Raw genomic sequence first — 121,101 nt, 5'->3', positions numbered from 1 at the left:
TTGGGCAGGTCCAGCCTTCCCTCCCCTCTCTTCTCTGCCTCACAAACTCCTGGTCATCCCTCCAGGCCCCAGCAGCTGTCACCTCTGCCAGGAAGGCCTCACCAACACTCCTGGGGACAAGTTGCCCCTCTTGCATGATTCCCCACCTCCTTCTGCAGGCATCCAGCCAGGCCCAGGCCCGACTTCACACACAAGGTAAGGGGCCCGGGAGTGACAACACATGAAATCCTCAGAATAGCACCAGGCATCGAGCAAGCAGCCATATGCACCACCCCCACCCCGGCAACCCACCCCCTGTGTCTCCAGCCCCATTCCTTCCCTGAGCTCCTGACACTTCCCCAGCACCGCCACCGGGAGGTCTCACAGGCATTGCCCCCTAACCTGCCCAGAGGCTCTTGGTCTCCCCCAAAGCTGGTCTTCCTCAGTGTTCCCCACACAGTCAAGGGCCCGGCCATTCCTCAGGAGCTCAGACCAAAGCCTGATTCCCTGCTGTATCTTCCAGGCCCAACGGATCTGTCCACAAATCCTACCCATTCTAGAATCCAGTGTCTCCTTACGACCCCTATGGCCACCCCTGGCGTCTGAGCTGCTTCTGTGTCCTGCCTGGATGGTGGCAGCATCCGCCCCCCCATCCCCTCCGATTTCCTCTATTTCCACCGCTCTCTGTTATCACGACATCCTTTCCGGTACCTACCATGTGCCCCGGCTCCCATCACACTCAGAAACAAATCCAAACCCCTCCCCACAGCCCTTGACCTGCCCGCTCTCCACACACACCCCCTTCCCCCTGCACAGGCTCTTGCCACTGTGCCCTTGGGCTCCTCCTAGGTCACCCCCAACTCCTTCCCATCTCAGAGCCAGTGCACTTGCTGTCCACTCTGCTGGAGTGCTGCCCCCCAGGTCTTCTCGGCCTGGTCTCATTCTCCATGTCTGGCCTGCCCAGTGCTGGGCACCTGGCAGCAGCTCACTAAATGGCTGCACAACCTGCCCCTGCCCGGACAGGGCAGTAGGAGCAGCAGGGCCGGGTGTTGGCGGGACTGCCGTGTCACCACTAGGTGGTGCTGCAGACACGTCCCTAGGCCGTGACCTCCGGTCCGGCCTTCAGATTTGTTGTCCACCAAGCCTCCCCGCCTTCCTCCCGTGCCAGGCGGTGCTGTGGGCCACCAGCCGACTCGGCCCCCGCCCTCCCTGTCCTCCAGCGGCCACGGGCAGGCGGATGTGGTCCAGGGCTATCCACAGAGGGAGGGAGGGAGGGAGGCCTGGCTGCCTCCCATGGCCGGCACTTCTGGCTCTTTCTGGGGAGGGAGTGGGTGTGTTGGCATGAGGGGGCGGGGTGGGGAACCGGGGGCTCAGCCAGAGCAGGGGATCTGGAATGAGGAGTTCTGGATTTGTATCCTCCCTCCTCTAGTGCTCTGGCCCCTTCTGACAAGCCTGGTCCTGTCTCTGAGCCTCGACTTCCTCATCTGTCAGCAGGGGATAAAATGTGAGCAGGGACTGAAACCCTGTGCCAGGGAGCCGAGGTGGGCTGCTCTATCAGGAGGAGGCAGAGGGGCTTTTTGGGGGGGACTCCCCAGTGATGTGTGAGTGGATGGTGTGTGCATCTGGGGAAGAGGCAGGTGGACAGGAAATTGGCCAACCGGGGAAAGTCTCTAGGGCCTCCCTTGCCTTGAACCCTGTGACCTGAAGCGTGTGTGGGGTGTGTGTGTGTGTGTGTGTGTGTCAGAGTCCCTGGATATATGTGTGTGTGTGTGTGTGTGTGTGTCAGAGTCCCTGGATGTCTGAGTGAGTGTGAGTATGTCTGTGTCTAGGAGCCCGTGGCAGGGGATGGGCCGCCGCTCACCTTGGCCGTGGAGGATCAGGAATTCCAGGGAACCAGGGGCTTTCATCTCCCTGCCATGAGGGGCCCTCAGGGGCTGGGGCATCTGCTCAGTCAGTACCAGGGATGGGGCCCTAAGAGGGAACCAGGGCACCCCACTTCTTTCCCAGCCCCCCACGCACCTGGTAGCTGGATCTTCTGTCCCCAAGAGCACCTGCACTGCCTGATTTGCATACATTTGCATTCAGACCGTCTAGGCCCTCCTTCCTTCAGATCACAGTGTCGTTCTCACGCCAGTCAGCCCCATCACAGAGGCTGCAGACTTCCTGTGGGCGAGGGGCCAAGGGTTATGTTGGAAGGCCCTGTCCCCTGGCCCACCCACTTCTTCATGCAGTCAGCCTGGCTCTTTCCCTCCTTAAGAGGTAGAATTATTAAGCACTTACTGTGTACAGATGTTTTATGTACCCGTTCATTCTATCTTCACTTTAAGGTATCTTTATGCCCATTTTACAGAGAAAACTGAGGCTCAGAGAAAGGAAGTGACTCGGCCCAGTCAGTCAGCTCTGGTGGACTTTTGCACACCCACTGGGGTCTGGGTGTGGGAGTGGGGGACACAGCCTCTCTTTCTTGGCTCCCTGCCCTCTGGGTGACAAGCCATCTGCCTTGCCACCTGGTTCTTAGCCTTTTCACTCAAGTGACCCCCTCAGGAGATGGGTGGGTAGTAGTAATGGCAGAAGACACAGGGGCTGCTGAGATTTTGGGGGTTCCTGAGCTGGTTCTGGCCTCTCTCCACACACCAACCCCAGTCTGGTCAGAGGTTTTCTCTACAATTCCTTCCCCCAGACCAGCTGAGCTAGCTGTCCCCCATCTCCTGATGGCCCTGTCCAGACACTGTCTGAAGAGGCCGACCTTCCAGGTCCAGGCTTCAAGATGAAGATTCAGTGACTATTTGCTTTAATAGTAATAATAATAATAATAATATCATCTGCCATCAGTTGAATGCTCACTAAGTATCCAGCCCATGCTGAGTGCTTTTCAGGCAGTCTCTCGAAGCAATATTTCCTGCAACTAGAATTGCAGCCTATTTTTTTTTTAATTTATTTATTTGGGGCGCCTGGGTGGCTCAGTGGGTTAAAGCCTCTGCCTTCGGCTCAGGTCATGATCTCAGGGTCCTGGGATCGAGCCCCACATCGGGCTCTCTGCTCAGCGGGGAGCCTGCTTCCTCCTTTCTGTCTGCCTGCTTCTCTGCCTACTTGTGATCTCTCTCTGTCAAATAAATAAACAAAATTCTTTTTAAAAAAATTATTTGACAAAGAGACACACAGCGAGAGCGGGAACACAAGCAGGGGGAGTGGAAGCGGGAGAAGCAGGCTCCCCGCCGAGCAGGGCCCGACGTGGGGCTCCATCCCAGAACCCTGGGACCATGACCCAAGCTAAAGGCAGATGCTTAACAACCGAGCCACCCAGGAACCCCAAATTGCATCCTATTATTATCCCCTTTTTCAGGGGGAGAAAACTGAGGCACAGAGAGGTGAATAACTTACCCAAGGTCACACAGCTAAGAAATGCCACAGACTGGTTTCAAACTGAGTCTATCTGGGTCTAGAGTCTATTGAGCTGAAGTGAACAGTCAAGAAATGGATATTCTTTTTTTTTTAATATTTTAATTTTTTATTTATTTGACAGACAGAGGTCACAAGTAGGCAGAGAGGCAGGTGGGGGGTGGGGTAGGAGAAGCAGGCTCCCTGCTGAGCAGAGAGCCGGATTCAGGACTCGATCCCAGGACCCTGGGATCATGACTTGAGCCGAAAGCAGAGGCTTTAACCCACTGAGCCACCCAGGCGCCCTAAGAAATGGATATTCTAAGAGCTCGTCCCCGCTAGTCGCTGTTGACTGCAGAGGGGTCTTAGACCACCGACCCCAGGCTGGGCTGGTCTGGCCAAGGCAGGTCCATCTCATGTCATGTGGACTAGAGGACAGAAGCACCCTGGATTCCAGCCACTGTGCAAGTCACTCTTCCCCTATGAGCCTCAGTTTCCCCATTTGCTGAAGGAAGCTCTGGGCTTGCCCAGCCTCCCAGGGCAGCTGTGAGGATGGGGTCCAGGCTGCCATCATCAAATAGATTTTTCCACTAGAACCTCATTTTCTACCATCATACCCACAAGGCCAACGTATGAAGCTGATAAAAGGGGTGTTTCATCAGCATACATTTCTAAACTCAGGGTGCTGACAGGTCCTTTGTCTAAAGTCAATTGAGAGAGTAAGTGTGTGACACTTGTGAGGGGACACACATCCTGCTTGGGGTGTTGGTGAGGGCTGTGGTGCCAGGAGCTACCGCAGCTCCCAGTCTCTTCCTGCAGCTGGTCTGAGCTACACGGCATCAAGGACGCCTTTCCTGCAGGCAGAAAACCGGTTTTTAGAAAATGAATTTTTTTTAAAGATTTTATTTATTTATGAGAGAGAGAGAGAGAGTGAGCACAGGCAGACAGAATGGCAGGCAGAGGCAGAGGGAGAAGCAGTCTCCCTGCCGAGCAAGGAGCCCGATGTGGGACTCGATCCCAGGACGCAGGGATCATGACCTGAGCCGAAGGCAGCTGCTTAACCAACTGAGCCACCCAGGCGTCCCTAAAAAATGAATTTAAATTAAGCTCTGGTGACAGCCATCCAGCCCAGCCAGGGGTTCCAGGTGTCTCCAGAGCCCATCTGATGCTGGGGGACCCTGGGCAAACCCTTTGCTCTCTTTGGGCTTTAGAAGGCACAGGAGGCTGGGGTCCACCTCCGGGGGCCCTTCTGTTTACCTCAGCAGGTCTGGAGTTGGTGATCAGAGACACGTGCCGATGACCAGGCTTCCCACAGCCCCTCAGAAGCCTGGCAGGTGCAGCAGCACAGTGTGTGTGGAGAAAACCTTCAAGGCCTGGCCTGGGGGCTCAGCTGGGATGTGGGAGACAGCTGGTGGGGGGGTGAAGTGGGATGGGGAGGGAGCAGGGAGCTGACCATGTCCTGAGAGTTTAAAAATAAATCCTGTCTGAGTGCTATTCCCTCCAGCCAGACCCAGCTTTCCAGGCCCTGGTGACATCACCAGGGCACAGGATGTCCTTGGCAGGCCTGAGGGTGGCAAGGGGAGGGCGGAGGGGGTCCTGATTTGCCCTTTCTGTTATGTTTGGCGAGAGCCAGCCTGGGTTGTCCCCAGGACTTAAATGTGTCCCCACATTTAAGAACATTCCATTTCACATCTGAGAAAACTGAGGCCCCAACTTGGAGAGATTTGGCAGGTCCAGACCTCAAGGCCAGCAGCACTAGCTCTCAGGTAGTGGTTCTGAAGTCCAGTGAGCATGGGATGGGGGACCATTTGGGGAGAGGTCTCACTTGGAAGGAGGGCAGGGGGAGGCACTGAATGAGCAAATGCCTAGCACTGTACTTGACATTGTTCGGGAACAAACAAGTTCCTCCTGACCATCCTCCGCCTCTGCATCTCCCTCGCACCCTAAGGAGGAACTGGCAGCGATTCATGCCTTTCCCATTTTACAGATGAGGAAACTGAGATCCAGGGAGACAGAACCACCCACTCTTGTCCTCACAGCCAGCATGTCATGCCCATCTGGGATGGCGTCCCGCAGCCCCAGCCCGAGCTGCTAATGCAGAGGGAGCTAAGGGGGAGCCAGGGTGGGTGTAGGGGCTGGGGGAAGAGGGGTGGCCAGGATACAGGGGACGGCTGGAAAGGAGACCCTGCTGCCTCTGCTGTTGGGTGCCCCATTCATTGGGCCTCCCTCCCCTTGCTCTCCCTCCTCACCCCTCCTCTAGGGGCTTCCTGACCCTCGCACTCAGGACAAAGTCAGGCCTTGCCTGGTCAAGGCTTTCCCTGCAAATTCAGCCTCATCTCTCATCACATACTTGACACACTCCAAGCCTGGGCCTCCAACTGCTTCTAGATCCCTACAGCAACTGCTATTTCAGGCCTCTGAGCATTTGAACAAGCTGTTCCCCCTGCCTGGAATGCCCCCTCCTGTGCCTTCCTGGGGAACTCCTATTCATCCTTCACAGTTCAGCTCTGAGCCATCCTGCTCATCAGATCACAACCTGATCCTGACCATTGCTACGTTTGCTGCCCACCTCTTCTCTGGACCTGTAACTCTTTAAGGGCAGGAACCGTACTGTATTCCCCTTTCTGTGCCAGTGTTTGGTGCTTGGATGAAGGGATCCAACTGGGTCCTGAGCCTGCTCCTTTCTCACCAGGGACTTTGTCCAAGTCACATCCCTTCTCCGAGTCTTGTTAGGCAGGGACGAAGACCACTTTGCAAGCTTGTTGGAGAATGGTGGGATCTCCTGGGTCCCTCAGTAGGCATTAAAGGGCTTTACCAGTGTGGGGGTGTTGTTCGACCGCCACAATTCAGTCTCTGGCCACAAACCGAAGTCTAACCCCCCCCCCCCACAAAGGTAGGCCCCTCACTTGCTTTGCCCTTTCCCCAGATGACCATCAAATCCAAGCAGGGGCAACCCCAAACTGACACCCTCCTGCTGCTTGCTTGCTACCCTCCCCAAGGCAACCCCAAGACAGCCCCTCAAACCTCAGAAAGCCCAAGATTCCCCTAGGAAGCCTGTTTCAAATACTGAGTTCCAGGCCTCATGACCAGAAGGACCACTCGTAGGGGTCTGGTGTAGAATCCCAGAATCATCGTTAAGCAGCCGCCCGGTGGCCCCGACCCGGCTTTTGGAGCCTCCTGAGGGCAGCATGGAAGCCCAACACGATGCCCTGACCTGGGGCAGGCAGGGAAAGCCAAGGCCATCATGAAGGGGCTGGGGGGTGGGGGCGATCTCAGGTGGTAGCTGCCTGCAGCCTTTTCTCCCTTTCCGGGGGCGGGCTTGGGGTGGGGGCGCGAGTAGGCCCTAAGCTGGGGGCTTCGGCAAAGGACTTCCTCGGCCTACAGGCCAAAGGCGGACCCCCAGGCGGCCGGTGCGCGTGCGGGCCCCGGGCCGGCCCCGCCGCCGCCCCCCATCAGAGCCGTCTGCTGCCGAGCCAGACGCGGATATAAATAACAGCGAGTCCAGGCCGGATGAAGTAAGTGCGAGCAGAGGGAGGCAGGAACCGCCGCCGGGGAGCGGGGGAGGCAGACGCGCGCGGCGGGGAAGGGGCGGCGCGGGCCCGGGTGACCTTGGAGGAGGAAGGCGGGGTCTCCGGGCCCGGAGGTGTGACGTCGCCCGTCCCGCGGGAGCGCAGGGGCGCTGCGGGGGCGACGGGCCTGGCCGGGAGGCTCGGGGCGCCGAATGCCGGCGCTGGGGAGCCAGCCAGGGGCTCCGGGTCCAGAGCGCTCGCCCGCCGGAGAATGGCCTCGGCCCCCGCGCACGCCCCGCCCGGTCACAGCCTCTCTCCGCGGGTATCGGCTCGCGCCCCAGCACCCCCGTCCCTCTACGTCCCCGCCCCGCCCTCCGAGGCTCGGCGCGCGCGGAGGGGGCAGTTCTAGTGTCGGAGGACGGAACAGCCGGGCTATTCCTAGGAGGGGCCGCCCCCATTGGCTGCCCTGGCCCGCCCCGCCCCCCGCGCCGCCCGTTACGTAACCCTTCCCCGTCTCCCCCCCTCCCGCCCCCGTTGGGTTTGGGGGCCAGGAAAGGAGAGGCCTCGGCCCCTCCCTGGGCGCGGTCCTGCGCTGCTCAGCGACCTCCCCTGCCGCTTCACGCCCAAGGGGAAACTGAGGCCGTTGCGTGGCGGGGCCCAGCGAGGTGGGTCCCTGCGGGGTTGGGGTGACCATGCAGGCTAGCTTCCTTGGGCTTAACAGGGCAGCCCAGACTGTGATGGGCGCCTCAGCGCCGCCTCGGGTCACGACTTCCTCCTCTGTGCGAAGGTTCCCTCCCTGGCTAGGACCTTAGGGCACCCCCCGCCCCCCACCGAGGCCCCCGGCTCCGGGAACCTTCCACAGCTGCTCCCCACCCGCGTCCACTGTGCCAGGGCCACAGTGTAACTTGAATTCCAGTCAGACAGTGATACCTAGTGGTGACTGGTTCCTCCCCATACCCCATACGGGTGACCTAGGGTGGACTTTGCCTCTCAGAGCTTCAGTATCCCCACTTTTAAACTCGGACTGCTTATGGGCCCTCCTTCTAGTGTTTTAGTGAAGAACCGAGTCATGTCACCGCCTTCCGAGTACTCGGCGTGGGAACCGTGAACTGCTCTAATTTCTCCCCCAATCTCCTCCCAGGATCTGGCTGGTGCAGGACCTGAGCCCAGCCTTGGGCTCCTAGGCAGTGGGCTCGCTGTGGACCTTGGCCTTGGCCTAGGGAGCACATGGTCCAGGCCTGCCGTGTGTTCTGGCCCACTGCTAGAGGCAGGGCTGGTCCTGGAGGGGCGATGAAGCAGGGGGGACCTTGCCTGGTACCTTCTAAGAGCAGATTTTGGGATGCGAAAAGCATCTGCCCAGCCCTTCTATGTGCTGCTCAGATGCAGTGGGAGCCTCCGGCCCTTCATCTGCAGAACGGGGACGGTCACACGTTCCTCCTTCCCTTCCTGCTCTTCCTTCTGCCAGGGTAAGAGGAAAAGCCTCAATCTCTGTTCCCAGTTACTGGGCAGGGACTGTGGGCTTCATGCTTATTGTACCTTCCAGCAGGTGAGAATTGGTGTCCTTTTACAGTTGGGGAAACCAAGAGTAACTCCTCAGGGTAGGGTGACCGTCCTGGCTTGCCTTAGATGGAGGGGGTTCCTGGGACACAGCTCTTTTACTGGGAAAACTGGGAGTCACCCTGCCTCCAGGACACACACCCCACAAGGTACAGTGTCTGAGTCCAAAGTCTGGCAGTCCAGCTCCCGACTGTATCTCTCTCTATCAGTATTTGCTAAATGAATGAGCGCATACCTCCTGCAACCGTCCCTCAGCCTTTGCCGGGCACCTTGGCTCATGTATCAGGACAGAGTTTGGACTCTGCCAGAAGTGTCTTGTGGGAAGTGAGTATGGTCTCTGGGTTCAGCTGCCGGATTCCTAAGATCCCCCTCAGGGCCTCTGTGGTTCACCTTGACCTGAGGGAACCCCCAGGGTCTGCCCATCAGGCTCTTACCCTTCTTCCTACAGGGATGAGGAGCCACTTGCTAATACCAGCTGTGTTTTGCTTGCCGGAGCCCAGTTTCCTCACCTATAAAATCGGGGAGATAAAACCTGCCTGCGGGTTGCTGCGGGGATTCAGGGAAATGTGGGTAAAGCTCCTGGCACACAGGAAGCCCTCCGTATGTTGGCATTATGGCTGCTTCTTCATGTGGTTAATTACAGCCCAGGACTCCCCCAGCAAGTCCTTCCTGGGTCAGAGAAATGTCTTAAATGCCCTCTATATATCTGAGCCCGAAGAACTGGGTGCCGTCTTTCAGCTGAAGGTCTGAGTTTCAGAGAGTCTGCGACCTGCCTGAGGTCACAGCCGCAGGGGGCAGGGCCAGCATTTGCCGGGCACCGTACCCTTGCAGAACTTAGCTCAAGTGACCACAGCCGGGAGTGGCCTGGGGAGACTCAGGCAGACGTTAGGGAGGGATTGTGGAGGCCTTCGCAGGGAGCCAGGCCCCCTCCTCTCCCTCCCAGACAAGCTGGTCCCCTCCTCGCCCAAGGGGGCAGGTCAGGGTGTACGGGACAAGCCCTTTGCTCAGGCCAGGCCGCTCCCCGCCCCCAGTCGGCCGGCTGCTCGCGCCCTCTGCCAGCTACTGTTCCCTGTCGGCCAGCCAAGCCGTGAAGCAGTCCAGGACATTGTGTCCAGAGAGAGGGCCAAGCAGGCCCCCCTACTGGTGGCTGATGACCTCCTGCTCTGCCCCTCTGGGCCTCAGGCCAGCCTGGCCTGTCCCACTCTGTGCCCGCGTGAGCTGGGCCCGACCCTGTAGCCACCCTGTACGGCTAAGGAAGCTGAGCTGCAGAGGGAGGCCCGATTCTGGCAAAGCCACGGGAGCCCGCTGAGGCTGCCCCGCTTGGAGCAGGAAGGGGCTGACGGGCAGCAGCAACTGGGTGGGGGGAGGGCAGTCCCCGAGGGGCAGGACGCACAGGGGACCCCTCTGGTTTTAGCCGAAACGCCACCCCCCGCCCCTCCCCTAGCTCAGAGCCCCTTTCCCTCACTTTCCTCCACCTAGTGTTCCTACCTTGTCCCGTGTTTTGTTTCCCTGAGGAAATTTCACTACAAGCTTCTCGTTTGCGTATTGGATATTGTTGATCTTTTTTTTTTTTTTAAGATTTTTAAAAAATTTTATTTGACAGAGGGAGAGAGATCACAAGTAGGCAGAGAGGCAGGCAGAGAGAGAGGAGGAAGCAGGCTCCCAGCCGAGCAGAAAGCCGGATTCGGGGCTCGATCCCAGGACCCTGAGGTCATGACCTCAGAGGCTTAACCCACTGAGCCCTCCTGGCGCCCCATGGGTATTGTTGATCTTGCCCTAGAGACTTGGAGCCTGGTGAGGGCAGGGACTTTGTTGTCCCCGATGCCTCTCCAGGGCCAAGAACACAGGGTTTTGTACGTAGTAGGTCAACCTATATTTGTGGAATGGACAATCAAGTATTGGCTGTGCCTTTTAGTCACCAGAATAAAAAAGAATATATCCATTACCCCCCAAAGTTTCCTTGTTCCCACTTTTAATTCCTTTCTCCGTTCTCTTACCCTCCTCTCCTGTCCCAGGCAACTACTAAACTGCTTTCTGTTACTACATGATTAGTTTGCATTTTCTACAATTTTCTATAAATGGATTCAAATAATATGTTGGTTTCGTTTGTTTGTTTCGGTCTGACTTCACTCATTTTAATATTTTGAGATTCATTCATATTGTGTGTATCAGAAGCTCATTTCTTTTTGTTGTCATGGAGTGTTCCACAGCGCGATGTCCTATGTTTGTTTGACCCTAACCCCTTGAAGGACATGTGGGTTGTTTCCCGTCTGAGACTAATGCGTAAAGCTGCTGTGAGCTGTCGTGTGCAAGTCTTTGTACAGACATTCATGTTTCTTACAGACAAATAATTAGGAATAGAATGGCTAGATCCCATTGTGTGTTAAACTTCTAAAGAATCTTCCGAATTATTCTGAATTACTCTACAAAGTCTTTGTAACATTTTGCATTCCCACCAGCAGTGCATGAAAGTAACTAATTCCTCCACATCTTCGTTAACACTTGGTATTGTCAGTCTTTTAAATTTTAGCTGCTTTGGGGTGCCTGGGTGGCTCAGTGGGTTAAAGCCTCTGCCTTCGGCTCAGGTCATGATCCCAGGGTCCTGGGATCGAGCCCCGCATCGGGCTCTCTGCTCCGCAGCGAAGCCTGCTTCCCTTCCTCTCTCTCTGCCTGCCTCTCTGCCTGCTTGTGACTTCTGTCTGTCAAATAAATAAATAAATAAATTTTAGCTGCTTTAATAGGTGTGTTTACTGTGGTGTTAGTTTGCATTTTTCTAATGACTGATGAACAATTTTTCATGTGTCTATGTACCATTCATATAACCTTTTAAAAGATTTTACTTATTTATTTAGAAAAAGAGAGACCGTGGGAGGGGCAGGGGGGATAGGGAGAGATCTTCTCTATTTTTTTTTTTTTAAGATTTTTTAATTTTAGGAACACTGGGGTGGCTCAGTTGGCTAAGCGTCTGCCTTAGGTTTGTGTCATGATCCCAGAATCCTGGGATCAAGTCCCACATCAGGCTTCTTGCTCAGCGGGGAGCCTGCTTCTCCCTCTGCCTGCTGCTCCCCCTGCTTGTGCTCTGTCTCTCCCGAAAGAGCCGGGGGAGAGGCAGAGGAACAGGGAAAGAATCTCAAGCAGACTCCACAGTGAGCGCAGAGCCCAACAAGGGGCTTGATCTCATGACCCTGAGAACATGACCTGAGCTGAAACCAAGAGTTCGTTGCTCAACCAGCTGGGCCACCCACGCCCCCCTAGGGAGAGAGAGAGCTCTTAAGAAGACTCCAAGCCGAGCATGGAGCCTGACATGGGGCTCGATACCACTATCTGAGATCATCTGAGCTGAAATCAAGACTTGGGCGCCCAACTGACGGAGCCCCCATTCATGTTTCTTTTCTGTGAAGTATCTGTTCAGATCTTTTGCCCAGTTTTGTATTGTGGTGTTATAATTGAGAGGTGTTTAGTTTTGTTATTTATTTTCTTTTTCTTTTTTCTTTTTTTAAAGATTTTATTTATTTATTTGAGAGAGAGACACACACACAGTGAGAGAGGGAACACAAGCAAGGGGAGTGGGAGAGGGAGGAGCAGGCTTCTCGCTGGGCAGGAAACCAGATGCGGAGCTTGATCCCAGGATCCTGGGACCATGACCTGAGCCCAAGGACTGAGCCGCCCAGGCACCCCTTGTTTTTTATTTTATTTTTTTAAGTGATTTTTAAAAAAGATTTTATTTATTTGTTTGTTAGAGAGCATGCACAAGTGGGGAAGCGGCAGGCAGAGGGAAAAGCAGGCTCCCCGCTGAGCAAGGAGCCCAATGCAGGATTTGATCCCAGCACTCTGGAATCCTGACCTGAGCCTGAGAGAGACACTTAACCAACTGAGCCACTCAGGCATTCCTGTTTTGTTTTTGTTTTGTTTTGACCTATAAAATTATATTAGTTTCAGGTGTATAACATCATGATTTGATATTTGTATTATAGCAAAATGATATAATTGAGTTTTGAAAGTTCTTTATAGATTCTGTATAAAACACCTTTATCAGGGTCGCCTGGGTGGCTCAGTGGGTTAAACCTCTGCCTTCGGCTCAGGTCCTGGGATCGAGCACCCCATTGGGCTCTCTGCTCAGCGGGGAGCCTGACTCCTTCTCTCTCTGCCTGCCTTTCTGCCTACTTGTGATCTCTCTCTCTGTCAAATAAATAAATAAAACCTTTTAAAAAATAAAAATAAATAAAACACTTTTATCAGATACATATAACTTGAAAATATTTTCTTCCAGTCTGTGGCTTGTCTTTTTGTTCTCTTAACCAGTGTCTAAGGGAGATTTCTTTTTTATTTTGATGAAGTTCAGTGTACCAGTATTTTCTTTCTTTTTTTTTTTTTAAAGATTTTATTTATTTATATGACAGACAGAGATCACAAGGAGGCAGAGAGGCAGGCAGAGAGAGAGGAGGAAGAAGCTCCCTGCTGAGCAGAGAGCCCGACGTGGGGCTCGATCCCAGGACTCTGAAATCATGACCTGAGCGGAAGGCAGAGGCTTTAACCCACTGAGCCACCAGGCACCCACAGTTTTTTCTTTTATGGATCATTTTTCAGGAGTCAGAGCTCACACCTCTCTGCCTAACTCAAGATCACAAAGATTTTCTCTTCTGTTTTCTTTGAGGTGGTTTTAGTTTTAGTTGCATATTTCTGCCTTTGGGATATCTCCGTGACTTCTCGAAGGGGATCCTCTGCACTTGCTGTGTCCTTGGCTCTCACTTCTCTTCTGAGCCTTGTTCCTCTCCTCACCTCCCCAGCCTGGAGCCCCCCAGTGCTCACTCTGGGTGTCATCTTACCAGTCCACACCCACCGGAGCACTTGGCCCATGTCTTGTGCCATAACTTCTCACTCACCAGCTTCTGCCAACCCTCTGAAGGGCCTTGCCGGGCTGGAGCCTCCTCTGGGCACTTGGGTCTCCCTGGGCTTCCTTCTGGCATGAACCTGATCAAGGGGTTGAAGTCATAATGACCAGGTTTGTCTTCCATCACCAGACGTATCCCCCCACCTCCTCTGGCAAGCCCATGCCGGGCCTTTCATCCGTGTCCAGCTCAGAGCCTGGCACGAAGGATGGGCTCCGGGAAGGTTTGTTGATGGTGTGAGAGAACAGTGTCTCACTCCCTCTGCTAGATACAGATGGGGCAACCTGGGGGCGAGAGACTTAAATTTCATATATTTTTTTTAAAGATTTTATTTATTTGACAGAGAGATCACAAGGAGGCAGAGAGGCAGGCAGAGAGAGGGGAAAGCAGGCCCCCTGCTGAGCAGAGAGCCCGATGTGGGGCTCCATCCCAGGACCCTGAGACCACAACCTGAACTGAAGGCAGAGGCTTAACCCACTGAGCCACCCAGGCGCCCCAAATCTCATATTTAAGATAATATCCCAACTCCCCATCTGGGCTCCAGGGCCCGTGGGGTGGCCCTGAGGACCTCTTGACCTGATCTTGAGCTACTTGGCCTTGCATACTGCGGCCTTTTGGTTCCCTAAAGGAAAGGCCTGTTTCTGCGCTGGGAAGGGGCTGACCTCTCTTTGGCTCACTCTGCTAATCCTCTTGTAATTCAAATCTTAGGTTGAGAGCTCCCTGCTGGGGAAGGCCCCTTTTTCCCCTGACCAATCTAAAGGTCACTAGCTACCATTGCTGGCTGGGATTGTCTTCATGGCCTGTCCTCAAGGTCTGACATTTTCTCATTTATTTGTGGTTAATAGAACATGGTCTTTGGGGGAGCAGGGATTGATCCCCTGCTGTTCACCCTTATTTCCCTCATTCTGGGAACAGTGTCCAGCATGTCTGTGGGCTCCATGTTGTGTGGTGAATAGTGAATGTTGAGTAGAGCCCATCAGGGCAGAGGTAGCCAGAGGACCCGGTTGTCTGAGTGGCGGTCCCGGGCCTCTTCCCCGCAGCCCTTCTCCTTGCTCAGCCTGCCACATCCCAGCAGTATTCTGATTGGGTCCTTGTGCCTTGCACAGGGGTTGGGGGTGTTTCAGCCAGTAGCCGTGTGGTCCTGGCCAGGACCTAGCCCATTACTCTTCCCTCCCCTCCTTGGGAAAGGTGCTACAGCACAGGGTCCTCATTACATCTTGGGAGCCACTGTGACAGGAAGAGGTGTTGGCCCAGGGGGTGGTTTAGCTGGCCAGCCCCCCCACCCCACAGCTATCCCTTGTTGTACAAGTGGGACAGATGTCAAGAGGGAAGAGAGGTGTTCAGGGTTACACAGGACCAGGAGCCCACTTCTCCTGCTGGCAGGGACATCCCCCAAATTAAAAACCGGGAGATCAGTAAGTTCCTATAGCCCAGGGGCTTGGAGACTTCCCGGCTGGTTCCAGCCTGTCCTTTGGCCCTGCCCAGGAAGGACTTGGCCAAACTGGCCAGGCCCAAGGGGAGGAGGAGGGAGGGTGAGAGTGTGCCCCTCCGCCCCTGACTCACTCAGAGGACCAGCCAGTGGCATCCCCTTGGCCTGCGGGCAGGCCCTGAGTCAGGCAGGCGGTGACCCACCAAGCAGGGTTCTCCTGCCGCCATGACTCACACCAACCCGCCCGTCTGCTCTCCAGAGGGAAACTGCCAGGAGGTTTCGGGACGCGGGTCGAGGACCGGTCCCATCCCAAGGCCCAAGGCTGGGCCCCTGCAGGGGACAAGAGGCAATGAGCATACTTTGTGGCACTGGGTGGGGGGCAGTGCTGGGGGACAAGCCGCTTCCCACCTTGGCAGAGGGCGGAGCAGCGGCCAGCCTAGTCCCTGCTCCGAGGATGGAGTTTCCTTTTGCTGCCCAGCCTGGGCCTGCTGTGGCGGGGTTGGGTTTCGGCGTGTTTGCTGATGCGCGGAGGCCTCTGGGAGCCGGCGGGCGGGTGGTGTCTGAGGATAGACAGGAACCGCCCTGGTGAAGGTGACACTTGTTCACTCTGGGCCGGTCGCTGTGCACACCACTTTCCACTCCTTGTTTCATTATTTTCACAAGTAGTGCAATTATTATCCCCGTTTTAGAAGGGAGGGACAGAGGATCCAGAATAGGTGAAGTGGTTTGCTTGAGGTGGGATTGGAGCCCGCGTCTTCTCAGGGTGTAGAGGAGTCTCCCCCACGATGGCTCCCCTTGGGGGGCGCCTGGCTAACCTGTGCTCTAACTCCTGATCCCCGGGTCCTCAGGCCCCCCGTGCACGCCTGTTCTGTAATGGCCATCTCACCTGTGCTCCCAGGGCAGACCGGGGTGTTCATGGAGGATTTGTCGAGTGAGTAAATGAGACTTTTTCCTGAGGAGCGGAGTCTACTAGAATGCTCTTTCTTCTTCTGGTAGGGCAGGGGCCTCTCAGGGCAGAGCTCTCCAGAACGTGCACAGGGAGTGGGAATGGGTCCCCTTGGGCACCTGTTGTGACAGGACCTGTGCTGGGTACTTCGTTTCTGTTAGCATAAGTAAGAGCCAGTGTGAGCCGGGCCCTGGGTCCCACAGGTAGGCTGGCAGCCTGTCCACAGGGTCACAGGGACAGGCTATGCTTCTCCCTCGCAGGACAGGGGAAGGGGAGAACCCTGGGAGTGGCCTTACGTGCATCAGACAGAGGCTTGAGCATCCTGGGCAGGGGACTCCTGCTTGATGTGCTCTGTGGGGAAGTGGCTTATGGGAGGAGGGGGGTAGGGGGGCCCAGCTTCAAGAGTTCCTGGGACCCTGTGCAGAGGTTGGAGGCCTGGCCTGAGAGCTTCTAGGCCTCGTTCACACTCCTGTCTGGGGAGGGGTCAGTGTTGGCCTGTTTGGGAAATGAGAGCCACTGACAGCCCAGAAGAGCCACCAGCCCCCTGTGCCAGGCTGGGGGTGGCAAGGCAGCCCTCCCACCCCCCTCCAGGGCAGCGGTACTCTTTTCCAGCAGCTGCCACCGCTCTGTAGGTGAGAATGTCCCATCCGAAAGCTCAGCTTCCCCAGTTAGTCTTGTGCATCCAGACTTGGAGCCCCGTTCTCAGTTGTAGGCCGGAGGTAACACCTCTGTCACCAGGTTGCCATGGGGGGAAAGGAGATTCCGCCCTCTTCAACCTGGGGGCCCGCAGGGCTGATGTGAACCACGGCCAGGGATAAGGTACCCCTGAGTAGTTTCCCCAGTGATGGGCCCTGCAAGAGGCAGGCGGCTGAGCTCTTCCCCAACCCCACGCAGGCCCTCCTGCCCCTATGGCAGCTCTGCAATTGCCTGGCCTAGAGAAGGGCCGAGAATCCAAGCCCAAGGGTTTGGGGACAGAACCTGATTTGGGCGGGCTCTTCTCGTCCTTACCCACTTCCGAGGGGGTAGCAGTCTGGGGGAGGTAAAACCCTAGATGTAGAGCAGGAGGGAGGCTGGTTCCTCCCTCGGCCTCCCAAGAACAGGCCATTCCTAAAAAAGCCAGGAAGAGATCGCAAGGCTCGGCTCCGGTACTGGCTCCCCAGCCTATCAGCAGAGGGAGCTTGGGCAGTTCCCAACCTCGGGGAACCGGTTTCCAGGGTGAAAAGGAACCCCTCCAAGTGGGGACTCTGTGTCCTGGGATGACACGATAGGGGGTAAAAGAGGCCCAGGGCACCCCGAGGCACCCCGAGGCGGGAGGTGTGGACGACCAACGGTCTCTGGAAGCTGACAGGGGCCCCAAGTCAAACCAGCCGGGAGCAGGCAGCAGGCTATTATATATCATGCTTTTAATACAAACTTAAAAAAATCTGGAACAATATAAACTGTACAGATTTGATCAATCTTTTTGTTTTGTTTTTAAACTAAATCTCTAAACACACCAATGTCCCATTCCAAAATATTGCACAACATTCTGAATACAAAACGCCTGATTGTATTCCTCCTTCACTAAAGAAAACAAGTTCATTACCCTGCTCCCCCAAGCTCCTCTCCACGTTGCCTCAATGCCCTCCTTCCCATCCCTAGGGGTCAAACTAGAGAATCTGTAGCTCACTGCATTGAGAAAAATACATCATTCCGGACTAAAAGTTTACATTCTTTACAAGACGGTCCACCTTTTGATTTGTTCCTGGGAAAGAGGGGCAGACAGAGAGAGGATAGGGAAAGGGGAGAAATAGGTTTAATTCTCCTATTTTTTTATTTTAAAGTTTGTTTTTCCTGAAAAAATATCTGTTTCTCTCCTCTTTTTAAGAAAAAATCTCGAAAAGAAAAAAATTACGTTTTTTTTACGTTAGAAATATACATATATTATATATACCTCTTACATTTTACAAATGTAGCAAATTATTCAATACAAACGGACACCAAAAAATGTAAAAAATAAAAAAAAAGTTTTCCTACGAAACCAGGTAAATTAGTGCAGGTTTTTGTTTTTGTTTCCTTAAAAAAAATAAAATTGAAGCAAAAATGCCTAGATTTGAGACGAGACAGACTGAACTGGGCCCAAGAGTCCAGCACGGGAGTCATGCTCCTGAACATACATTTTTCTTCGTATTTCAAAAGACACTAAGGGGTTGGTCTCCCCTCTCCCTAGATGTGGTGAGAAACAAGCCGACCGGGGGTGGTGGGTACCTGTGTCCTTGAGTGTAAGGGAAAGGGGGCCGGAAGAGGGCATAAATAAGGCAGCATCCAACCTTTCCCAGAGAGCAGCCATCTGCCTGGGCCTGTCACCTGTGTGGGAGCAGAGGGCTAGGGAGAGGGAAGCCCGGACTGGGCTGGCCCCTGAGAAACCTAGGGGACAGAGGATACTGGGCTGAGGAGCCAGGGCGTTGCCCCTCTGGGGGAGGTAGAGCTGGTGCCCATTGCAGGGGGAGGAGACTGGCAGTGTCTGTCTGGGCAGGACCCACTGCCACGGCGGTCGCCCCACTTGGGGACACTGAGGAGGGTGGGGTGGGGTGCCGAGGGCTTTGGTACTTTTTGGTTGATGGAGGGCCCTGATGCCACGTGGCCCACCAGCCAAAGCATCACGGCATGCGTGGAAGCTGGCTCACGGGGGTCAGGTGGGAGAAACTTTTCTCTTGGCAGACACGGGAGCCGCTGCGCTCCCATAAGCCACGCATGCCACCTGCAATGGCCCAACCACCTGCCCAAGCGGGCCTGCCCGAGACCGCTCCTCACAGCAGGAGGCCCAGCGGGGTCGGGTCGGGCAGTGCGGGGAGGGCAAGAGGTACCGAGAAGTTCTCACGCAGGCAGGGGCAGAAACATACTAAAATCACATCTACAAACAAAGGACTAAGAAGTCTCAGTTCAAGGCTCAGGACTGCCCACTCGAGGCGATGACCCCAAACTCCCACCCTGGGTAAAGGTCACGAAACAGGAGGATCTGAGTCCGGGGACTTGTCTTAGGCATCAGGGGCTGGTAGGCTGGTATTCCCTCAGCCCATCACAGCTATCTCCCCCCTTTTTTGGTCAAAAATAAAAGTGCAGATCCCTCCGCAGTCTGGAAACCAGTTCCTTCTGCAGTATTTTCCCCTGGGAGTGTCTCAGGCTCAGCCAACACGTGACCCACCCTACAAAAGGACTGACAACCCACCCGGCCCGTTCCCCAACCTCCTACATAAATAAGCACTTCCCACAATCTGGAATCATGTTGGGGGCGGGGGGTTCACATGGCTTGGAATCCTTTAAAACAGGACAGCAAACCACGCACGCGCTCGCACACACCCGCCCCACCTCCTTCCCCACAACCTCAGGCCCAGGGAAGAAGGGGCTGCAGGAGAGGCCACAAGTGTCAACGGCTGAGTCCCCAGGGCCACAGTGGGGGTCTGGGCGGGGGGGGGGGGGTGGCGGAGGGGGCGGCGGAGGTGTAGGGCCACAGGCCAGAGATGAAAGCAATTCCACTAGACAGAGTGCTACCCTCCCCGGAGCCACAGACTCCGCTCTAGCGGGAGGGCGTCCAGTAGACAGCCCGCAGCTCCCCGCAGCTCAGGCCTGAGACGGAGCGGGGGCTGGGGTCAGACCTATTTGGGTGGCAGGGCCCAGAAGGCCTGCTGAGGTTGGATGGCTTTGAGTGAAAGCAGAGCTGGGGGACAGAGGCAGTGACACAGGGCAACCTCTCCCTGCTGCGGGCAGGGTCAGGCCCCAGCGGTGGCTCTTCCTTCCCTGTGAGCGTGGACACACCATTCCTCAACCAGGCGTGTGCAGGGGAGGGAGGGAGGGAGCGGGGAGCAGCAATTCACATCTGGACCATTCTTAGCACAGGAAGCCGCTAATTAAAGATGTTATATAGAAAACTACACGTAAAAAAAAAAAAAAAAAGAAAGAAAGAAAGAAATAAAGAAAAAAGAAAAAGAAAAAATATAAAACCCAAACCAACCAAATAAATCAGAGGCAGGCAGGGAGACAGCAGGGGGTTGCTTCAGGAGCCCCCTCCCACTCCATGCCTGGGCTGGATCTTTTTTTTTTCCTAGAAGCCAGAGTGAGAAGACTGGGAATCTTTTTGTGTATTTTTCTTTTCCTCTTTTTTTGGCCTTTCTTTTCCTTTCTCTTTTCCGTGGTCGCGGGCGGTCAGTTGGCCAGCACGACGGGCTGGAAGGGCTGGCTGGGATACTGCATGGTGTTCAGGTTGTAGCTGAGGCCTTCCACGAAGGGCGTCTTCTCCAGGAAGAGGCTGTTGGCACCGCCCCCAAACACCTGCGCCACGTCGAAGCTGCTGCTGTTGCAGGAGCCGGCCCCGCTGGCCCCGCTGTCGGCCCCATCGAAGAAGAGGCTAGGGGAGCCCCCGCCGTTGTACACGAACTCCTTGGCATTGGGCGAGAGCTGGGACTGAGGGCCCGGGGTGGCCGCCATGAAGTTCAGCGAGTGCAGGGACAGAGACAGGCTCTTGTGCTTCAGCAGGCTGCTGGTGGGGGAGCGGGCCAGGCGGGGCTGCGGCTGGGGAGGCTGGGGGCCGCTGGCCCCACCGCCCGTCACCCCCCCGCTGCTCGCGGCACCTCCCCCCTTCTTCATCTTGGTGGAGCCAAACTTGGTGGCCGCGAAGGAGGCGGTGGTGAAGGTGATGGGCTGGGCAGAGCGGGGGATGAAGGTGGGGCTGGGCGACTGGCCAAGCGACGGCGACGGGGAGTTGGACAAGGAGCTGTCCTGGCTGCCGATGGGCACGAAGACCTGCGCGTCGGGGTTGAAACTGCTCTTGAACTCCTTGTCCAGCTCTGGGGCGACACAGCCCTCGCTGTCATCCAGGTACAGCACTTTCACTGCCCCCTTCTCGCCGATCTGGTAGGACACTTCGAACGGGTCAATCCAGACACTCAGCTCCTCGGGCACGTTGGCCCGCACATCCTCCACGGCCAGGCCACTCCGCCGGGCCGCCAGCTCCACCACGGGGTCCACGAGCTCCCCGATGTGAACACAGCGGAAGCCAGAGCCCTTCAGGGGCTTGTCAGGGTACCAGTGGCCTTCGTATTTCTTTTTCAGGAGCCGCTCCAGCTCCTCCCCGAACAGGTCTGCCCGGCGCCGGGGCAGCTTGTTGTACAAGTAGGAGATGATAAAGTTCAGGGCCACTTTGATCTCCAGCTGCATGGTCCCCTCCGAGGCGGCAGATCAGCTCCGGGCACGTGTATGCAAGCCGAGGTCAGTGGCAGGTGATGGAAGGTAGGCAGGCTCGGGGTCCAGACAGCTCTGTGAACCGAGAACAAAGGGCATTATGAGTAGATGTGCAGAAAGCCAGGCGGGGCTGGGAGTGGGGTGGGGGGTCATGGCAAAGGATAGCAAAGCACCAACTTTAGATCACGCAGACTCAGGGCCCCTTTTCTGCTCCACTAGTGACTGGCTTGCTTGTGTGGCTGAGGGCTCACCACTTTCTTCTGAGCCTTAATCTCATCAGTGACATAAGGTTACCATGAAGAGTAAGTTAGCTCAAGGATGTAAACTGGCTCACAGCAAACCTGCTATGTAGAAGACACTTGATAAGATGAGCTATGGTTTTGTAAGGAATTCTAAAGAAACAGGAGTGCTGTGGTTTCCACTGTTTTGAGAATTCAAGTCACTATACAACTACTATCAAAAAAATAACAACAACAACAACAACAAAAAAGCAAAAACAAAACAAAACACACACAAAAAACAAGACCCTAATTCAGTTGGAGAAGGGGAAGCTCTTGCTAACTAATCTCCATGATGTCTTAGTGAAGTCGTGATCTCGAATGGTCACAGGCCAAGATATAAGTTCAAAGTCCTTAGTTTTTCTCCTTAAGCGGAAAGGGCTATGGATCACTGAACAGGAAGCAGCACTGCCAACTTTTCACTGGGGGCTCCGGCTCTCGTCACATCCAGTCTGTCATCCTGGGCCCCGTCGCTTCTGTGCTCTCTGGCTCACTCTGGGTTTGCAGAACTGATGTAAGAACACAGTGTGACCAGAGGGTGCCTTTCCCTCCAGGCAGCCTTCAAGAACGGAGAACACGATCCCCAAGAAGACCTGTTACAACCAGAGGTGTGGGCCAAAAGGGACCGCTGACCAGGGGCTGTTTCAGGGAAACAGAGGAAATGGAATGGAGGCAAGGACCCCGTAGGCTGAAAAGTCCTTAGGCGCAGCACTGGTGCGGCCTGAGGGACTCTCTGGCTTTTGGCTAGGAGGTAGGTGATGAGGGGGCAAAGAGAAGAAATTTTCCACCACTCTACAGCCTCCAGCTGGGGACTCATCACCACTCAGTCTCCTGGGGACCGTCTGACCACCTGTCCTTGGCACCAGATCAGACTTCTCAAGTGCTTGGAGATCCCCGGAGAGGAGACAGCCCAAGATAAACACTCAGATTGTTATTTTGGGATTCTCTCACAGCCGGCTCCCACAGAGGTCAAAAAGGTTTACTCCTGAGGTCTGGGCCAGCCTCATGTCTCAGGAAGATGATCTGTAAAGTCCTGAGAGCCAGTGATCACTTTCTCCAAAAGGCAGCTCCAGGGTCATGCGGTGGGAAGACTGAGAAGGACCCCCTTCAAGGGTCAGCGGGGCCGGAATTTGCTCCCAGGCCTCCGGGTGGGAAAGTGCTGCTGAGCTCAGCGAAGAGACAAGACTAATTCATGATCCATCAAGGGCCTCTTCTGTCCTGTAACAGATTTGGAGCTGGATTTTCATTAAAATCCCTTCTGGGTCCTGCACAGAGTATTCAGGGGCTAATTTGAGGCTTGGGGGTCTTGAGTACCTTTTTTGAGTACTGGCTCAGCTCATTTCCTTATAATTCTCTGGACTGGGGCCATGGCTCCTAGGGGTACTGTTAGGACTGGATCCCTGGGCAAAGCTCTCTTGGGTGAATATCAGAGCAGAGGGTCACATGGGGATTCAACAGAGAGGCCATGAACACAGATCAATTCCAGAAGGTTTAAAGAGAGAGAAAAAAAAAATGGTAAAGATAGGGGGCTTTCTTTATAAAAAAAAAAAAAAAAAAAAAGATAGGGGGCTTTCTGTTTATAAGGATTGGGTTCATCGCCAGATGCAAGGCTGGCCACCAGGGCTACAAGCCTCCCCCAAGAGGAAGTCTACAAGGGCCACAGCAGCCCTCCGGAGGTGTCCAACATGGAGAAGATGAAAAAGTTGTGAAGAAAGTTGGCACTAATTCCCCAAGATGGGCCTGGAGTTAAAGACAATGTTTTCAAAGTGTTTTTGAAAAGTAAAATGGACTTAAATATGACATGACACTTCCCCAAAGTACCACATGGCCTCTTGGTATATCACTCACACTAAGGGGCTCCTATACCTTTCTAGGCCTCCTCAACCTTTGCTGTATACATGCCTTACCAGCCAACCTCCCCTGAAGTGTTCAGCCTCAAATGGAAGCATTTTTATTTATCTATTTTTTTAAAATTAGGTTTTCCTTAGTTAACATACAGTGCAGTATTGGTTTCTGGAGTAGAATTCGGTGGCTCATCACTTACATACAATACCCAGTGCTCACCACCACAGGTGCCCTCCCCCCTCCTCATCACCCATCTAGCCCACCCCCCACCTCCCTCCGTCAACCCTCAGTTTGTTCTCTTATCATTAAGTCTCTTAGGGCTTGTTTCCCTCTCTCCTTTTTTTTTTTTTTTTCCTTTTCAAAATGGGAGCATTTTAAAATGCAGGCCAAAGTCATTGGGAAATAAGCCTCCCACCCCAAAATACAATAGAACCACTGTCATCAGCCCTGCCTAGCTAACCATTTTCTGCAGCATAAGCAACCAAGGCTGCACACCAATTTCTACCTCAGTGATGCTGCCACACAAATAAGGAAGCATATAATGCCATCTTTGCCTCTTTAATTGGAGAACAGGCCCGGCCAGATGGCTGTGGGGTGGAACCTTTCAAAAATGCTGGACAACCAGAATGAGATTTTCTGCTCTATCAGCTCAGGCTCTAATTTTGACTTCAAGAAGCTTATGGAACAGAGGATTAAAGGACTGGTGCTGTCTTGTCTTTAACTAAAGTAGGAGTGACCACTCGGATGAGTTTGTTCATCTTTTTTTTTTTTTTAAGGTTGTGGACAAATTCTACACTCATATATAAAATATTCATAGAATGTGGTAAGATTAGAAAGCTTAGTAGTAACTACTCTTCAGTACAAATAAGAAATAAATTCAAGTTAAGAGGGAAGAGAGAGGGGCACCTGGGTGGCTCAGTGGATTAAGCCGCTGCCTTCGGCTCAGGTCATGATCTCAGGGTCCTGGGATCGAGTCCCACATCGGGCTCTCTGCTCAGCAGGGAGCCTGCTTCCCTCTGTCTCTCTCTGCCTGCCTCTCTGTCTACTGTGATCTCTCTCTGTCAAATAAATAAATAAAATCTTTAAAAAAAAAAAAAAAAAAAAAGAGGGAAGAGAGAACTCTAAGATCTTCTCCAACCCTGGCTCAGGTGCAAAAGGCCAGAAAGGTGGCAAAAAGTAAAAACAAGAACAAGAGGAACCAAACAACCCCCGTCCCCAAACACATCAAAGACAGGAAAGTGTTTAACAACAGCAACATCTACCTTTTGTTAATGTATCAAAAAGTTGCAAAGGTCAGTTCTGTCCAATTTCATTAGAATCCAATCCTCCTTCACTTTTTATTCCCAACAGCAAAATTAATGTGGGATTCAGATCCCTTGTGCTGACTTGTGTTTTAAAGAGTGCTTAAGAGAAGGACAAAAATGGGGTAAGAAAAGTGGTTGCTGCAGTCAATGATATGGTAATGGAGTTTCCAGAAAGAGCTTATGACAAAAATGCGAAGGAAGGTTTTTTAAGAAGAAAATCAGTGTTTTAAAGGGGAAAAGGAGGGACGCCTGGGTGGCTCAGTTGGTTAAGCAGCTGTCTTCGGCTTAGGTCATGATCCCAGCGTCCTGGGATCGAGTCCCACATCGGGCTCCTTGCTCCGCAGGGAGCCTGCTTCTCCCTCTGACTCTGCCTTCCACTCTGTCTGCCGGTGCTCGCTCTTGCTCGCTCTCTCTCTGACAAATAAATAAATAAAATCTTTTTTAAAAAAAAAGGGGGGGGGAGGAGGGATAATGGTGAAGGAACTCCTCGGGTCCCAAACCATGTATACCTATAAAAATATTCAGGCACCTCAAGTCTTAACATCCAATGATCCTACAACCAAGCACTATCAGAATCAAGTGAGTCCGGCAAGAGGAGTCGGGTGAAGGGGTCCTTAATTTTGACAAGGCCACCAGGTGTCGCAAACCGGATCGCAGGGAGTGAGAACCAGGTGGGAGCACCAGGCCCCACCCCGCCAGTGTCAGAGGCAGAGACCCACACCAGCGGGTACGCTTGACGGCCTTCCAGGACTTGTGCGGACGGACCGCAACACCCTTCAAGTCTCGACCACGTCCCTCAAACATGGACCAGGCAAGCCCAACTCTTCTGACTAAGAAGGCCCTTTCTGGGGCACTCGATTCCTGTGAAGCCAGGAAGACTTCACTGAACTCCAACGCAGGCCGGCAGCGAAGGCACGCTCTGCACGCTGGGAACTGTAGTTTTCCGACACCTCACGCTCAAATCGGAGCAAGTGACCTACTTTCTCTGCAAACTACACTTCCCTGCGCGCTTTGCGAAGGTTCAGCCAGCGAATTACGCATGCCTGGTAAGGGGAGCTGGCCGAGGTCCGAAGGACCGAGGAAAAGTTTCCGATGCACATGCGCGCTGTGGTGGACGCCCCCCCTCCGCCCACCGCCTAATACATTTTATATAAATTTACCCATAAGGCCTACTCCCCGAATTGTACCACCCCACCGTATTCACGTCTTGGTCTCAAGAAAGGCAGAACTGCCCCCTCCCCCCTTTCACAGCCTCCCTTGACTGTTCAATTAAGCATCTCCATCTAATGAGTTTTTTCTGGGTGAACACGGTGGGCTGGGACAGATAAAGGTCACACCACCGCCCCCCATTCCCACCCCGCCCCTGCCGCTTAATCTGTATTCCTTGGGCTGGGTGGTCTCCGGCTGGAGTTGCTGTAGGGACGGTGAATTCAAAGAGGAAAAAAGCCTTTTCACTTAATGCCCGGCGGGCTCAGCTCCAGCACCCCGACAGCCAGAAAAGGCAGGAACTAAACCCAGTTCTTCACTCCTCTCGGCCAAAGAAATTCCCAGTTAAGCTGCGGAGAGGGGCCGGGCCAAAAATCAGAAGGCCCAAAGCCAGCAGGGCCCAAGCCTCACCCCTCTTCTAATCCAAGTCCAAGTAACTAGACCCAGCTAGGGAAATGGGAAAAGGTTCCGGCGAGGGAAGGAAAAACTGTGCCTCTGACACCCGAACCACATATTCTAATTCTTGAAATTGTTTGTGAGTCTCCTCCCATTGCAAGGCCTGCTCTATGACCAGACTTACCAGATCCTCAGCAAAGCTCCCCTACACGGTGTTAAACCTCCCTAATCCTTCCTCCCACACAAGCTTCTTTCCCCCACTGCTTAAGAGGGGGATGGGACAGGCGCCCAAGAAAGCAATAGGAGTGTTTTTCTGCTGGAAAACCAAGGATGAGGGGGTCACTCCCAAGGGAGGGTGGATAGGAAGGAGAAGAAGAAATGTTAGACACTGAGCAAGGCACCCGAGACCCCCTCCGCTGGCCCAAGCTGAAGCCGGCTGTGTAGTGTTCTGGTTCCTCTGCGGGGTGGGAAAAGGCCAGCCAGCTGCCCCTCCTCCTTCTGCTCCTTCCTCCCCTCCCTCTCTGGTCAAGGGCACAGTCCATCCTCTGGGCAGGACGAGAACGAGCTTGGAAGTAGGGCTCTTCCTCCCAGGCATCTCCCCGGGATCAACCAGAATCCACTCACTGGTATTGCCGTAAAGGCACTTTCCCCCGCCCCCCGCACAGTTTTCCCTTAAAATACTAAAGCCAAAACGGTAAATTCTGGTTCAGCCGCCGGAGGACAGTCACCACTGACCGGTCCAAAAGAGGATGTCTACCTTCTATCTCTCAGCTCCACAGGGCCAGAAATAAGCCCTATTAATTATCACCACCCCCTTCCCAGCACACGGGAAAAGAAGCAAAAAACAAGGCCTGGATCCCCTTCCTTCCTCTGATTTATTTCGTGGTGATGGAAGTTATCTTTTGAAGGTGGTACAAGAAAAAATCTAGCGAGTCTCTACGATACGAGGGGGGCGGAGAGGGGAGGAAATGCACCCCACCCAGGAGGGGGCCACACTCAGAACACCGAGCGGAGAGGAACACCGGGGAAAGAGGGGTGTTCTACAGGGGAGATGGAAGGGGAAAGGAAAATGTTAGCCAGTCCTCGGGGTGGGGGCACGACAGCAACGTGCAGCAAAGCAAAGCGCAGGAGTGGGACGGGGGTGGGAGAAGGCGTCTCAGGGGTCCCCGCCGCCCGCACGCCCCCCGCTCACTCACTCGGGTCTCCGCGGTGGCTGGGCGGCTTCTCCCTCCAGGGTGGTCCTGGGCGCGGGGCGGACGTCGCTCTTCCTTTCTGGGCGCTGCTGGGCAGGAGGCTGATGGGTCCTTTTCTTCGTTGAGGGTTGGGGGGCAAGTGAGGGAGTTTGGGGCTATGACTCTCAATTCTAATTCTTTCAGCTTTTTGGAGGTCAGGCTCGGTGGAGAGGGGACGGAAGGCGGGCGGGCGGGCCGGCCGGCCGGCGGCGACGACGCGGGGATGTCGGACCGGAGGGCGGCTCGTGTCTCGGGCGGTCCTGCCCTTCTGGCCCCGCGTCGCCCAAACCACTCGCTTCTCTCCGGCGAGGACCCGCACCTTCCCGCGCCCCGGCCCGAAGTGAGCAAAGTCAATGAAAAGTTTCACCCTTAGCAACCCTGCGCACGGATCCTGCTTCCCCACCCCTGCGTGATGCGTCCCTCCGCCCTGCAGGGGCGGGGCCGGGCGCCGGGCCGGGACTACTTCGCAGCCCGCGGGGCGGCTTAACCCCTCGCGCCGCGCGGTCCCTTGTGCCCCCTGCCCACCCGGCGTTCCCGGGGACCCCCTCCCTTCCGCCAGCCCTCCTGTGGCCGGCCTCTTCTCACTCAGATCCCAGCCCAAATGCCAGCAAGGCCGCCTTTAGCCGGTCTGATGATGCCCGCCTCCCCGCCCCAGCACGGCGCCGTGCCATTTATTTTCTTCATGCCCCAAACCACTCTGAAAGCGTGCTCGTGGGGTACAATGTTTCCCCAGGTAGACAGCGAGCTGCGGGAGGGCAGGTCCTGGACTGGAACCGGATGGGTCACTTTAAATGTGTGAGGTGAATGGATGTCGCGGGGAGGGGAACTCCCTCCCCCAGCTCCCTTGGGCCCTGCACCTGCCCCAGCGCGGGTCGTCCGGCGCGTCCCCCGGGGCCACCTCGGCGAGTCCCTCCAGGTCTGCGCGTGTGACTGGCCGACCACCCGCATGGCTCTCGCACCGCCCCAGTTATCATCCTTGGCGGGACCGGGAGCTAGAGGGATGGCGCGAGCTTGGAAGAGGTTTCGCTCCTTTATTCACTAACTCAGGTTGGCTCGAGTCTTCCGAGCGCCCCCTGCCTCGGCTGGGGATGCTAACGTCGAAGGGAGGCCGAAGGGGAAACGGGGGTCTGGGCACGCTGAGCGGGAGGAAGGGGAGGCGAGGAGAGGCCGGTAGGCCGGGGAAAGAAGCCTAGCGCCACATAAACCTTCTACTTGTCACCTCTGGCTCCCCGATCACCTCGAGGCCGGAGAAGGCGAGCGCCGGCTCCGCGCAGGCGCGCTCGCGCGCCCCCGGCCCGCCCCGGGTGGGGCCCCGCCGTGCTGCGCGTCCTCTCGTTTGCAACCACCGTTCAGAGCAGCATTTTTTCTATGTGGGAGCCCCGCCGGCGGGTTGTGGCGCCTGCCTGTGCCAGGGGCCCCGGGCTCACGCACCCGACGGTCCGTGGGGTTGCAGACCAAGGCCCCCTGGCCCTGAACGGGCGCGCCAGGTCCGCGCGCTCGGTCACTTTGTGACTGCGGGGCGCGGAGCTGAGGGGAGGGAGGCCTGTGCCCAGGTGAGGTCACAGGCGGACCCGACTGCCAGGTGGCGAGGAGCGGAGCCTCTAGGAGTTTGCGCGTTAAGGCCTCTGCCGAGACGCCCATTCCCCAATTCTCTCCCCAACCCCCGACCTTTATTCTCATTCCAGACGGTTCCAGCCCATCGGCAGTCGCCGAACCCACGTGGGGTGGCGAAATCTGAAAGTTTCCAGCTACGAACAGTTTGCATGTTTGTTCCTCGGTCACTTTTTCTGGCAAGGCCAGAGAGCAACGGTAGCGTGGGGGTTTAAAAGCGCTTTCCTTGACTGCAGCAGAAAAACGCTGGACTGGAGGGCAAACTCCAAGGGGACAGGGAGGCGCGAGGGAGCCTGAGCCCGAAACCCCCCATCCCCCACAGTGTGAGCGCTTCAACCCCTGGGGCACCTCCAGGGACTACTTGCCTCGTGCGTCAGCGGGTGGCAGAGCGTCACATTTACGCCCCCCTCCGCTATGCCCCACTCCACTCCTCCCCTTCTTTTTTCCTCCCTCTCCACCTCCCTCCCCTCCCCATCTCTCCCCGCTCCTCCCTCGCTCTCCCCTAGCGTGTTCCACGCGAGCAGTGAAACCCGGCCGACCCACAGGGTGCCAGAACACTGAAGAGCTAAAAATATAACCGGGGTGCTAGCAACAGCTTTCCGGTTGGTCGGCGAGCAGGGAGAGGCGGCTTCTGATTGGGTTTTCCATCCCACGGCTAGGATTAAGAACGGGGGCCAAAAACACTGGCGCCGGGCCCTTGGGAAAAGTGTGCGTTTGCGCAATGGGGCGTTGCAAAGGATGCTGGTATTTGAAGTCATTAGAGGGAGCAATGGTTTTGAATCCCAATTGTGTCCAACAACCGTGTTATCTTGATTTAATGGTAACAAATCTCTTTACATCATCAAACGTGCTTTTTTGTTCTTATATGGAGACCGTGTGAGGATTAAATATGATATAGGATGTAAAGCGTGGTTCAAATAGTTGGTATCTTTAATTTAAAGATGACCGTTCAGGCCAGATTGCCTCCTGCGTACCCTGTGCACGGTTCGGTATGTATTCCCGAGCAAGAAACCTTAGTATACAGAATGATGAGAAAGAAAGGCTACGGTGAGCGGAATCGAATTCTCCTAGGGCATCTCAGGAAGGAGGAATGGAGTCCATATAAGTAGAGAAAGGGTAGACATCTCTTACCTAAATTTAGTGCAGGCTGAAGGAGGGCGCACAGAATCCCTGGACAGAAGGCATAGGATTTCTGCGTGTTCGTGCTTTTGTTCTAATTTCCCCTGCAGTGCTGGAGACACACCAGGCCTGAGCAACTTAACTAAAACAAAACTGAGAAATCCAGCCTCCTTGGCAGTTGGGAGCTCCGGGTAAAGGGTTGGCATATATAGGAAGGGTTAAAATAGAGGGGCAAAAGGTAATCACCATTCTTAACTGATGTCTCCGCTTGTCACGTGGCGAGGAGGAGAGAGGATGATTTCTCTCCTCGGTGTGTGACTTCATCTTGCCAGGGCCTAATTGTGAGCTTAATTCTACTGGAGCATTCCACAGCCCCCTCCCATTTTAGATAATCATAGGTTGAAAGGTACACACGGTGTTTTCAACGTGGTGAGCTTCAGAAGCAACTCCCCTGTCTGAGAGTAAGTTACACCAGATGTTTTGTTGCCTTGACAAGTCAGGCTGGTAATAATTAACCCCAATTAGCTCCCAGGGGTGAGTCACTCTCTCGTACACGAATGCCGGGGCGAACTATTTTGTACTTCCTTTTGTGTTATCTAAGAAAATAGCTCCTCATGTTTGATTTTTTCAGATGCCCTGATCCAGCTGGGCAGAAGCAAAGACAACCCCAACAAAACTGGCTTCGGAGAAATATCTGGATGCAGGGCAAATGGTTCGCTCTTTATTCACCAACGAGGTGAGAGAACAAAGCTTCCTAAAGTTTTGCTAGGACACTGAAACTGTAGTGTTCAAAGAAAGTAACATCTTAACCTTGGTGGTAGCCGGCCACTTGGGATGGAGTTGATAAGCCCCACATCGGGCTCCCTGCCTGCTTTGCAGGGAGGCCTGCTTCTCCCTCTCCCACTCTCCCTGCTTGTGTTCCCTTTCTCGCTGTAATAAATAAAATATCTAAAAACAAAACAAAACAAAAGAACCCCAAACTGGTTAATCTTAAAGATTTTATTTATTTATTTGTTTGTTTGTTTGTTTGAGGGGGTGTGGGGGAGGGGCTGAGGGAGAGTGGGTGAGAGAATCCGTAGCAGACTCTGAGCTTAGTGCAGAAGCAGATGGGGGCCTCGATCTCACAACCCCCGAGATCATGACCTCAGCTGAAATCAAGACTGGGCCGCTCAACCACGGGCGCACCCAGGCACCCCTAATCCTAATTTAGGAGCTGCTAATTGGCAGGCCAGTGTCCACACCTGGTGGACGTATTGTCTTGGTATATACTAACACATTAACATTTTAAAAAAAGATTTTATTTATTTGACTGAGATCACAAGTAGGCGGAGAGGCAGGCAGAGAGAGCAGGGGAAGCAGGCTCTCTGCTGAGCAGGAAGCCTGATGTGGGGCTCCATCCCAGGACTCTGCTTTCATGACCTGAGCTGAAGGCAGAGGTTTAACCCTGAGCTACCCAGGTGCCCCACACATTAACTTTTTTTTTTTCCACACATTAACATTTTTAAAATGAGTTGACATTTGGGGCGTCTGGGTGGCTCAGTCGGTAAAGCGACTGCCTTCCGCTCAGGTCATGATCCTGGAGTCTTGGGATCAAGTCCCACATTAGGCTCTCTGCTCAGAGGGGAGGCTCCTTCTCCCTCTGACCCTCTCCCCTCTCCTATTCTCTCCCTCACAAACAAAATCTTTAAAAATAAATAAACAAAATGAGTTGACATTTTAAAAATTGGGAGATTGCACAAAGATATTTCCATTTGCTACTTCTCCTGAATTCATAGGATCTGAGCATCCAAGCTGGCAATTGCCTGGAGTTGAATGGCGGCTGCCTGCTTTAGGCCGAGTCTATATTCTTGGGTTCTCCAAGTCCTCACCACTCTCTCGTATCCCAGACATTGAGGCCAAGGGTCATATGCCACCGATTGTCTCATCCTGTGGTATTGGGGTATCTTTTACACCCCTCTGTTTTCAATCAATTATACTGCTCACTCAAACTCTTGATCTTGTGACCCATTTTTCAGTTTAATGTAATAATTAATTGAGTGATTATCCTGCAGTGGTGGGAGAGGCAGAAGGAGTTAAAGGATCTTACCTAGTTCATTGTTGTTAAACTCTGGGCTGTGATTCACAATCGTCAGTGGGGTCATGGAATCATGTGGCTTAGTGGATTTCAGACAAATTTTAGAATAGGATAGAATAAAGTGAAAATATTGGAGTGTGTTTACATAGTAAAGATTGTTTCATGAAATTTATTTCTGTTAAATGCGTGTACTAGGCCTGAATAGCCCAAGTGGGAGAGATTGTTCTGGAGTATGGTGCATCTGGAAACATTCATGAGCTGTCAGGAGCTTAGAAAGAAGAGGTACCCAGTTGGCTGGCTCATGTGATTGTGGGAGGCTATTTTGAACAAAGGAAATAGCCAAGAGGACAGGATATGGGCAAGGAATGTCCCTTTAACTGCCTAATGGAAGAGCACAGAGAGAAGTGAGATAAGGAAAATCTTGGGGATAGGGAAGAGGGAACCATTTTGAGGACCTTCCATGCCAGGGCTTAAATGCTTACCTATGAAAAAGTAGGAACCCACTGTAAAAAAAATTACCATTTATGTGAAGACTTCCCCAATAAGGGTAAGGAACTTACAAGGTCAAATTTAATTCGTACAACCTGAAGAGCTAAGCCTTGTTAGCCTTATTATTTATTTTTTAAAGATTTTATTTATTTATTTGACAGACAGAGAGCACAAGCAGGCAGAGAGAGAGAGAGAGGAAGGGAAGCAGTCTCCTGGCCAAGCAGAGAGCCCGATGCGGGACTCGATCCCAGGACCCTGAGATCATGACCTGAGCTGAAGGCAGCGGCTAAACCCACTGAGCCACCCAGGCACCCCAAGAAATTAATTTTTAAAAATATCTTATTTATTTATTTGAGAGAGAGAGAGGGAGAGAGCATGAGGAGGGCGGGGTCAGAGGGAGAAACAGACTCCCTGCCGAGCAGGGAGCCCAACATGGGACTGGATTCTGGAACTCCAGGATCATGACCTGAGCTGAAGGCTGTTAACCAACTGAGTTAACCAACTGAGCCACCCAGGTGCCCCACTTTTTTTTTTTTAAAGCAAGAGCACATGGAGTAAGTATAATGTTTGAAGGAAATTAAGTACAGTATACTTGAGAAACTGGAGGACACCCATCCTTTATAAAGCCTAGAAATGAATATCAAATACTGAATACTTAATAAATAATAGTAATACCATAAATCTGGGAAAGGGCACTGCTTTCTCAGGCTGAGCATGATGAGTTCAATTATTTCAACTAGACCTATGTAGGTATGCTTGTTTATTTTTTAGGTAGTGCTTTTTTTTTAAGAGGTGAGGAGGAGTAGAGGGAGAGAATTTTTTTTTAAAGATTTCATTTATTTATTTGACACACAGATCACAAGTAGGCAGAGAGGTAGGCAGAGAGAGAGAAAGGAGGAAGCAGGCTCCCTGCCAAGCAGAGAGCCTGATGTGGGACTCGATCCCAGGACTCTAGGATCATGACCTGAGCTGAAAGCAGAGGCTTTAACCCACTGAGCCACCCAGGTGCTCCAAGCACTTAATAATTTTTAAGACCATTCTGATTTTTTGTAGACATACACAGTTGACTGAGATCATTTTCTAATTTTCTCCGCAGAATTGTGTATATAGTTAGAGGTTAAAATTCGTTTGTAAGTTATATTTTCCCAACAGCAGATAATTTGGTACTGTTATTATCCTAATTTTTAAAATTGAAGAGGACTGAACTTGAAATTCCAAAATGGACAATTAAGGATTTGAACTTCAAGGCCATTCACTGGATCACAGGTGTTCTGAACTCATTCATTGTATTGTTCTCTTGGCCTTGGAAAGGAAACAAACCAAGAATGGGATTATGAAAGTAGGTGACAGAGGAGCAGAGTTCATTAGAATTCACTGGGTTGAGGTTGAACTTGCCCTATTAAGCAATGGAGCATGGAGGGGGTATGTCCTTGAAATTGGGCATTCATATTAAACTTGCAGTACCTTTCAGAGGTTCGCTCACGAAGGCTGATGGAGCACAGTTGAAGTGGTGTTTTGCTGAAACTAAGGAGTATCTTTTGATAAATTTGCAAATGCAAGATGTTATATGGACCAGGGGGTTAAGAAGCAAATTTTAAAAGTTGATTTGTCTTTATCCAGACAAAACATCTTGACTTACAGTACACATTGAAACTAAAATTACTTTAGGAAAAGTGACACATTCTTTTTTTTTTTTTAATTGCCTTTTTTTTTTTTTTAAAGGATTTTTATTTATTTGACAGAGAGATCACAAGTAGGCAGAGAGACAGGGGAAGCAGGCTCCCTGCTGAGCAGATAGCCTGATGCGGGGCTCAATCCCAGGACCCTGAGATCATGACCTGGGCCAAAGGCAGAGGCTTTAACCCACTGAGCCACCCAGGCGCCCCATCAGTGACAAATTCTAACCTGAAAATTACCTGGTTTCTACAATTTTGCACACCATAATCCTCCTGACCCACACTTTAGGATTGCTCAGAGAGCTCCCCAAACCCATTGCCCATTCTGGTTGCTTCCTCCACACAAATGCCCACCCCACCCCCTTTGCCTGTAGATTCTAATATATCCTTCAAAGCCCAGTTTATTATCCAGTTTGACTTCAGTTACTCATTTAATACTGGGGAGCTGCTGCCTGCTGGGCTGCAAGGTTGGTTACTGCCACCACGGAGCCAGCCCAATGGGAGACTGTCAGTAATCACCAAACACTAGGGCTCAGTTGTTAGGCATCTGCCTTCGGCTCAGGTCATGATCCCAGGGTCGGGGGGACTGAGCCCTGCATCAGGCAGGAAGCTTGCTTCTCTCTCTCCCACTCTCCCTGCTTGTGTTCCCTCTCGCTGTGTCTGTCAAATAAATAAAATCTTAAAAAATAAATAAAATAAAATAAATTAAATCTTTAAAAAAAATCACCAACACCATCAACAAAATGCTATGGTGCTATGTGGTATTACAAGAGGAATGAACTTAGACTGGGGTCAGGAGAGGCATATTTTGAGGAAGTATTTAAGGTCCAAAGGACATGTAACACCTGGACAAAAGGGGCACCAAGTATTAGAGAACACTTAATAGGTAAAAAGTACTGAGCGGGAAGGAAACCAGCAGTTGAGGAACTGAAATGAGCCCCAATGGCTACAGTGTGAAGAGTGGTAGGAGAGGAGGTGGTAAAGCTTTATCGTTACCCGCCCCCCCCGCACCATGGCTATGACCTTCCACTGGTTTTCCAGAGGTGCCCCCAACCTGGGCTAAGAAACTTCCTTTGTGCATCCTCACTGGGTTATTCTAAGCTGTTTCTGGCTGCCTTCATCATGAAATTTTTTAAAAATATATTTGACAGAGAGAGAGATCACAAGTAGGCAGACAGGCAGAGAGAGAGGGAAGCAGGCTCCCCACTGAGCAGAGAGCCCGATGCGGGGCTCGATCCCATGACCCTGGGATCCTGACCTGAGCCGAAGGCAGAGGCTTTAACCCACTGAGCCACTCAGGTGCCCCCACCATGAAATTTCTTGAAGATAGAGATTATTTTATAGTTTAATTTTTGACCCTCAATATATCCCAATTAATCAGGTGTTCTGTTGATCCTAACCAAAACTCTGACAAATGGTCAGAAGACTGTAATTTTTTCCTTGGCTTTGCTGCTAAATTTCAGTGTAACCTGGACTAAACCCCAGTATTCCTAAGGACTCAAAACGTGTTTCAACTCCATAGTGTTAAAGACCACTTGACTTAAACCTCAAATTATGGGGGCATCTGGGTGGCTCAGTGGGTTGAGGCCTCTGCCTTTGGCTCGGGTCATGATCCCAGGGTCCTGGCATCGAGCCCCGCATCGGGCTCTCTGCTCAGCAGGGAGCCTGCTTCCTCCTCTCTCTCTCTCTCTGTCTGCCTCTCTGCCTGCTTGGGATCTCTGTCTGTCAAATAAATAAATTAAAAAAACAAAAACAAAACAAAAAACACAAAAAAACCCTCAAATTATGTTTGTGCCTCTTTCGGATAACCAGCTGACCTCTAGTAGGCAAAACGTATAGATGTGTTAGGGTAAAGAGTATGTCTGGATTTGCCCTTATTCTGTATATTTACTTAAAAAAAGGAAGGGGGAGACACATAAGTAAGTATATGTTCACTTTGTGTTATGAATCGACCAATTTCTGTTCTCTGAACTCATCAATTTGAATACATTTTGTCTCATTCCTGTGACCATTATCAGAAGTCATTTCTTCAAATTAAAGTTGAACAGGAAGAAAAAAATAGCTTCTAAAAACAACCTTGATTTATCTATAATGAAGGGCACCAATGGTTCAGAATCCCTTCCAGCAATACTAAGAAAACACGGTGGTTGATGAATCCCAAGACGTCTATCCTGAATCACAAATTCCTGGGTGACTAAAATAAATTCCTAGAGCCAAACTTAAATTGGGACTGTGACCGAGTACCAGAAAAGAAACACCTGCTTTATTAACACAACAGCAACAGAAAGGGTTTCCAAGTTCTTCGAAGGAAAATAACATGAAGAGGCAGCACCTGCTAAGTGTTACAAGACTCAGTGCCCACGCTGATTGTTCGAGAGCTCCCCCCCACCCGGCAGATGTCTCCTCCCTCAGGGCTGCTGCCAAGAACAGGCTTCTCACTGCGGTAGCGTCACAGTTAATTCCTCAAACAGGAGACTGAGATGGTATCATTCCTGTTTCAGAAGCTCTTGGTGTTAAAGAAGCGGCGGCAGCAGCAGCTCTTAGTGTAGAGAACACAGCCATTTGGAAAATATGCTTGTTTCTTGAATTCAAGAAAAACCATGAGCCAATCTATCAATTCTTCTCCACTCTGGTCTGCCAGAGTGGGGTCTGAAGATTCCTTTTCTGTCGCTATCACATGTCTGGGTAAGAGGGGGAAAGGTGGAGGGGGGGCCGTGGACGAGGGCTCTCCTCCCTCTGCGCTGGTGGTGGTCGCTATCTCTTGTGGCAGCTGCAGGAGCAGGGGGGTGGTGGGGAGGCCACCCAGCAGTCACCTCTTCTTGAAGCCGTACTTTTTGCGTTCATAGAAGAGATCGGTCTTAGAGCTCCCCAAGTTGACAATCTTTGGGCAACCATCTCTCTGGAAAACAGGATAGAGAAGTTGTTAAAAGCCTCTGAGTCTGAACTGAGAGGGGCTGAAGATAAAAATAACTTTTGGGGGGGCGCCTGGGTGGCTCAGTGGGTTAAAGCTTCTGTCTTCGGCTCAGGTCATGATCCCAGGGTCCTGGGATAGAGCCCCTCTGCTCAGCAGGGAGCCTGCTTCCCTCCGCCCCCGCCTGTCTCTCTGCCTACTTGTAATCTCTGACTGTCAAATAAATAAATAAAATCTTTAAAAAAAAAACCTTTTGGATCAGTGGATTTGGCCATTTACTTTATCTGTTCAGTTGTCCTAGTCAATCAATCACCAAGAATTTATTCCACTCTCCAGCCAGGGAGGCCCCCACTTCGAATGCTGGATTCTCAGCCCACTTCTGTCATTAATACGATGTAGCTGAGGTAGAATTTAACTCTTAAAGATTCCAAAGGGTTTTCTTCAAGTGGAAGGTAAAAACCCTGTAATGATCCTCTATAGATCAACCTCTCTAGATCTCCTCCACTATCTCAAGAAAGAGAAGAAGACCTCCAAGGCAAAAAAACCTACAGGCTTTAGGAGATAGTACATTACATGTTAAATACCATAGGGCTTGATGTGTCCTTATTAATTCATTTAATTTGACACACGATCTTGGGGGAAGACTGCCCCTGTGCTAGAGATGGCTACTGAAGGTCTGTACTCTGATTTGTAATGACATGTTCCCCTGGCCACTCTGTGAGCTTGAGTGGTTTCAGTGAAGCCCCTGGGAAGCTGTGTTCTGCAGAGATGATGACTACGTAAGTTGCTCGGGGATGATGGGAGGAAAATTGGGGAAGATGCTACTAGAATAAAACCTTCACAGTCCTGATTTTATTAAAAACTGCTGTCAAAGGAGGTTGCTCCCTGGGACACTGGACTTTAGAATGAATTAATTGATCAAGTTCTTAGACATCACATTTCTAACTTAGGTGATACCTCTTTTGGGGGACCAATATCAACAACACCATACAAAAATCTCTAGGAACACACAAAGCCAACAATAACATCTCATTATTTTATAAAAACATGTAGTATGTATTATTGTGAGGACTGCCGTCTGACGAGTTCAGCGTGCTGAGGGAGCCAGGGAGTGGGCCCAGCCCCAACAACTCCCGATATGAACTCAGGCTGTGTAATCTGTACTGAAAGTTCTGGTACAAATGAGGGTGAACCTGCCTCTTATGGTGGAAGTGGACTGATACCAAACACACAGGTGCTCTAAGCTCTTTATCTTTAGAGATGCTATGAAATTTTGTGCTAGCATAGCCTGTTTAGTCTTATTATTGCCTTACTGACTTATCCCCAGATTCTACCAATACCGTATGAGGTGAGGATGTGCTCTCTGGATCGGGCTGGCTTTTGTTGAATATGCCTGTAAATGGGGAGCAGGAAGAGGAAGAAGGAAGAACTGTTAAGAAATCTTGGAGGCTGGGGCACCTGGGTGGCTCAGTCCATTAAGCATGTGCCTTTAGCTCAGGTCATGATCCCAGAGCCCTGCTTCAGGCTCCCTGCTCAGTCGGGAGTCCGCTTCTCCCTCTTCCCCTCCCCTCTCTTGTGCTCCCTCTCTCAAATAAATAAATAAAAAAATATATATATTTTTAAAGATCTTAGTTATTTATTTGACAGAGAAATCACAAGTAGGCAGAGAGGCAGGCAGAGAGAGAGAGAGAAGGGGAAGCAGGCTCCCCATGGAGCAGAGAGCCCGATGTAGGGCTCGATCCCAGGACCCTGGGATCATGACCTGAGCCGAAGGCAGAGGCTTTAACCCACTGAGCCACCCAGGTGTCCCAATAAATAAACTCTTAAAAAAGAAAAAAAGAGGGCGCCTGGGTGGCTCAGTGGGTTAAGCCGCTGCCTTCGGCTCAGGTCATGATCTCAGGGTCCTGGGATCGAGTCCCGCATCGGGTTCTCTGCTCCGCGGGGAGCCTGCTTCCTCCTCTCTCTCTCTCTCTGCCTGCCTCTCTGCCTACTTGTGATCTCTCTGTGTCAAATGAATAAATAAAATCTTTAAAAAAAAAAAAAAGAAAAAAGAAAAAAAGAAAAAAAGAAAAAAAAAGAGAGAGAGAGAGAAAGAATCTTGGAGTGTGGGGGTGCCTGGCTGGCTTAGTCCAGGTCATGATCTCAGGGTTGTGAGTTAGAGCCCCACGCTGGGTATAAAGATTACTTAAAAATAAAAAAATCTTAAGAAGAAACAAGAAACAAAAGAAATCTTAGAGTATGATACAAGTATTTATGAGCTGAGCTAGGGGATATTTTAAAAAATACCTGCAAGGGGCGCCTGGCTCAGTGGGTAAAAGCCTCTGCCATGATCCAAGGGTCCTGGGATTGAGCCTGGCATTGGGCTCTGCTCAGCAGGGAGCCTGCTTCCCTTCCTCTCTCTCTCTCTGCCTACCTTTCTGCCTACTTGTGATCTGTCAAATAAATAAACAAAATCTTTAAAAAAAAAATTAAAGAAAAATAAAAATACCTGCAGAAGTCTGCCTTATGGCAGTAGTTCTTTTAGCAACTGCAATGTCTGAATACTAGAAATTTCATCCTTTCTCAGATCCCCCCAGAGGACCGACAGATCTCCCCATTCCTAGCACAGGGGCTTTTATTTTTATTTTCAGCAGCTGTAGTTTGAATTGAAGGCGCCAAGTAAATACATCTTATGGCCACTTAATTTCTAAAATTTCATTTTAGTAGACACCAGGGGCATCTGGCTGGCCCAGTCTGTTGGGCACTCACCCTTGATCTCAGCATTGTGGGGGGCACCAAAATATCAAGTGCTTGTTTCAGTTATACTAAATGTGTCCACTGAAACAACTCTGAAGAGCCCTAGGCTGGGCTCCTGTCATGACCACCAAGCAGAACTCAATGCCAATGGGTTTCCTTCCTGAAGAGGACTGTATTACAAGTCCATTTCAGCAGGAAAGAGAGCTACAAACACTACCCTGACCTAGTGACAAAACCCCAGGACTTTCAAATAATATTTTATTTTTAAGAAAGCTCTACACCCAGTGTGGGGCTTTAACTCTCAAGTCCAGTATGGAGTCAAACGCTTCACTGAGCCAGCCAGGCGCCCCTCAAATAATATTTTATTTTACTTTATTTTTTAGTATTTATTTATTTGCGGCATAGAGTGTGAGTGGGGCCAAGGGGCAGAGGCAGAGTCTCAAGCAGACTCCCCACTGAGCATAGAGCTTGATGCGGGGCTTGGTCTCACTTTAGATGACCTTAGCTGAAACCAAGAGTTGGATACTTAAGGACTGTGTCACCCATGTGCCCCCCACAGTAATATTTTAATTTTTAAAGACTTATTTATTTGAGAGCGTGAGCGAGCACGTGTGCACAGGAGTATGCATGCTGGAGCAAGCAGGGGGAGGGGCAGAGGGAGAGGAGCAGACTCCCCACTGAGTACGGAGGCCGATGCAGTTGCGGGCTCAATCGCGACTCTGAGATCATGACCTGAGTCAAAATCTAGTTGAAGGGTGCCTGGGTGGCTCAGTGGGTTAAAGCCTCTGCCTTTGGCTCAGGTCATGATCCCAGGGTGCTGGATCAAGCCCTGTGTTGGGCTCTATGCTCAGCGGGGAGCCTCTTCCCCCTCTCTCTCTGCCTACTTGTGATCTCAGTCTGTGAAATAAATAAATAAAATCTTAAAAAAAAAAAAATCTAGAGTTGAAGCTTAACTGACTGAGCCACCCAGGTGCCCCAAGTAATATTTTAAATCCAACACTTATCATTTCCAAAACATAACACACCAAATGGAAATCTATACAAAACTGAAATGTAGGGCGCCTGGGTGGCTCAGTGGTTAAGCCGCTGCCTTCGGCTCAGGTCATGATCTCAGGGTCCTGGGATCGAGTCCCGCATCGGGCTCTCTGCTCGGCAGGGAGCCTGCTTCCTCCTCTCTCTCTCTCTCTGCCTGCCTCTCTGCCTACTTGTGATTTCTCTCTGTCAAAATAAATAAATAAAATCTTTAAAAAAAAAAAAAAAAAAAAAAAACCACAAAACTGAAATGTAGGAAAAGGCAATTAAAAAAAAGTCTGAAATCAGAGAAACAATTACTGGGGCACCTGTAGGGGCGGCTCAGTCAGTTAGGTGTCTGCCTTTGATTCAGGCCATGATCTTGGGGTCCTGGGATCAAGCCCCATGTAAGGCTCCCTGCTCAGCGGGGAGTCTGCTTCTCACTCTGCCCCTCCTCCCTGCTTGTGCTCTCTCTCCCAAATAAGTAAATCTTTAAAAAAAAAAAAAAAAAATTTATTTATTTATTTATTTGACAGAGATCACAAGTAGGCAGAGAGAAGAAGGGAAGTAGGCTCCCCGCCAAGCATAGAGCCTGATGCAGGGCTCGATCCCAGGACCCTGGGACCATGACCTGAGCCGAAGGCAGAGGCTTTAACCCACTGAGCTACCCCGGCACCCCTCAAATAAGTAAATCTTAAAAATAATGAAAAATACAATTACTGAAAAGTGGGTCCACATCTTTATTTCTTACAAATGATAACAAAGAATTATGAAATGGGTGTGCCTAGGTGGCTCAGTGGGTTAAGCTTCTGCTTTTGGCTCAGGTTATGATCTCAGGGTCCTGGGATAAAGTCCCTCGTTGGGTTCTCTGGTCAGCAGGGAGCCTGGTTCCCCCCCTCTGCCTGCCTCTCTGCCTACTTGTGATCTCTGTCAAATAAACAAACAAAATCTTAATCCGCCTCCAAAAAAGTAGTAGTTGTAAAGAAGGTAAATTTCTAAATTAATTTTGAAAAGTACCAATGTCTTTTTTTTTTTTTCAGTCTAAGGGCTCTTCTGTTCACTAAACAGGGGGAAGAGAATGATGTAAATAGCAAGAGGGAGAGGCGCATACTTGACCACCCTGAGAAGAGCGACACAGTGCGCCAGTTTGAGAAAATGCTTTGACTTTGACCACCCATTCTTTTTTTTTTTTTTTTTAAAGATTTATTTATTTATTTGACAGAGAGATCACAAGTAGACAGAGAGGCAGGCAGAGAGAGAAGCAGGCTCCCTGCTGAGCAGAGAGCCCGACATGGGACTCGATCCCAGGACCCCGAGATCACGACCTGAGCCGAAGGCATCGGCTTAACCCACTGAGCCACCCAGGCACCCCACCCATTCTTTTTAAAAAAAAAAATTTGATAGAGATCACAACCAGGCAGAGAGGCAGCAGAGAGAGAGAGAAGAGGAAGCAGGCTCCCCGCTGAGCAGAGAGCCCGACAGGGGGCTCAATCCCAGGCCCTGAGATCATGACCTAAGCCGAAGTCAGAGGCTTCAACCCACTGAGCTACCCAGGTGCCCCTGACCACCAATTCTTAAAGGTGATAACACCATCTTCAATATTACCAGTTTGTGTTTATCTTCACCCAATGAAATCTTATTCCTTAGGACTTAATTTCTCTCGTTAGAGGGAAAATATAATTTGAATTTTAACTTTTCTCTTGGGGTGGGGAGAGGCAATAGTGAAATGAAAAACCTGAGAAACAAGGAGCCAGACAACTTGGGTTCTAGGCCTGGATCCGCCACTGATTAGCCATGTGACCTTGGGCCAAGTTGTTTAACATCTGGAAGCTTTAGTTTTCTCGTTTGTATCACAAAGGCCTGTTAGAAAAGAACATTCAGCACAGCTTGGGGCACACAGCAAGAGCTCTACGAATGTTAGTGGCTGTTCTCCTCATCTTCTAGTTGGGAGAGCTGAGGAGAATGTAAGTAAAAGAGATAAGTCGAGGGGTAAGGAGACATCAGATCAGAATGCTGCTGCACTGTAGAAACTACAAATGAGTCCTCTGGCAGCAGTGGCCCCAGACAGGACTCCTGAGTATTCTTGATGCTGAAAAACTAAGTGAAAACACCCATTTAGTCCACGGGTCTAATTCCCTTATAAATTATGAAAGTGCTAGGAAGAGGAAGGAGTATGAGAACTCCGGCTTGCTTTGATGGCAGGATTTCTGCCTAGGAAAGAAGTCTGAGGGACTTAATCTCCATGAAGATCTGTAGGCTGAGAGGCTGGATCAGGTCACTAAACTGCTCTGGGTCCTCTGGAAACTACTGCTGAATAAATGTAAGCTAGATACCGTCTCAAGTATCCTCAGAACACTCCTGTACATTGTGAAGAAGACGGAGTGATGTCTAGAATAATTCTCAGGAATGGAACAAAGCACAAAGATCCAAAAGTATCAGTTCACATACCACATGCAGACAAGTCAGACAGTAATTAACATTTATTAAGCACTCTGGTTACAAGCTTATTCCAGACAAGAACTCCAGCTACAACCATGTAGACATGCAAAAAAAATGTTGTCCTTATGGACTCTGGAGCTAGTTTAAGACCTATTCGTGTTTTCTCATCACTGCTGTTGCCTTCCCGCGGTTTCACTGCTTACAGATTATAAATGTTAAATACTGTAGACCAGACACTTTATATGGGGCACTACTAGGGACGGCTTACAGAGGAAGCACCAAAATGTGGACCATGCCTGTAATACATACCAGACACTAAACCAAGAACGTGGGAAAAGAGAGATAAACAGCGAAACCAAGGTCCTTTCTCTAAAGGGGTACAACCCAGTTGGTGGGTCAGATGGACAAAGATATGCTTTGACACACAAAGATAAATGCAAATCAGAGTTCAGGACAGGGTAATGTTCAAATCACCAACTGAAGTTAAGTTTTTGGTATTTTATCTATGTCCTTTCTCACCTCCCTAAAAAATTAGAAGACATAATGGTGTAAGAAACAGTTTCATCTGGCCCGATACGTCCCCCTTCCTGGGGCTAGACAGGCTCCAAATATACAGAATCAGGAGGCTGGGTGTTTCTACTCAACATGGGCACATCCTCCCACAAGGACTCACAAAAGGATGACAAGGAGTAATGGGGACACCACGAGCTTTCGTCAGACAATCTGCACCTGCCATTTTATAGCTGGTGACAGACTGTAAAATTGGGATAACGTGGGACGCCTGGGTGGCTTAGTCAGTTAAGCATCTGCCTTTGGCTTAGGTCACGATCCTGGCTTCCTGGGATGGAGTCCTACATGGGGCTCCTTGCTCAGCAGGGAACATGCTTCTCCCTCTGCCTGCTGCTCCCCCTGCTTGTGCTCTCTCTCTGATAAATAAATAAATAAAATCTTTTTTAAAAAAGGGGATAATAATAATCCCTATTTAACAAAGTTATTGTGAAGAATAAAGGATGACATCTAGAAACTACCTACTGTGTACGTGGGAACGTTAAGAATCATGTATCTTTTTTTTCTTTTAAGATTTATTCGAGGGGCGCCTGGGTGGCTCAGTCAGTTGAGCGTCTGCCTTCGGCTCGGGTCACGATCCTGCCATGCAGTCCCAGGCCTCCTCTCATCCCGCGGCCGGCTTCGCCCTCTCCTTCTGCAGCTCCCCCTGCTGGGGCTGTTGTGCAGGCACACACCTGTGTGTGCACTTGAGCACCCTCAATCTCTCTCGGTCAAATAAAATCTTAAAAAAAGAAAGAGAATTAAAAACAAAAGTAGCGGGGGCAGAGAAGCCTCAAGCGGACTTCCTGCTGAGCGCAAGCCTGACCCCAGCTAGTTTCCAGGACCCTGAGATCATGACATGAGCTGAAACCAAGAGCTGGTTCCTCATTCTACCAAGCCACCATGGCATCCCTCATGTATCTTTTGCCTGACCCCAGATTTAGGTAACCAGGAACCTTCCATTAGTGATACTATTATGACACTTAAATTTTTTTAAAAAAGATTTTGTTTATTTGTCAGAGAGAGAGCATAAGCAGGAGGAGTGGCAGAGCAGGCAGAGAGAGACGCAAGCCCCCTGCTGATCAAGGAGCCCAATGTGGGACTCCATCGCAAGACCCTGGGATCATGACCTGAGGCAAAGGCAGACGCTTAACTGACTGAGCCACCCAGGCGCCCCACGCTATCCCCGTTTTACAGTCTGTCACTCAGCTAATAAATGGTCCTGGGATCATGACCTGAGCTGAAGGCAGACGCCTAACCAACTGAGCCACCCGGGCGTCCCCACAATTTTTAGTGTGTCATACGTAGGAAGAAGAAAACAAGCAGATTCACCGTCCCCACCCTCTAAGAAGGCTCCTGCTTCCAACCTAAACAAAAACAGTAAAACTTGCTTTTATTATAGATCTACAAGCCCCCTATCCTGGCATTTGACTAAAGGAATTGAGTAAGTAGCCACCGCCACTACACAATATCAAGGAGCAAAAATGTCACGAGACAGAATCACAATCCTGCACTATCAGCCCAAAGGCATTCTTTAGCCAGTTAAAGTGGAAATCAACTTGAGGTGTCCCAAATTCAACTGTCACCACATCCACTCAAACAATCTTTCACGATAGGAAAGAAAATGACTGAGCAGCTATTACCTACTGTGCACTGTGCCTGGACTCACAAAGGCAGGATACTGTTTCTGAAGAAGGACAATCAGAGGGGTGCCTGGGTGGCTCAGTGGGTTAAGCCTCTGCCTTCGGCTCAGGTCATGGTCTCAGGGTCCTGGGATTGAGCCTCGAGTCAGGTTCTCTGCTCAACAGGGAGCCTGCTTCCCCCCCTCTCTCTCTGCATCTGTCTCTGCCTACTTGTAATCTCTGTCTGTCAAATAAATAAATAAGCTTCTTAAAAAAAAGAATAATTAGAGAGAGAGAGATCAAAGGAGTAGAGAGAAGGCTCTCCAAATTGCTGACGTTGACAAAGTTTTGTTTCTGTTGCATTTCAGCCCTTGATGCAAAATAACCGCCTTTTATTGGACGACACCCAGCTGACCTCACAGAACTTGAGGAAATTATAACCTGCGTGCCTAGTTGGACACAATAATCTCCACGGGCCATAGGAGTTTGCCCTGGTTGGCAAGAGTTACTAAATAAAAGCAGCAAAGATCAGATGGAAAGCTTAGTGTACACTCACATCCTTCTCCTGGATGGTGCACTCCTTACAATAATAGGCATCCGAGACTCCAGGGCCTCCACAGATCACACAGCGCCCCTGGTAAGAGCCATAATTACACTCATCACATATGCGCACCAGAGTGCAGGGACGCACGTAGGAGTCACAGATCACACACTTGCCATCACCTGGGAAGAAGAGAGAATGGAATTACGCCCACATACAAGTACCTCCTTAGGTCTACTGCCCTGCTCCTGCTATGGGGAAAATACAGTGGTCTCCACCCCCTAGTGACTTTAGGACTCTCTATTTTGGTATTACAAAACTCAGCTAACCCTGTGTCCCTCTCAATCCCTTCAACGAGTCAGTTAACCAACTAATATATAAAGAGATTAGAACATCACCTCATAGACAAGAAGTCTCCATCACTACTGGCGAAGAACTGTGTATGGGTCGTTGGGGAACAGGGTCAGGCTATCTCCTGGCCAAAGCTACAAATTTTCTCAAAAACCCAAACATAATGTTTAAAATGTGCAAGTTGCAACGCAGAGATGGAGAGGGCTTTGGTTGCAGCCTGGTACTCAATGTTCACAAACTTGCAGGCACATCTACCCAAAACCCTCTTTGTGGCACTGCTGGAAATGCCCGTTTGCTGGCTTTAAACAAACTGTGAGGGGAAGGAGTGGGGGTGTTTGGGAGGGCGTGTTCACTCACATTTTTCACACAGTCTTCCGATGGCTGCAAGATCAAAGATGGTAAAGAGTACAATTAGAATTGGTTTTGACGAAGAGGGGAAAGATCCTCGAATCTGGGGTGGCGACACAGCAGGGACTGCAGTGAGCCCTAAGGGCTCCTATCCATCTAACCCTCACCGTAAGGTTCCATCCGAAGCAAACCCACACCCTTCTCAGCCCGCTCCCAGGTCCTGGGCAATCTGAGCTTCCTCGGACCTCACTCCCGTCGCCTGCCTGAGTCTCAGCACGCGCGCCCCCGCCCTCTTTGCATCAGAGACCACAAACGCGCGCGCTCCCATGCTATCAACCGTGAGGCGGGAAACGTGGCGCCTCCGAGGCAAAACCCTAAGGATGAAATCGGAACCTCTGACCACCTCCCACCCTCCAGCTCCTGACACCATCCCCACCCTGACAGCCGGGGGCAGGAAGCTGCCTCACCAACACCAGCCTGCTTGCGGCAGAAAATCAAATCCGGATGATGTTTAGCCATAGTTCCAGCGCAAGCCGGCCACCGGAAACTTAGAGAACTTCCGTCCGACCTTTAACCTCCATTTTCCAGCCCCCCGGTCGCCGTGATTGGTTCTCCAGGCTTCATCAAGACTGGCTCGCGCTCGCTCGCCCGCGCTCGCTCTCGCGTGATCTAAGCCTTAAGTTAAAAAAATAGAGGAGTTTCCGTCGGTGCTTGGGAGCCAGGTCCTGGCAGATGCATGGAAGTCATTAAAAAATTTGCCTTTCCCAGATTTGGATGGAAGAGACAACTGAAATTTGCCCTTCGATAGCACATCTATGTGTCTGGTATTTACTTCCGCAAGTGTTTTTATGCAGCTCTTTCCCTTTCAGGCGTCCGTTTCTAACACGGGAGCTCCGCCCAATGCGCTCCCCGCGCTCTCGTCCCTCTACCGAGGCCCCGCCTTTACCGTTACGCGTTTCTCTTCCAGGCCACGCCTCTGCCCCAAAGCTTTAAGTACGCCGTGGTTCACGTCATCTTTACGCGACCTCATCTTTGTCAGTGCACAAAATGGCGCCTTACAGCCTACTGGTGACCCGGCTGCAGGTGAGCGAGCTCAGGGCCCTCTGGGTTCACGAGGGCGGGGAGCCTCCTACTGAGCCTGCAGCTGTGGGCGAGGCAAGGCGAGGCGGGCCCGACCTCCCGCCGACTTTCCGTGGACCTGTCCGGGCCGCGGGCCTTGCGCGGGTGTCCGCTCCTCCCGCGCCCGAGGTCAAGGCGTCCCCGGCTCCGCTCTCCCAGTCCTGTCCCCGCCCCGTGGGAAGCGTAGGTCCAAGCAGCGGCTGTCAGGTGAAGAGTGGAGGCACCCCTTTCTGAGGACTCCACTCCGCTCTTTTGTAGGGTGTCTTTCCGTTCCTCAAGGTGAGGACAAGGTGACTGGGGGGCGCGGTCGTTGTGGAGCCCGCTAGGCCCAGAGTCTGAAGGCCTCACTTCCCATCTCTAGGCAGCAGAGCCCTGCTAACCAGGGGCTTCTACGATTGCCAGGCCTGGAGGCTGTAGACGAGATTGGTACCCTGTTCCATTTTAAAAGGATCCTGCGGAACATACAGTCAAGAATGCGAGGGGGCTTTCTTGGCCCAGACATAGTAAGGATAGCAGTAGTCTCTCATCTTTGCAAGATTGCAAGACTGTTTTAATTCCTCATCTTATCATTTGATTCATATAATCATCTGGTGATATAATTCCCATTGGATAGGCTACAAAACTGCTAGAAAGTAGGTGAAAGTTTGTGTTCTCTTGAGTGTCACCGAGGTGCTTTTTGGAGCATCTGCCCTATTTACCCTTTTGTTCTTGTTCATGTCAGTCTGTCTTCTCTAAGCCAGAGTGTGATCCTCGAGCTGACATTGTATTTGTGAGAGTACCAGTGTAGAGTATTTTGAGCTCAGTTCCTTTTCATTTAGGAGGTAGGAGGATAAAGAGACTCAACAGTTTGACCTTGACTCTTCTGTTACGAACCACCTAGAAAACTGACTGTGACTGCCAGATGGTTTTCTTCACTCCTAACTTGATAACACTGGGAAGGTGTTACATGGAAGATTTCAATGTCGGGCAGGTATTTTATTAATAAAAGTAAAGCAAGCAATAAAGTCGACATTCTCTGACAACCTTTTACATTTAACTTTGTGAATCTGCTTTGAATCAAGTGGCATAGCTTTGATTATAAAATTAAAGAAGTTATGTGCTATACTCTCAGGAAGCATTGTGTTACTAGGGTTTGTTTTTGTTTGTGTTTTTTAATCACGTTGCTTAAATTTAGACCATATGGTTTAAAATGAAATCATCATTTGTCTTAAATACTTCTGATCTCTCAATTTTGGACAAAGACAAGGGGTTTGCCCTAATTTGCTTTTTAGAACTTTTTGATTTTTTAGGTTAATGATGTAGAAAGAAAGGTAGTTGTTTTTTCCTGATCCTGCTGCCCCATGATGTAGTGAAGTTAGGCAATATTATTTGATGGTTAAATGATTACAGACTTAGTGATCTTGGAAGAGAGGACTAATATCACAGTATTTAAAAAAAAAAAAAAAAAGGATTTTGGAAAGCTTTTACTGTTAGACCAGTATAGAAAGAGATTTGGTCCATAGTTCATATTCTTTCCTGACCCTGTGACCTTGAGCAAATTACTTTTGGATTCTAGTTTCCTCACCCGACAGATCACTGGGGATAATCTTCATTGACAAATGCTTACTGAGTACTTGGTTCCATTCAGATTGTTATGAAGTGATAAGAAAATGGAATATATTTGTTTTTGATCATCATGTAGTCCAGCCTCCTCTTTTACAGATGGATAATCTAAGACCTTGGGTGACTTCCAGTAGCAGAGTCAGGATTAAAATCGAGGTGTCCTCGTTTGTTTATTCAGCTAAGATGAATGAAAAGCTGTATACCACACTGCCTCTCAGTAGCCAAGCTATCTTAAATAATGGCCTGCTAACACTGTCCTCTGAGAACCTTGTAAATTTACCTTTTTTGTATTTAGCTACATTTGAGAAGTGATGGTGCTGCTTGAGTTGTCATGTCTGTAGAACCCTGTCCATGCATTCAGTTTATTCCGACCTCATTCCATGCATATTCATTGAGTACCCACCACTTGCTTCAAATACAATAATAAGCAAAGCAGACAGTTCCCATTTTCATGGAACTTCTACTCTATTCTTCTACCATACTATATTCTATTATATAGTCAATGTGTTTTGCTGCAGAGGGCCTTGAAAATCTTCTCAGCCAAAATATTTTTCTTCTGCCCTTAGCTGGACCAAAGGTGAAGGTAAATAATAGAATGAATGATGGCAGTTTCTACTGCCATTAAGAGTACCTAACGTTTACCTTACTGTGTGCCAGTAATCCCACAGGATGCCGTGAGATAAGGCAGACCTGTTGGCTCTAATAGTCGAAGAAACAGGATTGGAGAAGAAACACAGTATGATGCTTAAGAGCTGGGTTCTGGCGTCATACTACCGGGACCTGAAAGCTGACTCTCATATTCCCCAGCCATGACTGAGCAGATTACCTGACCTCTCTACCTGTTCCCTCACCAGTAAGATACAGATAATGATAGTACATCTGGTTTATTTGATTATTGTATTATAGTTGCAAACTAGAACCCTCCCTGTACCTAGTAAGGGCTGTATAATTAAGTACAATTAAGCTAAGTAACATGAAATAAACTTGCCTAGGGCCTTATTATTAGTCATTAGCAGGTGTGATTTGAATCTGTACCTTGTTTTTTTGGTACCTTTTTGATTCCAGGGTCTGAGTTCCTAGCACCTGTGCTATACTGCTTCCCTTTGGCATCAAGACTCAGCCTATCCACCAGGGTACTGTTAATGCTTCCTTACCTGGGAACAGATCTCCTTAAGTTGAAAGTGTTCCACTGTTTTTTGTTTGTTTGTTTTTTAAGATTTTACTTACTTATTTGACAGATAGCGATCACAAATAGGCAGAGAGGCAGGCAGGGGAGGGGTGGGAAGCAGGCTTCCCCTCACTGAGCTGAGAGCCCGATGTAGGGCTCGATCCCAAGCTCAATTCCTGAGATCACAACCTGAGCCAAAGGCAGAGGCTTTACCCACTGCCACCCAGGTGCTCCGAAAGTGTTCCACTGTTTAACAGTGCCGGCTACCAGCTTGTAAGGTTAGAAACAGAGAAAAAAAAAAATGGAGGTCAGCATTTTGAAAAGCCCCATTTACTCTCTGGTGTTTATTTTTTATTTGTGTGCACACAACTGTGGATGGTAGATAAAAAGGGTTGGGTGCTTGCAAATATGTTTCTTAGGTCTTTGGTTTTGCCTTGAGGTGCTGAGTTGCTGAGTTCTTCATCATGTAACCTCACGTGCAAATCCGAGATGGCCATTAACTACAATGGAGTCTGACAGATTTGGCAGAAGTTAAGTTCTCTGTCAAGTGTCAGGTTAAAACAACCACCACCACCACCACCTTGGGAATTAGGAAATGGGTCATTCTGGTTGCATGTCCCTGTGGTCCGGTCTCGGGTATCCTGTAGTCAGCTGGTGACTGGAGTTGAGTAGATGAATGAATGATCGAACGGATGAGTAAGCAAACTTCCACAAACGTCAAGTCTAAACTTTGGGCAGAGAGAGTAGAGTCACCATCTTGAGAACTAGGGGAGTGCATTGTTGCCTTTTGAACTAGCTGTTTCCAAAATGTTCATTGACAGCTTTAGTATATGACTAACACTATTCTAGACTCTGCGAGTGCAACTGTGAACAAGAATAGTGGATCTTATATTGTAGTTCTGGGCAAACAGAAGATAAACAAGTAGACAACATTGTAGCTGCTAAGTGCTACCAGAAAGGTAGATTAGGAGCCTGTGGTAGAGAGGGTCAGGGTGGGCATGTGACATGGCTTTAATTGGGGTGGGTGGCAAAGGCCCTACAGAAAAAGGTGACATTTGAGCTGTTACTTAAATGACCAGAAGACAGCCTTCAGTTTTGGTTTTTTTTTTTAGATTTTATTTATTCATTTGACACAGAGAGATCACAAGTAGGCAGAGAGGCAGGCAGAGAGAGAGAGAGGAGGAAGCAGGCTCCCCGCGGAGCAGAGAACCCGATGCGGGACTTGATCCCAGGACCCTGAGATCATGACCCGAGCCGAAGGCAGCGGCTTAACCCACTGAGCCACCCAGGCGCCCGCCTTCAGTTTTTATTTTTTTTTTTTTAAGATTTTATTTATTTATTCGACAGAGAGAGAGAGAGAGATCACAAGTAGGCAGAGAGGCAGGCAGAGAGAGAGGGGGAAGCAGGTTCCCTGCTGAGCCGAGAGACCGATGTGGGGCTCAATCCCAGGACCTTGGGATCATGACCCGAGCCGAAGGCAGAAGCTTTAACCTACTGAGCCACCCAGGCGCCCCTGACAAATAAAATCTTTATTTAAAAAAAAAAAAAAGACTGGCTCTAGGGAAACTGCTTGTTCCTTCCCTAATCTCCATGCAGGTGCTGCTGTAAGAGTTGGGGAGAAGAGGTAGAAATGAATCTGTCAGCTTCCTGATTTTATTCTCTAAGTTGACGTGCAACTTTGGGAAAGTGGAGTTTACAATTACTTTTGTAATATATATTTTTTAAGATTTTACTTATTTGAGGGCGCCTGGAGGGCTCAGTGGGTTGAGCCGCTGCCTTCAGCTCGGGTCATGATCTCGGGGTCCTGGGGGCGAGTCCCGCATCGGGCTCTCTGCTCGGCAGAGAGCCTGCTTCCCCCTCTCTCTCTCTCTCTGCCTGCCTCTCCATCTACTTGTGATCTCTCTCTGTCAAATAAATAAATAAAATCTTTAAAAAAAAAAAAAAAAGAGGGGGCGCCTGGGTGGCTTGGTGGGTTGGGCCACTGCCTTCGGCTCGGGTCATGATCTCGGGGTCCTGGGATCGAGCCCCGCATCGGGCTCTCTGCTCGGCGGGGAGCCTGCTTCCCTCTCTCTCTGTCTCTGCCTGCCTCTCCATCTACTTGTGATTTCTCTCTGTCAAGTAAATAAATAAAATCTTTAAAAAAAAAAAAAAGATTTTATTTATTTGAGAGTGAGAGCAAGCGTGGGAGCATGAGTGGGGCATGGGCAGGGGAGAGGGAGAAGCAGACGTCCCGGTGAGCAGGGAGCCTGACGCGGGACTTCAGCCCAGGACCCCGAGATCATGACCTGAATCGAAGTCAGATACTTAACCGACTGAACCACCCAGGCTCCCCACGTTTGTAGTATTTTCATCATCAAAGTCTGGGTCCTGGGAGAAGTTGGGCCCAGTGGGAGTATTTCTGCTTCTGTCCCGCAGAGAGAGACCGGGACAGCTTCTGATGAGGAGCTTGAATTCTGGGGCCGGCTGCAGGAGCCCCTCTAATCCCCCGCACTTCATGCTGTGTCGCTGGGTTCCTTCACCTTCTGCTGGACATTCGTGGTGTTCTTAATTGTTCATTGAGGGAGCCGTAGAGCCGGTTTAAGACAAGGGCCTGGCCTGTGGAAGAGCTCATACGCTGGCGAGGAGGAAGTCACTTCCTAACCGCACAACACGCTGGCCTGAAGCAAGGAGGGAAGGGGTGAGCCGGGCCATCGTAGAACTTCGGTGTCTTGGGACGCGTTTAGTCTGTGCCACACACATCGCTGGTGTTAGAGATACCAGTCGCTGAACTAGGTCTTATTTTACAAGGACTGCCTCGTTTGCCCTTCACAACAGCCCTAAGAAGTGGGTGTCATTAGCCTGAGAACCAGAGGGGCTGAGCAGCTCGTCTGAGGGCACAGCTAGCATTCCGCCTGGCCAGATTTTGAATGCAGATTCGTTTGCTTGCAGAACCCAGGCTTTTGACCACTCTGCTGAACTGTTTCCTCAGAGTACTACCCCCGGGGCTGGAGAGTCGAAAGTAGACCTTTGTGGAGGAGGCCAAATGCAGGGGACACAGTTCAGTTGGCTCCCTGCCCTGCTTGGCTCTATGTTTATTTGGGGCCTTGATTGCCTCCTGCCCCAAATACCAGCCAGGCCTGGGAGGGCGAGGCCAGAGGGCTGAGCCCCACAGAGGCAGCTTTATTCCTTGCTGGAGCCGCGGGGCAGCCGCACAGGCCACCTATTGAGTTCTCAGAAGCCGCCCTTCCTGAGTGTGTTAGTGTGCAGCGTTGCCCCGGGGGCTGGATTCGGGCTCAGATTTGTATGCAGTTCACAGTGTGCCTGGCGTCTCTGCCCCTGCCACCGGCAGCAAAGGACAAGCGGGCCCAAAAGTGAATCTATCAAACAGTTCCTTAAAGAACCCCTCCCTGGCCTTACACACATGCATGAGCGCCAGCTGACTTGGAGAAACACAGCTCCCTGCCCCCTTCCCAAGCCTCTGAAAAGGACTGCATCACTTTTTGTGCCTGCCAGTTGCATAGCAACCAAGCTAGCTGATTGCCTCCTGGGCGGAGGGGGGAAATTGTTTAGCTCTGGAGAGGAGCCCAGCCTCACCTCCCAGGGGTGGGAGAGAATTGTTCCAGGCAGCAGAGGTGTGGGAAGATGCTGCTGCTTTGGAGGGTGCTGACTGACAGGCATTCCTTGTGGCCCACCTAGCCAGAGCCTGCCTGAGGCTTCCCTGCCAGGAATGGCCTGGCTGTTGCAAGCTAACAGCTGTGAGCCTGAAGGCTGCTGAATGAAGGTCATGGTCAGAGGAACCAGGGGTCTTACCCTGCTGAGACCGTGAAGTCATCCTGCTGTTGATATGGGCTGCCTTGTAAGGTAGTGCGTTCCCCCACCCCTGGGCACAGGTTGGATGGCCTCGTGTTAGGGATGCCCGGGCAGCATGAGAGGGTAGAGGAGACCTTTTCAGTCCCATTGCTTTTCTATGTGGCCCTGGTGCTTGGGATCTGCTCTGGGGCCCCTGGTCTTTGTGAGCTAGGAGGGGGGTAGAGGACATGGTGGGAAACAGCACCGCTTCGTCTTTTCTGAAATACACAGGCGGGCAGTGGGTTAGTAGCAACATACCCTCCCGGGAGAAGTGAGTGATAGCCTACATGTATTGAATGCCTATCAGGAATCCAGACTGAACTCTGTGCTTTGCTTATATTTTTTTTCTTTAAAGAATGTAGTATATTCATAAAAACCCTCTTTTCACTCCAGTCCCCAAAGGCAAACACTGATAGGAATTTTGTGTTTTATCATTCTAGATGTTTTTTTCTCTACATTTACAAGCAGTACATTCTTTGTAAATCTCACAAAACCTCTGCTCTTTTATCCCATTTTATAGAAAATAAAGGAAACTGGGACGCCTGGGTGGCTCAGTGGGTTAAAGCCTCTGCTTTCAGCTCAGGTCATGATCCCAGGGTCCTGGGATCAAGCCCTGCATCGGGCTCTCTGCTCAGCAGGGAACCTGCTTCCTCCTCTCTCTCTGCCTGCCTCTCTGCCTACTTGTCATCTCTGTCAAATAAATAAATAAAATCTTTAAAAAAAAAAGAAAAGAAAGGAAACAGGCTCAGAGAGGTGGAAGACCTTATCTGAGGTCCTGTGGCTAGGGGAACCAAGATTGTAAGCCAGATCCATCTGGCTCTAGAGTGGATGCCCTTTCTTTGACTTGGCACGGGTAGGACTGTTTCCACAGTGGCCCTCAACAGGACTGCATGGGGTTGGTGGCTGCTTTGTCTTTTGCTGAAGCAGTTGCCTCAAGAGACCAGGCATCTTCTAGGAGCCCAGCCTGTTGGGACAGCTCAGCCATTTCTGCTTCTTGGCTTGCTCCGAGTTCTGGTGCTCAGCGACATGTGGCTCCCTAAGGCAGCGCTGGCACGTGCCCTGCCTCACCAGGTGGGTGAGAGGTCAGGCTGGCCTCCTGGCCAAGAATATGTCAGTCTCTTTGGTTTGGACTGTTCTCTTGATACAGATGGTATCAAGGGAAGACTTGTGTCCTTTGGGAAGGGAGAGTAGCATGTCTGACCTTGGTCAGTTGGGAAGGCCAGAGTTTCGAGTGGGGAAGCACATAAGGTGCCACAGCGTGGATCCTGTGCTTCTGTAAATGGGCGTGGCCAGCTCAGCACCTCGGCTAGAGGCACTCACAGTGTGAATTTGAAAGCATGTTGAAGAGGCTTGTGTTCAGATTGTGGCTCTGCCTTCCTCCCTCTCATCACCAAATATTTTTTCAGCTTCTGTGTATCAGACATTGTTCTAGGCTCCGAGTATGCACGGTAACGTGACTAGACAGGTTTTCTGCCTTCAGGGCGCTTACAGTTTAGTGGAATTTACTTTCTCATCTGCCCAAGTCTCCATTTTCTCTCTATACGAGGGACTGGCTGACCTGTAACAATCCCACTTGGCACACTTGTTGGGAAGGTGACAGAAGATAACCTTTGTGATCTTGCCTGGCACAGTTTTGTTTTGTTTCTTTTCATTTCTTGCCAGGCTCCCCATTGGGATCCACTTTGGGTATGTTTCCTCCTCCAGAATTTGTTCTGTGTCAGTAAATGCAGGATCAGCGGTGCCTCCCTTACTCCCTTGGAGCCCTGGAGATTTGGATCTTACCCAGTAAGGGAGGGGCACTACCGAGACCCAGGAGCCAGACTCCACCAAAGACACTTTGGTTTAGCAGTTGGGACCAATAGCCCCCCACCACTGAGGGCTGGGCCTGCCTGGGTCTTGGGCCAGAGCAGAGGCTGGGAAACACTTTCTGTAGCACAGTGTGAAGACCATGGGCTCTGTAGGTTCCCAGCTGTGTGACCTTGGGTCAGCCACTTCCTGTCTCTGGGCCTGTGCATCTTCAGGGAGGCTGAGCTTTGTACAAGGTTTAGCAGAGTAGCTGGCACCGAGCAGGTGACCGCTGACAGCTATTTACTCCAAAACAGATCTGTGAGCATCTGGCTACTATGGGAGACTCCCACCCAAGTGTAAAATTAGGGAGTTGTTTGGTAGCAGAGGAAGTGCTGTGTGGATGCTTAGACTGTTGAAGACACGATTAAGGTTTTCAAGGATTTGAAAGGCTGAAATGTGGAAGAGTGACTAGGCTCATTTGAACTCGTTCCAAAGGTCAGGGCTAGGAAGTGTGGCCTGTCATGTGTCAGGCACTGGACTGGGTCCTTCCGTAGGTGCTCTCTTTGAGCCCTGACTGCAACCTGGGAAGGTTAGCCCCGCTTAGAGGAGAGAAGGTGATGTTTAGATGCTAAGTACGGCCTCTCAAGGTTACATGGCCTCTTGGGGACAGAATCTCCAGTGCCGGAATCTGTTCTAATGTGACTGAGGCACGTTTCAGTTCAGTATAAGAAGCAGTTGTAGCAGTTGGAAAGTATTAGAACTGTCCAGGAGTGGAATAGGCTTTCTGGAAGAAACTGAGCTTCCTGGTCCCATTCTGTTCAATCAGGGGCTCAGGGAGTTTGCCCAAGAGGGGTTTCTGCTCAGCCATGCTCTGGGCTCCTTTGTTCCAGAGGAAGTGGAGGGTGAGGGCTTAGTGAAAGAACCCCTTCTAGATAAGGGCCTGGCATGTACCCATGAAAATTTCACAAGACCAGGTATGGGAAACAATTTTCCTGTTTTCTGGTTGTTGCAACATCTGGGTTGGTAGGCCTTACGAGTGATCTCAGGAATGTTTCTGGGTCCCAAGGCCAGGTGGAACTGAGCATTTGAGTATGTTTTACTTTTGGATTTAGGAAAGAAAAACAAAATCTTAGTAGGTTATTATTATTTTTTTAATATCCCCACAAATCATCATCCTTCTTTAAATAACACTGATCCAGGGGCGTTTGGGTGGCTCAGTTGTTGGGCGTCTGCCTTTGGCTCAGGTCGAGATCCCAGGGTCCGAGATTGAGTCGGACTCCCTGCTGAGCAGGAAGCCTGCTTCTCCCTCTCCCACTCCCCCTGCTTGTGTTCCCTCTCTCAATGTATCCTCCCGCCCCCGTCAAATAAACAAATAAATAAATAAATAACACTGATCTAGCTACTTGACCCCCAGCCACGGTGGTTGGCATATTGTAGGACTCAGTAATACCTGTTTTTAAGGTGAAATTGATTTCTTAACTTTTTTCTTTTCTTTTTCTTTTTTGATTCCTTAACTTTTTTCTTGTTTATGAAGGTAATTACCCATTGTAGGAAACTTGGAAAATACAGAAGTATAGAGAATATCATAAAAGTTACCTATAAATATTTGTAATACCCCGCCTTTACCCAGAGATAACTACTGTTAACGTTTGGCATATGTCTTTCTAATGTTTTTCAATTTTTACAATCCAGATTAAAAACATGTACAATAATATGTGTATTTATAATCATAAAAGCAGCAATGAGGAGATTCTTTTTTTTTTCCTAAAGATTTTATTTATTTGAGAGAGAGAGAGAGAGGGCAAGTGCAAGTGCAGGAGCTGGGATGGGGGAGAAGACGAGAGGGAGGGGGACAAGCAGACTCCCCGCTGAGCAGGGAGCCCAGTACGGGGGCTCGATCCCAAGACCCTGAGATCACGACCTGAGCCGAAGGCAGATGCTTAACTGACTGAGGCACCCAGGTACTCCAACAATGGGGACATTCTTATAAACGCTTGAATACCCCCCCTTTTTTTAAGTAATCTCTACACCCAACATGGGGCTCCAACTCAGAACCCAGAGGTGGAGAGTTGCATGCTTCACTGACTGAGCCAGACAGGTGCCCCTGAATACTCTTGATAAAACTAAAATCTTTCTTTCTGCCAGCCTTTTCCTAAACTTTTCTCCTTCCCCAGGAGTAACAGCAGATCAGTGTACGTCCTCTTAAGTGCATGTCTGTGAACATTCAGTACATACATAAACAGTGTTAAAGCAATTTACTGTGTTTTATATCTGTAACTTAACAGTGAATCTTAGAGATTTTTCCTAAAGTGTTACAGTATTCCACAAAATGGATAAAATGTAACTTAAAAAAGAGAACATTTAAGTTGTTTCTAATTTTTTTAAGATTTTATTTTTAAGTAAACTCTCCACCCAGTGTGGAGCTCCAGCTCACAACCCCGAGATCAAGAGTCACATGCTCCCCCGGCTGAGCCAGCCAGGCACCCCTAGGTTATTTCTAATTTTTTTTTTCAAGATTTTATTTATTTGACGGGGGCGGGGGGGGGGACAACAACGAGATAGGGAGTGCAAGCAGGGGGTGGGAGAGGGAGAAGCTGCTTTCCGCCAAGAAGGGAGCCCCACAATGCAGGGCTCTATCCCAGGACTCTGGGATCACAACCTGAACCAAAGGCAGATGCTCAGCGACTGAGCCACCCAGGCGCCCCTATTTCTAATTTTTTAAATATTTTGCTTCACGGGGCAGTGAACGTTCCTCCAGCTGCCTTCTTGTGCGTGTGTGTGGTGCAGGGGTGCCTGCGGAAGCGGACTTGCTCAGTCACAAGTGTAATGAATTCTGGTAGCTATTGCCAGTTCCCACGGACGAGACTTTACTAGTGTTCTCAGATAGCAAAATGCAAGGTTATTCTTTCCTCTAGACTCTTGCCAACACTTTCTGTTGTAAATCTTTGAGATTTTTGCCAATTACTTTTGTATAATGGCGGTGGAGGGAAACAGTCATGTTCTTTAAAAAACATCTGCCAGGGCGCCTGGGTGGTTCAATGGGTTAAAGCCTCTGCCTTCGGCTCAGGTCATGATCCCAGGGTCCTGGGATGGAGCCCCGCATCCGGCTCTCTGCTCAGTAGGGAGCCTGCTTCCTCTCTCTCTCTCCGCCTGCCTCTCTGCCTACTTGTGATCTCTGCCTGTCAAATAAATAAATAAATAAAACTTACAAAAATAATAATAATAATAATAATAAAAATTTTAAAAATCGGCCTTCGGGGCGCCTGGGTGGCTCAGTTGGTTAAGTGGCTGCCTTCGGCTCAGGTCATGATCCCAGTGTCCTGGGATCGAGCCCCACATCGGGCTCTCTGCTCAGTGAAGAGTCTGCTTCTCCCTCTCCCTCTGCCTGCTGCTCTGCTTACTTGTGATCTCTCTATCTCTCTGTCAAATAAATAAATAAAATCTTTAAAAAAAAAAATCGGCCTTCGTTTTTCTGCTTTTTAATAATCCGGAGAAGACCGCCAGTCATAGGAAGCAGTGTGGTGCTTAGAAACCAATGATTTCTGTTTCTTTAAAAATATTTTTCTGATCCTAAAACTAATGTACATACAGTTTTAAAGGTTCACACATGAATTTAAGAAGTTCAGATGTCTCCGTAAATTCACACTCCAGGGAGAGCTGCTGGTAACAGTTTGGCATTACTTCATTTTGATTTTATTTGGTTTCTTTAATTCATTTCTGTCCAGATCTGTACTTAGAATTGCCAAGGAACACTTGAAGGGTTCGGGGCTTGGGCTTTAGAGCTAGGCCGTGTTTGAATGCTGGTGTTACTGTTCACTATCCGTGAGAACTTGGGTGAGTTGTCACCCTTCTCCAGCTCTCAATTTGCTCATCTGTTAAATGGGTCCCATATTATTACAAAAGGACTCTTTCTCCACGCAAAGCTCTTACAACTTGGCACTTGGTGGGAAGAGTTAAATATTACTACTGATGGTCTTTGCTTAGAATCCTGTTCAGTGTGGGTATAGTGGGTTCAGTGGTGCCAGGGACTGTGAGGAGGTGGATTGGCCATGGAATAGGTGTTTGCTGCCTCCCTTGGAGTCACTGTGTATTTAACACCTCTGGGTCCCTGGTGTCAGGCCATGGAGCCCTCTGGGAGCTGTGGTGGTGGTGGCGGATAGCCCTGGATGAGTTTCAGGGATTCTGTGAAATTGCATTTTTATGTGTTTTGTAAATATTGCTCTATAAAATGTGTCCTGCTCTTTAAAATGGCTGGAAAAGGGGGCCTGGGTGGCTCAGTGGGTTAAGCCTCTGTCTTTGGCTCAGGTCATGATCTCGGGGTCCTTGGATCGAGTCCCGTATCGGGCTCTCTGCTTGGCAGGGAGCCTGCTTCCTCCTCTCTCTCTTTGCCTGTCTCTCTGCCTTCTTGTGGTCTCTGTCTGTCAAATAAATAAATAAAATCTTAAAACAGGCTGGAAAAACCCTAGTAAATGCTATTTTTTTTTAGTCTGCTTGTAGCGTTTCACATACTAATTGCTATTTGAGAGGAACCCATTCATGCCCTTTCTAAGCTCATATAATACTCAGCTGCTCTCTTTTTCTAAATGAGGAAACCAGGTTCAAAGGTGAAGTGCTAGTAAATGGTAGAGCTGGCTTTGAAGCTGGATCTAAGTTCTTTTCACTGCGCTGCTAGTAAAACCATGGGTTATAGTCCCATTTTTAGGATAGTCAGCCACACCCAAACTGACCTTCCACTATTTCCTGCTTTGTCAGTGACATCCTGCCCTTCTCTGAGCTTAGTAGCTTTTGCACACTTGACTTAATGGTTTTGTATCTTTATATGCTTTGTGTCTCTTCGGTGTCTTCCAAACTCCCGTGTGTCCTCCACAGCCCTGCTCGAAGCCCTGCCCTGGCTCGTCAAGCTGAGGTTATGGTTCCCTCTGCAGCACTCCCGCTTCTGGCCTGTGCTTCCTTTTTGCACAGTTGGTTACATTTACCTGCTCGTCTTGGTCAGAGTAAGGTATCTTAGCTTAGGGACTGTCTTCCTCTTCTTGGTGTCTGTTCCTATTGCCTGGCACATAGTAGGTGTTCAGGTGTCACAGTAGGTGTGGACACCCCTTTGCTAGAGGAAACAGGTTACAGGATAAGCCACCATCAACCTGTTTTCCTTTTGCCTCTCTTGGATGCATTACCTACATAGTAGCCACGGTGATTTTTTTTTTTTTTTAATGCAAATCTGATCCAGTCATGATCCTGCTTAAACCTTCTGTGGCTTCCCACTGCTTTTAGGAGCAAGTTAAACATTGAACATGTCCTGCTGTAAAGCTCACACACACTTACAAGACAAGGTCAAGGCCTGAATGATTGGATTGGTACAGGTACAGTGAGCCGCTTTCGTGTACAGACAGTTCATAGCTGACACAACAGAAGAACAAGCCAAAGGTGCCAGCTCCCTGGGTCCCAGCCCCGCACACCAAGTGGAGCACACCAAAGCTGAAGGAGCCAGTGACTGCACACGGCGTTGTGGGTACCCTGTTGCAGCTCGGTGTGTTTACATTCTGCAGCTCTAGTCTGAAGGGTCTGGGGCGGAGAGCTTCATACGTCATCCGATTCTGGGAGACAGGAACTGTCTCATGATAGTCTCCCAGGGGAGATTAGGAGGGCAGGTGGGAGATGGCCTCACAGCAGCTCCTTTAGAGGTCTCCCATCTCGTGTTCTGGGGGATCAGGTGTTCCAGTAAGACTCAGACAGCCTGTGGTTCAGGGTTGCTAGGGTACTTTTCTCCTACCCCTACAAGGTCCCTCATGATACGTGGGTCCTTTTTACCTCTTAGCCTTATTTCCTTTTATTTTTGCTTACTTTACTCCAGCCAGCCTGGCTGGCTGTCTTCATTCAGTTACAGGTGGTTTCCTGCCACGGGGCCTTTACACATACTGCTCTGTGGCTGTAAGTTTCCTTGAACTCCCTCTCCTAAACCCCTTTTATTTGTCTGGCTAACTCCTATAAATATTTCAGTTCTCAGATTAAATACTGGTTTCTTGGGAAAGCCCTTCTCCCAGTCAGGTTTAGGTTGTCCCACTTTTTACTGTTACAACTGATTAACTTTTCTTTCATAGCCTCTCTGATGTAGCTGCTTATATGGTCCCTTGAGTGATTACATACCTGTCTTCTCCACAAGCTCTAAATTGGGCATGGGCGGGAAAGTGCCAGCCTTGCTTATCTCATTAATTCAGCACGAATTCCAGGGCTTGATAAATACTTGTGGAATGAATCAGTATCAGGTTAGCCTAAATTAGGGAAGGAAGTAGTGTGGTGGAAGAAGCACTGACTTGAGAATGGAACTGAGCTCCTGACTGCTGTTAACTAGGTGTGTGACCTCTGGCCTTCGTTTCTTCATCTGTCAGGTGAAGTAAAATACGTGGGGATCTGGGCTCACTTGTGCTTCTGAAAGTCTGTGGTTCTAGATGAACTATTTAATTACCAGGGTTCTAGAGGGGTGGGGCCTGGGATAAGAATCCCACTGCCTAGTGGACATCTCCACCCTGGTGTCCTCTCCATATGCAAACTCCTGATCGCACCCTCAAGTCTGCTCTTCTGTTGCCTTCCCCATTTCATTGCTAAGCAACTCCATTCTTCAGTTACCCAAGCCTCAAACCCCGTGAGACGTTTATCACTCTGTTCCCATACCCCATGGCCGTTCTGTCAGCAAATATTAACGGTTACTACCTTCAGAATATACGTAGACTCCAGCCCCTTCTGACCGCCTCCACCGCTCTGACTCTGGTCCGCATCACCGCCATCCTTCACGGGCTGTTGCACTAGCCTTGACCTGGTCTCCCTGCTGCCTTCTGTTCTGCACGGAGCAACCAGAGGGATCCTTGTGAAGATGTCGGAGCATTGACTCCTGTTTAGAATTTTTCATTAGCTCCTCGCTCAGAGTAAAGTCAGAATCTTTACTAAATTCCGCTAGATCCTGTGCAGTTTGAATCCTTGCTACCTCTTGAACTTCTCTCTCACTACACTTGCCTTTGTTTATTCTGCTCTGGCCACACTGGCTTCCTTGCTCATTGTTTTTTTTTTTTTTTAATTTTAAAATTACCATTTTCAGTATACAGTTCAGTGACATCAGGTAATTCACATGGTTGAGCAACCATCACCGCCATCCATCTCCAGAGCTTTTTAATTTTTTAAAAAGATTTTATTTATTTATTTGACACAGAGAGAGAGAGATCACAAGTAGACAGAGAGGCAGAGAGAGAGGAGGAAGCAGGCTCCCTGCTGAGCAGAGTGTCCAACACTGGGCTCCATCCCAGGACCCCGAGGTCATGACCTGAGCCAAAGGCAGAGGCTTAACCCACTGAGCCACCCAGATGCCCCATTTTTTAATTTTTAAAAAAGATTTTATTTTATTTATTTATTTGACAGAGAGAGTGAGAGTACAAGCCGGGAGATAGGGAGAGGGAGAAGCAGGGTCTCCGCTGAGCAGGGAGCTGGATGCGGGACTTGATCCCAGGACCCGGGGACCATGACCTGAGCCAAAGGCAGCTGCTCAACCAACTGAGCCAGCCAGGCGCCCCATCTTTTTTATTATCGCATACTGAAACTGTCCCAATTTATTTTATTTTATTTATTTATTTTTAAAGATTTTATATATTTATTTGACAAAGATCACAAGTAGGCAGAGAGGCAGGCGGGGTGGGGAAGCAGGCTCCCCACTGAGCTGAGAGCCTGACGCAGGGCTCGATTCCAGGACCCTGGGATCATGGAAACTGTCCCCATTTAGACACTAACTCCCTATTTCTCCCTCCCCCTAGCCCCAGCAACTACCATCTACTTCCTACTCTATCAATTTGATTACTCCCAGTACCAAGTATCACTGGCATTCATTCAGTATTTGTACTTTTGACTGGCTTAGTCCACTTAGCACCCTGCCTTCGAGGTTCATCCATGTTGTAGCACATGTCTCAATTTTTCAGGCTTTTAAAATTCCTTTTCTTGGGGCACCTGGGTGGCTCAGTGGGTTAAAGCCTCGGCCTTCAGCTCAGGTCATGATCCCAGGGTCCTGGGATCAAGCCTCGTATCGGGCTCTCTGCTCAGCAGGGAGCCTGCTTCCCTTCCTCTCTCTCTGCCTGCCTCTCTGCATACTTGTGATCTCTGTCTGCCAAATAAATAAATAAAATCTTTAAAAATTAAAAAAATAATTCCTTTTCACGGATGCCCGTCTGGCTTAGGTGGTGGAGTGTGCGACTCTTGATTTCAGGGTTGTAAGTTTGAGCCCCACATTGAGTGGAGAGGTTACTTAAAAATACAATCTTTCATTTATTCCACCAGCTGAGCCAGCCAGGCACCCTAAAATTCCTTTGCAAGGAATATTCCGTCATACGGATGCATCACACTTGGGTTGCTGACATCTGGCTGTTGTGAACAAGACTATTGTCAGTGGGGGTGTACGAATCTCGCTCTGTTTTGTTCTTTGAACACAGCAGTTACCACCTCACTTTAGCGGTCCCTTAGATTTTCTGTAGGGGATGTTTTTCTTTCGTTCTGTAGGTTGGCTTGTACCTTTTGTCAGCTCATTGTTCAGTGTCACCTTCTCGTTCCCCACTATTCTCTTTTAAATGGCACTGCCCCCACTGCCCTGGCTCATTTTCCCCTTGCTTCTGCTTCCTTACCTATCGTTGACACTTACCAACATCTGACTGAGGTTTTACTCTTTTCCGTGTTTCTGTCTGTCTCTCTGTCCGACTTCCTCTGATGCCTGGGAATGTCAGTCCCAAGAGGGCCGTTTTGCTCATTGCTGTATCTCCAGTGCCTAAAACAATGCTGGCCCCCATAACCTCTTAGTAACTATATGATGGGCAGACAGGTGAGTGGGTGAGTGAGTGAGCAAGGTTCGGTCGTAGGAGGGAAGAGGGACACTTTGAGCGAACGGCAATGAAGACAGATGTTTTTCCCCAGTCAGCTGTGCTCACCGCTTCTCATATTTCTGGCTGCTACTGCAATTCTAAGGGTAAAATTAAAATCTTAGCTTTTTTTTCCACGTGTCTTCTCCAGTGACTGTACCTGCCCCCGCCACAGGCAGGTATGCTCTGGAGAAGTTGCATGATACAGAACACCAGAATGTGCACACAGAATTGGCGGGATCAACGTGGGGTTGCAACTGTTAAACCTCTGCAAGTAAGAGTCCCGAAACACCACCTTCCCCCGCCGCGTGCCCAGCAAACCATTATCCAATATCAGCATCCCTGCTTCAAAGAAAGGGCTTTTTAACGTGAAGGCATAGGAAGGCAAGATTCAGAACAAAAGTCATGTTTTAACTTCCTTTTTTTCAAAGATTTTATTTATTTGGAGAGAGAGAGAGCACAACAGCGGGTGAGAGGCAGAGGGAAAAGCAGGCGCCTCGCTGAGCAGGGAGCCCCGTGTGCGGCTCAGTCCCAGGACTCTGGGATCGTGACCTGAGCCTAAGGCAGATGCTTAACCGACTGATTCCCCCTTAAATTAGACTTAAAACAAAACACACTTGCTATGTTGTCTTTATTTTTCTGATTTTCTTGGTGGAGAGTTGTGTGCAGAGAGGGACCAAGTGGGTGGCAGAGGCTTGGGTGCCTCTGGCGCCACGGACTGAACCAAACGCTGCGGAGATCCTGACAGTGCTCGGCACAGGCCCGGGGCGACCGTGAGCGTCATTCTTCGGCTGTTTGGCTCAGGCGTTTGTGGCTCTTTGTTTAAATTCTGTAAGGTGTTCAGATTGCCTGTCCTGACCTGTCATCAGGTAATGAAATTAATGGGGCGCAGCTTGCCTTCTAGGAAAGATAATCAAGAATGCTAAAGGAAAAAGGCCAGACACAAAGAGCCATGAACTGTATGATGTATATGAACGAGTTAGAATAGTTAGTGGTTAGAATAGTTAGAATAGCTTAGTGGTTAGTGGTTAGTGGTTGCCAGGAGAGTGAAGGGAATAAGGAGCAGCTGCTGGATGGCTATGGGCTTTGCTTTGGAGTAACGAGTGATTCTGGGACCAGATAGTGCTGGTTCCACTGTGCATGTGCCCACCTGGCTCCTTTCACCTAGTTACGGTGGTAAATTTTATGTTATGTGTGTTTTACCACAGTATAAACAATAATAGAATGAAAAGTATTAGTTGGGGCACCCGGGTGGCTCAGTCGTTGGGCGTCTGCCTTCAGCTCAGGTCATGATCCCAGGGTCCTGGGAATGAGCCTCACATCAGGCTCCCTGCTTGGCAGGAGGCCTGCTTCTCCCTCTCTAATTCCCGCTGCTTGTGTTCCCTCTCTCGCTGTGTCTCTGTCATAGAAATAAATAAAATCTTTAAAAAAAAAAAATATTGGGGCACCTGGGTGGCTCCGTGGGTTAAAGCCTCTGCCTTCGGCTGAGGTCATGGTCTCAGGGTCCTGGGATCGAGCCCCACATCAGGTTCTCTGCTCACTGGGGAGCTTGCTTCCTGCCCCCACCTACTTGTGATCTCTGTCAAATAAAAAAATAAAAATCTTTTTAAAAAATTTAAAAAATAAAAAATAATTAGTAGAGCACATGACTCTTGATCACAGGATCATGGGTTTGAACCCCACACTGAATGTGGAGCTACTTAAAAAAAAAAAGTATCAGCATGCATTGCACATGGTGAGTGTCGTTTAGTGAAACTTGTTTTGTTTTTATTTATTTTTATTTTAAAAAATATTTATTTGACAGAGAGCACAGCAGGGGGAGCAGCAGGCAGAGGTAGGGGGAGAAGCAGGGTCCCCACCAAGTAAGGAGCCGATGTGGGGCTCAGTCCTGGGATCATGAGCTGAAGGCAGACACTTAACGGACTGAGCTGCCCAGGCGCCCGGTGAACCTTGTTTTAGTTACGCCACCCTGGCAATACCTTTGGCCTGGATCACAACATAAAATGTATTTTGTGTGTATGTGTGTTCTCAGTCAAAATGTGAAAGCCCCTTGGGGCGCCTGGGTGGCTCACTGGGTTAAAGCCTCTGCTTTCGGCTCAGGTCATGGTCTCAGGGTCCTGGGATCGAGCCCCACATCGGGCTCTCTGCTCAGCAGGGAGCCTGCTTCCTCCTCTCTCTCTGCATGCCTCTCTGCCTGCTTGTGATCTCTGTCTGTCAAATAAATAAATAAAATCTTAAAAAAAAAAAAATGTGAAAGCCCCTCCTCTAAGGCTTCTGTTAGAACATCCCATGGCCAATATTTGAAAGTTGCTAGGACCCTCCCTCTGAGGTGCCTACACGAGGATACAGTGGACTTTGAATGACTTCCTCCTTCCATCATGACTCCACAAATGCCACGCGATTTTAAGGGAGTCGTTCTGTTTGGCTTTTGCATCTGTAGCCAATTTTTTTTTAACTTGAACTCAAACATGACCTTGGAGAAGGTCTTGGCCTCTTGTTCACTTGACCACTCATATTTCTGTGCCTTCGCTGAACCTTAGACCTAATGTCACAAGAGCAACTCTAATAGGACCACACTTGGTTTCCGTGTCTGTCTTACCCCACCAGGTTGTGATCCTGCCTGTAGGGACAGCACGGGCGTGTTCTGGGGTTTAGTGAGTACAGCTCAGCTTTCCTCAGGTGTGCTCTAGCAAATAGGACACAGGTGTGCAGAGATCCTGACACCCCCCCCTACCCCCACCCCCAGGTGCCTTCCAGCAGCAGCCTGGTCTGTCTGCCTAACTGTGATGTCCAAAATGAGTTACTTTGTTCGTGGGCCTTAACTTAAAAAGGTTTGGGAACTGCCCTAACAGTGCTCGGAACCTAGGTGTTCGTTGTTAAATGAGGTGGTCTGGATAGGGGTTGTTCTCCCTTATTTTATTAATATTTTACAACAGAAAGAGTCCGCCGTTTGGCCAGTCATCAGGGGCCAGTGATGAGCAGCTAGTGTGCCGAGCGTGTAGTGCTCTGTGGGCCTCCACGTTGGGCTGGGTTTCACGTGCTCGCGCCCACAGCTCCCCATGGGGAGGCGAAGGCCAGTGCAGAAAAGCCTGAGCTCAGGGGGTTTTCCTCCCTGGTACAGGTGCATCTATTCTGACATTGCTGCATTTTCCTCTGGGCCTTTGGGGAACACATGGGCTTCTCTGAGAACCCTCGTGCCGGGGAGGAGTATTTACAGAATCTGCGCCGGACAGAACTTTGGAGAACATCTAGTCCAGTGGTTCCCAGACATGGCAGCGGCATGAGAGTGACCTGGTTGTCTCCACCGACGCTTGGGCTCCACCCCGGGGGACTCTGACCGACTGTTCCAGGAGTGGCACAGCCGAGAAGCTGAAACCTCTCAGGCGGCCTTGAGCCGCTGGAATGATCCACTTCTCCCGAAGTGGAAAGGGAGGCACAGAGGGACGAGATTATTGTAAGGGTACCTAGTGACTGAGCTAGGAGGCCAGATCCCTGGACTCCCATGCCTGGAATGTTCCCTCTCGTCATGTGGGGGCTTTCACTGTTCTGTCTACACACGGGCAAGTGCCCCATGGGGCAGGCTCGCCCCGGCTCTTCAGCCATCTGAGCGTGGTGCCCTCACTGGAATGTCGGATTGCAAAATTAGAGTTCAGGGACAAAAATACAGTGACACTAGGGGCCTTCAGCTCTCTCTATGCCAGCTGAAAACAGCTTGCTATCAATCTCTTTTCCACACATCACCTTAATACAGATTTGGAGAATTATAGGCGAAAATAATTTTCCCTCTTAACCCAAACATTTTTTTTTATGTTGTTAGTGCATTTCCTTTTGGTCCCCCCCGCCCCCTGCCGTGAACATGAGTTTTATAGCATTGTAGTCTGTGTGTTTGTAAACCTGCTTTTTCTTATATTATTGTATCATAGACAATTTCCTGCATTGCTACATAGTACTTAAAACTATCATTCCTGGGGTGCCTGGGTGACTCATTTGTTAAGCATCTGCCTTCAGCTCGGATCATGATCCCAGGGTCCTGGGATCGAGCCCCGCATCGTGTTCCCTGCTCAGCAGGAAGCCTGCTTCTCCCTCTCCCACTCCCCCTGCTTGTGTTCCCTCTCTTGCTGTCTCTGTCTCTATCAAATGAATAAATAAAATCTTAAAAAAAAAAAACCCAATCATTCATGTTTAGAATTATTTCTCCAGGGTAAGAGTTTCGGGTATAGAATTGCTCAGATGGTGTAGGTGTTCCTGTGGGTTTCATATTGACAAGCTGCTTTATGAAAAGTTTAATTTGCTTTTACTCCGCAGCAAGCAGTCTGTAGGAATATTTATCTTTTGGTTTTGAGCATTTAATTTTTTTTTTAAAGATTTTATTTATTTATTTGACAGGCAGAGATCACAAGTAGGCAGAGAGGCTGGCAGAGAGAGAGAGAGGGAAGCAGGCTCCCTGCTGAGCAGAGAACCCGATTTGGAACTCGATCCCAGGACCCTGAGACCATGACCCGAGCGGAAGGCAGCGGCCCAACCCACTGAACCACCCATGTGCCCTTGAGCGTTTAATTTTTTATTTTTTTTTAAGATTTTTATTTATTTATTTGACAGAGATCACAAGTAGGCCGAGAGGCAGGCAGAGAGAGGAAGGGAAGCAGGCTCCCTGCTGAGCAGAGAGCCTGATGCGGGGGGCTCGATTTCAGGACCCTGAGATCATGACCTGAGCCGAAGGCAGAGGGGGTTTAACCCACTGAGCCACCCAGACGCCCCGAGCGTTTAATTTTTAATTAAAAACTAATGTTGTTTATAATTTTTTCTAATTATAAGAAGTGTTGGAGTGCCTGGCTCAGTAGGTAGAGCCTGCAGCTCTTGATCTCAGGGTCGTGAGTTGGAGCCTCATGTTGGGGGGTAGAGATTACTTAAAAAAAAAATTTAAACCATAATTGGTATCTTTCTCAAAATATTTTTTTGTTATAAATATTTACACATAAGTAAAAGTTGGGGGTGCCTATAGTTCAGTCGGTTAAGCATCTGTGTTTGGCTCAGGTCATGATCCCAGGGTCCTGGAATGGAGCCAGGTGTCAGGCCTATTGCTCAGTGGAGGGTCTGTTTCTCCCTCTCCCTCTGCCCCCCGCCCCCGCTCATGTGCTTTCTGGCTCGCTCTTGTTCTTTTCTCAAATAAATAAATCTTTTTTTTCTTTTTTTAAGATTTTATTTATTTATTTGACAGAGATCACAAGTAGGCAGAGAGGCAGGCAGAGAGAGAGAGGAGGAAGCAGGCTCCCTGTTGAGCAGAGAGCCGGATGCGGTACTCGATCCCAGGACCCTGAGATCGAAGGCAGCGGCTTAACCCACTGAGCCACCCAGGCGCCCTCAAATAAATAAATCTTAAAAAAAAAGGAAAAGTCGAGAATAGTAGCAAGGACATCCATATACAAACCTACTCTCTTCCTTATTAACGACAGATTCCTGTAAATCAACTTGCTAAAACAAAGGGTTTGCACATTAGGAAAAAAAAATGACACAGAACATTGTTGATTGCCAAATTGCCGGTAAATGATTGTGCTGGACCACTCCACAGTCAGCATGCTTTCTGCATCTCTCTGCCTTGCTCCTTCTTTTTTCCTGGTTGCAAAAGGAACTCCTATCATGTCACATTTAAAAGTTACAGAAAGGGCACCTGGCACCTGGGTGGCTCAGTCGTTAAGCATCTGCCTTCAGCTTGGGTCATGATTGCAGGGTCCTGGGATCGAGCCCTGCATCAGGCTCCCTGCTCAGCGGGAAGCCTGCTTCTCCCTCTCCCATTCCCCCTGCTTGTATTCCCTCTCTTGCTGTCTCCTTCTCTGTCAAATAAATAAAATTTAAAAGTCTTAAAAAAAAAAATAAAAGTTACAGAAATACTTGGCCTAGAAAGGAAAAGTGCCCATAATTCTAATCCGTAGAGATAATTGCCATGCACAGTTCAGACATTTCATTTGTTAACATATCTACATGTGTGAATTATGATTTATTATTCTATAAGAGCTCTCATAATACTGTCTTGCTACTTAATTTTTTACCCTGAATGTGTCATGGAACTTTTTCTCTGCCAGTAAAGGTAGATCTACCTTTTTTTTAATTACAGTAAAATGTATGTAACATAAATGTTCACATTTTAACCATGAGTAAGTATTCAGTTCGGTGGCAGTAATTACTTTCACAGTGTTATGGGACCACCACCTTTAATTCTTTTTTTTTTTTTTTTTTTTAGTTTTTAATTATTTAAGTAAACTCTGCACCCAATGTGGAGCTTGAACTCAACGACTCAGAGATTAAGAGTCACAGACCAGCCAGGCACCTCTCAAGTTAATTCTTTTTAAATAGCTGCAAGATGACATTCCTTGGTAGATGAACTAGAATTTATTCAATCAGTGCTCTCTTTTTGGACAGTTGGGTTGTTCTCTTAAGAATGGTGCTGCAGAGGGGCGCCTGGGTGGCTCAGTGGGTTGAGCCGCTGCCTTCGGCTCAGGTCGTGATCTCGGGGTCCTGGGATCGAGTCCCGCATCAGGCTCCCTGGGAGCCTGCTTCCTTCTCTCTCTCTCTCTGCCTGCCTCTCAGTGTACTTGTAATTTCTCTCTGTCAAATAAATAAATAAAATCTTAAAAAAAAAAAAAAAAAAAAAGAATGGTGCTGCAGAGAATGGCTTTGCCTGTCTCAGTGCTCAATTATGTGAGCATTTTTGTGAACTAGCTTTCTGGAATTGAGGAAAGCTGGTTAAAGGGCATAAACATTTTACATTTCAATAGGTATTACCTAATTGTCTTTCAGAAATGCCGAACCTGGGGGCGCCTGGGTGGCTCAGTGGGTTGGGCCACTGCCTTTGGCTCAGGTCATAATCTCGGGTCCGCATCGGGCTCTCTGTTCAGCGGGGAGCCTGCTTCCCTCTCTCTCTCTCTGCCTGCCTCTCCGTCTGCTTGTGATTTCTCTCTGTCAAATAAATAAATAAAATCTTAAAAAAAAAAAAAAAAGAAATGCCTAACCTGGGGGCCCCTGGGTTGCTGTGTTGTTTAAGCCGGTAAGCGCCTGACTCTTGATCTTGACCCAGGTCTTGATCTCAGGGTCCCAAGTTTAAGCCGTCTTGGGCTCCATGCCAAAAAATGTTGAACCTGTTTATACTCTAACCAAGAGCGTCTGAGTCTGGTAAATTATTGATTTGTTAACTCTTTGCTCTCACAAGATTAACCAAACCTGCTCCGTATTTAACCCTGTTCATTGTGGTTCAGTGGTCAAACAGAAGCAAGTCTTGGTTTGATTGATATTTATGTAGCACCTCCTGTGTATCAGACCTAGTGTTCAGTCACGGGATATTTATTATGAATAAATAGACATGTCCCTCGCTGATGGAACTTACAGACTAGTGGAGACAGATACCGTCTCACAAATGAATATGAGTTTTTTACTGGCCAGTAACAATTCCAAAGTGATCTGCCACAGGACCTTTGTACATGCTGCTTGTGCAGCTTAAAATGTTCTCTGCCTACCCTCATTCCCAATCTGCGCTTTGTCTAGGTCACTCCTACCGAACTTTCAAGTTCCCAATTAACAGGGAATCCTTCCTGAACTCCCAGCCCAGCCAATGTCTATCATCTATGCCTACTTATTACTTCTCTTTTTTTCTTTTAAAGATTTTTATTTACTTGACAGACAGGAAATTTTTATTTACTCACAAGTAGGCAGAGAGGCAGACAGAGAGAGAGGGGGAAGCAGGGTCCCTGCTGAGCAGAGAACCCGATGCGGGGCTCAATCCCAGACCCTGGGATCATGACCTGAGCCGAAGGCAGAGGCTTAACCCACTGAGCCACCCAGGTGCCCCGGGCCACAGCAGCTTAATGATGCTGCAGGGCTGAGCAGTCTTGAGTACAGATCCTCAGTCCGGACCAACCGTCACACCGTGCCACCTTCAGTGAGAAAGGGTGGGCTGTGAGTTGTGAGAGAATGGCAGAAGCCAGGGGAACAGACCCATCTCTGGAGACAGACCTGAAGTTGCATCCCAGATTCCCTGCTCTCCACTTAACCAGTATGTGACTTCTGGCTTAACCTTCCTGCTCTGCAGTTCCCCCATCTGTGAGACCAGAAGAGCAGTGACCTGGCCCTGTTGTCATGGGAATTCAAAATTAGGCACAGAAAGTGCTTGGCACAGAGCAGGTGCTTAATAAGTAACGGCTGTTTTATTCTTATTCCAGAGGGTGGGGGTATGGATACGTGTCAGTCACCCAGAATGTACTCTTCATTTTTTTTTTTTAAATTAAGATTATTTATTTATTTATTTGACAGAGATCACAAGTAGGCAGAGAGGCAGGCAGAGAGAGGTGAAGGAAGGAGGCTCCCCGCCAAGCAGAGAGCCTGACGTGGGGCTCGATCCCTGGACCCTGAGATCATGACCCGAGCCAAAGGCAGAGGGCCAACCCACTGAGCCACCCAGGCGCCCCTTTAATCTTCATTTTACATGTGAGATTTGTGGGGTTCCTGAATGATTGATACGTGATGTCCTTGCCTTTGAGGCCCGTCTCTGGGGTAAGCATCTTGGTAATGTGCTCTCCAGAGTTCGTGCAGGACATTTCATGCACGGCTGCCTCTCACAGCACTGAAGGGGGAGCAAGGCTGAGATTTCACCTGTTCTGGGTGTGAAAAACTAAGGCCTTAAGGGATGAAATGAATTGTGTGAAGGTCTCACGGCCAAAGTAGCATCTTTTCCTTTTTTGGGGGGATTAGTAGTTAGTTTTGTGAGTGTGAGTACTGATTTCTGCAGGGAATTCGGCCTGTCAGGCAGGCAGTCCCTAACAGCAAAATAAACAAGGCTTGAGTGACAATGCACTGAGGTGGCTCTTGGGGCGCGTGGCTGGCTCAGTCCACAGAACATGTGACTCTGGGTGTCAGGTCGTGAGTTCAAGCCCTACACTGGGCATGGAGCCTACTCGAAAGAAAATACAGTTGGGCAGCTCTTGCAGTGGACGAAAGACCTGGAGAGTTGCTAAAAAGACCTACAGAGTTGCTAAATAGACCGCTGTTGACCTGACCAGACGTGTGCCCTGGGGAGCCCAGCCTGGAGTGGGTCCCGTTGAGGCTTGGATGAAGAGCCTGAGAATTGTGCTGTGTTTGTGGCTGACATGCCCTGGAAGGCCGGCCTGGCACGACGTGGGGTGACTGCCCAGGGCTCCTGTAGACTCCAGGGGCAGGAGGCAGATAGAAACAGATGATAGGATTAAATCAAGATGAAGGTAGAGCTTTGCAGAGAAAACCAAGCCTCCAAGTACCGCGAGGCTCTGTGGTCTAGGAGGAAGATGGTCGGTCGGGTGTTGGGGCGTCTGGAAGCGAGTGTGTGTCCACGATGAGGCGGGCTCTCATAGGCTGGTAGCAGCCTTGAACAAAGGCTTTACCCTCGGCCCTGGGCAGAGTAGGGTTGTTGCGGAATTGGGAAAACTGCCATGTAAAGGGATGGTTGAAAATAACTCTGGGTCCCCTTGGCCAAGACGAGATATTAGAGAAGATGACAGGCTGCGGTGACTTCAAGTAGGTGAGGGACCCCACCCTGGAGACAGAGTCATTAACGTGGGTATGGTGTGGGAGTCTGTATTTTTTTATTTTATTTATTTATTTATTTTTTATTTTTATTTTATTTTTTTTTAAAGATTTTATTTATTTATTTGACAGAGAGAGATCACAAGTAGGCAGAGACGCAGGCAGAGAGAGAGGAGGAAGCAGGCTCCCTGCTGAGCAGAGAGCCCGATGTGGGACTCGATCCCAGGACCCTGAGATCATGACCCGAGCCGAAGGCAGCGGCTTAACCCACTGAGCCACCCAGGCGCCCTGTATTTTTTTTTTTAAGATTTTTTTTTTCTTTTTAATTTGACAGAGATCACAAGTAGGCAGAGAGGCAGGCAGAGAGAGAGAGAGGGAAGCAGGCTCCCTGCTGAGCAGAGAGCCCGATGTGGGGCTCGATCCCAGGACCCTGAGATCATGACCTGGGTGGAAGGCAGAGGCTTTAACCCACTGAGCCACCCAGGCGCCCCGGATTCTGTATGTTTAGACTCAGGAGATGGTGATGCCTCTGAGATCTGGGAGCCGTCGTCCCGAGGAAGAGAGCGGGGTCCCGGAGGGTGGACACCGGCTGAAAAGCAGACCGTGTGAGGACGCAGAGCTGGGCTGAGCGTGCCGGAGAGGACTCTGAAATGGTGCAGGAGTGGGTTGGGTGGTTGTGGTTGTGCGGGCTGATAAGCTCCTGGCGTGGGGAGGTGTGTGTGGGTGGCGCTCCCAACTTAAAAACATAAAGGGACCTTTATAGAAAAAGGGCTTTAAAGAACATGCGAGTTGTTCAGGCTTCCGAAAAAACGCTTTCGCTCCTTATTAGTATATAAACCTGAGCCATCCCATGTGGCAGCTTCATTTTAAGTTCATTAAAATTGAATAACATTGAAAGCTCCTGAGCATCACTCACCACCCCCTAGGGCGCTCTGCAGCCCTGTGTGGCTAGCGGCCAGGGTCCTGGTTGTGCAGATCTAGAACGCCCCCATCGTGGCCGGAAGTCCTCCTGGCCAGTGTTGGCTGTTGTGCCCAGATGTTTGGAAAGCAGAGCCCATGGCAGTCAAGGGCTGAGCAGGCAATGATTTTCTGTGTTACTAACAGAGTTCACCTCTGTTTTGGAGGGAAGGCTTAGGGAGTTACGTAACCTGCCCAGGGCAAGGGCAGGTAAGTGGGTCAGTCAGGCTGGAATCCAGTCCTGCTTGCTACTCTGTGGCCTTAGTCACTTGTTGCAAGCCTCAGTTTCCTCATTTGGAAGATGGGCTAATCATAGGCGACACTTCACTGGATGGCTGTGAGGGTGAGAAGATGTAACGCTTGCAAAACACTTAGCAGAGCGCTGGCATCACTGGGCATTAATAATTTTCTCTTATCCATTACTTGTAGTCTAGGTGAGAACATCTGATTTTGTCCCTTTATTTTCCAATTGGCATTGTTTCTTTCTTTTTTTTCTTTTTTTGAGAGCGAGAGAAAGAGCATGAGGCGGGAGAGGGTCAGAGGGAGAAGCAGCCTCCCCACTGAGCAAGGAGCCTGACTCGAGACTCGATCCTAGGACTCCAGGATCATGACTTGAACAGAAGGCAGTTGTTTAACCAACTGAGCCACCAAGGCGCCCTGGCATTGTTTCTTAACCCTAATTTTTTGGGGGCACCTGGGTGGCTCAGTTATTAAGCAGCTGCCTTTGGTTCAGGGTCCTGGGATTGAGCCCTGGGGAGCCTGCTTCTCCCTCTCCCGCTCCCCCTGCTTGTGTTCTCTCTCTTGCTCTCTCTCTGTCAAATAAACAAATAAAATCTTTAAAAAAAATTAGTGCAGGCAGCGGGGCAGGGGTGGTTGGGGAAGAGGCAGAAGGAGAGGGACAAGCAGACTCCGGGCTGAGCCTGGAATCTGCCACAGGGCTCCCAGGGCTCATCAATCCCACAACCCTGCGATTGCGACCTGAGCTGAAATTGAGTCGGATGTTTAACCGACTGAGCCACCCAGGTGCCCCTTTATTCTTATTTCTAAGAAACCTAAAGCTTAGGACAGTTAATTTATAGAAAGAAAGATAGATGTCTGTGGACATTGGAAAGGTGTCTGAGAGGTGTTGACAAATGAGAAGAGCGAGTTGCAGAACAGAACAGCTTGTGTGGTTTCTCTTACGGGGGTAATAATAGAAACTGTGCCAGTACTTTATGTAACTGCTAATCCCCACAGTAGCTCTGTGAGGAAACGGGTGCTTAGGGTAAATTGACCGAGATGACTCCATAGTCACTGGCCGCCAGCTTCAGCCCGCTTTCCCCATTCCCCTGCTGTGCAGGGGCCCCTGGCTGCTGTCGCCCGTGTTCTCCCCGGCAGGCTGTGCGTGCAGGCTGTTGAGAGTCTTTTGATGCGCCATTGGTGGATTCTTCATACCTATCCCCTGAGGCAGATAGTGAGAATCCCCTGGGAGGGGGCAGGGGGTCTGCAGTCTGCACTGGGGAGGACCCTCCTGCTGGGGCGGTCCAGTGGGTGCTGGTTGGGGTGCCATTTCCTAATGGGGTGGGCTCTCACTGATGAGTGCACCTGTCTTGGCTCAGATGCCAGCGTTGGCAGAGTTTGGATCTAAATGTTGCGGTGACGGAAAGAAGGGGGTCTGGGGTAGTGGCTGGAGCTTTGCCTCTTCCCTTACCCGTCAGTAAGGGAAGGGTCTACCCGCTAGCGGATAGACCCTAGTAAGTAAGGGTCTACCAGGAGCATCACCTAGAAGGGAAGCAGCCATCCCCTTCCCTCTCATTTTTGGGGTTCCTTTATTTTTCACGATCATAGTGCACCCTATAAAGGTTGTTGCAGTTTAAAATGAACTAATAGGGGTGCCTGGGTGGTTCAGTGGGTTAAAGCCTCTGTCTTTGGCTCAGGTCATGATCCCAGGGTCCTGGGATCAAGACCCACATTAGTCTCTCTACCCGGTAGGGAGCCTGCTTCCTCCTCTCTCTCTGCCTACCTCTCTGCCTACTTGGGATCTCTGTCAAATAAATAAATAATATCTTAATAAATAAATAAATAAAATGAACTAATATAGACCTCATCCTCACAGCCCCTTACCTGTGACTGTAAAACAAATTGCCCCCTCATTTAAAGACTTAAAACAATCAAGATTTCTCACTCACAGTTTCTGTGGACCAGAATTTGGGAGCAGCTTGGCTGGGTGGTTCTGGCTTGGGATCAGTCAGGAAATTGCAGTCAGATGTCGCAGTTACCTAAAGCCCGAGTCTTGGGCTAGGGCACTCAACGTGCAAGGTGGTGCTGGTTACTGGCAAGAAACCGTGGATCTCCTGTGAGTGGACCTCTCCCGTCTTCCCCAGCACTGTGCAAGTGTCTTAACGCAGTGACTGTCTTCCCCCAGAGCAGTCAGAGAGGGCTGGGCAGAAGCTATCCTTTATTTAATTTTTTTAAAAGATTTTATTTATTTATTTGACAGAGAGCAAGAGAGCACAAGCAGGGGGAGCAGCAGCAGGAGAGGGAGAAGCAAGCTCTCCGTCAGGCAGGGAGCAGGTGCTGGGCTCGATCCCAGGACCCTGAGGCAGATGCTTAACCGATTGAGCCACCCAGGTGCCCCAAGAAGCTTTTTTTTTTTTTTTTTAAAGATTTTATTTATTTATTTGACAGAGGTCACAAGTAGGCAAAGAGGCAGGCAGAGAGAGGGGGTGGGGAAGCAGGCTCCCTGCGGAGCAGAGATCCCGATGCGGGACTCGATTCCAGGACCCTGAGATCATGACCCGAGCCAACAGAGGTTTAACCCACTGAGCCACCCAGGCGCCCAAGAAGCTATTTTTTATGATGGTTTTATCCTTTACTCTTTAGGATCAGTCTTGGAGATCACTTGGCCTCCCGCCCCGTTCTAGTCGTTAGAAATAAATCCGTCTGCTGCACATTTAAGGGGGCCTCCTTTGAAGGGATGAGGAAACATCAAAGCTCATGCACAGGGTTTTCCTCATTTTTTCAGCCATTCAGTAATTATTCTCAAGTCTACTATGTCCCAGGAGTCCAGATACAGAAATGTAAGACAAATAAGGCTTGATCGCAGCCCTCGAGGAGCGTGTCGTGTAGGTAGAAGGACAGCTGTGGTTCGGGCAGTGCTTTACAGCCTTACTGAGGACTTTCATGGATGTTCATATTTAACCATCTGGTAACCTGGTGTGATCTCTGTGGCCGGTGGTAACCCCACTACCTGTCTCCTCCGGGGCTCAGATGCTGGGGGGTTTTCTTAAGCTGATAGAACCTGACTTTGATCCCAGCAATTCTGACTACGAATCTCCTGCACTCTCTGCTGCCCCGGGCTGTGTTCCGGGGCTGCTGGGTCATCCCTGCCTCAGAGGAGGGCACTGAGGCTGCAGTCCCTGGGGAGCTCTTGCTACTTCCACCTCGCTTTTTTCACCACACGGAGCCGTCCTCCAGGGCAGACAGGGTCCTAAGTCCTCCGTTGACAGTCGCTGTTGTCTTTCTAATTGCAGAAAGCCCTGGGTGTGCGGCAGTACCATGTGGCCTCAGTCCTGTGCCAACGGGCCAAGGTGGCCATGAGCCACTTTGAGCCCCATGAGTACATCCGCTATGACCTGCTAGAGAAGAACATTGACATTGTTCGCAAACGGTAAGGGGTAAGGCTGTGGGGGCGGGGGGCTGTGGAGACTGCCCCAGGGGGCTGCTTCTGCTTCCTGCCCCTCTCAGGCAGGGCAAGAGGTGCTTGGCAAAGGATGGCTGGTGATGGCGATAGGATCGAGGCCTTTGGGGTACAAAGTTCCCTGCCGAGGGAAGGCACTGCGGGTTGGTGATGGGCCTCGGCCTTCTCTGCCAGGGGAGAACCCACCGTCAAGGAGCCTGGTGATTTGGGCTCTGCGTAGGGAAGGTCTCAGACGCTCTTTGGCGCTGTGGCCTGAACCCTCCAACAGCCCTTTCCAGGGTAGACCACTGACCCTGAGCCAACCCCCTGGGATCCACCAGGCCCAAAGGCTGCAATCTGTATTTCCTCTTCGGTGTATAGGTCTCGAGGAGCGCTCAGGCTTGAGACCCAGAAGGAAACTCAGGTGGGGTCTTGAGCATATCTTTTTTTCTGGGCCTCTCTTTCCTCTTTGGTGGAACGGTGGCCATTTTGCACTGCTGTCCTGTGTGCCAGGTCCTGCGCCAGACGCTGGCACCGGAAGGATGCATGTGACACCACAGGAGGATGAAGGGGAGTCCTGGTAGTATATAGCAACCAGCACTGCCCCCGGAGCTCGAAAGACTGTAGACAGGACTGGGCGCTTGCCCACCTGGTGACCATGACCCTGGGATTAAGAGAGAAAAATATGAGTCTATCCATTTATAGCCAAGGAACAGGCTCGGGTGGAGAAGCAACTTGCCAGGGGCACACAGTGAGCGAGCAGTGGGACCGTGTCTCCCTGCCCTTGTCCAGTGCTCTAGCCACCATCCCACGCTCCCTCTCTGCCGCCACTTAGCCTCCTCTTTACTGGTGTCCTCATTTCGGTGTTGAGTGGGGAGGGACTATCACAGTCTTCATCTCCAGCAGCCTTCAGCCAGGCGTCACGTGATCAGAGTAAGAATTGAGGAATGTTCACCAGGGATGGCTGTGGGAATAGTAGCTGCCTGTGTGTCTAGTTCGTTCTAGGCCCTTCACATACCTTTCTTTTTTCTCAGCAACCCCATAGGTTGTTGTTATATCTGCCTCGCCATTTGCTGATAAGGACAGCGAGTGTCAGACTGGGGAAGTCCCCAGTCTGAGGTCATAGATCTGTTGAGTGGTCGGACCCAAACTCAACCCAGGTCTGTCTGGCCCCATTGCCTTTTGCTGTTTGTTTTGGCATCGTTGTGGTTTTGTCTAGGGTGCCCAGGAGGATCATCCTGGAACCTTTTTCTTTTGTAAGATTTTATTTATTTGAGAGAGAGAGCGAGAAAGAGAGCATGAGCTGGCGGAGAGGCAGAAGGAGAGGGAGAAGCAGGCTCCCCCCTGAGCAGGGAGCCCAATGTGGAGCTCGATTCCAGGACCCTGAGCCGAAGGCAGATGCTTAACCGCCTGAACCACGCAGGCACCACCTTGGAAGCTTTTATTCATCTATTTTTAGAAGATTTTGTTTTTGTAGAACATTTTATTTGTTTTATTTTGAGAGAGAGCAAGAGAGTGCATGCATGGGCAGGGGGAGGAGCAGAGGGGGAAGGAGGGAGGGGGAAAGAACTCAAGCAGGTTCCACCCTGAGCTGGGTACCCTGTGTGTGGCTGGATCTCAAGACCCTGAGATCATGACCTGAGCCGAAGCCAAGAGCTGGACGCTTAATTGACTAAGCCACCCGGGCACCTCTAAAAGATTTTGTTTTTAAGTAATCTTTCCATCCAGTATTAGGCTCAAACTCACAACCCAAGGTCAGGAGTCCACCAATGGAGCCAGCCACGCACCCCACCTCAGAAACTTCTAGAACTACTGACACCAGGGCCCTGATTCCGATTCAGTTGGTTTAGGCCTGACTCCTCCAAACGTGGTCCGTGGGTGAGCAGCACCAGCCGCACTGTGGGAGCTGGTTGGAAGTGAGGCTGTTCAGAACAGAGCTCAGTGGATGGAAATGTGAAAGCCGTCAAAGGCTAGGAGAGGTGCGGAGGGACTCTGCCTCCACCTTGCGTTCGTGACAGAGGGGGCCCAGTTCTGTTCTCGGGAAGCCAGGTCTCTGTCAACCAGTAAAGCCGAGGGACAGATGGACGCAGAGGCCCCGTTTGACCATCCCTAGTTAATCCTTAAGGAAATGCGGTTCTGAACTCGTCCTTCGGCTTTTGTCATTGTCAGGCTTTTTTGTACAACGTCAGGCATTCGCTGTCAAGGTCTTTGGTTCTAAAGCCCATGTGCTATTTTTCGTCTCCCTTGGGGCCGGAAAGGGGCTGTGCTCCGTGCCGTGAGTCACTGCCCGTACCCCAGCCTTGCAGACGCTGCCACAAAAGGGGGCAGGCTGTACCTCAGGCCCGTGCTATTTTTACTCGAGGTTCTCATGACGGCAGAACCGTAGAGCTTTCCAGAGTTGCCGGTTGCTCTGCTGTTGTCCACGGAGCCAGCTCCTTGGCAGCTCTTGCTCTCGGGGCTGGATCAGTGTGGGAGTGAGGGGCTGGAACTCAGGCCGGCGGAAGGGAGTGTCTCTGCTTTCCCAGCAGAGTCCTAGCGGTGCGGGCCCTGAGAGTGCGAGTGATCGAGCACTTTCCAGAGCCTGGGCCTGGTTCTGGCTTCCAGGTGTTCTGGAGGGAGGGATGGCTGGGCCGCAGTGCTCGGCTCCTGGCGTCCTGGCTTTGCCGCTCGCTGGCTTGTGTACGGGGCAGGTTCCTTCCCCTCGGGGTGGGACAGGCTCCCTGTCCATGTCTTGAGGAGCCAGAGGCTTGTGTACATTAAGGCACTTAGAGCCATGCTGAGCTAAAAGGATGTGCTGTGAGCAAATGAATCCGTGGTGACAGAAGACAGGTCACTGGTTGCTCGGGGTATGGGGACAGGGGATGATAAAGGGCCACAGGAAAACTTTCGGGGGTCATGGATGTGTTCTTAGCTTCATTGCAGTGGAGTGTTCACAGGCGTGTATGCGCGTCAAAACTAACAAATTGTGGCGGGGGGGCCGGGGCGCCTGGGTGGCTCAGTGGGTTAAGCCGCTGCCTTCGGCTCAGGTCATGATCTCAGAGTCCTGGGATTGAGTCCCGCATCGGGCTCTCTGCTCAGCAGAGAGCCTGCTTCCCCCCCCCTCTCTCTCTGGCTGCCTCTCCATCTACTTGTGATTTCTCTCTGTCAAATTAATAAATAAAATCTTTAAAAAAAAAAAAAATTAGTGATCAGTATGCTGGAAAAGTAGGTATCCTTAGAAAAAAACAAGCCTGCCCACTTCTTGGGATATTGTCACCTACTCATCAAGTGATTCTTGGAGCACCCGGTGTGTGCCGTGTGCCAGAAGGACCGCAGCGAGCAAGATGGATTCGTGCCTGCCTGCATGGAGCGCAGGCGCCCTGGCGGTGCTCACCATCGGGGTCGCCGCGGGGCAGAGAGGGCCTGGCTGTGGGTGGGCCGGGCGTGCAGCCAGCGCCCCTCCCTCTCCCCCCAGATTGAACCGGCCTCTGACCCTCTCAGAGAAGATCGTGTATGGACACCTGGATGAGCCAGCCAAACAGGAGATCGAGCGGGGCAAGACATACCTGCGGCTGCGGCCCGACCGCGTGGCCATGCAGGACGCCACGGCGCAGATGGCCATGCTGCAGTTCATCAGCAGCGGCCTGCCCAAGGTGGCCGTGCCGTCCACCATCCACTGCGACCATCTGATTGAGGCCCAGCTCGGCGGGGAGAAGGACCTGCGCCGGGCCAAGGTGAGTGGAAGGGGCACCGAGGGCCGGTGCGTGTGGCCTGGGACGGAGGGCAGAGCCCTCAAGCTAGGCTCTTCGGTGTAGTCTTGTTTGAAACATTTTTGCTGTTTCCTAACTCTGAAAATACCATTTGCTTATTGTGAGGATGTTAGAAAATACAGAGAAAGCCTTAAAAAAAAAAAAAAAAAAAAAAAGCGCAAAAGCCCCCCCAATCCCTCTTAATCTTCCCGCATTAAAGGCATCTTTTTGTGGTCATTTTTCTGTTCTGTTGGGAAAATCATGCAGCCACCAGGTTCAGCAGCAGCATCTTGCTGCTGCTCTGGAGAGGGTGACTTAAGCTTCCCTCCTGCCAGCCTCAGCCATCCGCTCACGTGTCGGCTGATTCTTGAGGACCCCGGCCGGGTGACAGGCAGGTGGTGTTGCTGTTTGTAAATCCGAGGGGGCCGAGGCCCTGTGCAGGGAACCCCCTCGTCTTGAGTGCTGTCTCTCACTGATGGGCCTCTTTGGGGGCTCTCCTCTGGGAGTTTGCGTCACGAGGTAGAAACAGTTGTGTGCCACGTGGCAGGTTTTTTCCTTGACTTCCCAGCCTTCCGTACGGAATGAGATTGCTGCTCCTTCCCCCAGCCCCTGCCTGTGGTACCTTTGTGTGTGGCTGCCCTTGACCACGGCAGATCTCTGCCAGCTCTGGGCGCCACCCTTTCCGCCCCCTGCACTGGAAGTGGACACCCCTCTTGGAGGGCCGCTGGCAGGAGCTGAATGCTGGCAGGGCCGCCGTTGAAAGTGCTCCGGCTCCCAGGGTCAGCACAGCTCACAGAGCCTCTCAGACCCATGGGAAACATTCTTGAATGTTTTCCCACTCGAGCCCTGCCTTCCCACCCTGGCCTGTCAGTCTGGGTCCTGGCTGCCAAGAGCTCTTTTTCTATGGAAAAAGCCCAGCCTGCTGGCCAGAGGTTTCCCAGTTAGCAGCAGCTGGGGGTGTTGGGGGGCAATGTTATAGGGGCCCCTGCAGTGCCGGCAGCTGGCTGTGGCCAGGAACAAGGTCCTCTGCAGCCCTGGGAGTGACTGATCGCTGCAGGCCACCGCCTTCAGGGTCTGGCCCTCCCTTTACTTTATGGATTCCGAATCTACCTTCTGGAAATGCGATTCACAGGTTCATGGGATTTCAGTGTTTACTGACCACTTAGTGATGTGCTGGGCGCTGTGCTAGACGCTGGGGATGCGGTGTGGACAAGACAGGGGCCCTGCATTCGTGCATCTCGGAGGCTGGTAGGGAGACAGACGCCAGACCATCACACAAGCGGGTCATTGCCGATTCGGATGTAGCTTATGAAGGGGAGCAGGATTCTGAGAGAGTATAAGAAAGAAGTGTAATTTAGACTCTGAGGGGAAAGGGACAATCTCTTGAGAATGTGACATGTCAGCTAAAACTCACACAGATAAGCTGATATTCACTGGAGGAAGAACATTCCAGGCAGAACAGTGTATGTATAAACCCTGAGGCAGGAAGCAACTTGACGCATTTGTGGAGTTGAAAGGGGGTCCGTGGAGGAGAGGGTGGTGTGAGGTGGGTGGGGGCAAGCGGCCCTGAGGGCCCTGGGCACCATCCTGGGAGTCCCCGAAGGGCTTAAGCAGAGGAGGGTTATGGTCAGATTTGCATATATTTGTGGAGTCCCTGTGGTTGGGGATCAGAGTGGCAGAGTGACCTATCCAGGATCACACAGCCAGAGAAGGCTCTAGGCTGAGTTCAGGCGGAGACTCTGCTCCACCATTCTGTCCCCCTCCACCACTGCCACCACTTGCCCAGACATGAGAACACGCACTCCCACAACCACTGCCTCCTCCCTGTGGTGCCAGTGTTATATAAGTGACTGATTTGAATGAAAAAGCTGTCTTAGTAATTATTAATCAAGAGAAATGGCTCCAGGGGCCCAAGTTTTTTTATGCTATTTGTTTGTGTGGGGCTACTGATGGAACTCAGAAGGATGCATGGTTGGTCTGGAGTTTAAATGAAGGAGACTCTGTGGCCTTGAGGGTCTCTGTTGAGGGCCCAGGAGCTGACAGTGAGTCCCTCTGCCTTGGAGCGTGGGTCTCCCATGCCCAGAGTCCAGCCCGTGTCATTGCCTGGTTCTTCCTTTGGGACTCTGTGCAGTCTGCCCCGGTCCCTTCCCTTTTGTGACTGGAGTTTCCCCTGTCCAGGAAGACTCTTCCTTTAGTCTTCCAGATAAACCCTGAGCTCACATCAGCTGTGCTGGGAAGCCTTCCCTGCCCACTGAGGAAGCTACCTACCAGTTCCAGGCAGAGTGGGCACGGCCTGTCCTGTCCTGTTGAAATCTGCATTTTAGCACATAGTCCATCAGAGTCTTTCATTTGGGGACCATCAAATGTATTACCAAATTCTGAGCACCTAGAACGTGCCAGGCGCTGGTGTTCCTAGATGTCCTCTTCCTTATAAGGGAGGTAGCTCTATCTTATGTTGGAATGTAACTCTTGGGTTATGTGGCTGCACAGACCTGGTTTCAAACCCTAGGGTTTAATTCTGGGATCTCCAGCAAGTTAGATCATCTTTGAGCCTCTGTTTTTTGCATCTGTAAAATGGCCTCGAAGACAGTGCCTTCCCTCTTCGGTGGGGGGGGGGGGGGGGACTGTAAGCATGTGTAGTGCAGTGGGCCTTCAGTAAATGTCCGCCAGGGTTGCCGACGTTGCCTTAAGTGAGGCATCCGAGGCTTAGGTGGAGTAACAGTCCCTCGCGTGAGCTACAGTGGGACTGGACCCCACACTTAATCCCAGGCTTCACTTAGACAGCCCCCTTCCCCCAACACCATATCCCAGTTAGATGGTCCTGTGGTGGTGTGCCCCTCACTGCTGCCCTTGACGGAGGACTTGACTGCCAGAGGGACCGTTGGAGATGATGTAGCGAAGTTCCTTCCACAAATGAGGAAACTGAGATCGGGGTAGAGAAGGGACTCGTGCCAGACCCACTCCCTGGCCAGGTGTCACAGAGCTGTCTCTGCTCCGTTGCCTTTCTCCGTAGGCCAGCCAGCTGAGACGGGGCCAACCTCCAGGCCCTTTTGGAATTACTTGTAGAGGCCTCCAGGAGAGGGCCTGTCTTCATAGCACCAGCATTTCTGAGTCGGGAGGCGGTGGGTGGGGAGGGTAGGGTCAGCAAGGGTCACCCCAGACACACACTGTGTTACTAATGTTCTGCTTATTGATTTGTCTCAATAGGACATAAACCAGGAAGTGTATAATTTCCTGGCAACTGCGGGTGCCAAGTATGGTGTGGGCTTCTGGAGGCCTGGCTCTGGGATCATTCACCAGGTAAAGCTGGGCTTGGCCTGCCTTTCTGGGGGAAGGGCCCTTAGGGACTCAGAGAGCACCTCCTGGCCTACAGGAGCACAAGGCTAGAGGCTCAGGATGGGGGAGGGGGGTTGTATTGGGTTTTTGTCTTGTTTTTTCCCACGAGTGTTACTCCTTGTTGCGTGGACACCTGAGATTTGATGGGTGTTCTGTGTGCTGGCACTAGACTTAGCACTTGACAGATAATAACTTACATCATTGTTCACCACAGCTCTGTGAGGTGCCTCCGGGGGTCCGGCCCCAGAGCCAGAGCTCTGCCCCATGTGCCGCAGGCGCGCCTCCGGTCACACCAGGCGTTCCAACCCCCTCGGTGCGCAGAGCGCTCCTTAGGGTCTTTCTGGCCCTTCTGGCCCCTGATTCTGCAGGATTGAAGTACCCAAGGTCACATGGCTATGTTAGCCAGGGGTTTTTCCAGAGTTTCCTGGATGGATGATCTTTTGATGGGCGATTTTGTCTCTGCGAGTGCAGGTGTGTTCCTGTGTTTCTGGGGAGATCGGGGCTTCCCTTTCACCCAAGGTGACTGATGTCTGAGGTGTGCACTGGTTTGCGTGTCCGTTTGCCGTCCATCCTGGATGTGTGAGGCCTGCCTCTTTGCACCTTTCCAAGGTGACCCTTCTCCCCACCTCTGTCCCAGGCCTCTGTCAAGACGAGCTGAGTCAGGCTGTAATCTGACCCTGCTCCAGCACTGCCCTGCTCCATAACCGGAGCCCACGGATCACTGCTCTGCCCTTTCGAGCCATTGCCCTTGCCAGGAAGGGACTGCTTGGGAATGGCAGATCACAGCTGTGCGCCGGGCGTAGAAGGCCTCTCTTGGCGGCAGGGCTGGGGAGTCAGGGAGATCCAGCTTTGGACGTTCATCGTGAGGGACAGCCTAGTCCAAGGGTCTCCCTTTCTACCCTGTTACAAACAACACTGGCCGCCAGCTAAGTGTACAGCGTGATATATTTTTCCTTTATTTTATTTTATTTTATTTTATTTTATTTTATTTTATTTTTTTTTTTTTTAAAGATTTTATTTATTTATTTGACAGAGAGAAATCACAAGTAGATGGAGAGGCAGAGAGAGAGAGAGGGAAGCAGGCTCCCTGCTGAGCAGAGAGCCCGATGCGGGCCTCGATCCCAGGACCCTGAGATCATGACCTGAGCCGAAGGCAGCGGCTTAACCCACTGAGCCACCCAGGCGCCCTATTTTTCCTTTATTTTAAATTGCTATTTTATTATTTTAAAAAAAAAATTTTTTTTTTTAAAGATTTTATTTATTTACTTGACAGAGAGAGATCACAGTAGGCAGAGAGGCAGGCAGAGAGAGAGAGGAGGAAGCAGGCTCCCTGCTGAGCAGAGAGCCCGATGCGGGACTCGATCTCAGGACCCCGAGATCATGACCTGAGCCGAAGGCAGCGGCCTAACCCACTGAGCCACCCAGGCGCCCTTATTTAAAAAATTTTTATTAAAATATTTTATTTATTTAGACAGGGTTGGGGGAGGGGCAGAGGGAGAAGAGAATCTCAGGCAGATGCCACACTGAGTGTGGAGCCCGACCTGGGGCTTGATCTCAGGACCCAGAGATCATACCTGAGCCGAAACCAAGAGTCAGTTGCTTAACGGACTGTGCCACCCTGGCACCCTGATTTTTTTTATTTTATTTTTATTTTTTTTTTATTCATTTGAGAGAGAGCAGGAGAGAGTTCTCATGTACACGTGCAGGGGGAGGGGTGGAGGGGAGGGAGATGCAGACTCCCCGCTGAGCAAGGAGCCTCCGTTCGAGAACCCCGGGATCATGACCTGAGACGAAGTCAGACACTTAACCGATTGAGCCACCCAGGCGCCCCTAATTTTTTCCTTTAAAAAGAAGATTCCCTTGAAGCCTGTGATCTCTGTGCAGCTCCGGTTTTTCTCTCCCCCGCCCCCACCTCGATGTCAGGCCATCAGCAGCTCTCACCCACCACGTCCCAACCAGACCTTAACCCCTTGCCTCCACCTTGAATGTCCTGTGCCCAGGCCCGGCACATCCTTCCTCCCCATCTCTGCCTCTTGGTTACCTCTGAAGGCCCATTGCCCTCGGTCCCGGCATTAGAGCCCCCTTGTGTGACCCTCTGTGGGTCCCCTCACATTATGACCCCCATACGTGCAGGTGCTTGTGCCCTAGACCTTGTGCTCGGGGGTCAGAGACTGCACTTCACCGAGTCCTCTGTAGCTCTGGGCCTGGGCCCAGGTGGGTACAACTAGGTCCTCGGTACACCTGTGTGGATGGCTGGCTGACGGACACTTCTCTCCTCCATGCATGTCCAGCTGCGTGTGGAGGTCATAGTCACAGCCAGCTTCATGGTGACACTTTGTACAGTCCTAGGGTCTGCACTAACCCCTTCCTTTTGGACAGGGACACATGGGTGGTCTCTACTGTGTAGACCACACCGAATTCTGTGTGTCTGCTCTACATGGATCAGACCTGCAGAACCTTCAGGAGCCTTATCTCTCTTTTTTTTTAAAGATTTTATTTATTTATTTGACAGAGAGAGATCACAAATAGGCAGAGAGGCAGGCAGAGAGAGAAAGGAGGAAGCAGGCTCCCTGCTGAGCAGAGAGCCCGATGCGGGACTCGATCCCAGGACCCTGAGATCATGACCTGAGCCAAAGGCAGCGGCTTAACCCACTGAGCCACCCAGGCCCCCCAGGAGCCTTATCTTAACGAGTTTTAAACTTCGGCTTATGGCTGGGGCCAGGAGTCCGGAGAAATGAACCAGTTGAGCAGTGTCCTGTCCAGCAGCTGTTTGTCCAGGATTTCCTCTCTGTTGGCCTTCTCTCCCGGCCAGTTGCCACCCTCCCGGGGAAGGAGCCAGCCCTCCTAATGGCTGGCAGTCCTGAGAGGCAAGACCCCCTCTCCTTGCTGAGTCTGCTGGGAGACGTGTAGCCCAGCGCAGGGGTCCTGGGGTTTCTGTAATGTTCCATGGAGCCTGTCCACCACGAGGCAGGCGCAGCCAATCATGGAGCCTTGCACGTCTCTGACCTCCTTGCCCCTTCCCAGCATCCGAGCGTGTGCTGCAAAACAATAAATAGAAATACTGCCTCTCCCAGTAATACACATGATCTCATGGAGTTAGCACTGTGAGCACTGCTGGCTGTTTCTGTCGATGCGCAAACAGGTCTGGAAGGTGAAGTGACTTGCCCGAGTCCCACACCTACCGGCAGGTGGTGGGACTGGGGCTCAGGCTGAGGGCCCCTTGGCCGGGGCTTTCCCAGCAACATCCTGTGGGCTCTGACGCCTGGATTGGGGGCAGGGCTCTGGGATAGCTGCACCTCTGGAATCCGGTGTCTGGGGAAATGCTCACTGCCAGCACCTTCCCAAGCTGGGAGGAGGCCCCGGATGCGGGAGCCCCCTTGCAGACACGGGAGCCAGGTCCTGAGGGAATCGTCCCTCCTGAGAAGCCCAGTGGGCATGTGCCACATGAGGTGGGGAGTGGTGTCAGGCGCTCCTGTGGACAGCCATACCTGTCACAGAACACATTCCTGTACCCCCGCTTGTCTGGTTCGTACCGTGAGTCCACGGTCAAGGCGGTACAGGCGTTCTTGGTACCGTGTCACAGACATGGATACTGGGGCATGAGGAAGCCCTTGCAAGCCCCAGTCAGACAGTCCAGGACTGTGGGAGCTGGTCAGGAGCCCGGCTCCCTGTCTCTCTTCTGGCCACCCTTGAGAGGCCCTGTCCTGGAGGGTGCCTGGGAATGGCCCAGGGAACAGCTTTGCTGACCCCTTTGGTCCCTACCTCCATTTTCTGATGAGGCTTTTAGGCTGAAGATCTTCGGGTCTTTTTCAGATCATTCTGGAAAACTATGCGTACCCCGGGGTTCTTCTGATTGGCACTGATTCCCACACCCCCAATGGCGGTGGCCTGGGGGGCATCTGCATTGGAGTCGGGGGTGCTGATGCAGTGGACGTCATGGCCGGGATCCCCTGGGAGCTGAAGTGCCCCAAGGTAAGGAGTAGGGAAGGGCTCTTCTGGGGGTGGCTGCAGAGCGGTGGTGGGTGGGGAAGCGTAGGGCCGCTGAGACCAGGTGGGGTGAGGGAATAGTTCAGACTTAGATCTCTTTGGGAGAGGCAGCGTAAATAAGCAGGAGTGCGAACCCAGCAGGCAGACCCAGCAGGCAGACCCTCCGGCTGGAGCATAACACATGGCGCCTGTAACTGCTGTCTCGCTCTGCCTGTTCAGGTGATTGGTGTGAAGCTGACGGGCTCGCTCTCTGGATGGACCTCCCCCAAAGACGTGATCCTAAAGGTGGCGGGTATCCTCACAGTGAAAGGTGGCACAGGCGCGATTGTGGAGTATCACGGGCCTGGTGTGGACTCCATCTCCTGCACCGGTGAGGGAGGCGGCCATGGGATGCGGTCGTCAGCCCGTGTTGGGCCTGATGGGGCCTAGAGTTGAGCCATGGAAGCAGGGAATGGCCTCCCCCTGAGAATCCATCTAGTCTGGGGGACTTGGATGGACACCTAGAGGTGGGGAGGGTATTATCTAGTCAAGGTCACTCAGTAAACTTCAGCTGCCATGGCCCTGGGCTTCCTTGGGTGATCCAGAAAGGGAATCCCAGAGGTGGTGGGAATGGGCAGTCAGAGCCACGGCTTCATTCATGAAGCAGCCCCCTTCCCACATCTTCCCGGGACCCTCACTCATTTCCCTGGAATTAGACTTACCACCTACTAGACTCCAAGACTTAGTAAGTAGGAGCCAGCTTCTACCCATCACTGCAGGTGACCTGGCTTCAGTGCCTGGGTGCTCCGGGATGTAGGAAGACTTGGAAAAAGCCTTCCAGATGGTCCAGTCCAGACTTCTCAGCTCCACGGCAGCCCCACGGGGCTTGTACCCTTCCAGAGATGGGGGCTCAGTCTTATAGGGAGCCCTTACTACATTGGACAGCGCACTTTGGAAGCAGATAGCAATCCTATCCCCACGCCCCAGCAACCCCAGGAGACTAGTATCCTGATACAGTCAAGACATCTGTAAGCCTCCCCGGTTCTGTGTGAGGCTCTGTGGTCCAGACAGTGGATGTCCTTCCAGTCTTGTTGCTGGAAAACCTGAGACCCAGAAACATTTCCACATAGCACCGCAGTGTGGCTGAAAGGAGGGCAGGCCTGGACACCAGGCAGGTAGGCTAGACCTGAATGCCACTGCCAGCACCTGACCTTGGACCTCTCTGAGCCAGCTTGCTCACCTGCAAAATGGCCACAGTAACAGCTGGGCCGTCTAACCAGGTCAGCCTTTGGTACACAGTGACCATCCCGTCTGCCGAGCAGGACCGCCAGGCCCAGAAGTGGAACCCAACTGGGAGGGGCTGAATCTTGTGTTCTCTTCGCTGGCCTTTGTATTAACCCTGGGCAGCGAGGGACGAGTCTGCCGGCTGCCACTAGATGGCTGTGTGAACAAGGGAACGAGTGACACTAGCTCCCCGGGGTGAAGATATGTGTGCCCACCCAGCAGGTGTGTAGGACCTGTGTCCAGCTGCTCCGCCCCCCTCACGGGCTCTGCTTCTCTCCAGGCATGGCGACAATTTGCAACATGGGCGCAGAAATCGGGGCCACCACATCAGTGTTCCCGTACAACCACAGGATGAAGAAGTACCTGAGCAAGACAGGCCGGGAGGGTGAGCCGGCCGGGCCGGGGTGTGGCGGGACAGTTGTGGTACAGGGAGACCCTTGAGCTAAACTTCTCCCTTCGGGGCCGGAGTCTTTAATCTCGTGTTTCCAGACTGGCCTCAGAGTGGTGTGGAAAATTACCTGTGTGTGTTACTGTTGCGGACTAGGGTGTCTGCAGCTCCAACAGCTTCTCGAAAGGCCTGTCATCTAAGTTTGTGATACCTTTGCCTTGGGATTGGAATTGAGTTCCACCTGAAAGATTGGCCAGGCCCAGGGTCTTTTTGGTCTGGTCCCTGGTGCCCCCTATAGGAAGCTCTGGAAATGACATGGTTCTGGTTCTGTTTCTGATTCCTGCCCAGTAAGTAGGAGGAAAAACATTTGGAACCAGAATCGCTTTGCCAGTCTCCCCCACAATCTCCTTGAACTTCTAGCCTGGCTTCTTTGAAGCTCAGAGGAAGAAATCGGGCCCGTGGGAGGGGTCGTTGGAGCCACGAAGGGAGATGAACAAGGGTGGCTGGCGGATCGAGAGGCCAGCGATCGTGGCGAGAGCTTGTCCAGTTGCTTCCGGGCGCCGAACACATGGGAGCGCTGCCTGGCAGGGCCGTCCCTCTCTTTCCTGTCAAGTACCTTCTCCTTCAAAATTCAGTGCTGCTCATTTCCAGGAAGCATTCCTGGACTCGGAACCTCGGTTGTTACATCTGCGTTCCCTGTTCCTGTGTGTCTCTTGTATCGTAACGTAACTTCCAGCTCACTGATCGCTCCTCCATTAGATTGCGTGCTCCTTGAGGGCAGGGACTGTGTCCGGTGCTGTTTTCATCATTTCTTTGTTTGCTCAGTCAGTGCCATGGCCCTGTTTAGCAGGTGCCAGGGAACTGGCTTGAGGGGTGTGGGTGTGTGCGTGGATGGATGGATGGATGGACGATTGGATGGTCTCATGACCATGTTCTGTCCCGCATGCTTTAATCTCCCTCCCTTATTGGTTTCAGACATTGCCAAACTAGCTGATGAGTACAAGGATCACTTGGTACCTGACCCTGGCTGCCATTACGACCAACTGATTGAAATTAACCTCAGCGAGGTGAGGAAGGCACTTGGCTCCAAGGAATTTCTGTGGGTGGCGAGTTCAGGCCCCGGTCGGGTGGAAGAGGTGCTGGGGCTGGTGATCCAGAAGCTGGCTCGGTCTGCCTCCACCTCAGCATCAGCAGAATCCAAGATTTGGCCTTGGAGGTTGCTTTGTTGTCTCAGTTCAGAGGTCACAGCCCATGACTCCCAGGCTTGGGCAGTGTTTGGCACGCTAAGACCCGCAGACCAGAGTGAGCATCTAAAAGGCCGCAGGAAAGGAAGTGGCCAAGTAGACTGGTTGAGGGTTTAGGCCGGTCTTTATGAGTTCCAGTCAGAATTCCTGACCCTGCCAACTTAAGCCTGTGACCTTGAGCGAGTTCCTCAACCTCTTTTGGCCTCACTTTATCATGTGTAAAGTCTCAGTTGGCCATGGGACTTAAATTCACTGATAAATTCACTTAATAATTCAGTTGGCCAGGGACTTAAATTCATTAATTCATGTAGTAATAATTGGGCATATTGTACTGAGAGCCGCGTGCACTTTGCCAAGTTTTTTGCATTTATTGGTAAGTATTATAGACAAAGCACCTGGCTTTAAGTCTGTTTTTTTTTTTTTTTTAAGATTTTTATTTATTTGTTAGAGAGAGAGAGAGAGAGATACAGAGCGCAAGCACAGGCAGACAGAGTGGCAGGCTAGAGGCAGAGGGAGAAGCAGGCTCCCTGCCGAGCAAGGAGCCCGATGTGGGACTCGATCCCAGGACGCTAGGATCATGACCTGAGCCGAAGGCAGCCGCTTAACCAACTGAGCCACCCAGGCGTCCCTTAAGTCTGTTTTTGTGCTGAGATTGATTTCAGAGCACAGCATAGGAGATGGACTCATGATGCTGAAGTCCTTCATTCGTTCCATGCTCTTGCCATCTCCTACTCTGTGACCTTGAGCGACCTTGGGCAAGGCATGCCACCTCCTTCATCTGCATGGAGATAATATACACCTGGCAGGGTTGGAGGGATCCCGGAGCTGACACATGTACAGAGCCCACCGCTCGGGTGTTCCTGGGTTTGAGCTAGAAGTCAGCCTCCTGGGTCCTCCATGAAGCCCTGGGGGAGAGGGAGCCACACAGCCTCTGGAGAACAGTCTTAAGATTTCCACCCTCCGGGGCGCCTGGGTGGCTCAGTGGGTTAAGCCGCTGCCTTCGGCTCAGGTGATGATCTCAGGGTCCTGGGATCGAGTCCCACATCGGGCTCTCTGCTCAGCGGGGAGCCTGCTTCTTCCTCTCTCTCTCCTGCCTCTCTGCCTACTTGTGATCTCTCTCTGTCAAATAAATAAATAAAACCTTTAAAAAATAAATAAATAAATAAATAAAAGATTTCCACCCTCCATGAGTTGTTCTCTCCCCTTTCTGTTTCTTCAGCTGAAGCCTCACATCAATGGACCCTTCACCCCTGACTTGGCTCACCCTGTGGCAGAAGTTGGCGCCGTGGCAGAGAAGGAAGGGTGGCCCCTGGACATCCGAGTGGGTGAGTCGCTCCTACCCTGCTGGCTTTGGAAGGCTGGGACCAGGGCCTGCAGACGCCTGCCTGCACCAGGGGCTACTTCCTAAAGGTCCCAGGTGCTTTCTGAAAGAGTCTGTTTCTCCTTTAAGGCTTTTTTAAAAAAATTACTTTTTATGTAATACCAAAAAGAAGTATGTGCTCATTGTAGTGGATATTCGCAAACAAATGAATTTTAAAAACTCCTCGTCTTAACCCCCCAGCCAAAAACCAGCTCGAGGAGCTCCTAGAGGGGTTCTTTCCACAGATGTGTACATATCGATGTGTGTCTGCTTTTGTTTTCCGAACATTTCATCAGCCCAACCCCATTGCCTGATTTCCGTTCACACACTACATGTACAGACGCGCTGGCGTGTCATTGTGACTAGCCCCTGCTCTTGTCACTGGACAGTGTGTCTACAGCATGGATCACAAAGCCAGGTACCACAGAGCTGGGCCTGAGCAAGTTACGTTACCCTCCTGTGTCCCCGTTCCTTTTCTGGAAAACAAGGCTGATACTGTGTTTACTTGTCAGTGTGGGCGGGGTGGGGGGGGGCCAGTTAACGCGGGCAAAGCGCTTCCACAGTCTGTCGCAAAACAATGCCATGGGGTGTGTTCACATTCAGCAGTTGAAGCAAATGTGAAAAAAAACAGTGGTGGTTTCATTAGAAGCAAAATTGCTAAACTGATGAGTCAGACTGTCCTGAGGTCTCTCGATAATATATCATCCAGTCTTTGACTTTTTGAAGAACAATCATAGACTTTGAAAAAAATTCTTTTTCTCTCTGATTATAAAGCAATTAAAAAAGGAGAGAATACTCAAAAGTATAAGAATTTTTTTTTTTTTTTTTTAAGATTTTATTTATTTAACAGAGGGTGAGATCACAAGTAGCCAGAGAAGCAGGCAGAGAGAGAGGAGGGAGCCTGCTTCCTCTCCAACCTTCCCCGATGCGGGGCTCGATCCCAGGAACCTGAGATCATGACTCGAGCCGAAGGCAGAGGCTTAACCCACTGAGCCACCCAGGCACCCCAAGAAACTTTTTTAAAAGATTTTATTTATTTATTTGAGAGAGGAGAGAGACTCAAAGGGAGAAGCCACTTAAGTGGGGAGCCCGATACGGGACTCGATCCCAGGACTCGGGGGTCATCATCTGAGCTGAAGGCAGTCACTTAACTGAGCCACGCAGGCGCCCCTAAAAGAAGAAACTTTTAACTATCTCCTAAAAGCCCTGATCAGCTGTCGTCACATATGGTATTCTGGAGTGAGTCCTCTGACTCACATCACTGGCCGCATCGTCTTCCCCTTAACGGCTGGGCCGTGGAGCAGCCTGTCCTGTGTTGTTAGAGCTGGACTGCTTCCAACTCATCTCCGTTAAGAACAGCCCCACGCCTGGCATGGTTGGCGAACTCTTGACAAGGTCTGGATAGTTGAGGTCAGGTGGAGACCTCTGGTCCTGACCCCTGGCCCCACCACCCACAATGCACCAGGTCTGATCGGCAGCTGCACCAACTCCAGCTATGAGGACATGGGGCGCTCGGCAGCCGTGGCCAAGCAGGCGCTGGCCCATGGACTCAAGTGCAAGTCCCAGTTCACCATCACACCAGGCTCTGAACAGATCCGTGCCACCATCGAGCGGGACGGCTATGTGAGTGCCCACACACCCCTCCCCACCGTTGCGCAACCTGGCTTGTCAGCTGGGACCGACTGGGACAGGTACAGGTCTTTCTCCACCACCCCCACCCCGCAGCTGCCCTGGGGCTCCAGAACGGCTCTTCATCACTCAGACTCCTGACCCACCCTTGCCCATCAGCCGTCAGGCTGCCTCTGACTGTGCCGGTCCTCCTCTCTCTGCAGGCACAAATCCTCAGGGAAGTGGGCGGCATCGTCCTGGCCAATGCCTGTGGCCCCTGCATCGGCCAGTGGGACAGGTGAGAGGCTCACCCCTGATAGGGCACCTGCGCCCGGAGCCCCAGGTATTGAGGGGGGAGTGTTACTGGGTGGAGAGAACAGATTCAGACCCAGGCCTCTAGCTTCGGGAGCTACTGCACATTAGAAGACTCTTCTAGGAAGGAGTGGAAAGTTGGGCTGGAAATAAAGAGAAGGAGCAGCCACCTGGCTGAAGCCAGATGCAGGCCAGGGGCTCTGACGGAGCCATTTGAGCGGAGGCAGCGGCCCCCAGCCAGGAAACTTGGGCCTTGGTCTGGGCTCTACCTGCCTTACGTGTGGTCCCAGCAAACCTCTGTGATCCCGGGCTCCCTCCTGTGTCTGTGTGAGTCCCAGGGAGGAGGTGGCTGTTTCGGGGTCTCTCCGTTGCCCTGTTCTCTGTTATAAACCAGGCGCGATGGGCTTGGTGACAAGGGCAGACACGCTTAATTTAACCGTCTCCTCTGGCCTGGCAGGAAGGACATCAAGAAGGGGGAGAAGAACACCATCGTCACCTCCTACAACAGGAACTTCACCGGCCGCAACGACGCGAACCCCGAGACCCACGCCTTTGTCACGTCCCCGGAGGTGAGCCTGCCCATCGGGGCCGCGACCCGGGACGGCCTCTGGGGCCGGGCGTCTGACCCTGCGGGGCTGCGGCCGGAGGGTTGGCATTGCAGAGCAAGGGGTGGAATCCAAGAGCCTCAGGCCTCAAGCGTCACAGTTACAGTCACGAGCCGGTGCTTGGAGTCACTGTCCGGGAGAAAGGGCAGCTCTGCCTCTACCCAGTCATGTGAGCTTGGCTGTGTCACACTGCTCTGTGCTGAGGATCCTGTTAGGGTCACAGGACGAGGATGGAAAGTGCTTGACTGTCTCCACCGGGCAGGTGGCCTCTGTGAAGAGCACTGCGCCAAGTGCTCGGGGGCTCGGCGGGCTTTCAGCCTCGGCCATTGTCAGTGCACGGCCAGGCTTTCTGGCCTTTTTATCTTTTATGTAGATGGTTTTGAGTAATGTCTACACGCGATGCAGGGCTCGAACTCCCACCCCTGAGACGGAGTGACACGCTCTGCCGCTGAGCCGGCCGGGCAGTTTCTTGACTTGAAATGAGTTTTCCAGAAATACTTACGTTTGCTAAAAATGACTGAGGAGGCGGCGCCTTCCTTCTTCTGTCTTCAGCTGCCCATTTAGGAAGATTTTGTTGCAGCAGCTTATCTCGGCGTGGCGGGAAGACTGCCCCCGGGAGGGTATAGAGGCCCAGGCCCGTGGCCGAAGCCCCCAGAGACATCTTGCAGCTTTGGCCTCTGGGGAGGACTTACATGGGGAGGACTCCGGTGTACCTGCTCCGTACTCTGTTTCCGTCTGGGCTCCTGCTCGGGGCGGGGCGGGGTGACAGGAGTGGTGTTGGCTACTAATCAGCAGTGGGCCACCTCCATTCCAGATTGTCACAGCGCTGGCCATCGCGGGCACCCTCAAGTTCAACCCAGAGACTGACTTCCTGACGGGCAAGGACGGCAAGAAATTCAAGCTGGAGGCCCCAGATGCGGATGAGCTTCCCCGGGCGGTGAGCAGGCGCCGCTGCCCTGTGCTCTCGGCCACTGTGGGCCACTCACTCCGGGGCTAAGACCCTCCTTCCGGGCATGCCAGCGTCCGGGCGCTGCCCCTCCTGGGCACGCAGGACCATCCTGGGAGTGAGAATGAGGCAGCTCTGTGCATCGGAGGGGAAGGCAGGGGACACGGGAGGCCGTCTTCTACAAGCACCTCTACGTGGGGACTGAGGACTCAGCCCCCAGCACGTCCCAATCTTCTGCAGGAGTTTGACCCTGGGCAGGACACCTACCAGCACCCTCCCAAGGACAGCAGCGGGCAGCGAGTAGACGTGAGCCCTACCAGCCAACGCCTACAGCTCCTGGAGCCTTTTGACAAGTGGGACGGCAAAGATCTGGAGGACCTGCAGATCCTCATCAAGGTCAGCATCAGTGTCGCGGGGCTGGGGCGGGGAGAACAGCCCTGGCTCACCCCAGCCCTGCCCTCAGCCAGAAGGGTGGAGAAACCACAAGTTCTCCCCTGGGCCCCCGCGGGGAAGGTCAGGCCTGGGCGGGGCCTCCCAGTGTTCCTCTCTCTTCTACCCCCTGCCGGGCTGAGCTGGAGCTGACTGGCGGTGTCTGGGGTGCTCTGCGGCCACTCGGGAGGGCCATGAGCAGCGGCCACAGGCAGTGGGTGCCGTGCGGGGAGGACCAGAAGGGCACCAGGTCTCCACACCTCTGGCTTGACCACCTGGGCTCCGGAAGCCATGGAGTCCTCTGCTCCCACGGTTGGGTGTCAGTCCGCCTGGCCTGTGTTTGGGAGCCCGGCAGACGCAAGCCTTTGTGGTGCACCCAGAGGCCTGGGACCCACGTCAGCCATGATGTCCTGCTGTTGATGGAGGGCCTTCAAGCAGCGGCAGCCCGTGTTAAGCCCACATGATAGATAGAAGTGGTCACCAGCCAGGACACCTCCTCGGACTCCTCTGGGTCCAGCCTGAGGTCCTGTAGCTGGTCTTCCTGCCGGGGCAGCACTTGCCAGGGGGCTGGGTCTGAAGACTGAGCGAGCAGACCTGCCTGTCCAGCCCCTGCCCCTGAGAGTGTCCTGTCCCAGACCACTCACTGAGCAGCCCAGGGCCTTCGAGGGGTTGGGGACGGTCTTGCCTGAGCCCTTGTGGGCAAAGTGTGGGAAAGCCAGGGCGGCACACCGTGTGTCTAAAGCCAGACCTGCTGCCCTCATCACGCCTCCCGGGGCGCAGTTGCTGGGCGCGCTGCAGCCTCTAGAGGGTGTCTCCCTCCCTCCGCCTCTCTTGCGCCATCCCGTGATCTCTGTCCTCTCTTCTCACAAATCCAAGGTCAAAGGGAAGTGTACCACTGACCACATCTCGGCCGCTGGCCCCTGGCTCAAGTTCCGCGGGCACCTGGACAACATCTCCAATAACCTGCTCATCGGCGCCATCAACATCGAAAATGGCAAGGCCAACTCTGTGCGCAATGCTGTCACCCAGGAGTTTGGACCTGTCCCCGACACTGCCCGCTACTACAAGGTGGGTCTGAGGCAGGGGTGGAAGGGGTGCTGTCCCCCCAGGAGCCCACACCAGTAGCTGCGCAGTTGAAGGGTGCCCTGGTGCCCATCCCGTGTCCCCTCTGTCATATACTCCTGGGCTCTGCTCTCACCCTGTGGCCTTCCCCCCACTCCTGCCTCTGTCCTGAGCACGTCCCCAGGCCCCGTGCAGAGTCAGGGCCCACATCTGATCCCTTCCGTCCCCTCAAGGCCTCTTTGGGGCCCGATTCACCTGATTGCCCAGGCAAGGAGGGGCCTCTCTAGCCCGTTGACCTGTGAACCTCAGGAAGCCCAGGGGCAGCAGGCAGGGGCCAGCGCCCCTCACACTGGCCTCACTTGCCCGACAGAAACATGGCATCCGGTGGGTGGTGATCGGAGACGAGAACTACGGGGAGGGCTCGAGCCGGGAGCACGCGGCGCTGGAACCTCGCCACCTCGGGGGCCGGGCCATCATCACCAAGAGCTTTGCCAGGATCCACGGTAAGGTGGAGCCCGGGTCCAGCCACATCCGCCTGCCCTCACCGGCAGCCCGTGGTCCCCTGCCCTGCCGGCGGCGGAGGCAGGCCTAGAGCCACACACACGCTTGGTTTCCACGCCGTGTCCGCAGCTCCCATTTTCCACCACAGTCTCCGTCCCTTCCGAGTTCCGTTGAGTCCCCGGCCCACAACTTCCCGAAGTGGGAACTTGCTTCCAGACTTGCAGACCCAGCAGCAGTTGATGCGAGCGTCTGCGGGGAGGCCAGCGGAGACCCCAGCCGGCGCGCTGGGCTAGGCTCTGGTGGAAGGGACCCCGTCTCCGGGGCTGTGGCCGCCCCGGTCCTTTCAGTTCCGCGCCGTAGTCTCCAGACGGCAGGACCCGGGGCCTCTCTGTCCCAGCGCCCTCGCTGGGGTTAGAAAAGGAAGCTCTTAGGCTGGTGAGGCTCCCCGAGCAGAGAAGCAGGGACTGGCGCTCTATGGACTCCGTGTGCCCTTTGCCTTCTAGAAACCAACTTGAAGAAGCAGGGCTTGCTGCCCCTCACCTTCGCCGACCCAGCCGACTACAACAAGATTCACCCCGTGGACAAGCTGACCATCCAGGGCCTGAAAGACTTTGCTCCTGGCAAGGTCAGGGGGCCAGGGAAGGAGGGCGGGTCGGGGACCCCCACCTTGCTTCTCCTCCTCCACCTGTTTCTGGCCCCAATTGCTCCTCCTCCCATGAGCCTTTGTTTCAGCTGGAAGGGCCCTTAAATTCTCCAGGGACCCCCCCTTGGAGGGAAGAAAGTACCTTCCCAGAGACAGGGTGGAGCCAGCTTAGGCCCCCTCATTAGCTCAGGCCAAGAGCCTGTGCAGAGCAGGACCCTCTTGGCCCTCGGAGTTACGCCATCCACGTCTCACTGTGGCCACCCAAGCCTGGGCCTGGCCTCTGGCCCCCAAGTTTCACCTCGAGTGTACCCCACCTTGCAGACCCTGCAGCAGAGCTCAGGGCCATGTTCCTAAGAGCCTCCACCTCCCCCCACTGCCTGCAGCCCCTGAAATGCATCATCAAGCACCCCAACGGGACCCAGGAGACCATCCTCCTGAACCACACCTTCAACGAGACCCAGATCGAGTGGTTCCGCGCCGGCAGCGCCCTGAACAGGATGAAGGAGCTGCAGCAGCATTAGGGCCCGGCCCTGCACCCGCCCGCCTGCTCCTCCGACCGGCTCCCGGGTGCCTGTGCGGCCCGCGCCTCATCAGAGCCGGATCTGCCCCAATCCAGCCATGGCTTCCTGCCCCGAGATGGTGTGGTCAGGCCTCCTGGCCTCCCCGCCCTCAGCCCGCCGAGTGACCCATGGTTGGGGGTGGGTCTTAAAAGAATGTTCCAGCCCCCCGCCTTCCCATTTGTAGTCTGATTCAGACCTTGAGCAGCTCCATTCAACTGTATTTATTTTTATGACGAGACTCCCATCTAAAGTGTTCTCCTGCCTCATTTCACTGGTGGCTCAAGGATTTTAAAGAAACTTTTGCTCTTGCAAGGAAAATAAGAATCCAAACTCAGTGACTGTCCCTGTGTGTGAGTGGTGGTGTCCGTACTGTCGCCGACTCCGTGGCTCAGGCAAGGGTCTTTGTAGCTGGTCGGCAGAGGCCCCCCCGCTAGCCACGCCACAGCAGACCCGCCACTGCCGTGAAGGACACGTGAGACGGTAGCTTTCCTGTGTCTTGTCGGCCTCCCCCCCGCACCCCAGCATCCGCACAGCCCCCCCTTGTGTGCCAGGAGGCTGGGCCCGACATGGCATTTCCCCTGCCCCTGGGCACGGAGTTACCCCTCCAGACACCCTGAGGGGGACCGAGACCCCTTCCTACAGGCCACCTCACTCAAGGCCACGGCTGGGCAGGGGTGGGCACCGTCCTGCCCTGTGGCACCAGGCGGTAACGGGCGTCGTTCTGCGGCTGCTCCCCACACCCACCCCGTGGAGACACTCCACGGGCAGGACCTATGCCTCCGCGCCCTGGTGCCTGTGCGAGCAGAAAAGGCCAGAACAGGAGGCGGGCTCCGAGGAGGGCCCTCCTCAGTGCGAGACTTGCCTGACAGAAACACCGTGTCCAGTGAGCGCCATAAAGCCGGGCTGCGGGTTCTGCGGAAGCGAGAAGAGGTGGGAGGGGCTGGCAAAGCCCTGCTGCTGAGTCAACAAGGCGGGGTTTGCCCTCGCCCGGGGTTTGGCGTCGCCAGCAGGCCCACACACGGTTCCTGGTGTGGCGGAGGTCACAAGTGACCACTGTCCTACTGCGGGGAGGGATAACACAGCTGGTCACCAGCCCGGACCTCAGGCCACCTAAGCCCACGGCCTCCACTTTCCTGACGGGGCTGGTTTGGCTGAGTGCAGGCCCCCAGCTTCGCCCGCTGGTGGGGGAAAAGGCAGTTGTCCCTAAAAGGTCAAGACCTGACAATAACTAGTAGCTACCCCAGGCCAGTCTCTCGCTCAGTCACTTTAGAGCCACCAAGCTTAGCCCAGAGCCCAGCCTGAGGCCCACACTCTGTCAACCCCCAAGCCCTGCCAGGGTGGTGTGGGGGCAGGAGGGGTGTCCCCTACAGAAGTGAACCGGGAGAGGCAGGACATGTGGCCCAGCTCTGGCAGCTCGGTGACCTTCAATCACGGAGACAAGGGTGGCTCTTCCCTGACGATGCCGTCTGTTTATTAAGTCTGTGCTGTTGCCAAGAGGCAGAGGTCCAGAGAGACGGTGGGAGTTTGGGGGCAGCTCCAGCAGGGACGGGGCCAGGCTGGCGGGGCGCACACTGCTGCTCGGCATCTGTGGGAGCAGCTGCTGTCCTCACCGCTAGCTGCTCGTCCACCAGGAGAGAAGGCCCAGGCCCGGCTCACTGATGGATCCCTGCGGGAGAGAAAATGGGCACATTCCCTCCGCCTTCAGGGCTCAAGCCACCTCGGGAGATGAAGGGACCAGTGGAGCCGGCACACACCAGCCAAGAGGATGGGGGGACATCAGGGGCCACCCCAGTACGCCTGGCTGGCACCCGGGAACACAGCCCACCTCCCCTCTCCCGCCCCAACCTCTCCTGAGGCCTCTAAGGAAAGCGCTGGTTCTCTAAGGGCATGGCCTCTGACCTCAAGGCCTCAGCTAGATCCGGTTCCCTTCCTCGCCCCCAGGCCCTGCCCAGACAGGGGTACCGGCTGCCGGGCCTGGACATGCTCTCAGTCCGGCCAGGAAGGCCCAGTGACCCTGTGCCCCAGCCTCCAGACACGTGGGGGAGGGGGTGCCCTTGGCCACCCAGATTTTGACAAAGCAAACCACCCACAGCATACATCCAAGGAACCCCTACTAGCAGGACCCAGGAATGGGTCCCCCTTCATCCTGCATCGCTGTCGCTTCATGAAGGCAGACGACCCAGGGAACCCGTCAGATCTAGTCGCGGCTCCCCTGCTGTCCTGTGCACGCGCCTGCTCGGTAGGGGAGCCCGAAAGAGGGTCACCCCTCCCCCCCCCCGCAGCCCCACCATCGTGCCTGACACACTCCCAGCAGCCTTGTCATCCGTGTGGGCTCCATCCTCTGGCCATCAAGAACCTGTGGCTCCCAGTGCGGGGCCATGCCTGGCCTCAGACACAGGATCCCTAGGGCGAGGTGACTAAGAACATCCCAGGGACCTGCGCCCTGACCTAGGGGAAAGGCCCCAGGCCAAGAGCAAGTCAACGCCCCCAGAAGCCGCTCCCGGCCTGGCTTCTCCAGCACGCCCCCCCCCACCGCTGCCCTCAGTCTTGGCCGCGGTGTCACCGTCTCACCACGAGCGTGTACGGAGCCTCCTTCTTTGGCAGCTCCTCGCTGGACGACGTGGCCTCGGCCGAGCTGGGCCCCGTGGGGGACGTGTCCACGAAGCTCTCGTCCACCACCCGGAAGCGGATCTCCTCGCCGGTGTCCATGTACAAGTCGTGCGCTCCCTCCTCGGTCTCGTACTCCCACACCCACACCTGCTCGGCCTCGTCGCTGGCGGGGCGCGGGGTCAAGGCACCAACCAGGTGGGAGGGGGCCCACGGGTGGGGGATTCCTGCCCCCGGGGAAACCCGATCAGGGAGATCACCTTGGCTGGGCTGTCCAGGAGAGGCGGCCCAGGCCACACGCGAGCAGCCAGGCTGGGCAAGATCCGGGCTGCGGAGGGGGGAGCGGGAAGTCTGGGGGGCACAGGCTCCCCCACCCAGACCCACAGCCAGGTGGGCACAATCCTCGGCCCCAGAGCAGGAAGGAGGCTCAGCAGCAGAGCGAGCCCCACCTCTCGAGGCCTCTTGCGGCCCGGAGTGCGCTCCCTGCTGGGTCTGACTCGGCCCATGTGTCCTCTCGGGGCGGCTGCCCCGCTTGGAGCGGCTGTGCCTCGGGTCCCCCTGTCCGCAGAGACTGTGGCAAGGCCTGCCCTCGTGGGGCTGCAGTGAGGGGGGCAGGAAGCAGTGCACCCAGAAGGTGCTTCCCGCGGGACCCGCCTGGGGGGCCTAAGAAACCGGGGGGCCTGGGGAGCCAGCCGGAGCAGGGCTGTGTCCCCCACACGTCCCACCCCGCAACCCTTCCTGCTGCGCCCTGAACACGCAGCACAAGGAGCTTCCCGGTGTTAGAGAGGACAGCATGGCAGACGGAGGGTCACCCGCCTGAGGGCCCACAGCCAGCGCAAGGCCAGGACCGGGTTCCCTGACAGGCCCCAGCGTCCCACGCAGGCCGGGCCTGAGCGCAGCACCTGGGCCTCGCGGCAGAGCCCACGTCCTCCCTCAGCCCACACCGCAGCGCCACCGCGCCCTCTAGTGGCCGTCACGCGCAGGGTCGCGCCCCAACCCCTGGGCGCCAGGGCCCCTACTGGGCCGCAGGGGACACAGTCCTGACCAGATGGGGTCCCGTCCAGGGAGCAGCCTCAGCGAGGACGCCCCAGAAACACACAATCCCAATGCTGCTGGGCCGGGGCTGGGGCAGGGGGGAACAACCCAGCCCAGGACCGCCGGGCAGTCAAGGCCTTCAACCATGTTGTCCACACAGCAGGGAGGGGGAGAGGGAGCGAGTCAGGCAAACCTCCCCAGAGCGGGGATCTCCGAGATGATCCCTGAGACAACAACCTAAGCCCAGCAAACAGCACACCCCCTACAGAGCCTGCGCTCGGATGGGCACCGGTGTGGGACGCCACGGGAGCTGCCACGGGGGCAGGGGCAGGTCAACACCACACACATGCAGACCCAGGGGTGAGGGTGGACACACAGGTCAGCAGTGTCAGATCACAGGCCCCAGGGTCACCCCAAGGAGCAGGGACTGTCCTTTGGAAAGACCTGAGCTCCCCTGTGACCCACTTCAACCTTGGGAGGATACAACTTGGCTGGCTGCTGCAGCGACTCGGGGGGGATGAGGATGTCATCGAAGAACCCTAGAGAGACTGGAACATGTGAAGAAGTGACAGCATGGGACCAGGGCGGTTGTCGCCATGGAAATCTGAGCCCCCCACCCCGCTCGGAGCCCCGCGCCTCTGCCTATGCCTCTCAGCCCCCAAAACCTGCAGCGGCGGACACCACACAAAACAGGGGCCAGAAGGTGCCGGGGACCCCTGAGTACTCGCCCCGAGGTCCTGAGTTACAGCCTCACGGTGAAGCCCAGGGCTGGCCGAGGCCTTCCCTGAGCACTGAGCACGAGGGGGCTCTCCCTCCCTCCCCGGCTTCCCTGACAGTGTGGAAGCTTCTGCGTCCGACCCCTCCCCTGACCTGCGGCCCAGCACAGAAGCTGAAGGCAGGCCTGCTGGTCTGGCCACTGGCCCCAACGAGCTCCCAGCTTCGTCTGAGGAGTTGGGGCCGCCGTTACCGTGCACTCCCTCCGGGCTGCAGCCTTTGATCTTGCCGATCAGAATCTCATCCAGGAAGGGATGGAACACCACGTAGCGAAAATGGACTGGAAGTGAAGGCAAAGTATCAGGGACGAGCTGGCAGGTGAGGGACGGCCGCTCGGGGCGGCCCCGGCTTCCCATGTCGACCGGACTCGCCAGACCCGGAGGCCCTGCAGCTAGCTGGGAGTCTGCTACCCAATACCCCTGGGGGTCCAGATCCACCAGCGGAGCTGGAGGGACCCACACACCGTCCCCTCAAGGCCACACTGCAGCCCCCACAACAGGCCAACAGCAGTGGCCCTGAACAGAGAGCCGGCCCCCAAGCCCACCTGACAAGTCACTTCTGAACCCAGATTCTGGGCCGCGGATGACTCCAAAGTCAACTCGACCCTTCCTCTAGACTCACTCCCCTAAATTCTAAAGCGGAGAGAAGTAACGGGCAAAGCAAGCCGGGCTCAGGATCAAGTTCACCGTCTCCCTCTGACGTGAAAGTTTGCCCCAGGCACAGCTCTGACCTGGAACAGGAAGTTTAAAATGCCCTGAAATGGAGGGGGCCATGGGGAGCGGAGGCGCGGGGCCAAGAAAAATGCCTCTGGGGGTTCTCATGCGCTGCCTTTGGTGGTCCCCACCCAGCAGAACCCCAGGAAGATGTCAGCTCAGGTCCGTGCCCACATCACAGATGGACCCCCTGGACATGGCAGAAGCCACTGCCTTGTCACTCCTGCCCCTGACACCCCCAAAGGGGTGACCAGCACTGGCCTGAGGAGAACCGTGAGGCCACGTCCTGCCGGTCACATGGGGCCCACCGTGGCCCACCCGTGTCGGTTGTCACACATCCCCGCTGTGAAGACGGGGAAGCAGCTCTGAGGGCTGGGTCACCTGCTCCCAGCCACACAGCTCTTCCGCCCTGCTGTCCCCGGGGAAGACGCGGAGTCCTTCCGGACCACCAGACAGGGCACAAGGGGACGCTACCGTCCTTGGTCAGCTTTCATCCCCAGGCAGGCTCCCGCCACCGGCATCCTCGGCCAGCCGCTCTGCCCACCTTGCCCTCAGGCCAGTCGGGCAGACGGGGGCCCCAGGTCCCTGCCAGGCGGCCTCTCTGGGGCCCCGCCGGGCAGGAAGTACGAGGGAAGAAGGGGGCAGCTGCTGTCCCCGCCCTCCCGGCGACGAGAGCCTCATGCTGACCCTGCAGAGAGCAACTGGGGGCAGCCAAGGGTCGCTCATCCACAGGGTGGGAAAGCCCCGTCCCCCATGTGACCCGACGTTCAGTTCAGCTTACCAAATGCCCACAGAGCCTCTCCCGAGTCTGTGCCAGGGCCGGTGTGGGCACCGGGCTTATGGGGACAGAGCAGCACGTGGGCCCGTGCCCAGGGAGCTCTGGCCCGGAACCACCACACAGGGTGGCCAACCCAGGCGTCCATCGACGGACGAACGCAGAAACAGTGTCCCCACATAACGGGACACCACTCAGCCTCCGGAAGGGAGTACAGACACCCGCCACGATGGGAATGAAGCTTGCGGACATCACATCACACGGAACGAGCCCGTTGCTGAGAACCACATACCGCGTGACTCCATTTACACGAAATGTCCAGAAGAAGCGAATCCAGAGACAGAAAGCAGATCAGTGCCTGCCAGGAGCTGGGGGAGGGGGGAACGAGGAGCCACTGCTGACAGGTACGTGGTTGCTTTTTTGAGGCAGGGAAAATGTTCTGCAATTAGATCGTGGGGACAGTTGCACAGCTCTGTGAAGATCCTAAAGAGCTACTGAGTGGTAAGCTCTACAAGGGTGAATTTTATGGCATGTAAATTAGATGTCCATTAAAAACAAACAGGCGGGGGAGCGCCTGGGTGGCTCAGTGGGTTGGGCCACTGCCTTTGGCTCGGGTCGTGGTCTCGGGGTCCTGGGATCGAGTCCCACATCGGGCTCTCTGCTCGGCAGGGAGCCTGCTTCCTCCTCTCTCTCTGCCTGCCTCTCTGCCTACTTGTGATCTCTCTCTGTCAGATAAATAAATAAAATCTTTAAAAAAAAAAAAAAAAAAAAAAAACAAACAGGCGGGGCGCCTGGGTGACTCAGTGGGTTGCCCTCTGCCTTCAGCTCAGGTCATGATCCCAGGGTCCTGGGATCAAGCCCCGCATCAGGCTCTCTGCTTGGCAGGGAGCCTCCTTCCCCCCACCCTGCCGGCCTCTCTGCCTGCTTGTGACCTGTCAAATAAATAAATAAAATATTTAGAGCCGGCCAGCTGAGGCCGTACTGGGACAGGCAGACAGGAGCCGGGAGAGGCAGCCAGGGCGGGTCCGCAGGACCATCGCGGGAGGACCTGCTCTCAGGTGCCGGCTTGGGCCAAGTCCCGGGAGAAGCGCGGCTGCCTCGGGATGCACTGAGTTTCTGCAAAGGGCAGACACGAGATGACGGCACCTGTATGCAGGACCCTGCGTGGTCAAATTCACAGCGACGGGAAGTGCAGCGGTGGTTTCCAGGGCCTGGAGCTGCGACTGAGGGGGAGGGGCAGAGCTTCGGGCTGGGAAGGTGACAAGGCTGGGGGTGGCCACACGGCCATGACTGTACTCAGTGCCACTGAACTGGCGCGAGAAATGGTTAACACGGTGAATCTTGTATTTTACCACAACTTACAAAAAGAGAAAACAGAACAAAGCAAAGTCTGGGCACAAAGACAGTCCGCTCTGGAGCTCCGAGCAGGCGGGGATGGCGGGGCAGGGCAGGGGGGTCTCCCCCGGGGGGCTGGGGCCGGCCGGCTGGTGGGGCAAGGGGAACACGGCACTGGTGCCACGTGCAAGTACCCTAAGTACAAGAGCTGCGGCTGCGCACCTGGGCGCAGTGTCACAGTCACGGACGCTGACGTCCTGCGAGCAACTTCTGAGAGAGGAGAAGCGATCCAGCCCGGGAAGAAGGGTACAAGGCAACAAGCAAACCAAGAGTCCTCAACGCAGAGGGGGCGGCGTGGTGCTGGGGCCTCCTTCCACGCACCCTGGCCACAGCCCTGGGTGAGGCAGCGGGGTGGGGGGGCAGCAAGGACGGGGCCCGGCATGGAGGATCAGCCTGGAAGCGTGGCCATGGATCCCCACGGCAGAACGTCACTCTGCATGGCGCTCCGTGACCACACGGGCTTCACGGCTCCAAGTGCTGACCCCATTTTACAGATGATGAACCCGAGGCCAAGACAGGCAGAGTTACCTGCCTAAGGCCCGCATCCGGCGACGGGGGTGGGGCAGAGCCAGAATTCAAATCCAAATCCAGGTCCATGTGACAGGCCTGACACGGGGCCCTGATCCTCACATCTCATTTCCGAGGAACGAGGGGGCCCAGGGCACACTGTGGGTGTGGAGTGGGGGGCTATGAAAACCCACAGTGAAAATCTTACACCAAGTGGCAGAAACAACCAAATGAAAGAACAGAATTTCCTCAATTTATAGAATTTATAACTTTTTTCTCCCAGGTTTCCTTGAAGTTCTGGTGCCTCTTATCACTCGTCCCCTGGACAACCGTCTAAGGGCAGAGGCTGGGCTCAGCTCCAGGGCACCTTTCTCTGTAAACAGAGGCCCCGTGGTCCTGTTTTCACGTCACCCGTTTTATTTTTCCGCGAAGTGCTCCTAGTGCGTACAAATTCAGCCTGTTTCCTGGGGCTGTCCACAGAGCACCGTGACATCTCCGTAAACTAATCACGTCTCTGGATTACTGGACACAGACACCAGGCAGCCACATGGCACGTTCCGGAATGCTCGACATCTCTGTGCCCAGAGGCTGACCAGGAGGCTAGGGCTGGGCTCCTGACCCTTGGCCTCGTGTGAGAAGCCCCGGGCTCCTTGCTAAAGCGCCGTCCGCGGGCTGCCTCCAGAGACAGTGCATCAGCAGCTCCGAGTGATGCGGAGCTGCAGACCTACCCTCTGGGAAGCGCGAACCACCTCCGAGCCCCCCCTACCCCTGCTTCTGATCTGGCTGGGTGCAGGGAGGAGAGAGAACGCCCCACTCCCTCCCTGAGACCCTAGCCAAGGGGACCGTCCCTCTACACGGTCCAGGACTGGTAACCTTCCCAGGGCGCACCCTCCTTTGCTACTGGATGGCCGTTCCTCAGGCGGAGTCTATCTTCCCCTCCCTTGTCCCAGCCTCAACCACGTGACCTGCTCTGGCCAATGGACTATAAGCAGAGGCTTGAGAAGTTGCTTGTAGGCTGGCCCAACGGCGGCACCGGTATGGGAAGACGGGACCACATGCTGCAGAGACGAGCCCTCCCCAGGAAGGCTCTCCCCACCAGCTAGTCTGCCAACCACCGGACACTGAGGCCACCTGCCCCCATCCAGCCCGGGACAGGACAGGCTAGCCCAGAAGAACCCATTTAGAGGATCCACAGAATCAGGACAAACAGTTCAGATCAAGGAGCCCCCAAGCCCTCACTGTGTGCCAAGGACACAAGGACTGATCCTAGGACCTTTGCACATACTAATTTAGTATTCTTACAACAGTCTTGTAATATAAACTCTATTGTTAACTACATTTTATAGGCAAGGAAACAGCAGCACAGAAAGATTACATATTCTGCAAAGGACACAGAGCAGTAAGTGGCCAAGTTGGGATATGAATTCAGAGGCTACACTTAACCATTATGTCCTAGTGCCCCACAAAGTCTCCCACCCTCAGCGAGCCTCCACCCCAAGCGACAGATGCACTCACCTCTGCTCTCCATTTTTAATTCTTTTTTTAATATTTTATTTTCAAGTAATCACTACACCAAACAGGGGTCTTGAACTCACAGCTCCCAGATCAAGAGTCACCTGCTCTACCAACTGAGCCGGCCAGGTGCCCCTGCTCTTCACTTTTAACGCAGCAATGACCACTCCAAGTGCCCCCACCTGTCCGGCCACCCCCCAACCAGACCGAGCAGCCTGAAGGCCAGGCAGAGCAGAGCTCACTAATAAGTGAAACCAAAGGGAGCACAGACACGGAGCCACAATCGCAGAGCGACAGAGGCCGCCAGATGTCGGGCATCTGGCTCGGTCGTGTAGCGACAGACTCTTAGCTCAGGTCTGGATCTCAGGGTCGTGAGGTCGAGTGGGGCATCGGGCTCCACATTCGGTAAGGAGTCAGCCTTTCCCTCTCCAACTGCCCCTCCCACCACGGGCACGTGCACACTCAATCGCGCTCGCTCGCTCTCAAATAAATGAATGAATAAAATCCTTAAAAAAAAAAAATTAAAAACAATCTCCTCATCCACCGTTTCTTACAGATGAGGAAACCAAGGCCCAGATGGGAAGATTCTGCCCACTATCACCTGGTCAGTTCCTGGCAGAGTCACGACTAGGCCTCAGGTCTCCCAATCCCTAGGCCAGGATTCCCACAACCAAAAACCAAACCCCAAGAAACCCAATGCCAAAGAGGAAAGGGCAGGCCGCCCGGGTGGCTCAGTGGGTTGAGCATCTGCCTTCGGCTCAGCTCATGATCCCAGGGTCCGGGCATCAAGTCCAGCACTGGGCTCCCTGCTCAGCCAGGAGTCTGCGTCTCCCTCTGCCTCTGCTATTCCCCCACCCCGCTTTTGCTTATGGGCTCTCTCGCTCTCTCTCTCTCTCTCAAATGAATAAATAAAAAATCTTAAAAAAAAAAAAAAAAGGGGGCGCCTTTTTTGGGTGGCTCAGTGGGTTAAAGCCTCTGACTTCAGCTCAGGTCGTGATCCCAGGGTCCTGGGATCCAGCCCCGCGTTGGGCTCTCTGCTCCGCGGGGAGCCTGCTTCCTCCTCTCTCTCTCTCTGCCTGCCTCTCTGCCTACTTGTGATCTCTGTCAAATAAATAAATAAAATCTTTTAAAAAATAAATAAATAAATAAATAAATAAATAAATAAAAGAGGAATAGGCACCCACCTTTGGTGTGCGACGCGCCATCCCCTGGGAACACGTAGGCGTCCTCCAGCTTGGTAATGTCGAACAGACAGATGCAGAGCCCCACATTGTACACGACCTGTGTGCACCCGTGGACACACACACTGTGACACTGAGGTCCAGCTCCCCAGAATGCTCTCCTGAGACCCTCACCACCCAGGGCCAATATGATTACCCCCGTTTTATAGCCAGAAATGAGCTGGGGCACCGTCGGAGGTAACCATGGGTCGGGGCCTCCCAAGGGTGTGGAGCTCAGGAAAGAGCGGGGCGTTTGTCACAAGGCAGATCCTGGTTACAGTGCCAGTTCCAACATGCACTGCGTGACCACCAAGGTAACTTCTCTGAGCCTCAGTTTCCCCCATCTGCAAAAATGGACCTCCCGGGGCGCCTGTGTGGCTCAGTGGTTTAAGCCTCTGCCTTCAGCTCGGGTCACGATCTCAGGGTCCTGGGATCGAGCCCCACATCGGGCTCTCTGCTCAGCGGGGAGCCTGCTTCCCCCTCTCTCTCTGCCTGCCTCTCTGCCTACTTGTGATCTCTGTCTATCAAATAAATAAATAAATCTTTGAAAAAAAAAAAAAAAAAATGGACCTCCCATGCTGCAAGCTTGTTAAATAAGGAGAGAGCATGGATGTGACGCCCCTGCCAGTGTCTGGCTCACATGTTAGAAGTAATCACTGTCAACCATGGGTCACTGTTATTATTAGTCAGGATCACTGATAACTAGGGAACCCTGGTTTAAACCTCCACGTCCTAAAGTCCCCAGATCCACGCTGGAACTCACGGCTCCGTGTCAGAGTCCTGGCTAATCCCCACTCTGCACACAAAGTAGGAGACACAGCCATGGCCACAGGGACTGCAGCTGGCACAGTGACACATGGCCAAGGGCCGGAGACTAGGCAGACAGCATCCCATGCCCCCATCCCCACCCCCACAGTGCTCCAAACCACTGACCCGCTTGGTATCATCTTATCTGCCACCAGTGTCATCACCTCCCAATTACAGATCCTACAGACTGTTCAACGATTAGCAAGAAGCTCAGAGAACTCAGGGTCTGGGCCAGACCTCACCACGATGAGGTATGGCTGGCTTCGGCAGCACAAGACCTGTGCCGTTGGCTGGACCATGGACCTCTTCTGTGCAGCCTCCTCTCAAATGACTCAAATACAGAAAACTCATCTCAGGGCGCCTGGGTGGCTCAGTGGGTTAAGCCTCTGTCTTCGCCTCAGGTCGTGGTCTCGGGGTCCTGGAATCAAGCCCTGCATCGAGCTCTCTGCTCAGAGGGGAGCCTGCCTCCCCCCACCTGCCTGCTTGTGATCTCTTTCTCTGTGTGTCAAATAAATAAAAAAATCTTTTTTAAAAAAAGGGGGTGCCTGGGTGGCTCAGTGGGTTAAAGCCTCTGCCTTTAGCTCAGGTCATGATCCTGGCATCCTGGGATCGAGCCCCACATTGGGCTCTCTGCTCGGCGGGGAACCTGCTTCCTCCTCTCTCTCTGCCTACTTGTGATCACTCTCTCTCTCTTAAATAAATAAATAAATAAAATCTTAAAAAAAAAAAAAGAAGACTCATCTCAACAGGTCACTGAAGGCCCCAAAGGGACTTCATTTCATTCTTGGACTTTTCACAGCTTCTCTCACCACGATGCTTGCACTTCATCCCGCCACAGACCCCCTGGCCTTCTAACTCACAAAGCAGCCAGAAGCCATCCACTAAGGACTTCATGAGTTCTCTCCACCAACAGCTCCCCCAGATCCATACACTTTCCTTCTATGACCTCACTCTAAGGAAAGGACCATCTAAAGCCAACCAACCTTCCTCTTGGCTGGCTCCTTCTAAGCCTATCACCTCCTGCTGGTCTATGGATGAAGACCAGTACCACCATGATATCCTGCAGGCCCATGCAACTTGGTTCCTGCCACCTTTCCAGTCTGCCCTGCCTCTCTTTCTGTGCCCAGGCCACACCAGCCTCCTCCATGTTATAATGGGTCAAGTATTCCCTCCTGCCACAGGACCTTTGCACATGCTGTATCCTTTGCCTGCCCAACTCTTCTCTCTGCACAGCCCTATCCCACCCTCAAAAGTGAATCCCCTCTTCAGCATCATCTCTCAGCTCAAGCACAAATGCCACACCCCTAACAAGGCTGCTCTCTCCCTCACTGTAGGCAGAGATCTCCTTGTCGGAGACTTGTGAAGACCTGTCCTTCACAGCACTGACCTCAACTTGTCATCACATACTCAACTGTGGGTCCCTCTCATTCATATCTGCTCTCCTCACCATACTACAGGGCAGAACCTTGTCTGATTCATTCAGTCAGTCAGCAATTATGGAACATATGCTGTGTGCCAGGCTCTGGCCAAATATGAAGGCACCATGTGGGGAAGACAAAGGTCCCTGCCATCATGGCGCTGGAAAGAAAAACCATAACCATCTAAGAAGGAAAGAGTGATACAACACAGAGTAACTGAGGGAGGATTACTTCAGAAAAGGCAGTGAGAAGGCCCCAGACCAGCGGTCACTAAGGCATGCAGGGCCTGGCACATAAAAGGTGCACAAACACTTTTCTGCAGGAATGAATAAACAAACTTCCTGACCGTTAACTCTAAACCACTCTGTCCATCTTCACAAAAACAGTGCACGATTAGGCAGCCATTATTATTTCCATTTTACAAAGGGAAACTGAGGCCCAGCGGGGGTAAGCGACCTGCCCAAGACTGCAGAGTAATCTGGCAGTGTGGAACCTAGCATTTCCCAGTCAGAATGGCCTTTTTCAACCGCAGTTTCTTTTTTGATTCCCTCTAACATCCCATATGCAGGGGGATTACCCCCATCCCACCTACAGGTGAAGAAACCCAGTTCTGCGACGTTAAGCTACTTGCCCAAGGCCAAGGTTTGGCACGACCAAGGCCAGGCTGCAGCGGGCAGGTGGGCAGTGCCGGGGGGGCCTGTCAGCGACCCCGTCGGCCCAGTACCTTGTTGGCCAACTTTTTGTTCAGCTCCTCCGCAATGGAATCGTTGAGCTTCCTTTCAAACTGCCACGGGGGGATCCGCACAGTGTCCACCATCTCCACCAGGACGAACATGCCGGCCCGCGCTGGGGCCCTGGGCGCGGGAGGGTCAGTCGCGCACCGTCTGGGGCCGAACCCCCTCCGCCCCGTCCCAAACGCCGAGACACCCCCGACCACCACCAACAACGCCGGCAATAGGGCTGCGCGGTAGGGCACCCGGTGCCCCGTGCGAGGCGTGCTCAGCTTCTGCAAAGTGAGGAAACTGAGGCTCAGCGGGAGAAGCCCTTATTCGGGTAGGAGGGGTGCGAGCACCCGCCGCGCGACCCCGCGCTGCCCAGCCACGAGCCACGCGCCGCAGCCACGCACCACCCTCCCACACGCAGCCGACTGGGGCGAGATTCCGAATACCGTCGCTTCCGGAGAACAGACCAATAAGAAGCCTTTTCCCGCCCCCCGACGCGGCGCGGGGCGGGGCGGGGCCTCCCCCTCTGCCGGGGCGGAGCTGACCGTCCTTAGACCGCGCTTTCTGGTTGCTAGGCGACCCCTGTGGGTTCCAGACTTCACCTGCTGGGCGGGTGCTTTACTCTCTTATTCCTGGTCTCAGGTGGTGCTCTGTGCCACAGCCAGAGGGATCCTTCCAAAAGCCGGCACAGGATGCTTAGACCCCCTCAGTACCCCGGGGGCGGGAGAATTAACTGGAAAGGGGCAGGCCGAACCTTTCTGGGGGTGACAGAAATGTTTCCTTATCTTCTTCTTAGGGGTGGGTTTCACAGGTGCATGCAATTGTCCTGGTGCCTGGCTGGCTCAGTTGGCAGGGGATGCGACCCTTGATAGCAGGGTCGTGAGTTCAAGCCCCAAGCTGGGTATAGAGATTACTTAAAAATAAAATATTTTTAAAAACCTCATCAAACTCAGCAGTTAGGATCTTTGCATTTAATTGCAGGCAGATTACATCTCAATTGAAAAGTGGCAATAGGGTACCTGGGTGGCTCAGCGGGTTAAGCCGCAGCCTTCGGCTCAGGTCTTGATCTCAGGGTCCTGGGATCGAGTTCCGCATCAGGCTCTCTGCTCAGCAGGGAGCCTGCTTCCTCCTCTCTCTCTCTCTGCCTGCCTCTCTGCCTACTTGTGATCTCTCTCTGTCAAATAAATAAATAAAATCTTTAAAAAAAAAAAGTGGCAATAAATTGGGACCAAAAAACAACCTCGGTAGTTTCCCATTAAACTAATAATAAAATAATAAACTAAATATATAAAAATAATAATAACTAATAATAAAGTCCGAAACTAGGCAGGCTCAGTTGTGGAGCTGGTGACTCTTGATCTCCAGATTGTGAGTTCAAGCCTACACCTTGAGTATAGAGATTACTTAAAATAAAACCTTTTTAAAAACCTCATCAAACTCAACAGGATCTTTGCATTTAAATGTAGGTAGATTACATCTCAAATGAAAAGTGGTAATAAATTGGGACCAAAAAACAACCTCAGTAGTTCCCCATTAAACTAATAATAAAGTCCGAAACTTGGCTGGCTCAGTTGCGGAGCTGGTGACTCTTGATCTCCAGATTGTGAGTTCAAGCCTACACCTTGGGTGTAGAGATTACTTAAAATAAATAAATAAACTGGGGCGCCTGGGTGGCTCAGTCAGTTAAGCATCTGACTTCGGCTCAGGTCATGATCTCAGGGTCCTGGGATCCAGTGTGTGGGTTGCTTTTGAGTCTGCTTGTCCCTCTCCTTCTTCCCCTCCCCGAGGCCCTGCTGGTGTGCTCGCTCTCTTTCAAATAATAAATATCTTAAAAATAAATAATTAAGTCCAAAACCTTTATGATCGCTCACAAGACCCTGTAGGATCTCACCTCTACCCACACCTCCAGCCCCATTTTGTTCTCTCCCCCGCCGCCCCTGTCAACCCCACTCATCTTCCTATGACGGGTAACATGGGCTTGGGCTAAGATAATTCAGCAGCTTGTCCGACATCGCGGGCTGTGGTGCAAGCAGGCCCCTCTAAACCTCTGCATTGCCTCTAAAAGTTGGCGGGCTGTGGCAATCTACTGCTGTGTGTTGAAACCAAATAAAAATTTGAAAACGTAAAAAAAGTCTTGGGGTAGAGGAGAGAGGCGCTCGGAAATGCACGCTGCTTCACTTTGCAGATTTTACACGTGTAGCGCTATCTGCGTGAGGCCGGCTGCAGTGAGACTTAATTTGGCCTTCTCTGCATCCATATTTTTATTTTTAGGTCTGTCCGCCTCTCCTAGGGTTTGAGCGACTTGAAGACAGGGGGAAATGCTACTTCAGCTCTTTAGTCCCATGATCCCCTAATATGGTTTCTAGGAGGCATTCAGGAGCCGTCTTGAGGAGATGATTTTAAGTCTTTCCCTCAATCTCTCAAACCTCCTTCTTCATTGCATTTCCGCGGCTACTGTCCTGGTTCAGGTCTTTCCGTAGCTCTGCTGAAGCTTAGCCACACCCCTGGCTCCTGGGGCTCCTGGCCTGTCTCACCCTGTCATGAAAACCCTCCCTTCAAGGTCTGGACCAAATACAGCTTTTCTCTCCAGTCTGACCTCCCTTCTGTCCTCCAAGCACGGGGGTGGGGCAAGTTCTTTTAGTCCCACCTCAAACACTTCTTTACCTGGAAAAGTCCTACTCAGCCTTCAGAACCCAAACACAGTGCCTACCTCATTCATTCATTTCATTTCATTCATTCACTCAACATACTGTGTGCCCAGCTTTGGAGAACCCCGGGTCCTGCTTCAGCCCAGAGGGGTTGCAGGGAAGAAGGAGAGAGGGATGAAGGTCTCAGAATGAAAAGTATTTCAGCTGATTTATAGAGAGATAAGAACCAGAGAGATCAGAGACCTCAGCAGGGTCCGTATCCCAGGGGACTTATCGTTATAATATTCATTAAATTTAATCCTCACAACAGCCATATAGTAGGGTCTATAATTATCATTATCTGATTTATCTCATTCTCATTTATCTCATCTCATTTTGCCTCATCTAAGGCAGAAAGAGGTTAAGTAGGTCGTTCAAGGTCACACAGCTAATGAGTGGCAGAGCTGGGATTCAGGCTCCAGAGCCCATGATCCTAACCACTGGGCGGTGCCAGGACTTTATTAGCCCAAGGACGGCAAAGGGAAGCCTTAGATGGTAACAACAGGGGAATGACACAGACGCATCAGCAGGGTGGACCGCGGGTGGGAAGGGGCTGGGGTGGAAACGTGAAGACCAGGGAGGAAGTTACTGGAAGGCTCCTGTGAGAGAAGGCCTGAGTAAGGCTGGTAGCCATGGAGCTGGGCAGAGTCCAGAGGTTTCCAGGAGGTGGTCTCCGCCATAGGGTGGGTGACCTAGGGACGGAAGGGGGAGGAGCCAAGGCAGGAGGGCTTCGGGCCTGGCGGGCTGGCGGGGCCTTTCACTGAGATGGGAAACTGGAGGGGGGCCAGGCTGAGGGGACGCGGCCGGCCTTGCGGCGTTAGTGTTCTGGGTTCCCAGGCTGCTTTTATGGCATTCAGCTCACAGGACGGCAACAGGGATTTGTTGGCACGTTTGGTTTCCTCATTAGGAAAAACAGGGACCGGGCTTCTTTATTCATTCTCTGCGTTGTTCTGTGGAAGCTGTGAGGCGGCTCGCAGACAGCACACAAAGGCAGTTTGTGAGCTCAGCGGCGGTGGACCCCGGCGCGGTGTCCCTCTGCGTCCTCCGGGCCTAGTCCTGTGTGCGGCTTGTAAATATGGGAACGACAAAAGGCTAGCCAAATCATTGCTAAGTGGAGGGAGAGACAGGGCTGGAAGCTAATCCAGGAGGAGGAGGAGAGAGCAGAGAGTGGTGAAGGGCATGGAGTTCCCACGCCACCGCACGGGGGCTGAGCGAAAGCCCGAGAACCTCTCAGGCGCCTCAGCGGTCTCTCTATAAAACAGAGATAATAATAGAACCGATCTCAGACGATTGTCCGTCATGGAGGACAGGATAGAAATGACATATGGTGCCTCACAGAACGGAATAATACGAAGCCGTAAAAAAAAGGACGAGAAGGTTCTGTGTGTGTTGCTGTGGAATGAGATGTGGGATACCCTAAATGTAAAGACGCAAGGCATAGTGCAGTGTGTATGGGGTGTTCCCGTTTATGGGAAAAGGGGGAAAATAATACTCTATGGGCAAGCAGCTGATTCCGTGGGGGGGCAACGCAAGGAACAGAACGGCTGAGGGTGTGGGGGAGGGGAAAGAAGGGGAGTGAGATTACCAAGCGGCCTTGCCCTCTGGAATCTTCGATAATTAGGATCATGGGAATATATTACCTATTCAGAATTTAAATTTATTTATTTTTACAATAGCTCTTTTTTTTTTAAGATTTTATTTATTTAGTCAGAGAGAGAGAGAGCGAGCGAGAGTGAGCACAGGCAGACAGAGTGGCAGGCAGAGTCAGAGGGAGAAGCAGGCTCCCCGTGGAGCAAGGAGCCCGATGTGGGACTCGATCCCAGGACGCCGGGATCATGACCAAATTTATTTATTTTTTTTAAAAGATTTTATTTATTTGACAGAGAGAAATCACAAGTAGACGGAGAGGCAGGCAGAGCGAGAGAGAGGGAAGCGGGCTCCCCGCTGAGCAGAGAGCCCGATGCGGGACTCGATCCCAGGACCCTGGGATCATGACCTGAGCCGAAGGCAGCGGCTCAACCCACTGAGCCACCCAGGCGCCCCCAGAATTTAAATTTAATTGAAAAAGCCATTAAGATTTTTCACATCTTAAAAACACCCCCCTCTCGGCCCTCCAGCTAGTGGCCCGTTTCCTGCTCCCTTTAGTGACAAAGCCGCTTGAAGGTGCCGTCCCAGTTGGCGGTCCCCTAATCCTCTCTCCAACCTGTCGAGTCCGGTTCTGGCTCGGGCCACGCAGCGCACAGCGCTTTCCCTGGGTCACCGACGGTCTCCACGTGGCCCAGTCCGGGGCTACTTGTCAGCGCCTTCCTCCTTCCTCCTTCACACACTCCTTGGCTCCCAAGGGCCCGGCACTCACGGTCAGGCCCACTTTGCAGCCTCATGTGGCCTCAGGGCGGTGATGAGCCCTTCCCCCGACCCAGGCTCCGACCCAGGCTCCTCCCGTAGCTCCCTTGTGGCTCCCTTGTGGCCCTCTCCCCGCGCTCCAGATTCCCCCCCTGCCTGCTGCACATCCCTGTTCAGGCATCTCAAGTTTAGTCTGGGCCTGAGTGGCCACCCCAGTCTTCGGATCTTAGAAACGGACTCCTCCATTCTCGGGTCGCTCAGGCCCAAACCTGGGGATGAGGCTTCCTTGGCTCTCACCACCTCCTCTAAGCACCTGTGAACAAATCTTGGTGTTTCTACCTCTGATGCATCCTGAGTCCCGCAGTCCGGCTCACCCCCACTGCAACCCTTGGGGCCCAGCCCCCCTCTCCCTTCACCCCTCCCCCCATGCCCCTCACCTGGGCCTTTGCTTTAGCCTCCACGCTGGTTTCCTTGTCTTGGCCTCATTCCCTCACTGGCTCTGCTAAGAAGCCGGAGAGACACTATTAAAACACTGGTCAGAAATTCTCGGTCTACCTCTCCAGACCCTGCAATGATCCATCTCATAAAAGCCAGGCCTGGGGCACCTGAGTGGCTCAGTCGGTTAAGCTTCTGCCTTCAGCTCAGGTCATGATCCCAGGGTCCTGGGATGGAGCCCCACATGGGGCTCTCTGCTTGGCTGGGAGCCTTCTTTTCCCTCTCCCTCTGTCTGCTGCTCTCCCTACTTGTGCTCGAGCGCGCTCTCTCTCTCTCTCTGTCAAACAAATAAATAAAAAATCTTTTAAAAAGTTTTTTTCCTATAAATAAATAAATAAAAGTCAGGCTTTAGGGTGTCCTTCACAGCCCATGGGGTCCTCTGCCCCTCGCCTCTGTGACTGCATGTCCCATCACTGTGCCCAGTGGCTGTTTCTGACACCCCAGGCCCACTCCCCACTCGGGCCTCTGCCTCTCCCCAGAATGGTCTCCCCTCCTGTGTCCTCATTGCTCAGCTCCTCCAGACCCTTGCTTTTTTCTGTGAGGCTTTTCCTGACCCCCCCCCACCTCGAGTCCCCCCATTTTAAATCTCAAGCCCCCCAGCCCGCAGCCCCCACTCCCACGCCACTTACCAGTTTCCCGCAGCACGTGACCTGCCTCACCAGGTTCTTCTCTCGCCCCCTCCCCTTCTTGACTGCGAGCTCCATGAAGACAGACATTCCGTCTGTTTTGTTCACTGTGGACCCCCGCCAACCTAGAAAGGTGCACAGTCACTCCAGGACAAACATTTGTTGGATGATTGAATGAAAGAAGGGAGGAAAGGAAAGATTAGCCCTGAGACACCCACCCCCATGGTCTGGAAGCTTGCTGATGGTGGAGGGATTTGGCTCAGAGCTTTCCAGCAACCACAGCCAAGAGGAAAACATTTTCAGTTA

At 52.3% G+C, this 121,101-nt stretch overlaps 4 protein-coding genes and 1 long non-coding RNA gene across 7 annotated transcripts; 1 reads left to right on the top strand and 4 right to left on the bottom strand.

The window, feature by feature from the left end:
- Nucleotides 1-17,070: 17,070 nt before the first annotated feature.
- On the bottom strand, nucleotides 17,071-27,575 carry TOB2 (transducer of ERBB2, 2). Its single transcript, XM_032346134.1, has 2 exons — nucleotides 27,130-27,575; nucleotides 17,071-20,979 (listed from the first exon to the last, which is right to left on the bottom strand). The coding sequence occupies exon 2, from the start codon at nucleotides 20,878-20,880 to the stop codon at nucleotides 19,870-19,872; it is 1,011 nt and encodes a 336-aa protein (XP_032202025.1). The 5' UTR covers nucleotides 20,881-20,979; nucleotides 27,130-27,575; the 3' UTR covers nucleotides 17,071-19,869.
- An 8,800-nt stretch (nucleotides 27,576-36,375) lies between these two features.
- PHF5A (PHD finger protein 5A) lies at nucleotides 36,376-47,232 on the bottom strand. The gene is made up of 4 exons (XM_032346139.1): nucleotides 47,107-47,232; nucleotides 46,649-46,672; nucleotides 45,956-46,122; nucleotides 36,376-37,033 (listed from the first exon to the last, which is right to left on the bottom strand). The coding sequence occupies exons 1-4, from the start codon at nucleotides 47,156-47,158 to the stop codon at nucleotides 36,944-36,946; spliced, it is 333 nt and encodes a 110-aa protein (XP_032202030.1). The 5' UTR covers nucleotides 47,159-47,232; the 3' UTR covers nucleotides 36,376-36,943.
- Nucleotides 47,233-47,608: 376 nt separating this feature from the next.
- Nucleotides 47,609-101,502, top strand: ACO2 (aconitase 2). Its single transcript, XM_032346133.1, has 18 exons — nucleotides 47,609-47,722; nucleotides 79,042-79,178; nucleotides 82,642-82,900; nucleotides 86,123-86,215; nucleotides 90,065-90,223; nucleotides 90,458-90,608; nucleotides 91,782-91,886; nucleotides 92,865-92,956; nucleotides 94,353-94,458; nucleotides 95,959-96,116; nucleotides 96,326-96,399; nucleotides 96,871-96,982; nucleotides 97,833-97,955; nucleotides 98,205-98,360; nucleotides 99,270-99,461; nucleotides 99,826-99,958; nucleotides 100,460-100,581; nucleotides 100,983-101,502. The coding sequence occupies exons 1-18, from the start codon at nucleotides 47,687-47,689 to the stop codon at nucleotides 101,118-101,120; spliced, it is 2,346 nt and encodes a 781-aa protein (XP_032202024.1). The 5' UTR covers nucleotides 47,609-47,686; the 3' UTR covers nucleotides 101,121-101,502.
- On the bottom strand, nucleotides 53,728-71,084 carry LOC116592716. Its single transcript, XR_004286590.1, has 3 exons — nucleotides 71,074-71,084; nucleotides 59,991-59,994; nucleotides 53,728-53,788 (listed from the first exon to the last, which is right to left on the bottom strand). It is a non-coding gene; the product is annotated as an uncharacterized LOC116592716 (long non-coding RNA).
- A 1,100-nt stretch (nucleotides 101,503-102,602) lies between the features above and the next one.
- On the bottom strand, nucleotides 102,603-115,104 carry POLR3H (RNA polymerase III subunit H). 3 transcript variants are annotated; one of them, XM_032346137.1, is made up of 7 exons: nucleotides 115,067-115,104; nucleotides 114,647-114,929; nucleotides 111,662-111,758; nucleotides 105,769-105,855; nucleotides 105,286-105,349; nucleotides 103,731-103,932; nucleotides 102,603-102,825 (listed from the first exon to the last, which is right to left on the bottom strand). In XM_032346137.1, exons 2-7 carry the CDS (start codon nucleotides 114,755-114,757, stop codon nucleotides 102,772-102,774), a joined length of 615 nt encoding a protein of 204 aa, XP_032202028.1. In that variant the 5' UTR covers nucleotides 114,758-114,929; nucleotides 115,067-115,104; the 3' UTR covers nucleotides 102,603-102,771. The 3 variants fall into 3 exon arrangements, with proteins under 3 accessions (XP_032202028.1, XP_032202026.1, XP_032202027.1); XM_032346135.1 differs by lacking the exon at nucleotides 115,067-115,104 and having other exon boundaries at nucleotides 114,647-115,058; XM_032346136.1 differs by lacking the exon at nucleotides 115,067-115,104 and having other exon boundaries at nucleotides 105,286-105,340; nucleotides 114,647-115,058.
- Nucleotides 115,105-121,101: the final 5,997 nt, after the last annotated feature.

This window comes from Mustela erminea, chromosome 6 (assembly GCF_009829155.1).
Source record: "Mustela erminea isolate mMusErm1 chromosome 6, mMusErm1.Pri, whole genome shotgun sequence".
In the NCBI taxonomy this organism is placed as follows: domain Eukaryota; kingdom Metazoa; phylum Chordata; class Mammalia; order Carnivora; family Mustelidae; genus Mustela; species Mustela erminea.
The sequence above is the reverse complement of the archived record's forward strand: the minus strand, read 5'-3'. Positions and strand labels throughout refer to the sequence as shown.

Coding starts and splice junctions, on each gene's coding strand:
- TOB2 (XM_032346134.1), bottom strand. CDS start 20,880: ATGCAGCTGGAGATCAAAGTGGCCCTGAACTTTATCATCTCCTACTTG.
- PHF5A (XM_032346139.1), bottom strand. CDS start 47,158: ATGGCTAAACATCATCCGGATTTGATTTTCTGCCGCAAGCAGGCTGGT. Junction 46,673..47,106: donor CCGCAAGCAGGCTGGTGTTG/GTGAGGCAGCTT, acceptor TTGATCTTGCAG/CCATCGGAAGACTGTGTGAA. Junction 37,034..45,955: donor GCACCATCCAGGAGAAGGAT/GTGAGTGTACAC, acceptor CCTGTTTTCCAG/AGAGATGGTTGCCCAAAGAT.
- ACO2 (XM_032346133.1), top strand. CDS start 47,687: ATGGCGCCTTACAGCCTACTGGTGACCCGGCTGCAG. Junction 92,957..94,352: donor TTGAAATTAACCTCAGCGAG/GTGAGGAAGGCA, acceptor CTGTTTCTTCAG/CTGAAGCCTCACATCAATGG. Junction 96,400..96,870: donor TGCATCGGCCAGTGGGACAG/GTGAGAGGCTCA, acceptor CTGGCCTGGCAG/GAAGGACATCAAGAAGGGGG.
- POLR3H (XM_032346137.1), bottom strand. CDS start 114,757: ATGTTCGTCCTGGTGGAGATGGTGGACACTGTGCGGATCCCCCCGTGG. Junction 111,759..114,646: donor ACAAAAAGTTGGCCAACAAG/GTACTGGGCCGA, acceptor GGGTGCACACAG/GTCGTGTACAATGTGGGGCT. Junction 102,826..103,730: donor AGGCTCCGTACACGCTCGTG/GTGAGACGGTGA, acceptor TCTCTCCCGCAG/GGATCCATCAGTGAGCCGGG.